Source organism: Polypterus senegalus, chromosome 16 (genome assembly GCF_016835505.1).
Source record: "Polypterus senegalus isolate Bchr_013 chromosome 16, ASM1683550v1, whole genome shotgun sequence".
Taxonomy (NCBI): Eukaryota; Metazoa; Chordata; class Cladistia; order Polypteriformes; family Polypteridae; genus Polypterus; species Polypterus senegalus.
This window is the reverse complement of record NC_053169.1, coordinates 39,326,610-39,462,500: the sequence shown is the minus strand read 5'-3', so window position 1 is coordinate 39,462,500 and position 135,891 is coordinate 39,326,610. Positions and strand designations below refer to the sequence as shown.

Sequence of the window (135,891 nt, the reverse complement as noted above, 5' to 3'; positions counted from 1 at the left end):
GTTATAAGTGTGCCACAAAACCAACCAATCACAGACTTGGTTTCAAAAATTCTGATTGGCTCTTACGGTCTCCAATCAGCTCGCTAGCTGCTGCATTCCGGAAACAGTCCGAAATGTAGCTAAATCCAGCTAAACTCAATTAAACCCCAATTTGCGGATAATATCTTTAATTATTTTATTTTAAAATATATTATTTGTTAAGACTATTGTTGGTGTAGTATAATGTAGTTGCATACTGTGGTGTAGTATTATTGGAGCCATTATTTGATTCTGCCATCTCTTCTTTGGCTGCAGAGTAAATCAAAACTCCCTCTATCTGCAAGAAGCGAGGCTGAGTGGACAGTGTTTCCGGTAGTAGTTTTTGTAGAAATAAAATGAATCCTCTCTCACATTTTTTTTACTTCTGGTCCTATTCTAAAATGTTTTAGAAAAAGTTATTTCTGCTACTGTTTTGAATGACAAAAAATCTGCCACTATCTGTTTAATTATTGTTCTTTTTCTGTTTTTCTGTTTTTCTAACTGCAGCAATAAGAAGTAAGCTATTACTAATGAGCAACCCCTGTCCACTATATTTCAGCTAAATGTATGTGTGTGTACTCATCCTAAACCAACAGCTTACGTAAATGATAAGCTAATAACGTGTGACAACAGCAAATGTCCAGCCTGTCATTGTGCCACCACTTATGATGGCTTTAATATAAATATTAAAATTGCCTGGTCTGTGCAATAGAAGTTTTTTCTACCAAACAAGGTTAAAGAAATCCATTTCAAAATTATGAATAAATAGTACCAAGTAATACATTAATCCATAAGTATGACATTAATATTTCCCCAAAATAGATAGATAGATAGATAGATAGATAGATAGATAGATAGATAGATAGATAGATAGATAGATAGATAGATAGATAGATATGTAGTTTTTGTAGAAATAAAAATGAATCCTCTCTCACATTTTTTTTACTTCTGGTCCTATTCTAAAATGTTTTAGAAAAAGTTATTTCTGCTACTGTTTTGAATGACAAAAAATCTGCCACTATCTGTTTAATTATTGTTCTTTTTCTGTATTCAACTTTAAAGGCAAAATGTTAGAAAATGCAGTAACTGTGGTTTCCTTCCTTGGTAAATACCATATACATATGTGTAAAGTTCAGAATGTTAGACCCTCTATTACATTTTTCTGTATGGACATTAATATGCTAGAAATATCTTTACAAAATAGAAATAACACTAAGGCAATTAAAACGTGAAAAATTCTGAGCTGGTTTATTAACAATTTGTAATGCTATTATCTGCATCCCTTTTTCTTGTAATAATATAACTGTTGTTACTCTTGTATGTAATTTAGCCTTCATCATTATGTATTTGTTAGTTATATTATGGATAAACTCTTGTATTGATGTAATATGATATTAACATAATAATAAAAAAAAAGATGTCTTTGGAGGACACACTTTACACCCATCGAGTGTCAGATGTGCACTGCTAATTCTATTCCTAATTCAACATCTAGATTATATTGTTTTGTTTAATTATAATAATAATTATTAGCATGCAGTTGACTCTTTAAGATAAAAAAATGTGGACAAATGTTTAAAAATACATACCAGCAAATGTTAATTGGGTGTTATGAAAAAAATTACAAACATCCATTAATCCTTTAACCCTAATACAGAAAATATGGTGACTTTTACCTTTAAGAAATTGTTGGGAGCACCATAATGAAAGCATTGTTAGTTTTGGATGGGTGGGTTCAGCACAGGCTGAAAACATGAGGTTAATGAATTTTCAGATTAGTTCCCGATTGGTACTTGCAGTAATGTCACCATGGCTTTTTTCAAAGACATTAGTAGACCTTAGGATATATGATCTTCTTCTTCTTCTTTCAGCTGCTCCCGTTAGGAGTCGCCACAGTGCATCATCTTCTTCCATATCTTTCTGTACTCTGCATCTTTCTGTGTCACATCCATCTCCTGCATGTCCTCTCTCACCACATCCATAAACTTCTTAGGCCTTCCTCTTTTCCTCCTCCCTGGCAGCTCTATCCTTAGCATCCTTCTCTCAATTTACCCAGCATCTCTCCTCTGCACATGTCCAAACCAACACAATCTCACCTCTCTGACTTTGTCTCCCAACCGTCCAATTTGAGCTGACCCTCTAATGTACTCATTTCTAATCCTGTTCATCCTCATCACACCCAATGCAAATCTTAACATCTTTAACTCTGCCACCTCCAGCTCTGTCTCCTGCTTTCTGGTCAGTGCCACCATCTCCAGCCCATATAACATAGCTGGTCTCACTACTATCCTGTAGACTTTCCCTTTCATGCTTGCTGATATCCGTCTGTCACAAATCACTCCTGATACTCTTCTCCACCCATTCCACCCTGCCTACACTCTCTTCTTCACCTGTCTTCCACAATCCCCCATTACTCTGTACTGTTGATCCCAAGTATTTAAACTCATCCATCTTTGTCAATTCTACTCCTTGCATTCTCACCATTCCACTGACCTCCCTCTCATTCAAACACATATATTCTGTCTTGTTCCTACTGATCTTCATTCCTCTCCTCTCTAGAGCATATCTCCATCTCTCCAGGGTCTCCTCAACCTGCTCCCTACTATTGCTACAGATCACAATGTCATCAGCAAACATCATAGACCACGGGGACTCCTGTCTAATCTCGTCTGTCAACCTGTCCATCACCAATGCAAATAAGAAATGGCTCAGAGCCGATCCCTGATGTAATCCCACCTCCACCTTGAATGCATCCATCACTCCTACCGCAGACCTCACCACTGTCACACTTCCCTCGTACATATCCTGTACAACTCTTACGTACTTCTCTGCCTCTCCCAACTTCCTCATACAATACCACAGCTCCTCTCAAGGCACCCTGTAATATGCTTTCTCCAGGACCACAAAGACATAATGCAACTCCTTCTGGCCTTCTCTATACTACTTCATCAACACCCTCAGAGCAAACATCACATCTGTGGTGCTCTTTCTTGGCATGAAACCATACTGCTGCTCACTAATCATCACCTCACTTCTTAACCTAGCTTCCAGTACTATTAAATGCAAATAGTCAATGTATGTTTAAAAAGATGACAGTAAACACATATATTGCTCAGAAATATTATGAAATATTAAGGATGTTTACGGATGGATCCAAAGATAACTTGACGGGAAATACAGCATCAGCCTTTTGTGCCCCAGAATTACAAGTATATGTAAAGAAAAGACTCACTGATTATTTGTCAGTATTTACAACTGAACTGATAACCATTATTTTGGGTCTGCAATGGATAGAAGAACTAAGTCCAAACAGACAGCAATAAAATGGGTAATTCTTCAGCAAGGCCAGACTTGCTACCGGATGTGATATAAGCATTATATCGGTTGCAGAATATGGGTCTATGTGTTAGTTTCTTATGGGTTTGAGCACATAAAAGGGATAAAGGAAATGAAACTAAACACCCTTTTATTGATTTAACAGTGACATTTAGTCAATCAGAAACTAAAACTCCGTTTATATTGAAAATCAGTGACAGAAATGCGGGACAAATGTATAGAATGCAAAGCAGAGTTAGATCCACAGGAAAAGGGGGCAAAATGAGAAGGGAAGAAATTATATTAACATACCTCAGAAATGGGCACACTAGATTAAACTATACACTAGTCAAGAAAGGACAGAATCAGTCTGGAGTATATACAGTAGATTGTGTAATCAATTAGAGAGAGCAGAGCATGTTTCATTAGGGTGTGTGTCATATAAACTTCAATGAGTTCAATATTTTAAATCCCTGGGAGTGATTAATTTGAGGTTAGAACAAATATTAAGGTAATAAGATTAGTTTAAATTGATTCATAGACCTTGAAAGCATGTTATGACACTGGATTCAGTTTTAAGTTTAGAACATTTTGATATTAGAAAACTACAGGTTACTAAAGAAGTTGTTAATAAATAGTTTTGTTATTGATATTGAAGAAGCTTACAAGATATTATGGAAGGGAAGACTTTTAGTTAACCTCTGTAAATGGAGGGTGGGGGGTTAAAGTTGTTTCTTAGTTTTTATTAGGACAATCAATACAGGTAAGGATGGGCACAGTGTATTCAGAGATTTAATATCTGAGAAAATGGTTCACCTTAATGAAGAGTTTGTGGCATTTATTTTTCATCCATCCATCAATTATCCAACCCGCTATATCCTAACTACAGGGTCACGGGGGTCTGCTGTAGCCAATCCCAGCCAACACAGGGTGCAAGGCAGGAAACAAACCCCGGGCAGAGCGCCAGCCCACCACAGAGCACATACACACACTAGGGACAATTTAGGATTTCCAATGCACCTAACCTGCATGTCTTTGGACTGTGGGAGGAAACCGGAGTACCCGGAGGAAACCCATGCAGACGGGGAGAACATGCGAACCCAGGTCTCCTAACTGCGAGGCAGCAGCGCTACCCACTGCGCCACTGTATTTATTTTTTAATATGATAAATGATATTTTCTCTTAAGTAGGTAGCCAGTGAGGTGTAGTGGTTAAGGCATTGCACCAAGGTTGTAGGTTCAAATCCTGCTGCTAACACATTGATTATGAGCAAGTCATGTTACCTGATGGTGCTCTAATTGGAAAATGAACAAAAAGAAATGTAACCAACTGTAATTTTAAAATGTTATAAGTTGTCTTGGATAAAAATGTCACCTTAATAATAGTAGATAGGGAGTAGTGTGGCTAAGTTATTACAGTGCCTATAAAAAGTATTCACCTTCCTGGAAGTTTTCAACTTTTATTGCTATACAGCATTGTATCACAGTGGATTTTATTTGGCTTTTTTGACACCGATCCATCAGAAAAAGACTTTTTAATGTTAAAGTGAAAACAGATCTCTGTAAAGTCAGTCAGTCAGTCATTTTCCAACCTGCTATATCCGAACTACAGGGTCATGGGGGTCTGCTGGAGCCAATCCCAGCCAACACAGGGCGCAAGGCAGGAAACAATCCCCGGGCAGGGCACCAGCCCACCGCAGTCTCTGTAAAGTGGTCTAAATTAGTAACAAGTATAAAACACAAATTGATCACATAAGTATTCACTTCCTTCAAGTCAGTAGGTAGTAGATGCACCTCTGGCAGCCATTTCAACCTTGCGTCTCTGCACAGGACTCTCTATCAGCTTTGTATATCTGGACACTGCAATTTCTTCCCTTTCTTTGCAAAACTGCTCAAGTTCTCGTCAGGTTGCATGGAATATGAGTGAAGGACCTTTTAAATCCAGCTACAGTTCTCAGTTGAATTAATATCATGACTCTGACTCATCCACTGAAGGACAATAATGTTGTTTTTTAAGCCATTCCTGAATAGCTTTGGCTTTATGCTTGGGCTCATTATCTTGCTGAAAAAACAATTTTCTCCCAAGGTGCACATTTCTTGCACACTGTGCCAAGTTGTCCTCCAGGATTGTCCTATATTTTGCTTCTTTCATTTTATACTTACAAGCTTTGAGGGCCTACAGTAGAAAAGCTTCTCCACAACATGATGCTGCCACCACCATGCTTTGCTGTGTGGATGGTATGGTTTTGATAAAGTGCAGTTTTTGTCTTATGACAAACGTGATGTTTAGTCTGATAGTCAAAAACCTCAGGTTTAGTGTCATCAGACCATTGAACCTTCTTCTAGATGACTTCAGTGTCCCGTATGCCTCAGATGTCATATCCATTTTCTTTTAACTGTGGCTTCCTCTTTGCCAATATCCCATAAAGCTGTGACTGATGAAACACCCAGGCAACATACGTATGCACAGTTACTTCAATTGCAGCCACTGTAGCTTTTGACTCCTTCAGAGTTCTCATAGGTCTATATGTAAACTCCTTCACTAGTCTTCTTTGTGGATGAACATTCAGTTTTTTAGAAGGCCTACTCTAGGCAGATGTTTCTGTCTTCCTGATATGGATGTGAGCCACACTGGAGCACCACAAGGAATAATCCGGTCTCCTTTTCTCTTCACTCTGTACACCTTGAACTATAAATATAACAGCAGGTCCTGCCACTTGCAGAAATTCTCAAATGATTCTGCACTAATGGGATTTATCGATAAGTGGGATGTGACAGAGTATAGGAGTCACGTGCAAAGAGAATTGTCTGCATCTTAACATCAGCAAAACCAAGAAACTGGTTATTGACTTTGCAGTATGAAAGAGCCTCTATGTCTGGTCACAGGTCAGGGAGTGGATGTTTAGGTTGTCCACTCCTACAAGTACTTAGGGGTCCACATCAATGATAGGTTGGACTGGAACTATTTAGGAAAAGGCAGAGCTGGCTTTTTTCATGGGAGACTGTAATGTGGATAGCAACACCCTTCACATTTTCTACAAATCTGGGATGGCCAGTGCGATGTTCAACACTGTGGTGTACTGGGCCAATAAAATCACTTCAAGAGAAGCCCACCGAATCAACAAACTTATTAAGATGGTAGGCAGTTATGAGACACACTCTGGAACCCCTGGAGGCTTAGCAAAGGAGAGAAATGAAACAAAACTGAGTGTCATTATGAACAGTTCTGCACATCCTCTCTCTGACACACTAACACTGAGGACTTTCAGCCAATGACATCATTCAGCAGAAGTGGGTTAACAAACGCTATGGGGGCTCTGTTATGCCAACAGCAATACGTCTATACCAGGTGGTCCAGATCTAATTATGCAACTTTTAATGCAATGCAGGAAAACAATACAAAAGAATTGTTCAAAATATCTTGTAATAAACGAAAATGGACTTACATTGCATTAATTCACTGATTTTGCTGCCATCTATCGGCAACAAAAATAATTTTTTGTGAATTCTCTATGTAATAAACTTAATATGTTATAGCGTAATGAAAATTGCATAATTAGTTATGGACCGCCCTATATAAGGCCTCATTGTGACAGCCATGTCAGAACGTTTTTCTTTTTAAATCTATCTATCTATCTATCTATCTATCTATCTATCTATCTATCTATCTATCTATCTATCTATCTATCTATCTATCTATCTATCTATCCTTTTTAAACTTTCTTTCTTTTGAGTTGTGTGTGTTCAGACCATATGTATATTTACATATCTATCTACTTATGTATTTATTTATTTCAATTCCGTTGTAAAAAGCCAAATTTCCACCAGGGGACAAATAAAGATCTATCTAATCTAATTTACAGCGGTGCCTTACTCTTTCCATTTCTTAAAAGTTCATTTATCTTAACTGCAAGGGATATTCAGGGATATGGATACAAGTTTTGCTTATTGATCACCTTTTGACAGTGTTGCTTGAGGTGTTCTTTGTTTTCATTGTGTAGTTTAGGCCACGATACTGACTCTCAAGTTAGCCCTTCCAGATATGGTACATTTATACTACAGTCAATTGAAGCCTTTAAATGTAGGCCTTTAATGACCTCTTGGGCTCAGCCATCGGCAGTGTGTCTGTGGAGGGAATGTCAAAGGTTTACTTACCTTGGCAGCAACCTTCATGTCTCTGGTGACTCTTCCCATGAAGTTAGTAGATGGACTGGGAGAGCATGGGGCATCATGAGGTCACTGGAAAGGGGTGTGTTGCGCTCCAAGTCTTTAGAGTCCTGGTGCTTCCTCTCTTGCTATATGGTTGCAAGACATGGTCGCTATCCAGTGACCTGAGATGAAGACCAGACTCCTTCGGTACTGTGTCTCTTCAGAGAATCTTTGGGTACCGTTGGTTTGAGTTTGTGTTGAATGAGTGGTTGCCCACAGAGTCCCGAATAAGGTACATTACCTGCATTGTGAGGGAGCGTCAGTTACGGCACTACAGCCATGTGGCGCGTTTCCCCGAAGGTGATCTGGCTCATAAGATCCTCATTGTTGGGGACCTAAGTGGCTGGACCAGGCCAAGGGGTCGCCCATGTAACACCTGGCAGTGGCAGGTCATTTCTGAAGGGTGGGACTGGACCACGTGTCTGCCTGAGGGTTGGGGGGGGGGTTCTTTTCCAACTGGGATCCCGAGCTGTTTCGCTGTGTGGTGGGTGGGCTCTAAAACCAAATGGCTTCACCAGTGATGATTTAGGTGTGTCATGTGAAAGGAAGTGATCAATTATTTTGTTTTTTATAGTTATAATTACTGTAATTTAGACCACTTTAGAAAGACCTGCTTTCACTTTGACATTAAAGAGTATTTTGTGTTGATCAGCATAAAAATATTAAATCCACTGTAATTCAATGTTCTATAACAGGGGTCCTCAATCCCAGTCCCGGAGAGCAGCAGTGGCTGCAGGTTTTTGTTCTGACCTGGTTGCTTAATTAGAAAGCAATTCTTGCCAATAAAGCACTAACAAGCTATGAAATTAAATTAACTCTGCTATGTCAGGTCATTCTCATATCCTAGATTTTCTTTCCCTTTCTATCATGCAAATGATTTGAAGGCTAAAATGGACGAGTAATTCTCAGTCCTTCACTTTTTTCTCTTCATTTTTCTTCCAAGTATTTAATTAAACCCAATAGTGCAGATAAATACACACAGGTGTAAATGTAAATAAGCTAAATGGAGAAATGCTGCTCTCTCTTGTCATTTGCAGGTTATTGATAATAAGGAGCAATTAAAATAGCTGTTTAAGACAAAATTAATAAAATAAAGGGCTCAAAATCACTAAAGTGAAGCAGAAGTGTTACTTTAGCAATAAGTGCTTTTTATTAAGCAACTGGGTTGGAGCAAAAACCTGCAGCCACTGCGGCTCTCCAGGACCGAGATTGAGGACCCCTGAACTAGAACATTGAAGTGTGAACAAGTGTGAAGTGTGAAATAGAGAGAGGAACTTCAATTTTACTGTTCATAAGGTGGAATTAACAATTAATGATTTAGAACATTGGGTAAACAGAAAAAGATTTAAACTTTCAATACCCAAAACTCAAGTTATGTGTGTTTCAAAGAAGGTGAATAAGGCTGCACTAAAATTGTATTGTCAAACTCTCGAGGAACTTCAATGGCAAATATTTTGGCATGTGAACGGATAGCATGTTGACATGGACGTTTCATACAATCGAAAGTACTGATAATTGTTAAGGGACATTAAAATACTCCCATGCCTACTGTATGTGTTTACCTGAGAATCCTTACTGATCACTTACAGTATATAGGTTTAATTAGATTTTTGTTTGATTACTGTGCAACTCATGGGTCAGGTTTTCTATTAAGATTAACATGTTTAGATTTGTACAAGTAAATTAACTAAGATTGTGCTGTGGTGCAACAAGATCTCCCCCTGTTTCAACCCTAGTAGCTCAAAAGGGATATCACCCTAATAGTTGAAGAGTTTAAAGCGGTTATTAACATACTAGATTCATTAGAGAATGCATAGAAATGATCACTCTGTTAAAGGCATTTTGGAGTTGGGAACATCATGAGAAAAATATTGGTAGTTTGGGGTGGATGGAATCTTGTCATGCTAGAAGTACATGTTTCTTAAATTATTTTATAAATTCCTACTTTAGCTTTTATCTGTAAATCCACCTCCCCTTTTTTCCACTGTCACATGTCCAGTCTCAACACATGCATAGAGAAAATGTGAAAATATGGCAGTCAATTGTGAGCTTCTGGTGCTGTATGGTATGGTAGAAATGCTGTAACCCTGTATCACCACATTAATACTGATACTAAATAACTTGATTTAAAGTGCATGTATCTGTTGTCAGACATGCCAGTTTGTTCCTGCAGCATCGAACTGTGTGTGAAGGGAAATGGGGTGAAGGGAAAGAGAATGATGCACAGTTAATAACAATATCTTCTCTTTAAATCCTTAGAAGAGAAGAATAGCCACCCAAAGAAGAATCATGTCACTTCCATTTCTACCCCTACCATATCAGCTACTACCTGAAGTGTTCATTATTAGACCTGGTGTTGGATTGTGTGCATCTCCACCCAAAGCCCTGGAATCTAAATCGGATTAAACAGGCTATCGCAATCTGGTACCCAAAATCTTTGGCACACTCGGTATGTATTTTGAGTGTAGTTTGAGTGGCAGGGAAAAGCTTCCATATAAGTCTGTGTGCGAAAAAAGGCAAATTTTGTGTGAAATGCAGAAGGGTGCGTCTTTAGTGGTATACAGCAGATCTTTTTTGAAAGAGCTACAAGGAATTTTAAAATAAGCTGATTCGTGTAAAATACATAAAACACTTATTTATTTTTCTGCTTAGTCACTATTTTTTCTGTTCCAGCATTACTGGATGATAGATTATATATATATATATATATATATATATATATATATATATATATATATATATATATACGGTGCATCCAGAAAGTATTCACAGCGCATCACTTTTTCCACATTTTATTACAGCCTTATTCCAAAATGGATTCAATTCATTTTTTTCCTCAGAATTCTACACACAACACCCCATAATAAGTTTACTTGAGGTTTTTGCAAATTTATTAAAAATAAAAAAACTGAGACATCACATGTACATAAGTATTCACAGCCTTTGCTCAATACTTTGTCGATGCACCTTTGGCAGCAATTACAGCCTCAAGTCTTTTGAATATGATGCCACAAGCTTGGCACACCTATCCTTGGCCAGTTTCGCCCATTCCTCTTTGCAGCACCTCTCAAGCTCCATCAGGTTGGATGGGAAGCGTCGGTGCACAGCCATTTTAAGATCTCTCCAGAGATGTTCAATCGGATTCAAGTCTGGGCTCTGGCTGGGCCACTCAAGGACATTCACAGAGTTGTCCTGAAGCCACTCCTTTGATATCTTGGCTGTGTGCTTAGGGTCATTGTCCTGCTGAAAGATGAACCGTCGCCCCAGTCTGAGGTCAAGAGCGCTCTGGAGCAGGTTTTCATCCAGGATGTCTCTGTACATTGCTGCAGTCATCTTTCCCTTTATCCTGACTAGTCTCTCAGTTCCTACCGCTGAAAAACATCTCCACAGCATGATGCTGCCACCACCATGCTTCACTGTAGGGATGGTATTGGCCTGCTGATGAGCGGTGCCTGGTTTCCTCCAAACGTGACGCCTGGCATTCCCACCAAAGAGTTCAATCTTTGTCTCATCAGACCAGAGAATTTTGTTTCTCATGGTCTGAGAGTCCTTCAGGTGCCTTTTGGCAAACTCCAGGCGGGCTGCCATGTGCCTTTTACCAAGAAGTGGCTTCCGTCTGGCCACTCTACCATACAGGCCTGATTGGTGGATTGCTGCAGAGATGGTTGTCCTTCTGGAAGGTTCTCCTCTCTCCACAGAGGACCTCTGGAGCTCTGACAGAGTGACCATCGGGTTCTTGGTCACCTCCCTGACTAAGTCCCTTCTCCCCCGATTGCTCAGTTTAGATGGTCGGCCAGCTCTAGGAAGAGTCCTGGTGGTTTCAAACTTCTTCCACTTACGGATGATGGAGGCCACTGTGCTCATTGGGACCTTCAAAGCAGCAGAAATTTTTCTGTAACCTTCCCCAGATTTGTGCCTCGAGACAATCCTGTCTCTCAGACAATTCCTTTGACTTCATGCTTGGTTTGTGCTCTGACATGAACTGTCAACTGTGGGACCTTATATAGACAGGTGTGTGCCTTTCCAAATCATGTCCAATCAACTGAATTTACCACAGAAACATCTCAAGGATGATCAGGGGAAACAGGAAGCACCTGAGCTCAATTTTGAGCTTCGTAGCAAAGGCTGTAAATACTTGTGTACATGTGCTTTCTCAATTTTTTTAGTTTTAATAAATTTGCAAAAATCTCAAGTAAACTTTTTTCACGTTGACATTATGGGGTGTTGTGTGTAGAATTCTGAGGAAAAAAATGAATTTAATCCATTTTGGAATAAGGCTGTAACGTAACAAAATGTGGAAAAAGTGATGCGCTGTGAATATTTTCCTGATGCACTGTATATAATATATATTATAAGGCATACTTGTTGACAGAAAAACAGATGTCAAATTTTCCAGTTTCCATCCATGCATTATCCAACCCGCTATATCCTAACTACAGGGTCACGGGGGTCTGCTGGAGCCAATCCCAGCCAACACAGGGTGCAAGGCAGGAAACAAACCCCAGGCAGGGTGCCAGCCCACCGCAGGTTACCCACACACCAAGCATAATTTAGAATCGCCAATCCACCTAACCTGCATGTCTTTAGACTGTGGGAAGAAACCCACGCAGATACATGGAGAACATGCAAACTCCACGCAGGGAGGACCCGGGAAGCAAACCCAAGTCTCCTAACTGCGAGGCAGCTGAGATACCCACTGCGCCACCATGCCACCTGGCTCCAGTTTCCATACATATTCCAAATATTGTATTCAACGGTGGTAGAATTGCATGAATTGCAAGTGTGTGTGTGTGTGTGTGTGAGACAATAAATATGGCAGCTTTCTACTGTCTCTTGTAATACACTTTTTTGATTATCAGTCATTGTATTGTTACATAGTCGGTAGTAACGGGTACAAACAGCATGGCATACAGGGAAGAATTAATGCAGGATTTCCTTTCTCCATCACTAACCAAGAAGGTACAAATTCATTTTGGTCTGAAATTCACAAGCCAGTTATCAGAACTGAAGGCTGAGCAGTGCTGTGCTCCTGTCCTACCATAAAGATACATTTGCATGTAATGTTTGCCAATAGTCAGATAAAATAACAGGCCCCCCACCCCACCTTATCTTTCTTTATGAAGTGACTATCAAACAATATACTTAAAATGGATACAATTTGTGAATTTTTATTTTTGAAATACAATATCACAAGTGTTCCTTTCATTGAAAGGAAATAAGTAAATAAAATATATACAGTTATATATAAACTGAGAGAGGATGACAGAAACATTTCTTGTGTATTGAACCTAATATAAGTAACAGTTTTTTAAATACTCTCTAATTTATCATATTATACATTACTGGGTAGCTATTGTAGAAGATGCAGAAGAGATGTACAATATTGTACAAAAAATACATTGTATACATAAGAAAATTTGTTTACAAGACTCAACCTTCAGTTTAATACTGTTTAAATACACAATAAGAACAATTTGTTTAATAGAAGTAAATATACATAATATAGGCATTTATAGGATTATAAAATACTAATGTTTAAAATAAAAAAGTCTTAAAAAAGCAATATGTATACACACAATGTACATACACTGCTGGTGAAAACTACTTTGATTCTTGAGGCAAGCTAAGGAAACATAAGCAGGGAAACTCATTTATATCAAGAATTTAACACACGTAGCAGTGGTTATTGTACATTAAAAAAAGAACAAGCAGGTAAGGCAAGTAACACCATTTTCACATTCACACTGACTGACATGACTGTTTGCTAATAGAGAGTTGTGAGTTCACCACAATACAGTAAGCGATCATTGTAAGTTTACTTACACATACAGTAAGCCATTTCTACTAAAATGTGTTGTTAAAGTTAGCAACATCTTCTCCTGAACCACTGTGAGCACAGGAAAGACCACGGAGGAAAGAAGAACTCAAAGCTGTGGATGCCTCAGTTGTTTTTTTTTGTTTTGTTCCCTTCTCAGACATTAAACCAAAGTTGATTGCGCAAGACAAGGCCCTGAACGGCTGCCTTACATACAAGGATATAAGCCTGCCAATTGAAGAGCATGAGGATCCATGTTGTGCAATCGCTATAAACAGGACTATGAAAAGTGACACAGGAATAAAAGCATCAGTTCATTGTCAACTTTTAGTCCGACAAACGTTCTACCCAAAAATGGCACTTGGGATGCTGCAATAATAGGAAAAAAAAGGGTGAGCTACAATCATCTGGGTATTGACATCAAGGTGACTTGAATACATTTTTGGAAAATAAAGTCATATAAAGTAAAAAATGTGAAAAATGCAACATCCATCTGTCCAGTTTCCTACTCTGCTTATTCAGAGCAGGGTTACTGGAAAGCTGCAGCAGATCCCAGCAAACATTGGACGTAAGGCAGGAACAGGGCAGCGATCCACTTTAGGAAAAGTGCAACATTTGCTTTTTATCTTTTTTCCTAATATACAAATACTTGAACAGACCGTTATTTGTTTCTTGTCATCATATATTGACATGTGTTTTAACTTTCAGACAGCATCCATAACATTAGATCCATAATATTAATCCCCACTTCCGGAAGGCCATACTGTCTGTAGGCAATCATTAAAGTCCATCGGTCATTGAGATGGCTTTCACTGGTATCCTCATCTCAATGAGATACGTCTCTTTATTGTTCTAGCACTGGTGATGAATTACTCAGAAGTTGATATCTTTACTGAAACGTATAAAGTCCGTCCTGTTCTGTATAGTTAGTGTGTAAGACTGCAGGGTGCTGTCTGCATTCTTGTAAAATTATTGTGAAACACTGATAAAATAAAGCTAAGAGACAAGTACAAAAATCATATACTAATGATTATTGTGGCCTGCCTCACCTTGAACATGGATTTGTGTTATAATGAAGACAATACAAAAAATATTTATAAATATTTCTCTATTTTCAAATGATTTTAATTTCGTCATTAGTGATAACTGACTTTATTTATAGTAGGTGATGTCTTCTGTATGAAATCAAAAAAAATCCACATAAACAATACAATCATATCAATATGTATTCTATACTATAAATATTTTTTTTCAATTTAGAAAATAGAGATTAAAACAGAAAAGAAAGAAATCCATGACAGGTTGCATATTTATTTTATCAGTTATATTAATTCCTCCTGGGTGGGATGGTGGCACAGTGATAGCGCTGCTACCTTGCAACTAGGACACCAGGGTTTTGTATCTGCGTGCTTGTTACGTGGTGTTTGCAGGTTCTCCCCGTGTCCGTATGTTTTCTTCCCACACTCCAAAGACATCTAGTTTAGGTGAAATGACACTGCTAAATTGGCCCAGATGTGTGTATGTTCACTTGGCAATGGGCCATAACCCTGTCTATGGTTATGCCTATTCCTGCTTCTCACTAGATGCATGCTGGGATAGGCTCCAGCTTCCCTGTGACCCTGCTCTGGATAAGGGGGTCAGGTTAGACGATGGATTAATCCCTCTTGTGGAGTGTGCACTGACACACATACCTTTAAATGTGAATCAGAAAGAGGGACATTTTTACATACTGACACCAAGGATACTTAAAGGCATAAAAACAAACCCACTTTACTCTCAGAAAATGTGGATATTTAAAATGACGTATAAACTTTTGCAATTAAAATATTTGTTTTTAATGTTAAAAAAAAACCTCAGTGTAAAGTTATGATCCACAGAATTTAGACAATCTACAGCTAACATTCTGAAAAAGACATTACTGTTTTTTTTCTACAATAAAATGCATTTCATTTATATTAGGGATCCACCTACAAAAGTGTCATTGTAAATTACCACGATAGTATTAATTTGTGAGTCAACCTTCAAACTTGTGACCTTGTTTATACTACTCACCAACATGTATTGTACAGTGTCACTACTAAACAGCCTTTTCTCCAGTATCCCAAACAGTCTTGGGACGTTTTGTGAGCAGAACCTTAAATGATGTTTCTCAACTTAGATACACAAAACAGAAACGTGAGCACAGAAAAGGAGAAACTAGACATTTTAATATACAAATGTCAGACTTAAAGTGGACACTGGTCTCAAATTAAAAGTTTGATTGGACTATAGAATCCAAACAAACCCTATTCAGATCATGGCTTGATTCTCTTGTGCAAAATGAAATGGAAGAAACGAGGTCAATGGGCTACTGGAATAGAGGCAGGGATCCATGTGGCAAAGGTGGTGATAAAAAAGTATTAGTTAACTTGACACAGAACAGTGCAGATCAAACATGAAGAAGCCGTAGCTGTAGACTACAGGAGCAAACCGAGATGTCACATTCTACTGTCAAAAGCAGATTTTTTTTTTTACAGTAATGCACCAAGCTATACAATATGCACTGAAGAATAAGGTGCAACATTAACTCGAAAACTAAACTTTAGATACTGTATCTTACAGTTGTCACACACGTGCGCATGGGAGGCAGCTAAAGGGCTTGAGTGAAGGCAGTTCTGAGGCATGCCGGGATGTGGCAGAGTGCACTGACTCTTTTTCTCCCTTTCCTGTAGACCATTCCCGGGAGATTCCATTTGGCTCACTTGACGTCACTTCTGGGACAAAGCCAATGGAAGTAGACCTTACCAGCTCCGGCCCCTCTGACGTCACGTCTGGGCTCGATCCAATGAATGAAGAACACGTGCCTGATCCTTATGACCTCACTTCCTGTCTTCCCCTTTAAAAGCCTGCCCTTTTCCCTTTTCCCTCAGTCTCGTTCTGGACTCAGTTGGATGCACATCAGTGCTGTGTATGTGATAAAAAACGACTTTGCAGCCAGGATACCATATTATACGGGTGGCTGCCCCAAACCTTTATCTGTTTATGTCTCGTTCTTATGACACAGTACATAAACGATGTGGATTGTTGTGTCTATGCCTTGTTGCAGTATCCATCCAGGTACTACAGGACTAAAATTCTAAAATGAAGCATAATTTATGTGACCACTCTGTTCGAGACAGCAATGTAAACTAGTAGAGCTTGTACAAAAGTTCCATTCACATTATATAACATGTTCTTTCTCTGTTGCACTTCTAATTGTATTAGATCTCCTTTGGCATACACTTTTTACGTTTTCATGCACACTGCATTTCCACTAAAATAACCTTCTACTCTCACGTCCTCAACATCCTCTAACTTGCTCATAGTAATCCATACCACTTGTACTACATATAATTTACAAAAGTCTTTAATCAATCGTAAAATCTAGATTTTAGCTCATAATTTTCTTTTTTTATACTTTTTGAATGATCATTTAGGAGACTTTTTGGACATAATGACAAATGGGCTACGCAGTATTTACATTTCAAACATGCATCCCAGCAGTATTTCAGGTAACTATCTATTGTGCTTTAAAAACAAATTGCTTTGTACTAGTTGTTCGGTTTTCTTCATATGCTCAAAGAATAAATAAATTGGAATGTTGATGGGAATATTCCCCAAAAATATACAGTCTTGAATCTACAACTGAAAAAGTATTATACTTTACACCCTCTTATTTAATATACATGCAGATAATACTCTTCAGTACTTGTGCAGTAAGGTTTGAGGTATATAAGATAAAGATTTCCTTCACTTGTGAGGCACAGGTTATATACATGAGTGTCACTGAGTCCTCCTTGGACATACTGTCCATTTGCAGATAGGCCAGAAGTATTCTCTGTTTATCACTCAAAAGGAGAAGAGTCAAGTAATGAGACCAATACAGCTTGGATAATGGTGCTATTATACTACAAATTCAAGAAAATTTTCCTCTCCTAACAAGTCAAGTGAAAGGCAGTTCATTGACCTTTTTCCATAGAAAGTTGACCTTGTCTCACAATCGACTGTGGAGTATGTGCAGCCATATTGGTTATCCTTCTCGTGTTGTTTCTTTATACCAAATGTGTAACTCTGGGAAGTTTCAGAGTTAAGGCAAGAACTTAATGGGGTTTCCTGTTGAAAGAGACGAATGTCATCCAGACTTTGGCTGTGTCTATCTGGGGAACTCTTAGGCTTGGACTTCTCTGCCTGTAAGTGAACACAAATATATTCTTGTAAATTAAAGAATAGTCAATGTTTACATTCATTATATAAATACAGTTAAAACAATTTAAATGCAGCCAGGGCAGAAGGAGGTAGTGGTCTCGCAAGGGCATTCACGTACAGGTGAACCAGGAGGAGCTACGGACATCTGAACTAAGAGAGACAAACAGACAAAGAGCAAGAGAGATAATTTGGCCAGGGTGAGTTGAGAGACCTGGCAGGTGGCAGTGCATGTTCCTAGACTGTGAGGATTTGGATTGTGCATGGTGGTCTCTAGAGACCTGACCAATTAGGGGCTAGGCTCAAACACCAGTAGTTAGAGAGGTCTAGTCTGGTGTTTCTGCAGCAATCTTAGATCTAACAGTTTTTGAAGCCTGGCTTAGATTTGCTTTTGGATTTTAGATGGAGAAACTGACATTTATCTATGAACTATTGTGTGTGAATCTAAACAGTCTTCAAAAATATCTCTTACTAATTAAACTGCAAAGCAAATGATATATATTCATGACTTTTATGTCTATAGCATTTTGATTTCAGTGTACATTATAACTTTCGGTTCCTATATGGTTCTAAGTAAAAAGAATCCCCTCAACTCCCTGTGGTTTACTTTGGTGAAAACACCCAATGGAAAGAACGTTTAGGTCCAGAACAACTAAGTGATGAGGTTGCCACTCATTTCTACCCTAAATAGTAATAGTAGTCATAATATTGTCACAAATATGCAATATGTAAGTGGGGATTCAACCAAATTCAACTTTGAACTACAATCTATATCAACTTCAGTTCTGTCTCTGCTGTATTAGGTGTACCTTTTATAAGTCTCCATGTCCACTTATTCCTAGGTAGGTAAAGTCAGTCCAGGAGGGCCATGGTGGCTGCAGGTTTTTGTTCCAACCCAATTACTTAATAAGATCAATTATTGCAGATGAGGCACTTTTTGCTAAATTAACATTTTTATGCTTAATTTTAGTTGTCTCATTTTACAATTTTAGTCTTAAATTGCTGCTTTCACTGTTTTTAATGGCTGCAACTCAGCAGAAAGATGAAGATGACAAGAGAACCAGGAGTTCTCAATCTAACTTGTTTCAATTTACATCTGTGTGTATTCATCCTGAGCTACCTGGCTTAAGAAAATATCTGGAAGGACACTAAAGAGAGAAAATAGTGAAGGACTGAGAATCACTCATTTGCATTAGGGTACAAATCATTTGGATGATATTCTTGCAGAGGAAAAACATCTGCAATAAGAATGAACTGACATGGCAGAATGAAAACACTAACAAGCCATAAAATTAAGTAAGATCTGTTAAAGACAAGGACTGGTATCTAATTAAGAAATTGGGTTGCAACCAAAATCCCTACTGACTATGGCCATCCTGGATTGACTTTGCACACCACTCCCCTATTGCCAGCAAACACTTAGCACATTCATTTTTCCCACCCCACAATAATAAAACCTGGTCAGCATTTTACCGACATTTAAAAAGCACAGGTTCCTAGGCCTCTGCTGATCCCTTTTTTCCATAGGGCCTGTGTTTTCATTCCAAGTGAGCATATGCACACCAATACATTTGCAGGAAATCTCCAAGCTCAACTTCACTACCATGGGTTTCTGTAGGAATAGTGCTGTCTACTAAAATGAATTTTTACAAAATTGCCTCCAGTCTAGGCTGCAAATTTTGCTTATACGTTTTCTTTTCTCGGTGTCATTATCTTTAGAAATAACACAAACACTTCAAGAAAGCAAGAAATTTTTAATAAGTGTTACTGCACCTGAAATGAGTGCTTTATAATTTAACAGAAAGTGGGGGCAAAATAATACTCTTGTTAATACAATAAATCACGCCTGAAAATGATTCCCAGAGTCTCACTGACTGTTGCCCTGCTTCAGGGAATATTTAAAAAATCCTTATGTTGCTCTAATCAATATACTCTGTTCAGAATACATTGATTAGAGCAACATAAGGATTTTTTAAATATTCCCTGAAACAGAAGCATAGTTGCATAAAGAAGACGGAATCCTCCACACCAATAGCAAACTGAAAAAAAATAACATGGAATTCATGTATAAATTCAGCTGCTCTTTCAAGTGTGCTGGGATAATTCATTCAAATGTCTTTATTTTGTCTCATTTGAGGGATACAGTCCTAAATTGCTCAAAGTTGTGGGATGGGGTCTCTTCACTTTGGGAAGTGTTAAACCTTTGCATCACCACCAACAATGAATTAGATTAAGTTGGTTTGTGAATGCTATGTGCAATATTAATCTAATTGTCTGTTACTTTTAGTTTGGTTCAGTAACTCTATAAAGGTACCAAACTGTTGTAATTAAGCTGACTCAGCTCCAGATGGCATTGTTGCTGATGTGACATTTATGTCAGGAAATTAGTTTTATGGTCACTGTCATTCAAAGACATTGTTTTGCCTAAGGTGCCATTGTTAGATTTACCAGAACATAATAAATAAATGCATGCACATTAAAAAAATGATAATCAGGCCATTAGTGAATTATTCACGTCTTACAATTATATAATTTGTTAAATTGCTCCCTCGTTTTTTGTTTTTTTTTTCAGTATGTACGATGATTATTTTAGTGGATAATAATTTCCACCCCTTATTTATTTATGCATGGTATTTATTTGTTATAGGATGTGTGCTTTTTATATTATTTGTTTTGTCGTTGTTTGTGCACCATTTACAGTTGTAGCCTGTATAATTTCATTGTATTAGTACAATGACAATAAAGGCTTTCTAATTCCTAATTTTGTTAAAAAAAGGGATGAATAACATAAACTTGTTTAAAAACACAATTGTGGGTATTTCCAGAATATTATGCATTAGGTAAGGATATTTTATAACCATTTGATAAACTTTAACAATAAACAGTTTATTTTTAAAATATAGTGATATTTCAGGAACTTACTTAACACTTCACTAGCAACATTTCGCATTAATTGAAGCATTTTTCAAATGTCAATTTAGAACAAAAACGTGAAAAACCTAATCAATTTTTATTCATCCCCTACTTGAATTTGACTATGATTTAATTATAAATTGTGCAGTAGCTTAAAGAAAACAAAAGAACACATTTAGATTCCACAAACTTTACATAATTTATGATTTACATTTTGTGCAGAAGACTTGAAATGTTATTAAGGCAAAAGTATTAAAACTATGTTTCTAAATAGTTAAGAATAATAAGGCCTAAAGACCCCTTATGGATTTAAATGTTACCTTTTAATCATGGCCAAGAAATGAAATGTACTGTAGTTAGAGTGATGATAATTACCTGCTTAAGGGACTCTGCACTTATTGTGACCTGTGCCTCATGAATAACGGGTTTACAGAGAGTCTCTAAAAGAAAAAAGAAAAAGAGATGTTATGATTTGTCAGAGTTATTTTGCTCTGTCATTTAAAGTTCTCTAGTTATATCATGAACGCAGAAAAGGTGACATCACACAAAGATAACAATTTCTTATGATTTTCCTTTATAAAATGATTACTGTGTTCAATTGAATTAAATTAGAAGAACAAACATTTCTAGGTTTGGAAAGGATTAAATAACGCTTTGGAAAAACTGAACTTCGTTCCTATTAATACTTTAAATTCTCTCATAGCATTTATCACAATGCTAAACCAGTTAAAACAATTAATCCTTTGTGACCTCGAGTGAAACTTTAAAAAATAACCTTAGCTGCATTACTTTAATACTCTTTTCAGTTTTATTACCTTGCATTGTTGCCACTAGTGGACACACACTGTCCAACTTCATTTCCTGCCCAAAGCTCCTGGGACAGGCATTTGCTACCCACAATCCAGAATTTGAAAATTTCAGAAAATGGGCATATGCATGTACCTGTCTGCCACTTTTCTGTTAGTATTGTACAGATTTTATTACAAGCCCATTACTAATTCTCTTCACTTTCATGTTTGAGATTGTTTTCTGTGAAATGAACATTAGGTGGCGCTAAAGTATTTTTAAAAACAAAAAACAGCAACCAGTTGGTTTTAAAAATATCACTATTTGAGACATCCATTTTTTTTATTTACATAATATAAATTAAGACTCAAGAAAGTCCCAGAGACAAGACAGCAACCAGACGTAGAAAGGATGGAATTAAAGGCACCAGCACACATTGACACACAACAAATCACTGTTGCCGACAGAGTGCTATTCTAACGTAAAAGGGAACCACAGACCCTGGGGAAATTCCTAAAAAAATGCAAACTCTACATCCTTACTGGAATAAGTGCGAGCTTTATCAGGCATTAATGCTACCTTCTGCTCCTTCTTGCCACTGTTTCTGTAGAGGTTCACATTACACATTTATAAGAGACCAGCTGAAATACCCAGCATTGCCCGGGAGGAAAATAATTAATTTTAATTGTTTGAGAAAAACATAATAAAAAAAAAACACAACTTAAAAAATAAAAATAAATTAACAAACAATAAACTTGGGTTCGCTTCCCGGGTCCTCCCCGTGACTGCGTGGGGTTTCTGCAGTGGGCTGGTGCCCTGCCCGGGGTTTGTTTCCTGCCTTGCGCCCTGTGTTGGCTGGGATTGACTCCAGCAGAACCCTGTGACCCTGTAGTTAGGATAATGGATGGATGAATAAAGACTCACTAATGTGCTTGTCTTGCAGTTTTGTATGTATGTTATCATCTAGTTGATGCTCAGAACCAGCCAACTCTATTTAATTTGAAAAGCAACAGGGGCGCGGTGCTGCTCAAAAATAAAGAATGCTAGCAGTCGCCTGGTATAAACTAACTGTGTAAACCAGCACGGGATCCTAGAACGTCAGAACTACTCTGGACATCTCTCTGCTAGAAGGATTCATGTTGCCGAAGTGCTCGCATCATTTGTGCATTAGCAGCTAAGCGACTGTCTTTCTTAGGAGGTTTCCTTTTGCTGGTGTACTGGCCTCGCTTGTGTATCCTTGGAGCTGGAGCCCTCACCCCGACTCTACGTCCCCCCGGACAGACACACACTTCCACGCCTTGAAATCTATTTAATTTCAAAAGCAACAGGGGTGTGGTGGCGCTCAAACATAAAGAATGCTGGCAGTCGCCTCCAGTTCGCCCTCTGGTGGTTGTTCCAAGTGTCAACTGGATGATAACATGCATACAAGACTGCAAGATCACCCCCCACTGTACCCAGAAGGGGGTGGGTTATGGCTAATTTCACCCTACAGTATTTTTAGTTGACCAATGAGGAACATGTGTACCAAGTTTCATGAAAATCGCTCCAGCCGTTCGGAAGTGATGCTGGAACATACATACACACATTGACTTTTATATATATAGATTATTACAAAAGACAGAGGGCCTCTTTTTATTACAAATTAGCCTTGTTGTGGGGAAGAGGCAGGGTCAGCACATTTTCTGTGATATAATTTAATCAGTTATAAGACTTTTCTTTAAAGTCTTATAGTTTTGTTTTAATGAAAGTTACATTTGATTGTCATTTTATAGAACTTCTGTAATGGTTAGACTTGGAATAAATAAATATGGTGTGTACATATTCATTATTTTCACATGTCCAGATTAGAGCAAAACCCTTACTTGCTTGTGCAAAAATCAGTATGCAAGACATAGCCAATTTATGCCATCACTCTCGATATTTATGTTCTGATGAACTGGTAGAAGTGAGATTTATGCTTTCTAAATAATTAATTCAGTAGAGAATACTTTAAAGATTTCTTTAAAAAAATTAAAACGACACAGTCCTTCACCTTAAATATCTAAGACTTAATCTCTGAGATGTTATGAAGGAGATTTCAAAAAATACAATCATGGTATGATACTATTGTTAGTTAAAGGAATTTCTCAAAAGAAGGTAAATGCAATGAAGGTAGTAGAAAATGGAAATGAATTAATCTAGATGGAGATGTCATTTTTATTGTATTATGTGAAAGTTACAAAACATGTATTTGCAATCAGAGTAGCTAAACTAGCCAGCTCAAAGTGTAACTGCTGTACTGTATATACAGTGTATGGTTACTGTGCACATCTCTGAGGAGGATATTATGGTACTGAAGTACATGTTGCTCTATGTGATGACAGGAAGCATGGCACTTTAAATGTCAGTCTAAGACGTGTTATCCCCAACTCAAGTCCCCAGCACTACAGTCTGATGGGTGGGTTTCTGTCAAGCAAAGACGGAAGTTTTAGTTTCCCAGCTCCCTTCACCATATTTCTTTAGAGATATTTACAAGCTCTTCAAGGCAGTAAAGAGGTGAAGTGGTTAACATGGTTGCCTCACAGGTCCAGCACCCTGGGTTTGAATCTTGCACCTGGATATTGTTGTATGTGTATAGTTTACATGTCCCGCATATCTATTTGGGTTTCCTTTTAAGTACTCCAGTTTTATTCCCAAATTCTTAAAAGACATGCAATTTAGGTTAAACTAAAATTCCACACTAGACCTGTTTTGAGTATGAATGTTTACATGAGTGAGCTCTGCCACAGTCTTGTGCCATGTTCAGGTGTGTTTCCAATTTTGTCCCCATGTACATTACTGGTCAAAAACTTTAGAACACATTTGAAGAATTATAAGGATTTGTCTCTTTTCATTTGTTAACTACAGTTTTCTTGCCATTATCGCTGGAAGTTTCTATAGTGTAATACTGTCCAATTAGTACTTCGCAGGATGTAATAACACAGTCTGTTCCAACTCTGCTTTAAGACAGACAAAAGGTTTTTAAGTAATCAACAGAAGTTGCTACACCGGTGCAAATTGTTTGCTTCAACTGGCAAGGCTTAATTTACTTTAACATCTATAGGTTGTAACATACTAGCTGTTCTCCGAAGAAGGCCCATTTGTAACATTCTGATACTTCCTTTTTGACAGTTTTTGCTAAACTAAACTTTACATTCAAACCTCTGGCTGTTTACTTCTTAGCTTTTCACCATTTTAGGTCACTCATTGCAATTCAACTGATTAAATTTGAAGTACAACTGGAAAAACTGAGATATTCTAAAACGTTTGACCAGTAGTATATCTATGACAGGCACCAGCAATGGGACCAAGCAGGTAGGAGGATTGTACGTATGTGAAAGCTTTTTAACTGGAAATGACTTAAATGATATCTTACTATTGTAAAGGCAGTGGAGTATGTTGGATAAGACACTGGCATATAAACCACAGTTGTTTATTTTTCCTTCTCTAATTTATATGATGACAGTTAATTAATAACGTCTTGTGCATTGCAAAAATGCAATGTAAAATACTGTTGTTTTAAAATTGTGCAATTAATGTAAACTTATCCAGCAGTAAAGTTATTTTGTACATTGTATTACTGTATTATTAATATTTGACCAGCATTACTGTTGTCACCCTTTACAAACTTGTTTTGTCTACACAGTTTAAAGGTGTTATTTTAAAAAAAAGCAGGATTGTATTATGAAGTAAAAATGGAATAAAAAGAACATCTCAATCACCTAAAAAACAAAGGTGTGTAAAAAAGATAAGGTAAATCCTAAATTAAAGGTAAGGCACGGTACAAATGAGAAGCATCATCTGTGGAAAATGTTTGCTCTTGAGTTCAGTTATTCAAACAGCAATAATCAATCAGATGCCATGCATTCTTCCACTAGGAAATATAATGCAAGTTTAAAATTAAGACTGAAAGAGCATGTTGTCCATTAAAATATTTTGCTTTATACTAATTAAACTCTCTCTGGTTCTAATAAGCATGAAGCACACATCAATGTTCATGAAGAGTAGGTTAAATTTCCAGCCTAACAGCTCTACTTAAACAGAGACTCGGTAGTTTATGATGAGTTTGAACTCTCACCCTTCCAACTGAATTCTTGTGGCAGCTCAGGAGGGTCCACTGACGCCTCTGTCATCTGCTCAGAAAGCTGGCTCATCTTAAATTGTTCATCTGCAACTGGCTCTTGAGGTCCATCCACTGCCAGCTCAACCTCTAGAATAAAATACAGGATGAGTATATTTTACAGTGGTGAAACAATAATGTTTGTGTCACAAACTATTGTTTAAATAACCTATACTAGACCAACATATTATGTTTTGTAACTTCATTTTCCTTAATATTTAAAGAAATATGTATGCCTTCCCTCTCTTGGACAAAACTTTAAAATTTACCAACTTATTATTTAGAATTCTGAGTGGTGACTGAAAGACTGAAGTAAATAAGCTAAGTAAAATTAGTCTAAATGAGGTTCCAACTGAGGTTTTACATGCTTATAAGACAAGGAGTTAAACAATGCAGAAGGGGAGCTGTCAGAGTTGAACTGCTGTATTTGTGGATTAGAAAGGTCACTCTTGTGGTTTGTGGTCATGGCAAGGATGCCTCTGGGTGCCTTCCACAAGAGTGACTATATCTCACATCTGTTTTGGGTAATATTGAGGAATTTCTGCAGTATTTAGGGATGGTAGACTGTGTCTGTCCAACTTGATATTTTCCCACTTTGACCCTCAGCAGAAAAAGCAGAATAGGCAATTAAGTGTAAAATAATGCAATAAAAAATCTACCAAGTACTATTAATTGTTTCAATTTCAAGATGGTACAACCATGTTAAATCAGACTTGACACAAGACGCAGAGTAGGCTACAGCTGCAACTAAATGGACATTCACATTTTGTTTCTGCCACTGATTTCAGAACTACATCATGCATTCAAAACAAAGACCAATAATTCCTCACCATCATCCTGTAAGTCATCTTCAGTGCGGTCTTTGCTGCACATCTCGATACCTGAGGTGTGTGAGCTTCCATGACTGATGACAGAGCTGAAAGATTTCATAGACTTGTGGGTAGGCTCTAAAGAGAAAGGCTCATCTACTGTCATCTCCACAGACATTTGGTGACGGGAGTCAGCCTCAATGCCAGAACTGCCATGGCTGCTGATAGACTGGAGAGAGACTCGGTGGTTCCGATTGCTGCCCTGGCTACTCCTACTATCTTTTGACTGCTTGTCCAGGGGTTCTAAGTCCATTTCAAGGGTGTCACTGATGTATGACTCTCTGTAACACTTCTTCTCTATAAAGGGAAAAAAATGTACAGAAAAGTGAGTGAACAGGACACTTTAAAAATAAATGATCTTACACATCACATGGGGATGGGTTTCCATTAATCTTTTGTCATTTTTAAAACAGAACCATCAGTATTTTTTGAAAGGTACAGAAATAGTTCCATAGTTAAGTTTAAAACATGACTTTGAAAGATAAAAGTGAATTTTCCACAACAACAAACCCACAATTACAGATGGAAACCTGCTTTCGAGCAAAAATTAAATAATGCTCCAATCTCAGCTTAGAGAATGACTAAATCTATTTGTTGTTCTGCACTGAATTTTGAAATCGCTAGTAAAAGCTTGCATTTCTATTAACATCATGATTTGGTATTTTCATCCTGTTTAAAATTACTATTTAGAGAAAAATCAAAGATGGCTTTCTTTTTTTATGTGATTTTTATTGTATACATTAAATTATTCTTATTTAATCATGATTTAATAGATAGTTTTTATTTTTATGACTATTGATTATCATTCAATAAATTCACTTACCATTTGTCAAGTTTTATTTCATTTTTGCAAGACCTAACTAACATCACAGTAAACAAGTCTACATTTACCTTTTCATTAAATAAAACACCTTGTGTCAGATCAGATGGATAATTTATGTACTTGTTGGACATCTTCTAATGTGTCCAATGTCTTACAACAGCTCTCCATTCATGGATGTTGACATAATGATTGTGGTTTTCTGTTTTTTTGTTTTCTTTAATTAAAAAATGAACATGAAGTGTTTCCTTGTTTATTTTAATGCACTTAAATGCATGATATGCACCACCATTTTTCCATTCCAAAATTATTTTCACAAAAAGCATTTTGTAACATAAAATAAACCTTGTATTTTAAGAAACAAATATTCTAATGAATCAGTTGCAGCTTAAAAAAAAATTCTAACCTTCAGCTTCTTCAATTTTCCGAATGTGCTTCAGTACTGGCTGAATATTGAGGTACAACCGGTGAGTATTGCTCAGATGATGCAGAAGATGTCTAGATCTGAAGGGACACCCAGTATAATAAACCAGTTTTCTAGCTGAGGGTAACCCATCTGGCAGGATTTCAAATTTCTTCCCCTGTTAAATGTCAAACAGTTCAACATTTTTTTTAAAATCTGACAAGTGCAGTGGTTAGAGATGCTACCTCAAAAGATGCAGTGTCCTGGGCTCAAATCCCACCAGTCATTGTTTGTGTGGAGCATGCATATTCTCCCTGTGTTTGCCATTGTTTTGCTCTGGGCTCTCCCACCTCTCCATTGAGATGTGTGTCATGTTAATTGGGCAATTCCAAATTGGCCCTTTGAACATGCATGTCCTGCAATGGACAGCTTTTATATTCATGTTACATAAAAGCAGCATTGTAACTGGTATGAAACCCTCAAATTAACAATCTCCTTTCTTTATCAGTTTAACTTATGGGCCACTGGTTTATGTTTCTTAATAGTCTACTCAAATGTTTGCGTAAAAAGAAACTCACATTAGGATTTAGGCAATAGGCCTCCAGTGCCTCACTTTAATGTATGAACTCTGTAACTGTGAAACCTGCCAGCTACAGCCCGAAAAGGGCTGCTCTGAACATATGCAGATGGAAATCTCTGGTGAATGGTTTGAAATTGAATATGGTCACTTCTGTCACCTGAGCCATTAGGACCTATTAGTGACCGCTTCACTGCAATGTTAGACACAAAAATCGGAAAATGGTGACATAGGGATCTGATTGTAGAAGGACAAGGATTGTTCTATCATAAAAACATAAACCCAAGGATTATGGTGAAATGACTGCTGTGGCTGACACAGCAAGAAGATAGTAAATTTGTGTGGGGCACTGAGATTTTACTTCTTTTGAATTTGTGTTGTAGTTGACTTTCTCTTTTTCCCTCCTGTGAAATATGCCTATATTCATTATTTGTACTTTTATTTTTTCTGTTACAGTATATAACCAAATAGAAGTATTCTATTATCTTACCAAGAATGTAAGCCTGCCAACATTTGACCATGGAAAATCATACAGCAGTTCACATCGATTGTTCAAATCCTGGAATGAAAAAAAAAAACAAACAAAAAAAAACAAGATGACAAAACTTTAAGGATTCAAATTAGCTTATGAGTCAATACTTTTATCTAAATCCTACAAACACTGACATATAAAACTACTTGCTTTAATCTATACTAATAAAAGGCAAAGCCCTCACTCACTCACTCACTCACTGACTCATCACTAATTCTCCAACTTCCCGTGTGGGTGGAAGGCTGAAATTTGGCAGGTTCATTCCTTACAGCTTCCTTACAAAAGTTGGGCAGGTTTTATATCGAAATTCTACGCGTAATGGTCATAACTGGAAGCAGTTTTTCTCCATTTACTGTAATGGAGATGAGCTTCAACGCCGTGGGGGGGAGTTTCGTGTGACATCATCACGCCTCCCACGTAATCACGCAGTACATAGAAAACCAGGAAGACCTCAAAAAGCGCTGAAGAAAACATGCATTATATAATTGAGAAGGCAGCAAAACAATAAGAAGCGAGCGAGTGACATATACTACCATATTCATGAGTTCTGCTACTTCGGAAACAAAGCACGATGTAAACCTACACTTTAAATTAAGTTCATAGACAGGCTGCGCTGGCGTTTGTAATTTAGTGCCTGCCCATATAAGGCCGTCCGTCAGCGCAATCCAATAGCAAACTGCCACGGGTAAATATTCACGGGTGAAGGACTGTGCTTATGGAGAGGAAGATGAGATGGTCAGGGTGGTGTTTGACACAAACTCAGCGAAACTGCGAGAGAAAGTTTTAAGTGCCAGGACTAAGGTAACATTAAATACAGCCATGGACATAGCACGAGATGGCACCAGCACAGCTGGGAACCTTCGATGCATGTACACCGAGCGACTCACGTGAACTGACGCAGTGCACAGATAAAAAGCATCAGTTCCAAAGAGCGCTGAACAAAACCAATTACACAATTGAAAAGGCAGCAAAAATATGAAGCGCCTGATACATATAAGCATATTCATAAATCCAACTACTGCGGAAACAAAGCACACGTTGGAAAAAGTCAATGTCCCGCTAAAGGAAGACAGTGTAAAAAACCCGTGCATGCAGTGTGTCAGGTCTCAGATAAAGAAGAAGACGAGCTGTTTATTGATGCAGTAAGAAACGAATCGATGAATGAAACCTGTCATCTTTACAACGATTGACAAACACGGAATGTAACTTGAACACAACACATCCTACAAATACGAACCTGATTGAAAGAAATAATGATAATCAAATCCTTGATGACAGCAACACTCAGTAACACTCACAAAACAAATACTGTATATTGACAGTCATGTTACGTTATTTTTAAAATGTTCCCTTTTCTTTTCTAGCTTTTTAACACACTACTTCTCGCTACGATGGTATATATATATATATATATATATATATCCCGATCTACATACTCGAATAATGGATACTTTATTCGCCATCAATGATTGTTTTGGTAAAGCCATACTCAGTGTATTCATTAGATGAACGGTAAAAAGTAAGAGCGAGGGAGGATGACTTATTGAGGCATGCAGGCTGTAGTGCGCGTCAACTCTATCTGAATTGCGATCACATTTGAAAAATATATCTTTTCAAGTTCTATTTAGTCCATATGTGTCAAACTCAAGGGCAGCGGGCCACATCCGCCCGGCGTAATTATATCCGCCCGCGAGATCATTTTATATACTGTATTATTGTTATTAAAGCCCGGTATATGAAGCGCTGGTAACACAATAAACTACAGATCCCATAATGCAGCGCTTCAGCTGCCTTGCCAACACTTACCGCGTTAATCAAGTCTACCTTATGATGCTGCAAGTTATTGCGAAGCTAGCTCACACGATGCTGAAGAGAAAAGTTGATTCTGAAAATAGAGCCTTTAAAAACCGATGGGAGGCTGAGTATATGTTTACTGAACCCGTGTGTCTCATTTGTGGAGCTAATGTGGCTGTAATTACAGAATTTAATCTAAGACGGCACTATGAGACAAAACATCAGGGTAACCTGAATGCAATGCAGAAGATACAGAAAGCAGATAATTAAATAAGAATCTGACACTTCAGCGGACGTGCACAATCACAAAGTGATTTCAAGTGAAGCTGCTTTTATGGGAGACACAAATGCACCAGTCACCTTGCCCCACTTTCCCTGTTGCCAAGTAATGTTAAACCAAGTCGTCACTACGGTGTTCCCAAATACGCACTTTGCTGATAAACTGAGCGCACTGAGTTTGCACGGCGCTTTGGTGACTTTGAAGAACAAAAAAAGTCCGTCTACATGCGGCTCGAACCTTGTGCATGTTTGGTAGCACATATCTGTGTGAGAAGCTCTTCTCAGTGATAAAGACTAACAAAACAGCACACAGGAGTCGCCTCACTGATGAGCACCTGCAATCCATCCTGAGAATCTCCACAACACAGAACCTCACACCAAACAGAAACGAACCTGTGGCCAAAAAAAGATGCCAGGCGTCCAGCTCTAAAATGACATATGAGCAAAGACAACTGAATGATTTGATTTGTTATTGCTGAAAGGAACACATTTTATTTATATTTCCAGGTTTTGTTATGCAGCATGTTCATATTTGAATTTGTATAATTTTGACAGGATATATTTTTATGGAGAGCAAAATCTTTTGGGATATTTAAAATCTAAGTTTATTTTTATATAAAATTACATAAGAGTAAAGAAATTTGAATGTTTGTTCTTTTAACGTTTACTTTATTTCTAACTTGTATAATTTAGACAGGATATATTTTTATGGAGAGCAAAATATTATAAGTTGTTTAAGGTTTGAGTTGATTTATTCAGAATAATATTCCTGTCTGTTTTACCATTCCTACCAAAGATATTTCTGTCGACTAAATAAAAATTCCTTCTATTTAAAAATTTAAATAGAACTTGAACAAATACGATAGTTCATAATATCCACGCAGACTTGCACGTAAGAGCGGAGTCATCCGTTTTAACAAGCAGCGTATTGCACTGATACTGAAATAGCTGTGTGTGTATATATGTAGATATGTATGTATATGTATATATATGTTTATATATGTGTGTGTGTATGTATGTATATATATATATGTATTTGTGTGTATATATGTGTGTGTATGTATGTATGTATGTGTGTGTGTGTGTGTATATATGTAGATATATATATATATGTATATATGTATAGATATGTATAGATATGTATATATATATATGTTTATGTGTGTGTGTATATATATATATATATATATATATATATATATATATATATATATATGACAACACTCATCACTCACAACAGTGACAAAACAATTACATTGACAATCATGTTACGTTATTTTCAAAATGTTTCCTTTTCTTTTTCATTGCTTCTTTAACACACTACTTCTCCGCTGCGAAGCGCGGGTATTTTGCTAGTCTATACTAATAAAAGGCAAAGCCCTCACTGACTCACTCACTGACTCATCACTAATTCTCCAACTTCCCGTGTAGGTAGAAGGCTGAAATTTGGAAGGCTTATTCCTTACAGCTTACTTACAAAAGTTAAGCAGGTTTCATTTCGAAATATTACACGTAATGGTCATAACGGTCGATAACAGTTGACAACATCCGCCATGTTGAACTTTCTTATTTACGGCCCCATCTTCACGAAATTTGGTAGGCGGCTTCCCTGCACTAACCGAAACCGATGTATGTATTTATTTCGATGGTATGACGCCAGTGTCGGCCGCCATATTGAACTTTCCAACGTCACTAATTCTCCAACTTCCCGTGTAGGTAGAAGGCTGGCCCCATCTTCACGAAATTTGGTAGGCGGCTTCCCTGCGCTAACTGAAACCGAGGTACGTACTTATTTCGGTGGTATGACGCCACTGTCGGCCGCCATATTGAACTTTCCAACGTCACTAATTCTCCAACTTCCCGTGTAGGTAGAAGGCTGAAATTTGGCATGCTCATTCCTTACAGCGTAACGGTCATAACGGTTGACAACGTTCGCCATGTTGAACTTTCTTATTTATGGCCCCATCTTCACGAAAATTGGTAGGCGGCTTCCCTGTGCTAACTGAAACCGATGTACATACTTATTTCAGTGGTATGATGCCACTGTTGGCCACCATATTGAACTTTTCAACGGTCTTTGTTAGTTATGGGCCCATCTTCAAGAAATTTGGTACGCGGGTTCCCAACGCTAACTGAATCCTACTTACGTACATATACAGTATATGTCCATAGCCTGCAGCTCGGTCACCGTGTGGGGCCGCGTTGGGTCCCCCATCCCAACGCCTCCCACGTTGTTGGCTGCCTGCCTATATAAGGCCGTCCATCGCTCCGGTCTCTACATTCCCTTCCTTGCTTCGCCATGGAATTCATGTCTCCCTGCTGATAACTACAACCTTTTTATTTAATCCACAGCTTCTCCACTGTTTTATTGTTCATTTATTACGATTATAGTTATTGTTTAGGTATCTTAGACTTACTTTACATTGTTCAGGTACCCATTTCCCTTATCATTCCAACCGTACCCCCATTAACATGTCTATCGAGGTGATCACCATTGATCAAAAAACTGTCACTTACCGAGTGGTTTCCATGCCCGGAGATGGCACCTACCTTTTCCATTCTCTGTGTTACATATTGCATGGCCATATCAGGCTCACTCTTGATATCCGGAGGAACATTGTGTCTTATGTATTGAATGACTGGGACAGGTTCAAGGTGTGGACTGATGACGGTACAGGAGATAATTATACTACACAGGAGCACTATAAGAGTGAAATGCTTAAGCCCTTCACCTATGGTTCTGCATGTGAGTTGATGGCTGCCGCTGAATTGTTCGGGTTGTCGCTTTCAAGTGTACGAAATGGCCAAATATTTTACACCTTTCGACAACTGCCAATGCCTCTTAAACATCTTAGACTCACAGGTGACGATTTCAGTATTGGACACTTTGATGTTTATGAATGTTTAAACTCTCAAAAGCTGGATGTGAAGTTATCGATGAAACCGATTGTATGCTTACAACGCTTGACAGATGCCGAATGTCACTTCAACACAAGTCCTGCAAATACTGTCGTCATTGAAATAAACCATGAAACTCAAACCGATTATGACAGCAGCAATCCAAGCTGTGAGATTTGAAACAAGATTACTGTTCACATGGCCAACTGTACGTTGCATGCTCAAGAGTAAGCTCAGCGCACAGCTTGGTCATATTACAACCGGAAGGCTGAAATCAAAATGTGGTATACAAAAAGATATCCTTAACAAATAATTATTGGTATATTTTCCCTCAGTTTAAAAAGGTTTAATTTTCTTCTTAATAAAAATTTTAAGTCAGTACTTTGCCGCTGCGAAGCGCGGGCATTTTGCTAGTTCATTAATAAAGTAAAATGTTCAAGTAGTCTAACTGTGCTTACTTTACTGCCCTAGTATAATTTTGGACCATAACAGGAAAAATCTTTTTGAACACAAATGTATTGAGTTAAAATATATCATCAATTTGCCACCCATTTTAGTTTTATAATGTGAAAAGGTGAAGAGGTATTGAATCATTATTAGTGTCATGGTAAGCTATTTAAATAGAAGATTTTTAACTTAGGAGAGTGAATACCATAAAAAAAAGTCAATGAAACTTGTACAATGGCCATATACCCGTGTAATAGACTTACATAAAATATATGTGTTATCTAAAAATAACACATATAAAAAGAAACACATTTGAACAGAAAATTTAGAGTCAATTTTTCAATTTTCACAGAAAAATACAATACTTCCAAAATTGAACTTGCATGTTAAAACTTAATATCTTCCATATACTTCTGAAATTACCATAATTTTGTCTTCAAATCACACAATAAAAATACATTTATGACTTAATACATTAGTCATCTAGTTACAATAGTATAAGTACTTTGCATCCTTGTACAGGCACACTTTAAGGTGGTTGAATTTTCAATCTACACTAATTTGTAAGGGGAGACTGTAGTTTCCTATTGGCTTTCACCAATTTAAGGCAGTGTGAGCATGTCCACTATTACATGGGAATATTATTAAAGAAATGCACATCCAGTAGGATGACGTGACAATATCTTTATAAATGGTTCCAAAAACCAATGGAAGAAAGGTGTAATAGAAACCAGGTTTAGTTGTCATCCTTGTGACAGGAGTAGGTGGCATTAATTAACATTATAGTCATGAAAATGTATATTGAATATGTATTGTAAATAAATGAATCAAGCTGAATCACCTGTGACTGCAGATGGCTGACATGACATACTTAACTGTCTTTCTGTTTTCTGGTACTGGATGCTTTATTAGGATCTGTCTAATTGAAACGCAGTAAGAAAACTGATAAGTTCGAAAGCTGATGAATTGATAAATGCTAAAGCATTTAACAGTGAATAAAATTAAAAGGTGAACATGTAGGTTTTTCCTATAAGCACATCACCCCTTTCTGCAGTATACTGTATATATATACAAACCTTTACGCAGCACACTGTGAACAAAACACGTCTCTGGTTGATTTTACTACTCTTGCCGTTTCTTGGCTCCACAATGTAAATAGAAAATTTTAAAATATTTAATACTAAAAATTATTATTTTTTAAAATATCTAATTTCTTGGAACTGAAAACCTTTTGTGGTATTCCCTACAGCCTACATTTTGTCCTTGTCTTGAAATACTGCAAATACTCCCCAAGGTTGAAATTTGTTGCACATTACTGAACTTACCAAATACTATCTTCAAACAACTAAATTCAAACCAAAAAGATAGCCAAGAAACTTTACAGATATATTTACACATACCTGATAAATATGTAGTCCTTTCAGTGTTAGCCCAAGGAGAATGGAGGCATTGACTTCTTTTTTATCCTGTAGAAATACAAATTCAATATTAAAAGGCTTGTGAGCTAAACACAAAAGTAGTAAGCTTGCTGGTCTACATTTTAAGTCCCTATAAAACAACCTTTGTCTGGCTGGACAATAGGAAAAGAATGGTGTCATTTCTGGCAGGACGTATTATTATTCCCCAGAGGAACTGCAAATGGACACCACTATGTTAGAAGAGAAACTATGCTCAAGGGTATTCTCCCAGGATGTCAGTGGCTAAAAGCCATGTTACATTATGCAATTATACTATTTTCAGGCAAGGCCTTCATTCACATCATCTTAGTGAGTCAAATACAGATGGTGATGAGGTCCTGTGAAACCAGCTGCACAATGCGACATGCTGAGTGACTCACTCCAACTAGTCCACGACTCACTCTGACAAAATTAAATGGGTATGATATTGTCTTTAATAATAGTGGTGGGCTTGTGTGCATGACAGCTGAAAGCCTGACAACCAATGAATGCTCATCCAGAACTACAATGCATATAATGCAACAAAAAGAATAAGCTACACAGGTGTTTAGGACCTCAAAAATGGAATAGAACTCCATCTGTCTGAAATCTCGTGTTTTTCATTCCATGACATAATCAATAAAAGAAAAAAAGGGCAAAGCTTGTGGCTGAACTCACTGTAGCTGTTAACCCTTGGTACAGCATTGGCACTGCTAGGCAAAACGTTATTGGCTGTCAGAAAACCGGATGAGAACAACTGTGCTGGAAGCTTGACACGCAGTCAGAAAATTAGACATGCCCAATGATGTTCAGTCATTTAAACTGGCAAGTCCAGCAACAAGATCAGCCACTACAGTTGGCAAGTCTGACATATTACATGGCATGACATACTGGCTTAAACAACCGTGTCATTGCTTGAGTTTTTTGATCAGTTATTAAAGACACAATGGGGCCAAGGAGGTTACAGCAGAGGTGGTAAGACTTCAGGGGCCACTATAAGATACATCTGGGACAATGCTGTCCTTCAAAAAACACAAAATACCATTCAGCTGTTGAAAAGAACTGGTTCTTTAAAGGCTATGGAATGCTCAGGTTAACAAAGACATCAGAAGTCAAAAAGGGTTTGTTTTAGTGTAGTTTTCCTGGAGTGAGATAATGGCCATTCCTGAGCCAAGAAATTATTAAAGAGCTTAGCGGAACTGACCACAGAGAGGGGTTGAAAGCCACCTTCATTCCAGAGATTATTTACAGATGGAGTCTGAAGTATAGACGGTAACAAGCACTCCGTGTATAGAAGAAACCAGAATGAGAGAAAGAGGCAGAGACAGAAAAGGGTATGGTAGTTAATAAGAGTGAGCATTTGGTGTAGAATGGTCTTGGTTCTATGTTTAAGACTGTGTAGGTATGCCCAAGAGGTGGTACATGTATTATTTCCAGTAAAGATTAGTACTGTACTTTTGTGTTGCTCCCAGTGTTTACCTAGAGCAGGGGTCACCAACCTTTTTGAAACTGAGAGCTACTTCAAGACTACCGAGTAATAAAAAGGGCTACTTGAAACTTCCTAAATAACATAAAGTTGCACGGTTCACCTTTAATAATAATAATAATAATAATAAATATTCATATATCATGTCCTTTTTGTACTAACCAATACCTTTGTAATATTTTTAAACAAATCATGAACTCTGTTCCATGTTTGTACAAATTACCTGTTATGTAAGATGTGCTGTTCTAGATTGGAAATAGGAAAGGATAAAGATTAGCACCATCTAGTGGTGAAATTCAACATTTCTTTACTTAGGGAACAGCCAGTCTCTGGGCAATGATGTCATCAAGCTGAGCCTCAGAGAGTAAAAACAAACGGAGAGCAGCCGTTTGTCTTACTTCCTTTGTTATAAATGTTCAGTTTGGCATTGTTGGTACGTAGAAATGTTTTATAGCTATTCATTTCTCTGTATTAATGAATATCGGTGAGTCTGTTAAGTATTTGAAGTTATTTAATGAAGTATGTTTAAGGTAAAATGTTCTAGCAACTTATCGCTGTTATCGGAGTTTTCACTGCATTAAAAATTTACTTGTTAGCGTACCTTTTTCTGACTTTCTTACCAGCTTTGCACAGATAATGTTTGCCATTTTATTTTTTTTTTTACGTATTTGTAAAGAATGAATAATTCTGCCATTAAGTTTATTGTGTGAATTTGTATGTAAATTTCTCACTTTATTTTGTTTACTATTTACTTGTAGTTTTACCCTATTCCAACTGGCTTCAGTAAAGAAAGCAAACTGGAAACGCTTGTCTGCGTGGTCATTGGAAAGGAGTTTATCTGACTGACAGAGGACAGGACATAAGATTAAAAAAAAACAAAACAAAAAACAACATCTCTTATCATTTTAAAACGAATCCTATCACATTTGTACTAATCGCCAGATCTATAGCATTTAAAACAAAGCATCATATCTGTTACACCTTTGAACAAATTATTTTTCACATTTTTGCACAATATTTGAGTTTCACTCAAACATCTGTTATCTCTTTCTTTGTCTGTAAATGTCTGTTAGTGGGAAGCCTGACATTGCATGCTGTTCACCAGTATACTGTAATCTGGGGTATACTTTGACACTGCAACTCTGAATGAGTCTTGTGGATGCGCATCAGTAAGGCATGTTCTGTGTTTGAAGTTCTTGTCAGAAAAGGCTGATCACAGAGATAGGTTGAACCAAAAAGGCAGGCATCTTTCATAGCTGTTGTGCATACACCTTTGTATTTTTCTGTGTCCACTTGACACCAAATTTGGTGCTTCCTGATGGGCATTGAGGTGGAGGTAATTTTGTAGTATTAGGATTTCATTCTCCACCTGTCCAGCATCCAAGTTGAACGTTGCACTTAGCTGCTCAGCAGTGCATGTCATTTCCACTTGCATGAAGGAATTTGAAGTTAATGACACACATGGCTCAAGTCACAAAATCTGTTCTCAAACTCTTGCCCAAGTCTGTTTATGACTTGAGAGTATGTTTCTGCAGCTTTGTTAAAAGCTCCAGATGCAGAAGCATTGTCATTCAGCATTGACTGCACGGAGGTAAAGTGCAGGACTTTTTTTCTCTGTAAATGCACACAGAAAATGTTCATCTTAGCTTTAAATGCATTTACAGCGCTTATCATGTCTGCGACAGTCGTACCTCTGCCTTGCAGCTCACAGTTCAAATGGTTCAACTTGCCAGTGATGTCCGTTAAAAATGCAAGGTCAAGTATCCACTCAGTGTTCTCGAGCAGCAAGGAGTCTACCCCCTTTGGATTGCATGAGCTCTTTGATTTCTCCCAAAAGTGGCAAAAAATGCACAAAACACGTCTCCTGCTGAGCCATCGGGTTTCTGTGTAGTAACAGGTCACCATATTCAGCTGACAGCTCCTCCAATAGTACCCGTGAATATCTTGTTGTTTGGCTTTGGAGCGGATGCCATTTATGATCTTCACGACGGGAGTCATCACATGATCAAAGCCGGTCACTTTTGCACATATCGCCTCCTGGTGTATGATGCAGTGGTAATGTAGAAAGTCTGTGTCACCTTTGCATTGCGCAAAGAAACCTGCATGTTGGCGCGTAATGGCAGTTCCCTGTTTGTAGTCACCGACACCAGCTTTTCCAGTGGTATGTTTTTCTCCACGAAGAACCTCTTCAACATGTTGTAGATGTCAACTCCCCTCATTGTTCTCTTCGGGCAGTAGTTCAGGAGTTCTTCTTTTGTGGAGAAATCATCAAACATCATTTGGCCAAACATTATCAGCTGTGATGTACTGTACTGTCCACGGACTCGTCGCACTGGATGCTAAACCACCTGCACTTAACCAGATCCCGGTCCAGCTGCTCTGTCAAGTTTTCGGACATAGCTGACACTCTTCTAAGCATCATACTTGCCCCCAGTTAGATATTGGAGAGAGTGATGATGACATTGGGACCATTCCTCTCGTCTTTGAACACAGTGTTTGCAATTATCATCATTGCTTTTTTTTCCCCCCAACACCTCCCCGTCCAAAAAGGCTTTCTTCTTTATTATCAAAACATTTGCAGCTCTAAATGAAGCTTCATTTGCTTTTTGTGAATTTTTCACCAGCTTTGTGAAAAAAGACTGCTGTTTGTCTATAGCTGCCTTTAACTCACTTTTTCTGCACGTAGTGCACTGCCAGGTGGGTAGTTAGCATGGAAGCTTTTGTGACACATGCTGAAGTGTCTCTACATTGTGCCGCTTTGCTGTTGCCACAGTCGCCCTGCATATGAGACATACACACTTTTCTTTCACTGTCATATAAAAGAACTCTTCCTCCCAATTATTGTGAAAATGGTATGTTTTCTTTCACTTTTCTGCCGTTTTTCTTTATTTTTTGGGAGTAGAAAACAAATCTAGCTCCTCATCATAGCTATGCCCGTTTGCTTGTCTCGGTGAAGAGTGAGATGGAGGTTTGTCTGGCACACAATATTGAACTTTGACTGCAGACAATCCCCCAATCTACATCGATGAAAGTGTTGTTGATTCAAAAAGAACAGCAACACAATTGAATACAATTTTTATCAGAGTTCCATGGTGTATTTTTACAACGTGCGCTGTGGGCAACTGACATGGTCCCTGCCTAGAGTGTTTTCAGCTTGCATATTCACCAGTTTTTAGGGAACTGATTCACTGTGTGTGTGGGTTTTTCTTTTTTTGTTCAACTTGAAGGTAGGCATCTTTTCCCATTAATATGAAAATATGTAGTGTTAGGATGAACTTTTTCTTTTTTATACATGGTTCCTTTCTCACAATGTCTGTTTGCTAATAGGATGAGAGTCTGTTGTGGAATCTTATTGTGGTACTAAGCTTTCATTGTTTTGATCAAAGCACACATTGTGGGGAGCATTAACAGACACAACATCTTCACACACACCTACAGTAAGTTGGTATGAAAGAGGACTTTACCCTGACTCTCGGTCTCTTTTATTTAAGACTTTCAGGTCCACCCCTCACAAGCCTCTTCATGATAAAAACAAACAATGACTGGACACTATACTCTGCAGTACTTTAGAAGTGTTAACAAGTAGCTGAAATACAAAGGCAGCAAAATTTCAGGTAACTTGAATTCCTCATACTGATAAATGAACAAAATGCAATACCTTATGAAGTCTGTAGTAATGGACAGGCACGTCCTCCAACAGACATGACTCTTTAATAAATCTCAGTAAAGCTTCCTTGACTGTCCTTCCTTGCTGGTCGCTGTGTATTTTGGGTGTATGTTTTAGGATGTAGTCACATCCCCTTTTCAGAATGATCTGTGGAGATAAAGAATTCTTGTTAATGGCCTACTATTATCACGTCTTCTGGAAGTTCCTGAGACACTTGGAAGATGTTACATCTTATTGTATTCATAGTAGATGGGAGATCAGTCAGGCGCTTTCAGACCATTCTGCCCAACAGCAGGAGTTCCTCTAACGTTTACTCTGTTTTTCAAAACTAAACATAAAATCTGTAAACATATGAAGAAAATACTACAAGGGTGGCTGGTTGTAACTTTTAGTTGAAAAAAAGGTAAAGATGCTATGGAAAAACAACTCAAGAAGCAGATAAGTCAATTAAGCCTTACAGTGAATATGTGTGCTTATGGAGGCATGGTTTGTAATGGTCTGGTGCTTTCCTATCCATGGTTGGCGCTGCTTTGTAGCAAGAGCAGCTGGGGTGGGCTCTAGGTTCTCATAATCCTGAAGTGAACTATGCTGATTTATTAAATGGATACAGGGATAGGGTTCATTGTCAAGTAAAATAAAATTTAAAGTCAGCTTTAAAATAATTTCTAAAACACCATATTAATTAATTACAAGAAACACAAGTAAGAAATGGTGAGTGACTTATTGCACATTTTAATAGCTCTCTAGATTCAATGGACTGCAAAACTATATCAACCTTATTTAATGTTATTTTTACACCCAGAAAAATTAGCCAAAATACATTGAAATTTTTTTAAACAAAGAAAAAAATGTTGTTACATGTAACAGGGACATGTAAATATCAAAACGTCAACATAAATACAGTAGAAAAGGTATGTTTAGTGTCCACTGCTATATTGATGCAGATTTAATAACCGTTATCTGTATGATTTGTTCTGAGACACAGCCAAAGTTGCAATTGGGGCAGTAACAGCATGTTTCTTTGCACATATTTCTTAGATTTTCTTTCTGTTGCTTGTTCATGAAAGGGCAGAATGTCAGTCAAGGCCTGCATGATCGATACGTCCCTTGTTTTAATGCAGGCTACCACGGTGCAAGGCTTAGTGATTTCAGATTTCCTCTGACAAAAACTGACAGTTGTCGTATTGTGAACAGTGCTTTGGGGGCTAGCACCTTGCTTGTCCTTTCATTTGAACACAACTGATTTGCCTTTTTGTCATGCAACTAATGTCGCACCATGGTGAAGCTTAACATGACCGAATTCAACGGGCATATCACTGGGGTTCTTTCATACAGTTCCGTATCTTGCATGAGTTTCACTTTCCTTTTCAACGTCTGACAACCAATTCACATTGTCATCATTCTCAGTTGATTTGAGCAATGATTCAGTTTTAGTTCATTCTAAAATTGCCTTTACTGCTTTTCATTTGCTATTGTGTTTTCCATTGGAGGCTGTGCCTCATTCATGAATATTGATGAGTTACCATAACAAGACAGAAAGCATAGATTTTTTTTTGTGCTGCATAATATTCATTTATCTGTTAGATGGCAGCAGAATACTATCTCAAGAGTTATTCAGTCTTTACACTATAAATTGTATCATTATATGTCATCCCGAGCTTGACCAAGGTTTAACCGTAACTGCATAGAATTCTGAGTCAGAGTCACAACTCGAGGTTAAAAGCAAGGGGCTTAAGTCAGTTTAGTAATTAATAGACAGAGGCATGCTCCGTGTCACATAGTGATAATGAATGGGCATGTGTGTTAGTTACCAGTCCACAGTTTAGCTACCATGACACCCTGCATATGCCCCAAAGTACTTTGTCCATTTAGGGCATAAAAAAATATAAAAAATAGAATAGAAAATCTGTGCAGTAGATGCATAAAATGTTAAGCTACTTGCCACCTATACTTGGTTCTGAATGGCTCCTGCTAATTATTTACCAATCAATTAAGGGGAGATATCCATCTATGTTATAAGAAAAGTTTAAAAAGGAAATACTGATTATATCAAAATGCTGAGTTTCAATGGAACACAAAAACTGTTATCATTATTGTTTGCAGGCGAGTTAAGGCTTTTTATTTGCTTAAGCCCACAGCATTCCTCACATGAAGTCGGTATCAGGCAGCTTTTCAAAATATGAAAAAAGAATGCAACACAGATTAGCACTGATAAAGTTGCCAGACAGTTGCATCACTGCCAGCTGCATACCAGGGATTTAACTTTATTGTTGGATAAGATACAGTATGTTGCACAAGTGTGTTTTGGATGTTTTTCCTTACTATAATATCAGTCAGGCATATCAGAACAAATCCTGTGTTCCAGATATGGTGCTTATCATAGAACTTGGTAGAATTTTTTTGTCTCTGTAATCCATTCCAAGAAGTTTGTTTTTATTTCCATATCCCAAAGATGGGTGGGTTTAAATGGCAGTCCTAAATTGGCTTTGTGTGTCTGTATGTATGTGTGTATGAATGAGCTCTGTGATGGGTTAGCACCCTGTACTGGGTTGGGTTTCTGCCTTGTGTCTACTGCTGCCATGTTAGACTTTGTTCCCCTGCCCAGCCATTCTGAATTGGATTAGGTTAGTTTGGCAATGGTACGTTATGGCTATTCATTTCTTCAGCAGTGAACATGCACTTCTGAGATTTAATGCATTCCGGCAAGGACAAAGTTCATTTCAGAGGCTTATACCATTTTAGACAAGCCACTGGCTGAATTGACCTGGCACAGCATTTTAACTTTCGAACTGTATTAAAACACTCTTTTCACAGAAGTCTTACCCAGCGGGGGAAGTAGGCTTCAGGCTCAAAGTACTTTCCAATATGTACTGTCGCCTTGTAATTTCCCAGGTCTACTTGCAATGCGTAAGCTGCTAGGAGAAAGTAGATTTCTTCTTTATGGGTGCATTCAGAATGTAAGACCTTCTCCTTCATGTGGCAGTAGTAGAGATGTCTGGCGGTCCTGTCACTAAAACCAATAAGAACATGATTCATATAAAATCCAGAAAATCACAGTCTGATTAAAAAAAAAGCTGCATGGTGTGTGATCTGTGCAACTCAATTTTTCCATCGTGACTTTTCCCTAGGATCACTACTGAAATGGGTGGGGCATTTCCCATCAAAGTTTAGGATTATGGGGGAAATGTATTTATTCACTCCATATAGATAAGTGTCTGTGACTCTTTGTGTAAAGCAGCATTACCTAGCTTCACTTATACTCTTTCCTTCTGTTTCCATCAGTGTCCCCAAGTATGTGACTTACTGTGTAATACTTCTAATCGATCAAAGTTATTGCTGCCTTTGAGATTTTGAAAACCAGAATTCGGTCCCCAGGCAGCATTCTCTGTTCAGAGTAGAGATATATAATTCCAATAGACTGCCACAGGAGACCTTCATTCCCAGAAGGCATTTGGTCACTCTCCTTTGCACAGCTTTGAGTTGTTATGCCTTTTGTACAATTGTGACAAAACTGCAGATTATTGTACAATTTGTCTCACTAGTTCCACCTACTGTCTTAGAATAACATATCATAGTTTATATTAAGATCCATTGTTTGACATTCCTTGGTACTGTATATGTTTTTCTTTTTTTTTTTAACAAAATAACCTGACATTTTATTAGACTTTTCAAAAACTTGTAGACATAGTCTAGAGAATGGAAATATTGTGTCAATGTAAACCCCTAAACCTTTGTCAGAGGTTGCTTCCTGTAGGTTGGCTTCATCCATCTTGCATTTATAACTAATATTTTTTTTGTAGCTATACCCTTTTGTCTCTCATGGGTTAACAAACTTGTAAATCAATCTTGTTATCTTGTGGTACATTCTATTATGTGTTGTGCTGGATATAGTAAATGGCCTCCTCCCATTTTCTTATGTGCTTTATGATGGTACACACTGTCAATGAGACCATATCTTATGGATAAAGATTAATATTTGTGTGTACTTCATACTTTTTCACTCTGTTTGAGATTGAGAAGGTCACATTGACAGAAACAATGTTGCAAGTAAAGCCTTTGCCATGCTGTAGACCTAAAGGTTCCGAGACCATTGTGTGGTAAATAAATTAGTTTATTGAGAATACTTTATTTTTTGGCTGTTTTATTTTTTCCAAAATAGTGCATATATTATGAACAAATATAGTTTGTGCATCAAGCATTATTGTAACATTCATTACAAAGCCTGCTTAACACCAGTTAAGGGTTTGGCATTATTGATTAGAAGACAAGAACTGATGCTGGATTGGATGCCTGTCCATCCCAAGGTATGCTTTCATTGGCAAATTTAGTGTTATTAATTGACCAAATATGTAGATATTTAGGATGTGAAGGCAGAACTGAAGTGCTAGAAAATCCATGCAAACATGGAAAGAATGACAACTGCATGCAGAAAGTGTCTGGAACACATCTGGCTAAGATGAATAAAAACTGACAGAAAAGTGTGGACTAAAAAACTGAAAGTAATGACAGTGATTTAATATCTTCGCAAAACGAGGTAAAAGATTAAAAAAATGCAGTAAAGCTACATAACACAGATAAGGTTTATCACAATTCTGAAGTATCAATATTTTATAACTTGAAATATTACCTTATTAGTCTTCCATTTCCTACGTAATACTGAACATTAAATCTGACACAGAATAAAGGACCAGACTTGCCAAATCCCTGTAAAAGCAAAAAAGAAAAAAAAAATATGTCAGGGATCCATTGCTTGTAATGTAATAAAGCAGACTACAGTGGAACCTCGGGTCACGAACGTCTCGGACCACGTAAAAATCAGATTACGACCAAAAAGTTCGCCAAACTTTTGCATCTGTTCACGACCACACACTCGGGTGATGAACAAGCCAGTTTCCCTTCCAGTCGTATGCGCCGATGATTTCCACACGTGTTCAGTTCCTCCTTGTGCATTCTCTGTGCAGCGAGCGAGAGAGCGCAAAAAGGCAGTAAGGCCAAGAAGGCAGTTAAACAATGCACCGGGCTTGTTTTTAAAGAGACTGCAAGGTTAGTTTTCTCTGTTCAAGGTTCTCTCAGTGTTATTCAATGTTTTTACATTTAGTTTACTATTACACTGTGCATTCTATGGTATAATTAACTATTTTTGTGCTTACAAATCTTTTAAAAATATATATATATATATTTACATACAGCTTGTATGGTCCGGAACGGATTAATTGTATTTACATACAATCCTATGGGGGAAATTACTTTGGGTTGCAACCAGAGTTTTGGAATGAATTACGGTTGTGACCCAAGGTTCCACTGTATATTTAATTTAAATTCTTGGCCCATTATCAGAACCACCCTATTAATTATTCAGTTGACACCAGTTTTAACTTTATAGTGCATCTGTTTAATCCACAGTACAGTAATGTAAATTTCTACACATGTGAGGCACAAGCAGATAAAGAAATACACTAACTCACACTATTAGGAGTGGGCTAAACCCAGCACAGCATTGCCTTCCTAGTTTGGAGGAGGGCTTCCTCAGAAGGTCACTGCACCTATCTCCACAGTTTACTGGTCTCTTGCTTACTATACCAATTTCAGGCCTCATCAGATCAGAAATGTTTTATTTCAAATATTTCTAATGTTTGTGTACTGCCGGACTGCTGTCAAATTGCAATGTACCCAGTATTCCTATCACCTCCATGTTGCTTTAACTAGGGATTATTCTGTATGCTTCACTATTGTGTACTGTATGCAAGTCAGCCTGATAAACCTCAGCTGTCCATTACAATGTCTAGTTACTCAACTCAAGAGTGGCCTGCATTTTAGATATGCCTCAGTGAATATTCCTTGTGTGTCAGTGAAGTACAGTGTTCAGAATGCACACACATCTCAGGTCAAGGGAGTGACTTTAAGAATTTTGTTAGAAGTCAGTAAAACATACAACACAATATTTATTCAACACATATAAGACAATATACCCATCCAGAGAGCAGAAAAAGAAACAGATTATGTATTGTAAAAATCAGCAATGGTTTACCATGTTACTTAAACTTTAATACATGTACACCACTTCCTAAAGAACTTCTGAATTGTTCCTCATAAAGTGATTTTTTTCTAATTTTAGGTATAACACTAACTTTTCTCATAGTGTTATGATAAGACAGTGTACAGTTGTCCCAGCTGACCAAAGTAAGACAGTATACCAGCAGTGCAGTGTACGTTATCACATTAAGTAGCAATGCCCAATCAGTAACTGTGCTGTAAATGGATTACTGATTAATGTGATTTCAAAACTGTCTGATAAGTAAGAAAAGATTTGTTTTTCCAAAAGGTTTGAGTAGGAGAATTTCTCAAAAAATGTGAACTAGTAATGAAGCGAAGAAGGTGCCTTGTAACATTGCTTACAAGTAAGGTTTTGACCCAGGTCCATTTTGGTAAGTCTAAATTCACAAAGACATTACTTAGTGTTTCGTGCAAATTTGTCAAGTGTAAACTTTCATTTATCTTAAAATCTCGTTAAAAGTTTTGATCCCAACACAATTTCACATTATATAGTTGTTTTACTCTTTTAAAAGTGTTGTTATAGCTTGGACATACTGCCTACAGCTTTATTACAGCTATAAAGAATAATTGCTACAGCAGTTAATGAGTGTAGGTAAGATGGGTTGGCCAGGTTTTTTAGGAAAGCCCCTAAATTTCATGTATTAATTGAAATTTTTTTTTCAATGGTTATATTTATGGCACTGTGTTTCAAATTATCCAAGTATAGATCCTTTCAATGTGGAAAACTCTGGAGGACCCGGTTTCAAGCACATTGTCATATCATATACACTAGTTAGGATTGGACCATGCAGAATGCATGCTGATTCTAGAGACATGTATTGCAGAGGGGTAGGAAATCTGGACCTCACTCTGAGTGCTGCCTCATGGGCCTCCTATTTTGAAAGTACTGGTGGTACATTTATCGAAATCTCTGCTGGCCTTTAGTTTCTGGATTAACCAGATACTCACTAGTAAACAACACTCTGAATAAAAACTTTGCCTGACTTTTCTGATTTCACTTTCAACTGTGTCTGAATTAATGAAAAATGTATAACCTTTTATGAAAAAACATACAGAAAAACAATCATATTATGTACTATCACCTAATTACCATACATTAAATTATAAAAATGAAAAAGAATATTGACTAAAAAAGTGTAAAAAGCAAAAAACTAAATGCATTGTACCATAAGCATCAGAATGAATAAATGAAAGTAGAAAATTAAATAGAATTGCAAATGAATAATCAATCATTCACCATAAACTGTAGCATCTTCCAGATTTTATGGTTGTGGTGTGATGACTACTGACTGACAGCTGCAAGCTGTTCTTATTGCCAATAGCAACAAAGTTGACATAATGCGAGTGAATTTTTACCGCACTGATGTTCACTTTAATGTGCATAAATACACCCACTGGCCATTTTATTAGGTACACTTTTGCAAATGCTTGTTAATGAAAATATTTAATCAGCCAATTGCATGGCAGCAACTCCATGTATTTAGGTATGTAGACATTGTTAAATCGACCTACTGAAGTTCAAACTCAGCATCAGAATGGGGAAGAAAGGTGATTTATGTGACTTTAAATGTGGCATGGTTGTTGGTGCCAGACAGGCTGTTCTAAGTATTTCAGAAACTGCTGATCTACTGGGATTGTCACACACAACCACCTCTAAGGTTTGCAGAGAATGGTCCAAAAAAGGTAAAATATTCAGTGAGTGACAGTTCTATGGACAAAAATGCCTTTTTGATGCCAGAGGTCAGAGTACAGGGTGGGCCATTTATATGGATACACCTTAATAAAATGGGAATGGTTGGTGATATTAACTTCCTGTTTGTGGCACATTAGTATATGTGAGGGGGGAAACTTTTCAAGATGGGTGGTGACCATGGTGGCCATTTGGAAGTCGGCCATTTTGGATCCAACTTTTGTTTTTTCAGTAGGAAGAGGGTCATGTAACACATCAAACTTATTGGGAATTTCACAAGAAAAACAATGGTGTGCTTGGTTTTAACGTAACTTTATTCTTTCATGAGTTATTTACAAGTTTCTGACCGCTTATAAAATGTGTTCAATGTGCTGCCCATTGTGTTGGATTGTCAATGCAACCCTCTTCTCCCACTCTTCACACACTGATAGCAACACCGCAGGAGAAATGCTAGCACAGGCTTCCAGTATCCGTAGTTTCAGGTTCTGCACATCTCGTATCTTCACAGCATAGACAATTGCCTTCAGATGACCCCAAAGATAAAAGTCTAAGGGGGTCAGATCGGGAGACCTTGGGGGCCATTCAACTGGCCCACGACAACCAATCAACTTTCCAGGAAACTGTTCATCTAGGAATGCTCGGACCTGACACCCATAATGTGGTGGTGCACCATCTTGCTGGAAAAACTCGGGGAACGTGCCAGCTTCAGTGCATAAAGAGGGAAACACATCATCATGTAGCAATTTCGCATATCCAGTGGCCTTGAGGTTTCCATTGATGAAGAATGGCCCCACTATCTTTGTACCCCATATACCACACCATACCATCAATTTTTTGTTCCGACAGTCTTGGAGGGATCTATCCAATGTGGGTTAGTGTCAGACCAATAGCGATGGTTTTGTTTGATAACTTCATCATTCACATAAAAGTTTGCCTCATCACTGAACAAAATCTTCTGCGTAAAATGAGGGGCCTGTTCCAATTTTTGTTTTGGCCATTCTGCAAATTCAGTGCGCCGATCTGGGTCATCCTCGTTGAGATGCTGCAGTAGCTGGAGTTTGTAAGGGTGCCATTTGTGAGTAGCTAATATTCGCCGAAGAGATGTTCGACTAATGCCACTCTCCAGTGACATGCGGCGAGTGCTACGTTGTGGGCTCTTGCTGAATGAAGCTAGGACAGCCACTGATGTTTCTTCATTAGTGACAGTTTTCATGCGTCCACATTTTGGCAAATCCAACACTGAACCAGTTTCACGAAACTTAGCAAGCAGTTTGCTAACTGTAGCATGGAAGATGGGTGGTCTCGTAGGGTGTCTTGCATTGAAATCTGCGGCAATGACCCGGTTACTGCGTTCACCAGACATCAACACAATTTCTATCCGCTCCTCACGTGTTAACCTCTGCGACATGCCAATGGCTGTAAATAAGGAGAAACTTATAAATAACTCATGAAAGAATAAAGTTACGTTAAAACCAAGCACACCATTGTTTTTCTTGTGAAATTCCCAATAAGTTTGATGTGTCACATGACCCTCTTCCTATTGAAAAAAACAAAAGTTGGATCCAAAATGGCCGACTTCCAAATGGCCACCATGGTCACCACCCATCTTGAAAAGTTTCCCCCCTCACATATACTAATGTGCCACAAACATGAAGTTAATATCACCAACCATTCCCATTTTATTAAGGTGTATCTATATAAATGGCCCACCCTGTAGAATTGCTAGACTGGTTCGAGCTGATAGAAAGGCAACTGTAACTCAAATAAACACTTGTTACATCCAAGGTATGCAGAAGAGCATCTCTGAATGCACAAGACATTAAAACTTGAAGCAAGAGACCACACTGGGTGTCAGTCCTGTCAGCTAAAAACAGACAACTGAGACTACAGTTTGCATGGGGTCACCAAAATTGCACAATAGAAGATTGGAAAAACGTTGCCTTGTCTGATGAATCTTGTTCTGCTGCAACTTTCGGATGGTAGAGTCAGAATTTGGTGTTAACAACATGAAAGCATGGATCCAGCTTGCCTTGTATCAATGATTCAGGCTGGTGGTGATGGTGTAATGGTGTGGGGGATATTTTCTTTGCACACTTTGGGCCCTTTAGTATTAACTGGGTATTGTTTAAATGCCACAGCCTATCTGAGTATTGTTGCTGACCATGTCCATCCCTTTATGACCGCAGTGTACCCATCTTCTGATAGCTACTTCCAGCAGGATGAAATGATACGTCACAAATCTCAAATCCTCTCAGTCTGGCTTCTTGAACATGAGAATGAGTTCACTGTACTCAAATGGCCTTTACAGTCACCAGATCTCAATCCACTAGAGCACCTTTGGGATGTGGTGGAATGAGAGATTCACATCGTGGATGTGCAGCTGACAAATCTGCAGCAACTGTATGATGCTATTATGTAAATATGGCCCAAAATCCCTGATGAATGTTTTAAGCACCTTGTTGAATCTATGCCATGAGGAACTACGGCAGTTCTGAAGGCAAAAGGAGGGCCATCCCGGTACTAGCAAGGTGTACCTAATAAAGTGGTTAACAGGTGTACAGTATTGCATTCACTCGTACTTAGCTTGCTCTGCATGAATATATACATCAGTATAGTAATTTAGCGTGTAAAGCTATGCAGTATCTGATTGATACAGAGGTACTGGTCATACATACTTTACTATTAAGTAAAATTCTCATGTAGATTCACAACCCAGTAGTAAAATTGTAAATTAGATAATAATAACCATCCCTGCTTTAGTTCTTTAAAGTACTAATTTATTTATTCATGGACTGCTTGTATACCAAATGAAAAAGGCTATAATTATGTCCAATTTTTTAAAGAACTTTCTGATGTATACTTAAAAAAAACAGACATTTTGAAAGAATGTCGTTTTAACAATAGTAATTCTCCCAGTTAAAATAAGAACACAGGACAAGATGATAATGTCTCATATACAGTAACACATCTAATCATGTTAAAGTTAAATTATAATAAGTCTTTATAACAATGTGTAACTAAGTTTTGCTTTAATAGTCACCTTTAATATCATGGTGTTATGCCGAGATAGATCCAAGTTGTGTGATTATAGCACTTATGTTCTTTGTCATTGTCTCCTAACAGTCGATACCACACATCTGAATGTTCATGCTACCTCGTGTAGTCAATTTAATACTAAATGAAGGGCACTATACCTGGCTGTGTTTCCCTTTAAAATAAAGATTGCTGCTGTAGCATTTCGCTTTCATTGGAAGGTAGATGTTTGTTCATTTGAAAACAAGTTGGGAATGATATCGTCACTTTTCTGGCCAGCTTTCTCGTGCATTATATAATAAGCATAATAGTGGCCAACCACACTGTAAATAACAGCTCTGATCTTTTTCCTGATAAAACTGGTGCATAGGAATGGCAATTAAGTCAAATAACCAGTTTCTGGAAAGTGCAGAATAGCAGGTTTTCTATGGTCTACATATGAGTCACACTTTCTTAGGAATTAAAGACTTTACACTAAAGAGCCTCACAACAAGGTTGTCATTTTATAATATGTTTGTATTATGCCAGGTGAAACCACAGAAGAAAGTGAATACTGTACAAGCGATGGTGCATGATTATCAGCCTGCATCAAAAGCTCCATTCCATGACAGCAAGTGGGTTACTTACTTTGCCGGATTCTTTTTTCCAATCCTTAGAAAAGTACTTGGAGAGCTTTTGTTCCAGATCAATAAAAATAGACTCATTATCTGCAATAAAATAAATAAAACATTTTGGTTATTAAACCCTAGTAGCAGGTCTTTAGTGAACTAGTGTCTTTAGATTCAGTAAACATGAAATTCACTGAGTGTTATGACAACCTTCTTTTGATGGGATTTATAGTGATAGGCACTATAAAATAGTAAGAGACAGGCTTCATTATGCATCTCTTTGGTTTATAGAAAAAATATTTTGTACAGTTAACACTGTACAGTATGTAAAGTAAAGCATATTGGCATAGTGTTCACAAGGACAATTGTTTATATATTCATAATACAATATGCATGTAATGGCTAATAGTTGGCAGCTGCCCAAATGGTTGCAAGAGGTAAGGGCAATGCCAGAATGGCACAGCACAAATTAAAGTTCAGCAAACAACATTCAGGGTAAAGTTAAGAGCCACAATAACAGAAGAAGCAATCATGTATATATCACTGTAAAAATGCATATACCTCTTGGGTCTATCGATCACCCGAATATAAGCATACTAACATAGGACAATGTTGGGAGAAGGTGATGCAAAAGTGGGCCAGGATGCCAGACCATCTCTTTAGAAAGAGAGTGAAGCCAACAAGGGGAACACCACAGATGGAAATTGAAGGCTCAATATATAGGGACACTGGGACCCTCTAGAGTTTTATCCTGTTGTCCTTGGAGCAAACAGAAGTCTGTCCTTAACCCTAAAAGTAATTAGTGGCAAGTGGCCCTGGATGGAACCTGAAGCATCCTAGATGCAAGGAGATATTGGAGTGCAGTGTAAGTAGCCGAAAGGGGGCTAACAGTGACTGGACAGGAGGGGAGGAGACAACAAGAGATGAAAGACAAATGTTTTTGGTGCTGGAATGGTAGGTTTTGTGGATGAACATCCTATTAAATAGATGTGAGCTTAAAATTCTTTAGACAAATCCAAAAAGTCTTTAGATTTGTTATTTTGCACCCATTTGTTCGCTTGTACTTTAAGTAGCCCTATGTTCACCTTTCCCTGTAGTTACTCTTGTTCATAAAAGTGATGTATCACTATGTAGGAGCATGCATGTTTTATATATTATATATTTATAATATATATATATATATATATGATAATTAGAATATATTCTAGTACAGGCAAGTACAGTGCATCCGGAAAGTATTCACAGCGCATCACTTTTTCCACATTTTGTTATGTTACAGCCTTATTTCAAAATGGATGAAATTCATTTTTTTCCTCAGAATTCTACACACAACACCCCATAATAACAACGTGAAAAAAGTTTACTTGAGGTTTTTGCAAATTTATTAAAAATATAAAAACTGAGAAATCACATGTACATAAGTATTCACAGCCTTTGCTCAATACTTTGTCGATGCACCTTTGGCAGCAATTACAGCCTCAAGTCTTTTTGAATATGATGCCACAAGCTTGGCACACCTAACTGCATTTCCTTCAGATTGAGCATCATATCAACACAGACCTTGTAAATCCTTCAAAGTTCCAACTACATACGTACATAAATAAAATAAAGTAGAAATGTGTGACATCACAAACAAAAGTTCCATAAACTTCCATTATATGTGAAGACAGTCAGAGTAATATGGTTCGACTGAAAGTGTAACTTTGTGGTTAGGAGAGTTTCACAGGCTTTACTACACACATTATAATTTCAATATATGGTTTATCAGAGTGCAGGCAAGGCTTGTAGAATTAGGGCAGTGACTTAGTTTTTTGTTGATACTTTCATTTTGGTTTAGTTGACTTTCTGTGCAGTGTGTGCTAAAATGGTCTGCAGTTGAATGTGAGAGATGCGAATCAGGTCTTCCAAATCTTAAGTCACAATTCTCTTTCAGAAAAGACTGGTTTAATCTTATCTGGTGACAGATAAGCGACAGTCCCAAGTAGGGGAGTTATAGTACTAAGAGTCTTGGTCAAGGGTACAACTGTAAATGTAAACGTTATCATGTCAAAGAACATCTATTGGGTGCACAAGTGGCTGTACTGCAGGCATTCTACCAGACAGTGATGGTGAACCATGAGCCTAATGTTGCTTCCCTGTAACACTTATTGTATATGGTGCCTATTAAACTAATACATACATCTTTGCAATAGAGGAAAGAAAGATGAGCTTGAAGAAAAGCCCACGGGGACATACGATACGGTTAGGTCCATAAATATTTGGACAGGGACAACTTTTTTCTAATTTTGGTTCTGTACATTACCACAATGAATTTTAAATAAAACAACTCAGATGTAGTTGAAGTGCAGACTTTCAGCTTTAATTCAGTGGGTTGAACAAAATATTATTATAGATTGCATAAAAATGTGAGGCAACTAAAGCATTTTTTTAACATTTATTTCAGGGGCTCAAAGTAATTGGATAAATTAAATAACTGGAAATAAAATGTTCATTTCTGATACTTGGTTGAAAACCCTTTGTTGGCAATGACAGCCTGAAGTTTCGAACTTATGGACATCACCAGATGCTGGGTTTCCTCCTTTTTAATGCTCTGCTAGGCCTTTACTGCAGCGGCTTTCAGTTGCTGTTTGTTTGTGGGTCTTTCTGTCCAAAGTTTAGTCTTCAACAAGTAAAATGCATGCTCAATTGGGTTAAGATCATCAGGTGACTGACTTGGCTATTCAAGAATTTTCCACTTCTTTGCTTTAATAAACTCCTGGGTTGCTTTGGCTGATTGTTTTGGGTCATTGTCCATCTGTATCATAAAATGCCGCCCAATCAATTTGACTGCATTTAGCTGGATTTGAGCAGACAGTATGTCTCTGAACACCTCAGAATTCATTCGGCTGCTTCTGTCCTGTCACATCATCAATAAACACTAGTGTCCCAGTGCCACTGGCAGCCATGCACGCCCAAGCCATCACACTGCCTCCACCGTGTTTTACAGATGATCTGGTATGCTTTGGGTAATGAGCCTTAATGCTCTGCCAGGCCTTTACTGCAACGCCTTCTCCATACTTTTTTTCTTGCCATCATTCTGGTAGAGGTTGATCTTGGTTTCATCTGTCCAAAGAATGATTTTCCAGAACTGTGCTGGCTTTTTTATATGTTCTTTAGCAAAGTCCAGTCTAGCCTTTCCATTCTTGAGGCTTATGAGTGGCTTGCACCTTGCAGTGCACCCTCTGTATTTCCTTTCATGCAGTCTTCTCTTTACGGTAGACGTGAATATCAATATGCCTACACCCTGGAGAGTGTTGCTCACTTGGTTGGCTGTTGTGAAGGGGTTTCTCTTCACCATGGAAATGATTCTGCAATCATCCACCACTGTTGTCTTCCATGGACGTCCAGGTCTTTTTGAGTTGCTGAGTTCACCAGTGCTTGCTTTCTTTCTCAGGATGTACCAAACCACTCGTAATATTGTAGCAATTTCTCGGATGGGTTTTTTCTGTTTTCGCAGCTTAAGGATGGCTTCTTTCACCTGCATGGAGAGCTACTTTGACCGCATGTTGTCTGTTCACAGCAAAATCTTCCACATGCAAGCACCACACCTCAAATCAACTCCAGGCCTTGTATCTGCTTAATTGATAATGACATAACGACAGACTTGCCCACACCTTCCCATGAAATAGTCTTTGAGTCAATTGTCCAATTACGTTTGAGCCCCTGAAATTAAGGGATTGTGTTAAAAAAATGCTTTAGTTGTCTCACATTTTTATGCAATCTTTTTGTTCAACCCACTGAATTAAAGCTGAAAGTCTGCACTTCAACTGCATCTGAGTTGTTTCATTTAAAATTCATTGTGGTAATGTACAGAACCAAAATTAGAAAAAAGTTGTCTATGTCCAAATATTTATGGACCTAACTGTATGGTGAAGATATACTGTATAATGAGGACTTCCTGTAGAAGATATACTAGTTGTGGTCTACTAGGGGAAGAGACAATTTTATCTCTTAACTACCCCTGGAGCAATGGCAATTCCCCATGAGGTGCTGGAAACTATAGTTAGAAAAATCTAGTCTACATTGACATGCCCAGTGTGTTACCATTATTGAAAATGAGATACGGTATTTCTAAAACCATAAAAAAAACAACTTTTTTTTTCTCAATTGAAATATTAAAACTACTATTAAATACTAAAACAATGAAAGCACAGGTTAAAGCTAAAGTTGGTCCTTTTCATCAAAAATATATACAATCGGCAGGAAAAAAAAACTAACTGACAAAAGCAAGACTGAAAAGGACAATAAGGCATAGCAACAATGACGCATGTGAAGGACAAGAACAATGTGAGAGTTCAGCTGCAAATTATTTGCTTTGTTTCTCCTACTAGTCTGAGAAACAAAAAATGTGATTAGGAAACCAGACATAATAGTTTGTCCCATGCTCCTGAGAACAGTATTATTTATAATTTGAGGGGGAAAATATTAAATAAAAATAAGGTTCTAACACTGCCAAAAGCTGCACAGCAGAAATTCTGTTTAATAAAACATTAAGAAAAAATAGTACAAGAATGAGATATTGAGGATTAGTTACGCATTAATTTATTTTATATCTGTAACAGAAGAAAAACAAAATATACAGAGTGTCCTGGATGGATTGGAAAGTGGTATGTTCAAAGCCCACAGATAATCCCTTGCACTGACCTGAGCAAATCATAGGATTTACATGACCTCATGGGTGGCATAGTTGTCAGGTGTTCCCCATGTTTTCATAGGTGTTTCTGTGGGTCTTCCTCCCACATTATAAAGACACGTTATATTGTTTGAAAACTTTTAAATTGGCCTGGTATAAGAAAGTGCACAAGTGTTTTATCATGCATTGGCAAGCCTTTTAGGTTGGGATCCTGCCAGGATAGGCTGCAAACCCTTATGACCCTGAATTATAAACAGGTGTGCTACAAAATTGATGGTTCTTATTTGTATATTACACTTTACTGGCAAAGTACTTAAAGATAAAGTCACAATATAAAATTAAGACTACTTAATATTTTTACACACGCTACACACTTTTAATTCAGATGACTAAATTAAACTGAGAAAAACTACTCCACTGGTTTTGCGTGAGACACCTCTAATAGTAAGTATGCTGTTTTCTGTCTTAAGTCACAGGAATTGTTTTATAGCCTGTGTATTACTGGCTCCTTGTTCAACCCCTCAAACTAAGGAATTCCAGACTGCATTTTTTTTTTAAGGAATGAGTAAGGCTTGGACAAATAACAAAGAGCCTTTGTCAACAAGGTAATCTGCAAGCAAAATACCAAAAAAAAAAAACTGTACCTTTTTATTTGGTATTAAAAAAAAACAAACAAAACAAACAAGAGCAAAGACAAAAAAATAAGAAAGTATATTTTAATCAATGCAAATACTCTCGAGTCTTTTATGATGCAGTAAATCCCACCTTTTACAATGAATTTGTCTTCTTACCCACAAAATATTCATTGATTTTAAATAACAGAAAAACACAAAAAAGTGATAACTTTGTCCACATTAAATCAATAGATGTTATTTAGGGAATGCATGTTCCCATTTTCCTGCATTAGTTCACATATTTGCATTTTATAATCCACTTTTCCACTTTATGATCACATGGTTTACTGTAAGTCATATATTTTAAACTGCTAACCAAATTTTCATATTTGTGGAAGTATCCTATCGTGAATCGGCTAGTTTATCAATATGTATAAAGAAAAAGAGAACTTGATAATTGATGAATGAATAGACACATAGGACGATAAGGTTAAATATAAACTGTTGTCAATTGTTTTCACAAGTCCTAGCTGTGTGTGGTCTTCAGGACAAAAAAACAACCTGAAGACTCCGTAGAAGTTTTACTATATTGGTAAACCTGCAGAGGCGTCAGCTAAGTGGGCCGGACAGGTTGTATCTTTTCTGAGATGGATGTGTAGTTGAGTGCAAATGTGGCACAAATTGAGTGGGACAAGCTGGAGCCTGTCTCAGACAAACATATGGTAGCTCATTATGTGAATGTATAGCGTGAATGTACAACAAAGATGAGTTTGTCTACTTGGATTGAATGAGAAGTGTGGTGCATGCAAGTGCTAAAAAATTTAAAACTGCCTGCACGTGCCATCTCGCCATGTGCAAGTTACATTTGCCTACGTTCACACCAACTCCCGTGGCTGTGGTTGAATTTGAGCAGAGCGGACTACTTTATACACACACACACACACACACACACACACACACACAAATGTCTCTCGTAATGAGAACTGAGGTGCATGCAAGTACTGAAATTTTTTTAGAAGTGCATGCATGTGCCATCTACTGGCTGTGCTTGAGCGTGAGCAGAGCGGACTGCTCCATATCCACACACACACACACAGGTTTTTTGTTTATATATGTCTAATATGTACTGCATATGTATAAACTGTACTCCAAAATGTATTTATTATCAGTCCTGACAAATACAGTCCAGTTTTTTGGGGACAAGACACTGGTAAAAACATCTGTTTCTACCAATTCTAGATAGTTGCTCCTCTAGATTAAAAAAAAAGAAAAATTGGAGTATCCAGATAAAAATCATATAGAGTTCCTAAGTCATAATGCTGGATCCATGTTGTTACAGTGCTACCATTGTTCCAAGAGAAAGATGTAAATAACAGATACTGTAGAAATATTGTATAAGATTTGTTTTACATTTCAATCTAATACAATTCTAAATGTATGTAAGGACTATGTAGGTTGATCTATCTTTGAAACCTACTCACCTTTAAGAACACTCAAGCCAAAAAAGTGTGGATCCTTAATACTCAGTTGTTCACAGACACAGCTGAAGAGCTCATGACCAAGTGCTTTGACCTAAAAATAGAAAGACCAGTAATTTTCACATAGACAAATTCAAGATCATCAAAATAAACCACACGTGGTTGTTATTTATAAAATGTTAGACAAAGAAGTCGGATTTTATAAGATGTTTGTGGTGCACAATTGCATGGTATAGTACTGTACATTAATACACAAATCATATGATATTTTCAACTGAAAAGTTCACTAACATTTTTAAAAATACATATTTATACACAAACATGCACAACTTACATGAAATGAGCCCTTGCTGCACCTCTCATTCTATGAACATTTTTTTTTTAAACCTGCCAAAAACAAACTGTTGAACTGACCTGTCTACTTAATATAACACTGAACCCACTGAATCTCCTCAGGTATGGCGCTGGAAGGGTAAAACCTCACCAGAAAATGAAGAAAGTCAGCTTATTGTTTTGTGTGGTTTTTCAGTTTTCCTTTGCATTCCCTATTTCTGTTAATGTCCAAGTGGAACAGTTGTTCTTGTTTTCTGATTTTCTTTTACTCACATTACTTTCAAATTACACTTGGTATGGTAATTTAGAAGGTAGAATCAAAATACTTACACCAACGGTAACACTGAGTTGCTCATTATTGGGCACTTGCACACAAACAACTCGCTCCTGCTTGCTCATGATGACCAAGGAAACTGTTCAAGATTCAAAGAAAAAGTTTACTTTTAATTACTATCACAGACTTCAAACACTGTAATTTCTTCAGTTGGTGTTAACCAAAGGCTGAGCTACATACATTTTACCTATGGGGGAAAAAACAATAACAGAACAATTATTCATATGTAATACTCTGGTCATATTACAGGATCAAAATATTATTCCTAAGACAAGATTTTCTATCTATTTTCCTAGTTTCCTTTTCACACAATGCAGTTGCTTTGAGTATGAGCCCATCCTGGTAGGTTAATTTAGACGTGATGATGAACCAAACAAGTCTTTGAAATATTTAAGGAAACTGGGCTTCCTGGAGAACACCCACATGGACAAAATTACAATATGCAAAATCCAGTAAATGGAAAACTGGTCTTTACATCTATGAGGTGATCATGTTATTTAATGTGTTGACATTTTGTTATTAAAGTTTTTAAAATTTTTTTTTTTTTTAATAAGTTAACTCAATGTAAATCTCTGCACATTGATTCTAAACAAAAACAAATAACTTCCCATCAACGGTGATAAAAGTCACTTGCAGGCTATAAAAGTTTACCAGCCAGTCATATTTTGTTCTCTAAACACCATTTTCAAATACTGGGCTTCACTTTCCCTGGAAGGCTTTATCAATTCCACCTTAATGCACTTTCACCTTTGACTAAGTATTTATGCTACCACTTGCATTTTTTCTTTATTGTTTGATACCTCTTTAGTTTTTGTGAAATACTCAACAGAAACTCATCAGAGCTTAACATGCAATGTCAACACATCCATCCATTTTTCTACTTATAAAATTAGTGTTGTTGGATTGTGAACATTTTATTGCAGTTTTCTTGTGAACATTTTATTACAGTTCAATAAAATACCAGCTAAAATCCTCATACACCCATGAAGCGTCCTGCATATCATCATATAACAAGCAACCTTTACTTTTCATAGTATCTTGTTATACAAATACCACTATAAACTGCTGTTACAAAAATAAAGATATAGGAAAATTGTTCACATGTATTTCTGTTAGAATTTGAGCACAGAGTGACTTTCTAGGGTCACACACCTAGTCAGAGTGGAGGAATGAAACATAGCAAGGACACTCCTATTTGAGGTTCCAATGTCTTCATATAGAGCACTTCAGTCAAAAACATCAAAATCAGCCCCTCATTCAATGCGACTGTTTCCAAGGTTGCATTTGAAAGTTCGAAGCACACTTAATCAGTGATAACTGATGCTGATTTAAACAGGCTCTTAGAAAGAACAACAACCTGTCCTTGTAGGAAATGAAGCAGTCAGCTACAAAATTTCTGTTACAGCAGAAAGTAAAGACCAAGTCATACAGATATCAAAAAGACCTGAAATGAACATTAACTCTACAGTAAAGCAATCCAGATAACAAAATACTTCAGTACTAAGAAGGCATAATGGCTCAGTGGTAGCTTACACATTTACTTCCACAATAAGAGCACAATTCATTTGTGTTTTTATACACCATTAATTACACAAAACTTATGACCTGACAACAGACCCATGATCCCCTTATTAAATTGATCTGTAGTTCATTGTTGCAGATGGCTGGAAACTACTCCAGCAGCACTAGGCACCAGAAGGGAACAAATCAAGGGTGGAATGCCAGTCCATCCCAAAGCACACTCATGCACAAATTTGCACTTACTCATAAGGAGCCAACTAAAACTTACTAATGGCCTAATTAGAGCATTTTTGAAAACTATCAGTAAAACTGTAGAACACAAGCGGAGATCCACAAGACATGTAAAGAACATGCAAACTTGATAGACCACTCCTCATATCTGTAACTTCTTCATAAAGCATCCATCCTGTTAAAAAAAAAAAAAACACCCTGAACTCTCACATTTCTATAAGCGTTGACTCCAAATTTGGCTTTTACTTTATAGATTGAGTAAGCCATGCAACATTAGTTCAACTGCCCATGTTACAATATTAGATATCCACGCATTTGTTCATGTTTATGAATCTACTTTTTGTGGAAACTAAGAGCCAATCTTTGATACATCATGCACAAGGTAAAAATCAAACACCAAAATGCTCTTATATTAGGCCAGCTTAGATATCAAATGAACATGCAAATTCATGAAATGGAGTGGGAGCACCAAAGTACAATCAAAATCCAAATGGACACAAGTGGAACATGCAAATGTCACACAGACAACAACTACCCTGGGAACTGAAATCTGGAATTATGAGGATTCAGCATGGACCACTTAGTATTGAGTATGCTTTATCTATATCTTTGGTATTGTGTATTTTACTATCTTTTATTGTTATTCCATATAATGGTGTGGTGTATTCTGGTGTGGTTATCATTGTATACTGCTTAAAAAAATTAAAGGCACTTTTTAATCAGAGTATAGCATCAAGTCAATGAAACTTCTGGGCAGTCGATCTGGTCAGTTAAGTAGCAGAGGAGGTAGTTCATCCATTTCAGCTGCTTTGGTGTTAAAGGAATTAACAACAGGTGCACTAGAGGGACAACAATGAGATGACCCCCAAAACAGGAATGGATTAACAGGTGGAGGCCACTGACATTTTTCCCTCCTCATCTTTTCTGACTGTTTTTTCACTACTTTTGCTTTTATGGTCCGTGTCACTACTGGCAGCATGAGGCAATACCTGGACCCTGCAGAGGTTGCACAGGTAGTCCAACTTCTCCACGATGGCACATCAATAAGTGCTATTGCCAGAAGGTTTGATGTGTCTCAGGGGCATGGAGGAGATTCCAGGAGACAGACAATTACTCACAGAGAGCTGGACAGGGCCGTAGAAGGTCCTTAATCCATCAACAGGACCGGTATCTGTTTCTTTGGGCAAGGACGAACAGGATGAGCACTGCCAGAGCCCTACAAAATGACGTCCAACAAGCCACTGGTATGAATGTATCTGACCAAACAATCAGAAAGAGACTTCATGAGGGTGGCCTTTGGGCCCAATGTCCTCTAATGCAGGAGTTGCCAACTCTGGTCCTGGAGGACCACTGTGACTGCAGGTTTTCATTCTAACCCTTTTTTAATGAGTGCCCTGTTTGTGCTGCTAATTAACTTATTGTGAATTCATTGTAATTGAATTGCTTTCTTAAAATGTGTTCCCTTGAATTGCTTAATTTCTTTCCTTAAATGGCACCCAAACAGAAATGTAATGTGAAATGAGGGAGTCAACAGAAGACCAACTAAGTCAGGGCTTCAAACTCCAACCAATTTCACTCCAACCAGCTGCCTAATGAGGTACCGATTCTTGTTGTTAATTAAACCCGTTCTTAAATTCCGTGGCTTGTTGTTGCTCTCGTGGTACATTAGCAGACATTTCCGAAATTGTTTTGATTGTTGATTTTCTCTTTCTAAGAGCACTGTTAAAATGTTTTGGGGCCCTGAGCAGATCAGGATTCCTGAGACCTTCTTCTTTCTTTATTTTCAAATATTGTATGATGGACGCCAGTTGTTTTGGCTCATTTTGTATCTCATTATTTTCTGGCTGCTAATTAAGGAAAAATAAACAATTAAGGGGTCTAAGTCTTCAAGAGCAAGTCTATTAAAATTAGTTCAAAAGAAGTTAATTAGCAGCAAAAACAGGTCACTCATTAAGAAAAGGGTTAGAATGAAAACCTGCAGCCACGGTGGTCCTCCAGGACCAGAGTTGGCTACCCCTGCTCTAGTGGGCCCTGTGCTCACTGCCCAGCACCATGGAGCTTGATTGACATTTGCTATAGAATACCAGAATTTGGAGGTCCTCCACTGGTGCCGTGTGCTTTTCACAGATGAGAGCAGGTTCACCCTGAGCACATGTGACAGATGTGAAAGGGTCTGGAGAAGCCGTGGAGAATGTTATACTACCTGTAACATCATTAAGCATGACCGGTTTGGTAGTGGGTCAGTGATGGTCTGAGAAGGCATATCCAGACCTGTACAGGCTTGACAACGGCACCTTGACTGCCATTAGGTATCGAGATGAAATCCTTGGACTCATTGTCAGATCCTATGCTGATGCAGTGGGTCCCGGGTTACTCCTGGTGCACGACAATACCCAGCCTCATGTAGGCTGTTCCTGGAGGATGAAGGAATTGATACTATGGACTTGCCCCCACGCTCACCTGACCTAAATCCAATAGAACACAACTGGGACATTTATGTTTCAGTCCATCCAGCGCTGCCAGGTTGCACCTCAGGGCTCTGTGAGGCCCTGGTCCAGATCTGGGAGGAGATCCCCCAGGACACCATCTGTCATCTCATTGGGAGCATGCCCCGATGTTGCAAGGCATGCATACAAGCATGTGGGGGCCATAAAAACTACCGAGTACGATTTTGAGTTGCTGCAATGAAATTTCGACAAAATGGACTAGCCCGACACATAATTTTTTCACTTTGATGTTTGGGGTGTCTTTGAATGCAGCCTTCTGTAGGTTGATAATTTTGATTTCCATCCAACGATGTAGCATCCTTTCGTTCCAAACACATTACCCAGTCCATATCAGTATAGACATCCAGCATGATTTTTTTCCCCATTGAGATCTGATGTGTTTCAAACTGTTGCTTTATTTTTTTTGAGCAGTTTATAATGGTGGTAACAAGAGGGCAAATTCCAAACAACTACACTGTATGACAAGAACGTTTTGAATTATGTTAGTTTTAAGGATGAACACATACTTAACTAAGTACTCTATAGTCATCTGTTACAAACTTCCAAAAAAAAAACACATGCAAAGATAGTGTCACAAGGTTACACTTATAGCATACAAATAAGGGAAATCTATCCTAATAAAATTAAATTCCAATTACACTTATAGCATACAAATAAAGGAAATCTATCCTAATAAAATTAAATACATATATAAATATAATACATATATACAGGGCAGCAGAATAGTCACATATCCAAAGTCTTGGGTTAATTCCCTCTCCATTTACAATCTAGGTAGAGTTTGCTGTTTTTGCTGTGTCTTCACTAGTCTTGTTTGGTAGCTCTAAATTGAGCCAGCTAGAGTGAATGTGTCCCGAGATGGACTAAGCTGATTCCTGCCTTGGCTCCCTGTGCTTTGGCTACCCATGAGGGCACGCTAAGTGTTTTGGAGGAGCCTTTGAGGTATCCGATTGGGTGGGATGAATAGCAGTAGTCACTAACACAGTGTATTTTTCCATTCCCAGTATGGAAGAACAAGCCTAACACCAGCCAATTATGGTGTAATTTTTGGTTGACTGCCAACTCTGCTGCTTCCAGTTGAATTTAATAAAAAAAACAGCAGGAAAAAGGACCACTTCCCACAAAGAAGGAACTACCTAAGTTGACCGGCTAGCACTGTTCGAAAAAAAACAGTGCTATTTGTATTTTAATCAAATTGACTCCTTTGTTATATAGTATGTATATGAACATCATTGTGGCCCAGTGTTTACAGTTTCACAACTTCAGGTTAATATCTTTGTCAAATTTGCATGATTTCTCTGTAACCTTAAGGTTTTTCTTCCAGCACACTGAGCTGACCTGTCGTAAATGAGAGTATCTTGTGGTGTCCTGGGTTAGTTCCCAAATTTCTGTTGATGCTGCTGGGGGTAGGTTCAGGGTTACAATGATACTGTAATGAAAAATGCAGCTGTAGGAAATGGATGGAAGGATTTTATATGTATATGCATAAATGGGGATATGCACATGAGCATGTCCTTTTATGGACTGGCACTCTGTTCAGGGTAGCTTTCAACCTTAGGCCTGATGCTGCCAGTTTAGATTTTCAACCCTGGATTTAGCAGGTTAATGCAATGGTTGTATCAATATCTGTTACAACAGTATCTGCTTTTATATATTTATTTTAATTTGCAACTGAAGCTTTACAAGGCCCCCTCCCCCTATACACTGGCTGTTTTTACTGATAAACTGAAACAAAGGTAAACTATCAGTTAGCCATCAATCTCATTAAAGCATTTATGGAATTTCACTCTGTCATTTAAACAGTGAAGCTGCCCATTTGCTCTACTTCCCTGTAATTACTTTTGATAAGGATGTCAGTATCTTCATTCAGCTTGATATCCAAGATTAACAAGGCTGATGAAATTTAAACTACATTTAAGAGTTGTATAAACTCAGTGTTTATTTGTCATACTCTCAGTGACTCTACATTTTACTGCACTGCACTGTAACAAGCTACCAAATAACTGCCAGTTTCAAATTCCAGTGACCACCTCCTCTCACAATACACACACGTCAGACCAGTTGGAAATGCTGCTCACATTCCTTTACTTGAATGAAAAGCAGAAGACCATTGACAATAACAACATTCTCTCACAATGGTGCCGTCTTTTTGCAAGGCTTTCATACTGAGTCTCTGCCTGTTAAACAAACCAACACAGCAGGTGATACTGCAGCAAAAATCTGCATTTTGCCCTGCTCATCAAGTGATAGCTCTGTAAAAGCACAGATAAAGCCATTGGAGGCTCCAAAGAAACATGGGGGTAAAATTAAGGATCCATAATTGTGTCACCAAGTTTATTGCAGGAACAGACTAACAAACATGTCTGTATAAAATAAAACAAAAAACAACTGAAATGAGCTGGCAAACAAAAAAGGAGAGACTATTTTGGCCACTGATGTTTTGTTCTAGCTACATTTTGTAGTTCAAAAAAACTAAACCCAGTTTATGTAACAATGGTGAGAGAAATGAGAAGTAATAATGAGACTCAATTTACTAAATACAACTATCCTTCCATAAACAGTTAGTAAAATATTATAAATAATTAAAATATTTAAAGTGGCGGAGGGTTGAGAAATAGGTATGCTCCCTGGTTTCCAAGCTTGGTGTAGTTGGCAGGATTTTCTGACTCCCTTTTTGGTGGGATTCTGCCCTCAGATACCACTTCGTACAAAAGCTCCAGAGTAACAGCCCAGTTTATTTTTCTACAGATAATTGCAACAGGCTTTCCCTTGCACTCTGGTCTGGACCAAAGAATATAAAGTATTTTTCTTTTTCATCTTTCTTTCTTTTCTTCTTCTTGCTTTGCTTCTTTTTCAGTCTACCCCTCCACAGGCTTGTCCACTGACTCCCAATGAACTCCTGATTGAAGTGAGGTGGCTCCTTTAACACCAGACCTGAGCAGCACTTCTGGAGTCATGACCGCACACTGAGGAAGTACCTCCAGATCAGGCATACCCTAGTCTCGCTAAAGCCAGACATATAATATATACAACAACCATGAGTGAATTTTGCTTAAAACTGGGTGAGAACAATTAGACTGCTCATTAAATGTCACATTTTTAATCCAATCCAATACCTCATGAAGTGCTCAAAGTAGGGGTGGTGATTTTGAACTGCAAAGATCAGAGGTGCTCTCGTTAAATGTCTGATTAGAAATGCACAGGATAACAAGTGACAGCTTCATTCTTAAAGCTCATCTAACCTACAGTCTAAAAGCTAATTGACCTATTGTGAATGATTTTGCACAAAGGTGTTATCGCTACAATTTACGACTATATATTTCTATAGTTGTAGATTTCAGGTGCTTTCTACCATCCACTGTCTCAACTGTAATTAAAGATGGTACAGCAATACAAATATCTGGGAACAATAATAAACAACAAAAATAAACTTTGATATTAGCACAGCGCAAATCTGTAAAAAAGGGCAGTCACAATTTATTTTTCCTAGCAAACTCACCATTTTAATGTGGACAAAATCTAAAGTCCTTTATTGAATCCATTGCTACATTTGCTTTTATCTGATGGATTGGCAACATCAGCAATAAGAATATAAATCATCTTAACAACATTATAAAAATTTGCAGTAAAATTATTGGTTCGCAGTAGACCTCTATGACTAAAATGTATTGCAAACAGATTAGAAAGAAAGCCAACTCAATTCTGTCAGACAGCAGCCATCCTCTTTTCTCTAAATTTCAGCTGTTGCCGTCAGGCTGCAGATTTTGGTTTCCAAGGGTAAAGAGCAACAGATTTAAGAACTCTTTTATTCCTAGAGCTAGAAGCATTTTAAATTCTGTTACTTGTAGGGATGCTGCTAAATGTTAGATTCTACATTATTATTTTGTTGTACTATTGAAAGTAATTATTCTTTATATTGATCTTGAGTGTGTGTTTATGCAATAACAAGTCAAGTTAAGTTGGGAAGCATGCACTGGTACAGTGCATTGCCGCACCCACTACATGACGAAACAACTCGCTATCCCGGTTGGCAACACCCCAAGCAGACACGCGGTCCAGTCCCACCCTCCGGAAATGACCCTCTATCTGCCGCAGCCAGGTGTTATGTGGGCGACCCCTTGGCCTGGTCCAGCCACTCAGGTTCCCAACAATGAGGATCTTATGAGCTGGATCACCCTCGGGGAAACGCACCACATGGCCACAGTGCCGTAAGTGACGCTCCCTCATAATGCAGGTAATGTGCCTCATTCGGGACTCCATGAGCAACCGCTCATTTGACACAAAGTCGAACCAAACATACTCAAGGATTTTCTGGAGAGACGCAGTAAAAGGAGTCCAGTCTTCGCCTTAGGTCACTGGATAGCATCCATGTTTTGCAACCATATAGCAAGACAGGAAGCACCAGCACTCTAAAGATTTGGACCTTCATCCTTTTGCATAGATAGCACCACACACCCCTTTCCAGCGACCTCATGACCCCTCATACTTTCCTAATCCATATACTGACTTCATAGGAAGAGTCACATGAGACATGAATGTCACTACCAAGATAAGTAAACCTCTCGACAAGGTCGACACTCTCTCCGCAGACACACACTGCTGATTGTCAAGTATTGTGACTTTGTTTATCTATTAGATCTCTGTAACAATGTCTTCTGTTTTTTGTATCTTCCTGCTGCCCACAAATTTTCCTCTGGGATAAAAAAGTCTACCTAAACCTAAGCCATCTTGATGTGAAACATGTCACACAACTCACAAAATGAGCTATTACCAATTCACATTTAACTCAGCTGAGAACAGAGCTGTGTAAAACAATTTGGGAGATGTGTTTCTACCATGTGAAGGAAAAATCATGTAGTCTGGAAGGAGAATGTGTGCTGAGCTATAGCACAAGAACATTTGTGTGTAGCTTTTCTATTTATTACCCTCTTACTCCAACTATTAGTTGGAAAAAAAATGCCATAGGTAATCTGTATCTCTGAGAATAGTTTATTAATTTGCCTCTTTTTAAAATGTTTTTGTAGAATGTGGATTGATGATGTAAAAATGATTTATGTTGGCCTATTAAATAGAGTATATAAAAGCTTAGCTCAGGTCTATGTATTCTCTCCTTCACTTCCTAATTCTACAGATCCTTTGCATAACAATAGGGGGTGAAAAATCAATTGTAGGAGTCATCTGAATTCTTTGCATTACAAAACAGGGGTTATGGAAAGGTGTTCAGAGTGTTACTTTTTGAACTGCAACATAAGGTGCAGAGAGTTAAATGCTGGCTTTTTTAAGCCTGGGACAGGAAATGGGCAGAATGTTGTGAACACAAACTGAATTTACTGGCTATTGTCACAAACAGACTGCAACACAGAAAACATGCTGTGGGTACTTAGAAAGCTGGCAAGATCCAAGGACTAAGTAAAGAAGCTTTGATTCTCATAGGCTCATAATAAACAGCAACAAAACCAATCAAGATCGAGCTCAGAGCAAACTCTGACTTTAAATGATACAACAGAGGTTATAGAATCATTTTTTCAGTATTTCAACTAACACTTTTGTACACTGTTCGGTGTCATGGACACACATTACCTGGGAGATGCCAGATTTCCAAAGCCTTGGAAGAGTCCTGAATGTTTACTTTCTCTAGGTCACCTTGTTGATCAAAAAAATTCTTTTGGAATAGGAAGCCATGAAATGATAAAATGCTATTGTATTTTAATATACCTTTGTTAGAATTCAGTTGACAAAGAAGAAACAAACAAATCACAAAACACAAAGACATGCTACTGAATCTTTGATAAAAGGCTTTGTTTCCCCATCAGACCTTAACACTAAGTCCATCTAGTGGAAAATCTATTTGGTACCTTACAAAGCAGTCCACGACCTTTCCAGAACCCCAAACATTGAGCAGGTCCTCACAATAATTTACTCCAAAACAACATAAAATCAGTCAATCAATCAGAAAAATGACATAAAGGCGGTACCTAAAAAAGAAACTGTCATATAACCTGCCATGCTTCTGCCCCTTTGAAAAATGATTATTGGAACATCACATGTTAAGAAAAGATACCAAGCACATATGCATTAACACATTCCCTCAACCCCCCACACAACTGAGATTAAAACTGTAATGTTACAGCACCATGACATTTTTTTTAAATGGAACATTAGGAAAAGTAATTAACATCAAGGACAACAAATAAAACAAAATAAATAATTAACAGACTTAATCAGCTGTGAAATAGTACATGTGCTAAATGAAAACTGTCTACAGATAAACTTAGACAGAGCACACAAAAGCCTATCAACAGTATCAGGTGTAAGTCAACATAAGGAAGAATTATTCATCCAAGTAATGCAAATTGCAAATGATTTCTCTTTCTTGAAACCTTCACAAAAAGGTTCTCTTCATTCCTCTTACAAGTCAATAGTGACTCATTTCTGCTAAACAAATGTATTTCATCAGTGTAAGAGGCAAGCAAAGAAAGTAAGACGATTATACATGACCTCATATTATAATAGCTGACCATCCTATTAAAGACAATTAAGGTGGAATTAATAGAGATGCTCCTATCGATCAGCTTCTAATCTGAATTTGCCGATTTTCAATAAAAAAGACTCAGTTGGTGAACGGTAAATTGGCCAATCTCTAAAAATGATCTCCATTATGTGAGGTATTTGCAGCAAACATCCTGTTAGTGTATAAATAAAGCAAGTCAAGTCTTGTTTTTCAAAAGAACAGAGATGATTTTCCTTTACATTAAAGAAAGAGGGAGTAATAAACTGAGAAAAATGAATCAGAGGAGTCATCCCATGCAGTTAAACAAATGGCAAGAATAGTTACTTTAATGAATTCAGACATTTTATTCTGTCCTTTATTTAAAATGGATACCATATGAGTTTGGACAGCGAGCTTCTTTAAAGTGCCTCAGCTTTTCAGTTGGAAAAAGAAAAGATAAAACTGATTTAAAATTGCTGCTTAGTTAACAATAGTCTTATTAGCATAACAGCAAAATGTGTTTTACTTATACACCTGTTAAACATTTTATTTGATACATTTGCAGCTATTTTAAAGATATGTACTGTGTTTATTATTTGTTAGTGTATGTCATACAGTGTATGTTTAGTAAGAAATAAATACTGTATTATTAAAATGGTAATCCATATTTAATAATTACACTTCAAGAATTATGAATGTCTAGCTGACACACTGAAGAAAAAAAAAATCACACCTGTATAAATACAGTAAATGCATAAATAATCAGTAAAAACAGCTATAATGCAATTAATGATTAAAAATGATTAAAACCTATAGGTGCAGGCATATTTACATTTAAGAAATACCAATTAATTGATGGTGTGAAAACTACTTTTTCTTAATAAGCCTTGTTTAAGATACGTATATTACAGAAAAATTTAAATATGACAACTTGAAATTATGAGAAACACTTTATTTTCTTTTATGCCATATTTATTATGCTTAATTTTTGTATATATCTTATTACTAGGTATTTTAAAGAAATTTTATTTTTGTATTTTTATGGTCACTGAACAGTAAGCATATACAATTTTATTTTGTTAAAAAATGAGCAGTTAACACCCAGGGTCTATATAATTATAAAAATACGCTTTAATGTAGGAGATAAGGCCTGTATGCATCTAGTTATGGAGGAGATTAGTGCAAAAAGTTTTTTAAAAAGATAAACATGGGGAAAAAAAAATCGCAATCAGCATTGGATCGGCCTTAAAATGCCTGATTGGAGCATTCTCAGTGGAACACATAAAAACTGAAAATTCTTAGTCCTACTTAATCCATTTCATGGTTTTGGAGGTACTGCAGTTTATACCACCAAGAACGAGGTACACAGAACAAGAAGTAGCTCTGGAAAGAGTGCAAGTTCTTCATAAGTCTACTCACACCAGACCAATTTATCAAATATTGTTTATGTTAGACTGCTGATATTCACTCACAATTTTAGATATTCAGGCTCCTTTTAAAAATTATGATAGTAAATCAGATTTTTGTTTTATGTTTATTTAATTTCACTTTTACATGTAAAGTGCATTTTAAGTATTGAAGCATTTTTAATTTCTAGGTAATTCTACATTTATACAGTATATATAACACAGGTTTCAACAATATCTGTTGGACAAGTTGATGTTGAGCTTAAATGTTTTGATAAACAGGAAGACATTAACCATAGACATACAGAAGTTTAGTGCATGTGATATAATCCTAAAAACTCCTCATTTAGCAAAAATAAATCAATGAAAAGAAATGGCAGCAGCTCTCACTGTACATTATTTTAACCTGATGTCACAGCTGACATCAGCTTCAAAGCAGCTACTAGCTTATACTGATTTCAGAAGGGAACAGAATAAGATGTTTTACATAGTAGCAATATGCACCTTCAAAATCTGTGCTTTTCTGCAGATGTAAAGCACCAAGAAGATGTTCACTGTTAAAACACAGCATAAAATAAAGATTGACCAAATAATAAAGGCTAATGGCATGTTCTATTACGAGGAACACTTAAGTTGTAAAGTTACTCTCTGTGTAGAAAAAAAGTCCTGAAAGATTTAAGCCAGACTAGAGGACACAGTTACAACTGTCAAACTACAATTTTCTGCATCACTTTTTGTTTAAATATTTCTGTACCTGTTTAATGCCATTTCATTTGCTAATGTTGACTCATGAATCCACATTCCTTGTTCAACTCCCCACATAATCACTGTTTGTAGAGCTTGTAGGATCTTCCCATGTTTGCAGGTAATTTGGGTTTCCTCAAACATTTCAGACAGATGACTGTCTTGTCTCCATATTGTATGTGTTGTCTCCATATTGTATGTGTATGTTAGTTAGCCTTGTGATGGACTAGCACCCAATTGCTTCTGTAATAGACTATTGCTGCCAGTAACCATGAACTGAATTAAGGTTATCACTTTACAGTTTGAAAAAAAAAATCTCTATTATAGAAAAAAAATATTGGGAGGGAGACTAGAGAGACGAGACGTCATCTTCTCAGAAAACAATATGACATCCCGCGAGACAGGACAGTGAGACATTTAAAACAAGTTCATCTAACCTAGCAGTTGTTGGAATGCTTTTGGCAGACACACTTCATGTGCTCCTAGCTCTTAAAATAACAAGAGACAAGCAGAACACGCAGCTTGCCAGCAGCAGCAAGCCAGCAGATGATCCAAACACTTCTCCTTAGCATGCGTTCAGCCATTCCCCCACCCCCACACAACATGAGCGGCAGAGACGCGAAGTGGCAAAAGGACAGTTGTACAGGCTTTTAAATGATCTATGCGCAGCACGACAAACAGAACACGCAGCTCGCCAGCAACAGCAGAAAGACAACAGCTGATCCGATGGCATCTCCTTAGTGTGCGTTCTGCCGCCTCCACTGTCGTGCAATTCCCATTGCAGAAGCCATTCAGCTCAATATAATTTGAGAATATTAAGCTTTAACTGCTTGTTTTAGGTTCTGCCACAGCACATCAATAGGATTTAGAGCTGTACTTAGATGAGGTCACTCCAAAAATCTACATTTCATTTACTCCAACCATTCTGATGTCTTGATGGTATGATCTTTCTCTTACTACATGACCCAGCTATATTTCAGCTTTACTTCAGATAGCCTGACATTCTCATGATAAAGAACACAATTCATAAATGCATCAACCTGATGTGTTGCATGTCAGGCATACAAGTACACATGGCAATAAATTTAACTTGACATCATATTTACCCAGGCATGAATGCCATTAAGGATCTTTAAACAATGACTCTACCACATCTGTGGTTTTAAAATTATATTTAATCACATTTACCATATAATGTAAGGTGCTATATTTTAAAATTATATTTCATCACATTTACTGTAAAATGTAAGGCACTATAGCTTTTCAGCGCTCAATTGCATAAACAGTGGTGTAGCTACTGCATGTGCTCATATACTTCCAGCTGTGCTTCAGAGCATGCATTTAATATGTCAGAGCTCATTTGCAGCCCAACAAAAGCAGACCTCAGTTCACAGCATGTTAACATGGTAGTCTTTCTTGCAAAAAATTTGGAACTTACAAAAACATCGTAGTTTATTTACATAAAAATGTAATGTGCAAGGTTTGCATTTACGAATGCCTTTAAATGTTTTAGCAGTGTCTATTGTATGTTACTTTTCTGAACAATTGTTTACAAAAGCCCACATTAATATTCTTTTCACTTAAATGTTTATTTAATGATTCTTTTAAAATGTGTATGTGCATTGCTTACAAAAGATTGCAACACTTATTCAATTAACATTTAATGAAATGTTAATTATGAAATAACGTTTCTTTATACTACCACTGTAACAGCATTTGTTTTTATCAAAAAAAAAACTGCTTAAGGGTTAAGCTTATTTACTTCTTATTGTTTACAGAACTTTACCTTTTGAAAAAGATTGCACTACTCGAAGCATTTGCATTTAATGGGTGCAATTTCTATTTGTTTTCATCAATGTAAAGATCTTAATGCCCACAAAACTGCAATTTATTTAAATCATTTTTATTGAATTATATAATATACTTAACTGAGTATTGAAAATGGAATCAAATTTTAATATTCAGTATCGTAATCAAGGTTTGAAATTTTGATCATGACAAATGTGCGTCACTGCATGGCTCATTGCATTAGGTTCACTCCACTCTTTAACTCTGTTTCTCTGTTCCCTATTCTATGTATTCATTTTTGTGCATTGACAAATTAATGTGAATATTAAACTTTGAGGCTGTATCTGTGATGAATTTAGAAGATATAACTTGTCAGTGGCTTTGCAAACCTAGGATTTATCCTCAAAAGTCAGGTTTTCTGTGCACTCAACTAAATTTGGGAAACAAGACAACATGGGAGAGCCTTTATTTGATTACTTTGGCATGGGAAGCTATTGCTGGTCAAAGCCATACACGTCGCAAAGGGGATTTGCCCCTTTGGATTACAGCTGAGTAAATGTAAGAAAAGATGAATTTTTTTTAGATTGCAATGCAGAGAATAATTACATAGAGATGTAAAATGGTTGCACATTTTTATTGTATTCTTTGAAGAACATACTGCAACACTGCAAATATGTGAAATTTTACTTGGAACAAACCATATACAATGGTGTGAAAAACTATTTGCCCCCTTCCTGATTTCTTATTCTTTTGCATGTTTGTCACACAAAATGTTTCTGATCATCAAACACATTTAACCATTAGTCAAATATAACACAAGTAAACACAAAATGCAGTTTTTAAATGATGGTTTTATTATTTAGGGAGAAAAAAAATCCAAACCTACATGGCCCTGTGTGAAAAAGTAATTGCCCCCTTGTTAAAAAATATAACCTAACTGTGGTGTATCACACCTGAGTTCAATTTCCGTAGCCACCCCCAGGCCTGATTACTGCCACACCTGTTTCAATCAAGAAATCACTTAAATAGGAGCTGCCTGACACAGAGAAGTAGACCAAAAGCACCTCAAAAGCTAGACATCATGCCAAGATCCAAAGAAATTCAGGAACAAATGAGAACAGAAGTAATTGAGATCTATCAGTCTGGTAAAGGTTATAAAGCCATTTCTAAAGCTTTGGGACTCCAGCGAACCACAGTGAGAGCCATTATCCACAAATGGCAAAAATATGGAACAGTGGTGAACCTTCCCAGGAGTGGCGGCCGACCAAAATTACCCCAAGAGCGCAGAGGCGACTCATCCGAGAGGTCACAAAGACCCCAGGACAACGTCTAAAGAACTGCAGGCCTCACTTGCCTCAATTAAGGTCAGTGTTCACGACTCCACCATAAGAAAGAGACTGGGCAAAAACGGCCTGCATGGCAGATTTCCAAGACGCCAACCACTGTTAAGCAAAAGAACATTAGGGCTCGTCTCAATTTTGCTAAGAAACATCTCAATGATTGCCAAGACTTTGGGGAAAATACCTTATGGACTGATGAGACAAAAGTTGAACTTTTTGGAAGGCAAATGTCCGTTACATCTGGCGTAAAAGGAACACAGCATTTCAGAAAAAGAACATCATCCCAACAGTAAAATATGGTGGTGGTAGTGTAATGGTGTGGGGTTGTTTTGCTGCTTCAGGACCTGGAAGGCTTGCTGTGATAGATGGAACCATGAATTCTACTGTCTACCAAAAAATCCTGAAGGAGAATGTCCAGCCATCTGTTCGTCAACTCAAGCTGAAGCGATCTTGGGTGCTACAACAGGACAATGACCCAAAACACACCAGCAAATCCACCTCTGAATGGCTGAAGAAAAACAAAATGAAGACTTTGGAGTGGCCTAGTCAAAGTCCTGACCTGAATCCAATTGAGATGCTATGGCATGACCTTAAAAAGGCGGTTCATGCTAGAAAACCCTCAAATAAAGCTGAAGTACAACAATTCTGCAAAGATGAGTGGGCCAAAATTCCTCCAGAGCTGTAAAAGACTCATTGCAAGTTATCGCAAAGGCTTGATTGCAGTTATTGCTGCTAAGGGTGGCCCAACCAGTTATTAGGTTCAGGGGGCAATTACTTTTTCACACAGGGCCATGTAGGTTTGGATTTTTTTTCTCCCTAAATAATAAAAACCATCATTTAAAAACTGCATTTTGTGTTTACTTGTGTTATACAGTATTTGACTTATGGTTAAATGTGTTTGATTATCAGAAACATTTTGTGTGACAAACATGCAAAACAATAAGAAATCAGGAAGGGGGCAAATAGTTTTTCACACCACTGTATACACACATCACCTCTCGAATATTGAATTCAGGATCATCTAAAGCCTGTACAGAGTGACAGTCCATCACAGGGTCACTCATACACACACTCACACTGGCACACTTTGAAACACCTGCTAATTGTACACATCTTTGAGTTGTGGAAGAAAAACACATACAAAGTTATAGATTGGTGTCTACTTGACTTCTATAAAAATGATAAAATGAGGGAAAGGATGGTAAACATGTACTGTTTTTAGGGCAGGCCACACCTTGTGTTATTTCTTGCCAATGGATACACATCTCACTTTCCTTTAGCCTGTGATAGTAATTACTCAGTGGTTTTGAATCCTAAGCAGAATCCATGCTCTAGATGGCATGCAGAAACTGAACTGCACTTTTTGTCTTTCATTCTCAATCTGCACTGTGTTTGCTCTATTTTGTGAATTTTTGCTCATGTGCCTTTCCATTATTTTTTTTTTTGTCTTGGGTTAATGGATTGTTAATTAATAACATTCTCAACCAACTTCCATTTTTATCCAAACAGGTTACCAACCTGTTTGATGTCTGTTTGGGTACAACTGGTTTGATATTTCTGGGTGAAGCATTAACAAATTTCCATTTATTCAATGTTTCTTACAACAAAGATGGCATGGTGGTTTATTACTCTGCTGTCTTATAGCTCCAAAGTTCTGTGTTTAAATTCTAGACCATGCAATACCTAATTTGGCCATGTGTGGGTAGATGAACAAGTAAAACTTCTAAAGAATTGGCACCCTAGCCATACCTGATTTCTGAGTTGACCTTTTTGCTTTTGGGATATGCTCCTGATCCACACTACAATGAGTTGTATTAAATGGCTTCGAGATCATTAAGTTATGTTATCAAATCAATTTTGTTGCCTTTAAATGGAAATATGAACACTCATAATGAACCAGCAGTTCATGGTTTAACAAATTCATTAAAAATTACAAGTTCATTTTTCCCTTTTGCTTCACAATTACATACCTCTAATAACCTGCAATGTTCTCTTAAATATTAAAAATAATGTGAAAAATTACTGAAATAACGAACACACTTTGTATACCTTTCATAACGTCATAAACATTTCTGATCAGGATTTGTTCTATAGATCTTTTGACAGAAATTCATTTAATTTTTCCTCTAACTGCAACTTTACTAATATATTACATTGGTTCCAATAATGATGCAAATAATATGCGCTATGACCAAGGATGTTTCCCACCTTATGTCCATTCATGCTGGGATAGGCTCAGGCCCCTTGCAACCGGGAGTTGAATTAAATATGCTCAGGAATGCATGCATACAAACAATATGGCCCCAATAAACGATATATTTGCAATCAACACACACATCAGTACTTGGCAGTAAAGTCATTAAATTTCTTGCGAGGCACATTATAGAGAAAAATAAAACAATAAAATTTATAAGCATGCCAAGGTTGGCAGTATAATCAGCACTACACCAATCTTATTAGCAAACCAGAATGTAGATAAAGCGTGACATGACATTTAGCACAGAACCAGTTCCTCATATGCATGCCTGAAGTATTTTTATTTTCACTCTGTCACAAAAATGTTAGTTCTCTATTGAGACATTCCTATGAAATTTGTTTCTTTAACAGCTGGGCCAAATGGAAAATTGTCAAACGTACATGTATGTATGTATGTATGTATCTATCTATCTCAGCTTATAAAGGATGAATTTAAACAGGAACCTAAGGCCTGTTTCTGTAGAAATATTATAATTTAAATTAATATTCAATTCATTCTAAATAAGCTGAAACCATAAAAATAAAAATCTAGCTGGAAACAGCCTGGAACTGACACAAGGCCATTATAAGGCAGAAATATATACTTAATAGGTTGCTGCGAAGTCAAAGCATGCAAACTCTAGCTGAACTTTACCTCATCAACTGTAAATGAATTCAAGACTGTTCACTCAACATACACCCATTTTCTGTACGTAAATGTGTCAGTGAAATTGGAAATGATTCCTCCACGGTATTAACATACACTCTTACATTCACAACTGGTCTCCTCAGATTAACTGGAAAAAGAACATGCAAAGCCAGCTAGAAACTTTCCAAGAGATCAAAAATAGCTCTTGTAGCATCTAAAGTTAAATGAGTATTTTATTTTCAGTGAGTAACAACAATAATACATTTCTGCGGCTAATGCACATTAATAGCAAGTTGTAACAACTCATAAAATACTTAAAGGAAATAATGGAAAAACAACATAATTGCTTGATGACTTAAAATGCTATTTGCTTAAAAATGCTACTTCCTGTTTTATAGTATACACAGACATCAGCAGCCTTATGTACAAAATGATTACTACAAAGTGGAAAGGGTTATTGTAAAAGTATTCAGGAGTAGCTCAGTGCTTCATGGATACAGTACTCTACTCAATCTCCCTGTGTCAACATGGATTTTCCTCCCATATCCCCAAAGACATTAAATTTAGGTTAAATTAAATCGTAAATGTGAGTGTGAGTGGGCTCTGTGATGTACACGTAATCTCTCAGAGCTGTTTTCTGTCTTGCATCAAGTGGTGTCAGGATAGACAAACTGTAATGTTTTAGGAATCCTCCCTTTCAGACCCAAGATTGCTAATGCAATTCAGGAAACACACCACACAAGCACAATGCAGTTAATTTGCAATCTTAAAAAAACACTGAAAACTAGAAAGCTACCAGAGATTGGGAGAGTAACTTATAAAGCTTAAAAAGAGCAAGAAGAAAATGACACAACATTTATATACAGCTATTCTCAAAAACTACTCAAAGTGCTTTACAGAGTGAGGAGCCACTTTAATCACCACTGATGTATGTTATGGATGATGTAATGGCAGAGATTTTCAGCCAGTACTCTTAACACACATTAACTATTAGGTGGTAAAAGGATGAGAAATACAGTTAGCTAATTAAGGACATGTGATGAACAGGGGGCCAGAATGACCAGGCTGTGGTGGACAATTTAGACTAGACATTGGGATACACCCTACTCTTTATGAAGGATGCCCACAACACAACAAAGAATTGGGCCCTGTGTTTTTCCATATCATCTTAAGGACAGCACCATTTTTACAGTCTCCCAATCACTACACTGGACCAAGACTGACACATGGAAGATAACATTCAGAATCTCCTGATGACTGCTTCATTAATTACTAGCACAGCATTGTCTTGATTACACATTTACTAAATTTGAACTAACCTTTAAATTAAAAAATGAATAAAAATGCATCCTACAAATAAAATGAAGTAACACCTTAAGTAACAAAGTTCTAAAATAAAAAGATGATTTCATCTTTAACTCATCATCAAAAATTATACTAGAAGGATATCACTACCTCCTGTCAATCACTGCATTTTTAGACTTAAAAAAAAACTACTCATGTTTACTTTTTAGATAAATCATTGACCAGCACAGGGCTCTTACGATTTCAGGCTCCTTAAAGTAAAAAAGAAGAAAAGGCCTGTCAGATTGTGGCAAATTTCTTTGTGATGGATTATGGCCAGCCACAGCAGCATCCCACTGTGATACTGTGGCTTGTAGGGGGGGTGGGGTTGGGAGATTGGGGGTCAGCAAGCTGATGTACTCAAATTACCCCTCGCTACACTGAATCTCTACACATCTCACTGAATGCATCCCAATGTTTTGTAGGATGGGGGCCTGCTAGTACTAACTGAAGTTACAGTTCAACAGCCTATAGTGTACAGTCTTGTTGGCACTGAACTTAGCCACTTGGTTAAGAAGTGGTTATTAACATTGTGCCCTTTTCAAGGAATACAAGGTCCTTTTTCTAATAAGGCCTCAGGTCTTGATATTCATTTCATAAAGTTTAATACGCACTACATTTGTAAAAGCAAATCGAACAAGTAATGTTTGATCATTATTTGAATGTTTATTGCAGTATTATTAGGTAGTCTGGTAAAATATAGGTGACTATAAATCAAAGACAAAACAATCATAAAATCATTCTTATTTTAGAATTAACTGCACAAATAAACTAAACAACTGCCATGCCAGAAAATGCTTATTTCCAGGAATACGACTGGATAATTGGTTCATAGTTTTAGAAAAACACGCTTGGCAGTCTTGAAAATCATAACACTTTGAAGGGCAAATGTTTTGCTTGTTTAAGCATTTTAGAGAAGATGTGGTCAAATAAAAATACACATTCTAGAAAACTGACATGCCATTAATGTGAAATTATGACAAACTTGTGTCAAAATATATGTGTTAATGGATCTTCTGAATTAATCCCAGAATAACTGATAACATCTTTTAAGCTTTGTAAAGAGTAGATAATTCAACACATACAGTACATATTTCTTTTTTGGTAATGTCAGTATGGTTTAGAATTTTATATTTCAGTGAAACAATGGCACAGTGCTTAAGACTGCTGTCTCAGAAATCCAGAAGATTGGTTGATAGCTTTATGGAGATTCTCCTCGTGATCGCATGTATTTTCTCTGGGTACCAATGTTCCCTCTAAGGAGTAGCATATAGTGAGCAAAAAACATTGTTTATGAGCGACATTTTGTTTAAGCCAAAAATGTATGAGCACCAATTTTCACGATAAGTATGAGTGATGGCGTTTGAATGAGCGATCGTACGGGTAGTATGAGTGACGCTCTGAATTCGTGTGAGTGATCGCTCACGCGCTCAATTTAGAGGGAACATTGCTGGGTACATCCGTTTCTTATAAATTAGCATTTTAAAAACAAATATTTTAGATTCATTTGGGACTCTCGATTGTCGCAGCAAGTGAAAGTAGGTGTGTCTGTGTGAATTTGTCCTGTGATGGACTCGCATTCTTTGCCTTTCTTATACCCAGCGCTGCCAGATGTACCTCTGAATTACTTCATCCAATTCCATTGTGGAGGGGTGCCAAAGTCGATCTCAGCAGCATAGGTGCAAAGTAGGAACAAGCCATAGACACAGGGGCAGTCCATCACTGGTCCTACTGATTCACAAAGGGCCAATCTGGAATTGCCACTTAAAATAAGATGTACATCTTTAGAGATGTTGGGGGAAAACTCATACAAATATAAGGAAATTGTTCAAATTTTTAAATGGGCAATGACTAGGTGCAGGATTCGAATGCAGGACCTGTGAGTCAGCAGCGTTAATCACTTTGCCACCCATGTACAGTATGATATGAGTTTAAATGAATTAATAATATAGGAAGAACACTTCCTAAAATTGATCAGACTTTTAGTGTGGGTATTTTCATCAAAAAAGTAACCTGTTACATCAGAATAACTGAATAGAAACTGCTCTTTCCATAAAATACAGAACACTACACTACAAACCCCCATCCACCTCCCAACAATTTATGCAGCACAGTGAACCCTCGTTTATCATGGTTAATGCGTTCCAGACTCTACCGTGATAAATGAATTTTCGCGAAGTAGGATTCTTTATTTATAAATCGAATATTTTTGCAGTTAGACTATAGAAAACCTGTTTACGACCTTCTAAATACGTTTTTTAACATTATTAGAGCCCTCTAGACTTGAAATAACACACTTTAGTCACCATTACACTCGTATTACCCAATATATTAGACAAAATAAGAGAAAATAAGACATATTAGACGTTACAAATATCATATTATTACTAGGCTCACCCAACTTTTAAGGCGACTGACTTTTATCCTCAATTTGTGTGCGCTCCATGTGTACATCAAGCATGTAAGTGTAGGAATGAGAACATTAAAGTGCCCATTCATAGCATCTCCCGAAAACCTAAGTTTTTTTATCCCCTCGAGTGCCTGTCCAAAGTCATACAATGTCAGCCCGAATCTGTACCGCTAAAGATGGAGTTTCATGCACTAAATAAGCTATAGATGAGAATAAGCAAGCACCATCTCCCCTGATATTTACTACGCGGTGAGGCATTTGTACTCCATCAACATTAATTATTTCCAGAGACATAATTTGGTCTATTTTTCAGCGCATCGCACACAAAAGCAAGGGAGCGATGGGAGCACCAGAACACTGCTCACATCGCGTCGCTTCGTACTGCAAGCCGCAAGTAGCAAGTCTGTGATAAGTGGAATACCGCTACACTTTGCACTCACGGGACGGAAGGACAATCCCGACCGCTTTTATATAGTAGATTATTGTACTGTACATTTAATTACACACACACACAGTTCTTACACACAACCACCAACCAATGAAGGTACAACCTCAGTAGGAGAGTCTTCAGGTGGTGCAGTATCTTCAGCAGGTGCATCGTTGTCTTCTTCCACTGAAGGAGTACTAAGAGTAGGCAGTGGGTATCTGGGTGCGCGGCTGAAGAACATCTTGATAGGCAGTTGCTGGCGCTGTCTTTTCATATGTGTGAGGAGGCTTTTGTAGGGTATTGCCATCTTTGATCATATCCAAGAGTTTCACCTTCTCCTGGATAGTAAGCATCTTCCTCCGGCACTTAGTTTTATTGTCAGAAGGCTTAGAAAAAGCAGCACGTTTAGGAGCCATCGTGGGGCTTAGATAAAAGTTCTCAGAAAGTGCATGCGTAGTGACGTAAGCGTGTATGAGAAAAAAATCACGATAGAGTGAAGCTGCGAAAGTCTAAGCATGATATAGCGAGGGATCACTGTATTTTGCTACTTTTTTAAAAAAAAAGAAATATCAGAATCTATTTTCTTAATAAATGAGTATCAATATTTCAATCTACATTTTAAGACAGTCTATGCTTTCTTCTTGATGAAGCTGTTGCCATGCCATTAAGTGTCATAGTTTCTTTTAACATGTGTGTTTTTTTTCTTTCACATTACATATACTCCATGTCACCAGGACCTGGATTTGTAAAACTGATCATCAGTACTGGATGAATGGATAGAAATTCAACATTAATTGCAATACTACATTCGCTACACCTGCTCAAGAGGAATGAGTATACCAGAGACTGAGGCGATCTGAAAGCAATCTCAAAGGCTTTTAAATCAGTGGTGACCTCTGACCCTTGAAAAACAGAAGTCCTTTGGAAAGAAACAGAAGGTTATTACAACTCAGCTTGACATGGGAGAAGATTCCTGAAGTAATTACATTCAAATATTACAAAGTGCAACAGAAGAGTGGGATGAAAGCTCTGTGCTTATGAACAGACACAGTGAAGTGATGACTCTGGCTACTTTTTAAGACTCCCTTATGTTTACGTGTTTTACACATTCTGTGCTGCCCTGCTGGAATTTTGCTGCTCTGTTTAAACAAAAAACAACAGTCCCCATTTTTTTATTACTGTCATCCTGCAAACTACCTCAAAAATCACTCCCATTTTTATATTTGTAACAACTGCACTAGACGTTTCACTGTGTATAAAAATGTGACACATAATATAAATCCCTGTGCTCATGAGAACTGACTTGTCTTAAACATTGGCGGGCCAAATATTGTTGAGGCTACAACGTAGATAATAATTCCATAATATTTATTATACTACTACTCAAACTGGGGTAGCATTGGAGACACAGATGCTGCAAAGCACAACTTAACAATCAATATAGCAACATCATTGTAACTAAAGACTTTGAATTCATTGCTGAAGGCTGTTTTAATACAATGTATCAGCATCTCTCAAATAGGCTTAATTAAAAAATGCATCAAAAGGACTTGATTCATTGTACTCTTCACATTCCCTCTGGGCACACTAAAAATTTCTTCAATGTTGGTCTCTCACTTGGAAAAATTCTGACATCATGCATTGAATAATTGGTGATACTGTCTTCTTTGCGTATGTTGGCATGGATACAGTAAACAGGAATCATGGGTAAATGTTTAAGATAAACTTTATAATTAGTTTATTTTACATTTTTTGATTACATTAGTCTAGCCTGTTTACTTTAGGGACCTAAATTTTATCTATGTATATGATTTATGAAGCTACAAGATAAAATAATGACTGTGCTGTCACCATCAGTATAAACTATGTGTTAGGCTGGCGGGTTAAATATAAAGCTACACTATAATGCTATCATCCAAGGGTAATCCAGTTTCTGTTATTTTCTAAAATATTGTGTCTCAAGTCTGTATTTTACTAACAGAGTCTTTTAGACAGTTGTTGCTGTAATTGAACGATTCCTTTACATTCTGACAAACTACTATTTTACATTAAAATATTCCACATGTTGCCCCCACCAGTCCTGGCTCCTGTCTCATGTACACAGATTTTTATGTACAGATCCGCTCAAAGCATTCTTGAGCACTTGCTATTATGAGCTGATGGATTCACAGACATCCTGCATTGTAAAAAATTTAAATTCAGCATGTCAGCAGCTATTTGTTGATTAATTTTTATTACATTTTGTAGATTCAGGACAGATATTGGTACACAATCACATCTGATTGGAATCACAGTTAAAAAAATAAAAAAAAAAACACAAAAAAAGGACATGAGCTAAAAATCAACACTGAATCGTTTATAAATGCCTTTTAAATGTAGGCTTTGAATTCTATAGCCACATACAAACTCGAATACAGGCAGTATGGACTTTTCAACTCATTTAAATCATTAAAACTTTTTTCTAACATTGTGTTAAATTGTGTGAGCAGTTGACCCTTTGCTTGGCCCTACAGTGAATAAGTTAGAAAATGGATTGTTGAATATATAATAAATATAGTAAAGAGTAAATGAAAACTAACCAGATAAGGAATTCGTAATAAATCTACATATATTCATATTAAATACTCCAATAAACAGGTTTTCTTTATTTTCTTCACAAAGCTATTTATGACACAGTTTCTGTCTCTGTCATGCCTAGAAATTTTCCTTGTGTCCGTGTCAGTTTTTCTCCATGTGATTGACATGGTTAACCTCTCATATCCCAAACACATGTATGTTAGGTTAAATAGTGTTCAAGTGGGTCCTGTAATGGACTAGCAGCACTTCTATTGTTGGTTCCTCTCTTTCTCCCAGGCTCTGATCCTAAGACCTTAAACTGAATTAAGCAGATCATTTTTGTTAAATTATGTTGGCATTCATCAGCATACTTTGAAAGTGAGATTTGCCCTTAGAGATTCCACCCTTCAATACTGCAATGTAAGTTTTTAGGCTTTTGCTTACCAGGCGACCTGTGCCCTGAAAAGTTCCTTTACAAAATGCCAGGAGTGGTTATGTGTTTTTTTTTTTTAATTTATAGTAATTTTGCACAGCAAATACATATATGCCATGTTTGTGAAGAAATAACTTCAACATGAAAAATACAAAACTTATCCTTGGAGGCTGTGTGCTTGTATATGTGATTCAAATTAAACTAGAATTTTCAGTCTGTTTTTGCAGTTTTAATTTAGACTTTAAAAATTCTGTGTTTTAATTCTGATTATTTACTTCAAATATTTGTGTTTTGTTTCTAACCTTCTGCTATACTTCACAAAATGTCAATACAGTACATACAAAATATTTCCAATAATACTAAACCACTTTATTGATATATATATATTTTATATCTTAAAGTTTAAAACAGCCTTAAAAATCAATAAAACATAAAGTTTAAGGCAAACAGATGCATAAAGGTTTGGGAAGTCGTTTTGTTATTAACTAGACAGAGATAAAAATCACAACATTGAAACAAAAGCCAACTGTGTTGGACAATGTTAGCATTGAGCTGCAAGCAAAAGCAATCACTCAGCTTTTTCATTTATACTGAAATTTCTTTAAAACATAAATTAAGCCACCAGTAAGAGATCAGTGGACACCCAAGACTATGATCACTGTACATTTAAATATCCTAAAAAGTCTACATGCATATTATACTGTACATATTTCTTATGTATACACATTTACACAAACATACTGTATAAAGATGCTACAGCCAAAAATAAACTGAACGTCATACAGTATATCATTAACAATGCAAATGACAAAATAGTATTGATAGAGGTGCCAGGAACTGTTTTATAAGCTGTATGTTAACATGAAGGTGAATAAAGCCATATAATAGATATGTACATATACTTTTTGTGTAAAATTCAACCTCTTTCTATGCTTCAGTACATATATTTATCTATATTTACAAAGTAGGTTACTTTAATGCCCAAGAAATGCATGCCCTGAGTCTTTTGACACATTAAAGTTGTTGGTTTTTGTCTCTGATCAGCACAGCATGTAGATAAAGCATGTATTTAGTTTGAAAAAGCAAATTAATGCTCTAATGCAAAACATGTGGTCACACAGAGGACCATTTTGCACTCATTTGGTTATTGTTATCTCTCAGAACAAAAAACAAATGGCATATGAATACATGCTTATTTTGAGACTCAAATGAAACAGAAGGCAAGATTATGTAGCTGCTGATAACTGTAGCATATGCAGCCGTAGTGCACATATGGGATGAGTTATAATAATTCTTTATTTATTTGTCACATACATAGTTATACAGGACAACACACAGTGAAATGCATCTTTTCACATAACCCTTGGGGTCAGAGCGCAGGGTCAGCCATTGTACAGCACCCCTGGAGCAATTGAAGGTTAAGGGCCTTGCTCTTTTGGCAGTGACGGGGATTCGAACCAGCAACCTTCGGGATACCAGCGCAGATCCTTAGCCTCAGAGCCACCACTCCGCCTAAGTTGTACCCCTAAGCTGGAGGACACTGCAGCTCTGACCATTTTATTTTTACAACTTAAACAGCTGAACTTGTACACCACATGAGGTGTTGTGTAGTTCCTAACAGTCTGCTTGAGGATATTGATGCGTCCACTAGGACTCGAGTATTTTACATTAAGGTATATGTTCTTTCTATGGACTGTTCATTGTGTAACTACTGTATATCTGAATTTTTCTGCAAGCCTTTATATTTTATATCAATCTTAATATTGCACAACTATTTTTAGATATTCCCACCCATGAACATCTCCATGCACCAATCCAATTAATTTAGTGTCATCCTTAAATTTGTCTAATGTCTTATTTATATAAAACAACATTTTCAAACCTATAACATCCAATTCAGCAGTGCATGGGAGCTGGAGTCTATTCTGTCAACACTGTGCTATAGCTACAGTCGACCCTCCGGTACCAGCCTGTGGCAAGACCCAGTCACACATATGTGGTGGTGGATTTTAAAATACGTCTTTAAAGTCTGACAAATAGTGTGTCAAATAAGAAGTATAACATGTATACTGATATGGACAATAGCTGTGAAAGATTATCAAAAGGGGAACAGAAACACGATTAAGCTTAATCTAACTCAACTGTTTAATATTTCTTATCCCTGAGAAAATAAATAACAAAGTTAAATTTAATTCCAGAAATGCATTTACCAAGAGAAGCCAGCTCTTAACCATGTGTAAATACAGAGCTCAAGAAGACTGTAAAAAAAGGAAATTTGGAGTGTAACTTGTAAATTATAAACATGAAGGAAAGGAAGGAAGAATGAAGCATGGTTAAGGCCCTTGAAAATGATTTTGCAAACTGTAGAAAAGATAAAGAAAATTCTGCACAAAAATCTTGAATGCACAAAAAAAAACAATGCAGACACATTCTTGAAGGAATTGTTCCTCAACAAGATGTACTTAAGAACAGATTAGGTAAAAAGCAAGGCGACAACGAAGAAAACACTATTAAAGAATACAAAAATAAGTAAACTTGTACATGTTCATCAGGTGCCTTTTACGGAACTGCCTTGATGCTGCCTTCCAGCAAGCATAAAGAAAAATGATGATGATGGCTTTGGATATGTTTTAGTTGCCTTATTAAATGGTCTTCATCTAGTTTTCAGTTCTATTTTTAAAATATGACTAGTATCATGCCTCTAGGTGTTATCAATATGAGACACTATTTTGGGCACTCATTATATTGCAATGCTTCAATGCTTTCTTATAATGTTCACCTTTACATGAATTTATTGTGCATTGTTGGTTTGGCTATTCAGCAAATTGTTTTGAGATGTATGTCATAAGATTATCCGAAGATTTACTTGATGAATCAAACTAACAATGTGAAAGATATGTGGTTTCCAAAAATAGTATTCTGACATCAGAACCTATTTCAGAGTTTAGCCCGGAAGTAAATCCCTTCCAGAGATTAAATGAGTGTACAACTGGGAAGCAAGCTGGCCAAATTTTTAGTGACAGAAAAAGACAAGAAGTCAAGGAAAAATGTTAGTGGAAAACACACCATATTAGAGGAAGGTAGACTTCATGGGGCTATAGACCTCTTTTGTTTGGACACTTTTTTATGCTCACCTTGTGTTTTCCTTCACTTGGTTTGGTTTTAAATAAACCACCAGTCTAATTCTTCATTTTTGCTGACATTTACTCCAGGCTGAACAGACATCCACCGGTTGCAACCTCACTTTACGTACATATAATTAATACCTATGAACTATAAGTCTTTGTTTAAACACTCAAAGATGAAGAATGTACAGTTTTAAACATCTTCATTGTATTCATAATGAAAAGCCAGAAATGTACTTCTGATTAAGTTAAGAATGCACAACCAGGACTACACCAAGAGAAGTAACTTTACCTTATTTATTATGATGAACACCCAGGACCACAGGATGTACAAGTATGAGTCATACATACCAAACACAGATCATTCTAAAATGAATGAATGTCAATCATCTACCTACAATAAATCCCAACATAACTAAAATTGCACTTGCATTACTCACTGATAGTTACATCACTACTGCACTTTTCAGAACATACAGTATCTGTAATAATTTTGTTAAAATATCTTAATAAATTTGCTTAATAAAAAAACATGCTGTTGAATCAAAACAGACATAATTACATAAGAAAGATTATGCACATATAAAATTAAAACAACTGTACAAATTAACATATGCATAATTGTTTGAAGTGATGACATGCAGCTGGGTTGATTGGCAAGTCTAAACAAACCCTCTTCTGAATTAATGTGAAAGCTTGTAAGTGAGTGTGTTCTACAATAAACTGGAATCCCGTTCAGGGTGACTTCTTATCTTGTATCTACTGGCATTATGACAGGTTCAATATTAACAAAATCAATGAATGTACAAAAAAACAAATTAAGTCAATGACTGCTGAATTCAGTTTTGCCTAAATAAATTGCCTACTTTGTGTTGTTCTTAGTAATATATTTTAAGCCCCTTATACTCCACCTATCATTTGGTGCTATTTCAAGTAATCTAATCCATATATTATCTTGGTTACATAAACCGTCATCATATATTATCATACATTGTATGCATATCATATACTATATGCACATAGTACAGTGATTTGCAGTCAAATGTACATTGCTGTATAAAGTGAAAGTCTTGGTTTATAACTACAGACTAGACATGTACTACATAAAACAAACTGGACTGATTTGTTAGTTGGTTACTCTTAGCATTCTCAATTTTTTAAATTTGCACACTCATATAAAATTTTCTATTACTGGCCAGCATTTACCACTAGCCTCTAGATCATGCTCCATTCAAAAATTACCTAGTTTTTTACACTTTTGTTTATCATTCCAGCAGAGAATGTCAATCTGTTGTAAGCTAGCCGGACAAGTAAATATTTCAATTTCCTCTGAACATGTGAAATTATAGCTGCTACCACTGCTGTTATATTATAGAGGGATTTCTATTACTTCTTAGGCACTGGCTCAGTAGATGATGCTGCTAATGGTCCCTTTGCTACACACTAGGCCTGGTGCATGGGTAGCTTTGGGATGTATGAAAAAATAAAAATATGGAATACATATAAGCTCTTGGGCAGCCTAGTGTTGCAGTGGTTTACACAACAGTGTCATAGATCAATCACCCTGGCAGAAGGATTTGAATCCTGGTTCCAGCTAATGCCTGTGTGGAATATACTCATTCTCTCCATGCCTATGTAGATTTTCCAAGCATTCCATTTTTCCATAAATATCCCTTGTGTGCATGAGAGAGAGCATAGGTGTGTACATGAGTGGACTCTACAGGAGACTTAAGTGCTCCATCCAGGACTGATACCTGCCTTGTGTGCCTATATTGGTGGGATATGCTCTGGCACCCGTAATCCTAAACTGGATGCAGTGATCTGAAGATGTTGTGCTAGTAGCAGGGCCACCATTAAGGTGAATTAGATAGATAGATAGATAGATAGATACTTTATTAATCCCAAGGGGAAATTCACATAATCCAGCAGCAGTATACTGATACAAAGAAACAATATTAAATTAAATAGTAATAAAATTGAAAAAAAAATTAAAATAAAATTAATGTTCGCATTTACTCCCCCGGGTGGAATTGAAGAGTCGCATAGTGTGGGGGAGGAACGATCTCCTCAGTCTGTCAGTGGAGCAGGACAGTGACAAAAGTCTGTCACTGAAGCTACTCCTCTGCCTGGAGATGACACTGTTAAGTGGAGGCATTCGCCTAAGGCATAGATCATAAGTGTGATGGGGGGGACGCGGCTGCACGGGTTAGCTACCAAACATTCAGTTGGCACACTAATAAGCCTGGCCTAGGACACAAAATAATCTAACACTGGCATTGGCTAGTAGTCTGCATATAGAAAAGACAAAGTAACAAAATTCATTTTCTAGTGCTGAATGGTGTCAATTGTCAAATTATTTTAATAGAATTAATATTTGTGTTCCTTTTACTGTGAAGTAACTATTATGTAAAAAGGTAAAGAAAGTAAAGCACAATAGCATACAAAAAGAAACATGCAATTAGAGTTATAAACAGATGACATAATAACCGCAGACGTAACCTACTGTATTTACTGCAATTTGCTTGTTATGCACCTGGCTGCTATGTCTTAAATACACAGAAATTAAAAAAACTGGCTGGTGAGTTTTTCACATTTCACAGAGAATTGTATAATAACACCTCATTATTCTGGAAACAAGACCAGCATAATCATGAATGAAATGCTAGCTTAGCAGAAATATAAATCTGCAGTGCAGAAAAAAATCTTGTATAGTGACATATGGCTATGCTACACCATCCAAAAAGCCTTCTGTAAAGAGTATGAAAAGATGCCAGTGCCTGTTCAGGATTGCATTTTACAGAGGATTACACATCAAGAGATTTCAGATTGGTAGGTCAGCTCTCGGTCACAAGATGACTGTCACTAAATGCTTCATCTTTGCATAGACAGATTTTCTGGCTTTTACAGAGTCAGCTATTTTAGAACTGTATAGTGTTTCTTCAATCGACAAATGTAATTGCTCTTTTTACTTTTGGAACATTTTGTACATGACAGTTGCAGTGTTACATGGACTGAAACATACCCGGTTCCCAGTAAAATATTAAACAATTATTGAATCCACCTGAGTGTTGCAGTGATTAGAGTTATTAGCTGTAAGACAGGAAAATGTCTTGTATGTGATGCTGGTCCTTTACAGGACACTCTCATTCACACATACTGGACAATTTATAAGTCTTATCTGAACTTTTCGCAGTATGACAGGTAAACCAATGCAAATTACAGAGAGACAGTGACCTGGCTAAATTTCAAACTCAGTACTCTGGAGCTGTGTGGCTGTATTACTAACAGTTTTCCTAGGCCCAAAATTACAGGTTTATAAGTCACCTTGGAAAATACAGAGATATTTTGTCTGTTATTGGAGCTATCCCCTCTTTGATGACTTTGGAATTTCATTTACTTCTTTAAATAGTGGCTGCAATTAAATTTGAGTGTTACACACTTGGTGTGTATAGCAAGATATCAACATATAATCATAATCATTATACTAAAATGCTGTGGTGTCTGATTATTGAAACCAAAGTGTAATTACAGAATTCCATTCTAGTGAAGAGTATATATTTAAAAGATCACAAGGAGGTAAACTTTGAAGGGACAAATCTAAGGTTGTATGAGACCAAGCATTTTTTTAACTTATTTCCACTGCTTTCTTTCAGCATTTTGACATTTTAAAGAAAAATAACTTTCTCAAATGTGCTTAATCCAATTCATGGTAATGGGATTGCTATTTTATCTATCTGAATTGATGCTCACAAACATTTTGTTTCTCCTGATGAGACTAGTAGTTATTATAGTCTTCCACGAATGTAAACGTATTAAGAAACCATTACAATAATGCCGTTTGGTAAACTCAAAACCTATTTGACTTGGGCAGGTTTTTGTCATCCTGCTTTACCTCCAGTCATCCATAAGCAAACATTCCACTGCAAACTGTTTCTCTTGTATCCAAGCATTGTCCGAAGATTTTGTCTCTTATAAATTGGAGATAAGCAGAATAATCACAACAGTTTTCTTGTCCCACTGCATGTGGCCCCGGTGTAAACTACACAACTGATCCAGCAAGTTCTGCTCCGCAAAGCAAACGCACATCCCCCTTTTCTGATCTACCAAGACAAGATTAAGGAGGTATTGTGTATCATTCAAACTGTCCAATCGTCCAGTTGGCTATGGAGTTGAAGGTCGGAGAGCTTTTAAGCACTTCGCTGCGTCCCATCAAAAGTTACAAGTTTGGAAGTGGAGGAAATATAAACAGATTTTTTTTTCACACACCTTATTATTAATCTACGATTTATGTTTGAAATTTAATAGAGTGTCATATCAAAAAAGGGAAAATTTTACATCCACTGATTTAGTTAACCGAATTAATATACTCAGCTGTCGGTGGATACGATCTCCGTTCTTCGCACATCAAACCGTATATGTTATGTTCAGGCATCAAATATTAAATTACTGGGTTGACTTTCGTAGGTGGAACCATCTGACACTCGGAACAGTAGTCATATTATACTTTTAACTCCAAGCAACATTTTGCATTGCTCCGTCTGTTTAAATATAAACAACACAGATTGCCGTACGTGTTCACTCGTAATCTAACCCTCTCCACCCGTACAAGAAAACAAACAAATAATATAGTAAAATCAAACAAGTGTGTCCAGTTGAAGCAGTTGCCAAGCTACAACTTTTAAGCAACTTGTCAAAAATAGCTAAAAAATTGCAGACCCAAGAATGGTGATTTTGACATTAAGAAACACTAGTTTGCTCTTTTCAAAGTTACATTTTTCCTGAATGCACATAAACATTACGTACACCTGTATTGCTTTACTCACCGAATACAAAGATAGCAGAAGAAAGCTGCAAGCAGCACAACCGGATACTGAAGTTTGAAAACAATTTTTATATCCAAAAGGTAGCTTTCTAAGAATAAAGAGGCATAAGCCTCACCGGCGTTACAGTGTGCGATCCTCGTCCCTACTGGCACTTGGGCTCCTTCTGTCAGCCTTGCGCCTGCTACGGGCAGCGCATACGCTAAACTAGTGGCGCGTACCATTGTGAATTCGCTGAGGTTCGGGGAATTCGGCACTTTTTAAACTGTTCGTTGAAGTCGACGCACATGGAACACGTTTATATCCGAACTGCGTTTGCTGTTTGAATGCTCTGAATAAGATGTGCGTGGTTTGAAATGATTAGGATAATGTTAGTTGTACGGCATTTCGAAAGACAAGCAAATGTAATATTCATGATGAACTCGCCTAGATCGACCCAGTAAAGCTAACAGGCATCCCACGTGGAGATGTGTTGACAATAAAGGAAAATGCTTTACTACAGTATGAGAGATAAGGTTTACTAACATTCTTTTACAACAAGGTGCAGTCCTGCGCTAGAATATGGTAATAGCAGCATTAGATAGTTAAAATCTATTGCTAGCAATGTCTGCCGTGTTACGTTACCTTTAGTATCCACAAAACTCATTTCCAAATGCTCTGAATAAGTAAAAACTTATGTGGCGCTGGACACGGTAAAAGGTCAATAAAATAGATAAATACGTTTATTTACGTAAGTATAAAACATACCGGGTTGGACACTGACTGACTGAAAATGTTGTTTCTAATCAGTAGAAGACCCGTTAGTCAGAAAGAGGTACCATTCGATACTTCTTAAAGGTTTTGATAAACCTTATTAGTGCAGCCTGTCCTAATCTTAATCAAGTTTCCAGTGTACAATTCTGTAAGACAACATATGTGGTTTTGCCTAGATCATGTATAAAACTGAATTGCACTGGCTACTACTAACATGATTTGGCTGTAAATTGCCACTTTTGGAAATCACTCCCGAGACAGAAAACATCTCTTCATCGTATCAACGCAATTTGTAACAGAGGCTGTTACACCACTGCCTGTGTGTAAGAGTGCAAAAGGAAGGTCAGGTGTCATAGCAGCTAGCTTGTTCAGCCTATTGTTTGAATTTTTAATAAATTTGTTGTGCTGCTACACTCATTTTCATCAAAATGCACTCATTGTGAAATTGTTGCTCCTTCTACTTCCTTGCCTACTAACCTTGCTTGTGAGTTGTATAACCAGGTCCCTGAGGCCGGTTCTACCTTTTAGGCAAACTAGGTAGTTGCCTATTTTGGAAAAAATTGGGGAGCAACATTTTTAAAACAATGCAGAACTTGAGTTACAAGCACTCAGACTCAATATAACTCTCTGACTGTCATTTACCCTGTTATATTCTTCTAGATTATTTTCACATGCTAGCGATGTTTGGTTTTAACATCTGATGACCCACAAGAGCCCTCCACAGATGGTCTTCCAAATCTCAGTTTGCACCTCAATCAATTTCATAGAGGCTGTCTTTATGCTGAACTTCATTATCTCTTTATTTTCTTTAGGAGCAAGTTTGTAGTTTGTTTTAGCACAGTTTTCCTTTCAGCAAGTTTGTTCTTTATCATTTTTTCAATGCGCGACCGCATCTCCTTGGGGTACGTTCAAACCTAACCCCCCCCCGCCCCCTTTCCTCTTCACAACGCGAGCGCAGGCCGGAGGGGTTTGCGAGTGAATAATATACTAATAAAAGGCAAAGCCCTCACTGACTGACTGACTCACTCATCACTAATTCTCCAACTTCCTGTGTAGGTAGAAGGCTGAAATTTGGCAGGCTCATTCCTTACAGCTTACTTACAAAAGTTGGGCAGCTCTCTTTTCGAAATTCTACGCGTAATGGTCATAACTGGAACCTATTTTTTCGTCCATATACTGTAATAGACTGCAGCTCGATGGCCATGGGAGGCGGAGTTGCGTCTCGCGTCATCACGCCTCCCACGTTATTGAGTGCCTGCCCATATAAGGTAAATATTCACAGGTGAAGGACTATGCTTAGCATATTCAGAAGTAAAAATATCTGAATCACAAACTGATGTTAATTATATTTTGTCCATGAGTACTTATTAAATAATTCCAAATAGTCTGTCCGCTTCCTTTCATAGCTTTTCTGATATGTTGTGCTGCTTCCAGGCATGTATTTTCGTATTAAAGCATTTAACCAATCACATTTCAGCCATCATTTGTTGCCAGGCAGAGAGGCCTTTACAATCCGTTGTGCAGGCACTCTAACACAGAATAAATGTCGATTAACTTGTTGCTTCAACCAATCAGATTTTGACTTGGTTTCAGTACGGCCCTCTAGCAGGCGTACGGCGACGTCACCGTATTCGGACCCATTGATTGGATAGAAGCCGCAGGTTCGACTTTCAGCATTAGCTTCGATGGCGATAGAAAGGGACTTTTTGATGGAACTGAGGCGCACGGATAATCCATACGACAGAGTGATTGAACTGTTTTTGAGGAAAGAGAGGAGGATGGATTTTGTTTACAAATAATCCGAATTTTTGGTGAGTAAAATGTTGCGATTTTCCTAAATAATATTGCAAGTTTATGAGTTATTATTGATGTTTTTTATGTGTGTCGTGGCTGTGGCTGCAGTAGAAAGGAACTTGTTTACCTCTGGTTTGTCTATTCAATAAAGGCATTTATTGTGGCTACAGGAGTTATCTATCTGCAATGCAGCGGCTCTTTATACTGTATTTCTGCATATTAAGATGGTTTTTATAACCATAAATTAGTTTTTGAGGGGTGGGTTGATTCAGACGGAGCAGTACTGTAGGCCTAGGTGTAAGATGCACGGTCTGCCAATGGACCAGATGATACGTAAATTTAATGAACATTACAACCCGAAAATTAACAAAACTGTAGAGAGGCCCATGATTAAATGAACGGTAAAAAAGTAAGAGCGAAGCGACAGTGACTTATTGAGGCAGGCAGGCGAGAGCACAATAGCACGGGGCTCGATGTAGTGCGCGTTAAGTCGATCTAAAATGCGCGCTCAGATTCGAAAAAAATATATCTTTTCAAGTTCTATTTGGATATAAATAGGTTCTATTTAGTCGACAGAAATATCTTTGGAAGGGATGTAAGTTGAATTTAGTCTTTACATTTCTATGGTGAAGAAAAATGTATGCAATGATGACTAAATTTAACTTACATTCCTACCAAAGATATTTCTGTCGATAGATATATATATATATATATATATATATATATATATATATATATATATATATATATAATTCTAAGTCTGAAAGGGATTGTATTCTTATGAGTTGAATAATGGAGAATGAACACACCCAAACAGAGGATTTAAAATAAATTGCTTCTAAGTTTGCAAAGATGAAGTCAAGAAAAAAGCAGTTCTCAGCTTCACTGCTTTGTAAGTTTTTTAATAATAAAAAAAAATTAAATTAAACATTGTTGTGTTGTGTGGAGGTGCCATTTACAGCTTTGCCCAGGGCAGCAAAATGGCTAGAGCTGGCCCTGCCTTAGGCACACTAACAGGGCTGTCTTATATGTGTGGGCACAATGGGCACTGGCCAGGGTGTTCCAGGAGCATAGAGGCCCACAATGTTTCTGATGCCTATGCATGTTTCAGTTTTTCTATCAAAACAGGGGCCCCAGTGGACTGCTTTGCCTGGGGACCTGTGATGCTAGTAAGATGGCCCTGAGGCTAAATATAAGGACAAGAAAATAAAATGTATGATGATGATTGATTAATGATTACTATAGCCATTGTTTTCCTGCCACCCTGAACTGTGGGTGTCTTCTTCTTCTAATTGTTATTATTATTAGTAGTAGTAGTGATAGCATTTTACTGATTAAATTTAGAATTGCCTTGTTGCTATTTATATAGCGCATAATCAAATACTGTATCATAAAGGTTGAAATTATCTTATTGTTTAGTTGTCATATTTAAAATGATCTTTGTTAATCATATGAAATTATTTTATTTTTGCCAAAAAAAGCAACTTTTCTCTCTGTGGATATGTGGGTTTACATCGCTTGCTCCGATATCCCTCCCACATCCCTAAAGGGGCGAGCTAGTTTACTTGGCGATTTCAAAATGACCTCTGTGGTTTTCTACATGTTTGTGCCCCCTGATGGACTGGCACCAATAAAAGGTTTTTGAATTCCCCCTGCGCCCAATATGTGGGTGCGTGAGTGCGATTAATGTAAGTTAACACTGAATTGGATCAGGAGGGTTTAAGATTTTCACATTTCTAAACGAAGTTAGGCATATATTATAAATAAAACCTCGCCAGTTTAGTCTCTTTAAACGCATGTTGCGAAATGTCGTTTTCAACCATTTATATATTCTCCTTAATATGCGGACTACTTTCTGAACCCCCATTCTCAATGCCGGGTCTTCAAGGAGCTGCAGAGTCAGCCGCAAAGCATGAGTCAGTCCTGAATGGAATACACGGCACCATCAAAGCCTTAAATATACTGTACTTCAAACTTCTGATCTCACTCTCTCTTACCCATTGTCTCTACCTTTCTCTAACCATAGGACTTTTAAAAAAAAAGTTTACTTTGTTACCACGGTCATTGAGCTATATGCATACTTTTCCAAAATAAAACAATTGCTTTTGATCCTTGAACGATCATCAACAAACCTTAGATACCTTTCCGATCGATCAATCTAAAAACATTCCATTAAACTTAGGTGGGGCACATCCGGAAGCATATCTACTACCCATAAAAGGTTGTCCTAGTGTCTTTTATCAGCTGAGTCAATTGTTCCTTAAATGATTCATTCCGGTCAGGCCTTTTTTTATCGAAATTGTTTAGTTGTGACATTAAAGAATGTGTCAAAGGTGGATACAGCGCCTTCACATTCCACTGGCATCGCTCCCAGAGGTGTCCTAATACCTCCTTAAGGTTCACTAGACTGCCTTTGGTTCTGTGATTACTTTGGAACTACAGAGCGTCCGGTACAGCGTGGGCTATTTAAGTGTTACTACAACGGCAGCACAGTCTTTTTTTAAGAGTCCTTTTTTATATCGAAGTGAAGAAGAAATCTTCTGTATAATTATATAGACAGCATAGGCTACTCTAGGAATGCTCTAATATCTTAACCCCGAAACTTGTAAATCCAGTTGTTCTGCTGTAGAAGCGAACGTGCTTTACTGCAGGTTGATATTCAAAGAAACACAACAAAAGTTAGCGAGAACAATGAGTATCTGTCGGCTTCTATACGTTTTACTTTGCTTTACAAAAACCATTGAAAAGCTTTGAAAAGCTATCCAACACTGAGGAAACGATGTAAGGATCGGCAGTTAACTTTACCTAGTTCAGTCAAGGCTGAATGGAAGTCTCCGAAAGCTTTCGAGATGGCCGATACAGTTTTAAAACACTTCAGACTACCCATTACAAATCTTCCTTGTGGATTTGGCTACACTTTTGCGCGCACTGCTTCTCCCTAAATACTCCGTGTGCCGTCTTTGTCATGAATTTAACGGGTTCAGAAACGGGGAAGATCAAAGATATCCTTGTTGTTAGTTTTGATTCACAATTGCCTTATTGAGCACTCTCTAAATTGTATCCATTCATTATCCATCCAGTTCAGTGTCGTGGTGAGACTGCACACATCATGGCAACATTTGACAGAAGCTGGAACAACAGAAAGCTAGTCCGCCACTGATTATTTAACAAACATTTTACAATTTGTATTATATAGAGCATATCATGTTGTGCATTATCAGCCTTTATTTAATCAAATAATTTCCAAACATAATGTTGACTCTACTTCGTTTACTAATGTAAATATAAATTAAAATATAACACTGTGATAATCGGTAAACCATTCGAAAGAAACATTTGCTACATCCAAAGATAATTTTACATGCTGTATTATGTTCACATATAAAAACAACCAGAACACAAAGTGAGCCCTTTGTCTGTTATCATTGAAACACAGTGAACAATTCTACACAAGCTGTCAAGGACTGTTATTACAAGTTACCATGGAGATGAGTGAAGCTGTTTTGTGTAGTGGTTCCTGTAGTCCTTAAGAATAATATACTTTTTAAATAACATACTTAGACACACTTATTACATTAAATACTTGGACATACTTATTATGGTTCAGATAGTATTTAAGGATATAAAAGGTCTAAAAATAATTTTGTAACAGGTTTGTGCCCTGTGATGTAGGTTTTAAGATAGATAGATAGATAGATAGAATTCTTACCTCTGCCTTAAGTTGCAATATTCAGTTTTTATTAACTGTCACTTATGGATTTAGGTCTTCCCCAATTATTCAGTATATTTAGTAAATGTTTTACAGGTAAATTATCTGAATCAACAAAATTAAATTTTCCCAGTTTTAGATCATTAACAATTATTTCCTGCTATCATTCACTATTCAGCTATCATGTGTCTGGCAATTGCATTTACCTTTAATCAGATTGTCTGCAGTCAAAAAATCTAATTACAAAAACAATTGTTCACAAGGTCGGTGATAGATGACAGATATAGGTGCTATGCAAGAGATATGAAATGTGCTGTATAAAAGACATAGATAGATAGGATGCATCAGAAAACATTTTTCCATTCACTGTTCAAGCTCGCTTAATCTAAGAGCTCTATATAATACATTAATTATTATTATTATTATTATTATTATTATTATTATTGGGCTGCAAGGGGCCTAAGACTTACAATTGGGACAAGACAGGAACCAATTCTCACTATTGCAGGGCCAGTGCAGAGTCTTCAGTCAACTAACACAGACAATCCAGGAAGTATTGAAATTCATGTATTAAAGGGCACATGAAGAACACAGAAACTCCCCAAGACTTTGCCTGGATGGGATATGAACCCACTATCCTAGGACTTTAACACTAGAATTACCAGAGCCTACGAAAAAACTCGTAATTCCGTCCCACCTTAAACTGCTTCTTAAATCCCTTCACACCTCTCCGCCAGCGCCCTTTGTCTTCTAAATGTGCTGATAAAGAGAAGCCGGCTATTCCATCCCCACCAATTTAGAACGTGTACGAACTTCTCTCAGCTCATGCCTTGATTGAGTATCTGGGAGTGAAGTGGAGTTTTAGAGTGAAATAATAGATCGTTGTTTGGAACACACGCATTTCATGTCTGTTCCGTTTCTACAGTAATCTGTGTCAACACATTGTTAAAACAGAAACTTTTTTATATTCTAGTAGTAGATGACAAAATGTAGGCATAAACTATATAATGTATGAAGCCTGAAGTCCAAATAGCAAAGAAACATTTTCACAAGAATAACACAATTGCACTTTTATTCAAAATATAACTGCAGAAAAAAAGCCGCCTTAACATGCGACATTGACACCAGTTTACTATAACTGACTCCGTGGTTCAATAGATACAGCCCGCTTGGAATCAAGGGTCACGGGTTCGATCCTGCCCCTCCTTTTGAGAAGTAAACTGTTCTTAGTCTTACTGTTTTAGAATAAAAACATACATTTGATTTCAGTCTGTAACAGCCGGTGCAATTTATGATCTTTTTTTTTTTTTATTCACTTTTCACTCTCTCAGTCGCGTTCAGAATCAATCCATACAACCCCATCTGACACGGCTGTTTTCACTAAAGACGCGCTATAGCTCTGCAGTGTACCACGATGCATACTAACGCCCCCCCGGGTTCTGACACACAAACGCTGGCGAAGCTGCCTTCTTCGTATCTCACCGTCACTTGCTTTTCTTTTTTTTCAGTTTTATTGAGTGTTCCTGCCAGTCCCCGCATGTTGCTGTATGCTTTTTCTTTTGCATCCCAGGACATGCAGAAGAAAGAATGGTAAAGACCAACTTCGGCGCTATATGCAATCATCAGACACTCCCCATCTGCCCGTGTCGTTCAAACACAGGAACATATATTGGTGTAAAAGTATAACAAAAGTGCACTTTTATTCAAGTGCACTTTTTCCATCGCCTTTTCCTGTAAGAAGCAGTGTACACACTTCTCTCTATGCTGTGGTTTCTATTACACACCTGAAAGAAAGAGACAATACATATGAACATATCCAGCATACAGCAACATGCGGGACTGGCAGGAACACTCAATAAAACTGAATAAAAAGAAAATCAAGTGACGGTGAGATACGAAGAAGGCAGCTTCGCCAGCGTCTGTGTGTCAGAACCGGTGGGGGGGGGGGCGTTAGTATGCATCGTGGTACAGCACAGAGCTATAGCGCGTCTGTATTCTGTTTCTTTTGTACTCCAGGGCACGCAGAGGAGAGAATAGTAAAGAGCAGTAAGTTCGGCGCTATATGCAATCATCAGACACTCCCCATCTGCCCGTTGTTTTGTTATACTTTTCAATACTTTTTATACTGCTCAAACGGGCATGCTCAAAAAATACACGTGTAATGCCACGAAAAGTGCACGCAGACACTTCATTTCGCAAACAAAACAAGTGCACTTTTATTCAAAACTACCTGTATAACCGAAGAAAAAGAAAGCAAGATACAGTAGGCGATTGATACGACATCTTGCATGGTGCAATGCTAAGAAGTGAAGATTTTCATTCCGTGCTATATAAAATCATCACATTCAAATATTAACAGTTCCACACACCCAAGGACCGTCCTTCCTACATTTACGACACGTGTACTTGTTGCCGTGTACACACCTCTCTGTGCTATGGTTTCTATTACACTGAATGAGCACCTGACACTGTACTTTCTTCCCTGGGGGAAGGTCCCGCATCAGAGAATTTCCAGTTCCTGCATAAATTCATCTGACGCTGTTCGTTTTCAAATAATATTGCATTAGTGCGATTATATTTTCACATATATTGTCTTTCTTTCAGGTGTGTAATAGAAACCACAGCATAGAGAGAAGTGTGTACACTGCTTCTTACAGGAAAAGGCGATGGAAAAAGTGCACTTGAATAAAAGTGCACTTTTGTTATACTTTTACACCAATATATGTTCCTGTGTTTGAACGACACGGGCAGATGGGGAGTGTCTGATGATTGCATATAGCGCCGAAGTTACTGGTCTTTACCATTCTTTCTTGCATGTCCTGGGTGCAAAAGAAAAAGCATACAGCAACATGCGGGACTGGCAGGAACACTCAATAAAACTGAATAAAAAGAAAAGCAAGTGACGGTGAGATACGAAGAAGGCAGCTTCGCCAGCGTTTGTGTGTCAGAACCGGTGGGGGGGCGTTAGTATGCATCGTGGTACACTGCAGAGCTATAGCGCGTCTTTAGTGAAAACAGCCGTGTCAGATGGGGTTGTATGGATTGATTCTGAACGCGACTGAGAGAGTGAAAAGTGAATAAAAAAAAAAAGCTAACCTTTACAAAGATCATAAATTGCACCGGCTGTTACAGACTGAAATCAAATGTATGTTTTATTCTAAAACAGTAAGACTAAGAACAGTTTACTTCTCAAAAGGAGGGGCAGGATCGAACCCGTGACCCTTGATTCCCAAGCAGGGGCTGTATCTATTGAACCACGGAGTCAGTTATAGTAAACTGGTGTCAATGTCGCATGTTAAGGCGGCTTTTTCTTTCTGCAGTTATATGTTTGAATAAAAGTGCAATTGTGTTATTCTTGTGAAAATGTTTCTTTGCTATTTGGACTTCAGGCTTCATACATTATATAGTTTATGCCTACATTTTGTCATCTACTACTAGAATATAAAAAGTTTCTGTTTTAACAATGTGTTGACACAGATTACTGTAGAAACGGAACAGACATGAAATGCGTGTGTTCCAAACAACGATCTATTATTTCCACTCTAAAACTCCACTTCACTCCCAGATACTCAATCAAGGCATGAGCTGAGAGAAGTTCGTACACGTTCTAAATTGGTGGGGGGATGGAATAGCCGGCTTCTCTTTATCAGCACATTTAGAAGACAAAGGGCTGGCGGAGAGGTGTGAAGGGATTTAAGAAGCAGTTTAAGGTGGGACGGAATTACGAGTTTTTCGTAGGCTCTGGTAATTCTAGTGTTAAGGCCCCATGCCCACCACCAAACACACACACACACTTAAAACACATTATAAAATCCCAAAATACATCATTTGCTGAGTTGGACATGTAAAAACATTATATCTATTTTTATCACAGTCTTCTTTAAGAAACCAGTTTTGGAGGGTTAGATATAAAATATCTCCCAGAAAAATATATTCATAAGAGCGGTTCTACAGAGAAGTGAAACCTTTTACATGTCTGTTCACCTACTGTTTTGTTCCCACATTTCACTCAATGTTCCATTACTGGCAGTATAGGCAATGGATTCCCACTGCCCTGGTCTTAATTAGGAGGTTCATTAGAACATAAGAAGTCTGACAAAACAGAGAAGATCATTAAATCCTTCAAGCTCTCTTTCCTGTTAATTGCTAAGTTGTCCCAAGGTTTTGTTCAAATATCTCGCAGAAGTTGTTAAGATGCCTTTTTCAACTACATGACTTTGTTTGCAGATTTCAATGTATGTTTGTGTGAAAAAGCACTTCTTAACTTTAGTCTTAAATGCACTTTCAGTTTTTAATGCACTTTTCTTTAATTTCTTTAGGTGTTCTCAAATATGTTGTTCACTCTTTAACTGCAATATTTTTTAAAATCAATTTCACTGCCATTTTTGGGAATTTTGAAAAGGCCTAAATTAAGTCTCCACTCTGCCTTCTCTGCTAAAGAGTATACAATGTGACTTCCCTTCACCTGACAGAGTAAGACGTGCGACTTAAGCACTTGGTTGCCCTATTTGGTTGATGTGTATTTTTTGTATCTTGGAGAGCTGAACTGCACAGAGGACTCTAGACCTTCCACCTACAGTCTGAGTATAACCTATTGATTTGTATTTAAGAGTTTTTACCATATAACATAATATTTTATTTACCTCTTTAATTGCTTATAAACATTGCTTAATTAAACTATGAGAATGATGCATCTACATCTAAAGTCCTATTCTAATTCTGTTTTTCTAAATAAAATGACAATACTTCAGGTTACTTTTAATTTTCTTTAGAAAAAAAAAGTCATAACAAATTTGTAATAAGTGGACAACCATCATTTGGTGATGAGAAGTGGAAATGTTTCAAATTCTTTTTTATATATTATGCATTTAACTGCAATGAATTAGAAGTTGATGCAGACCTGGAAAACTGGGTTGTGGATATAATGAGTGGATTCTTATGAATGAAGAGTATACAATGTATTTTTAATCAGAATGTATAAAAATGAATAAGTTATAGCTCAATAGTACAAATTAGCACTGAATGCCAGTATGAGGAGAATTTACTTTGTGTAATGAAAAATGAAATGCACAAGACTTTTCATGTTTCAATTTAGCTGGAGAGCAAAGTGTGAAAATCTATTAGTTGTGTGTGATTAAAATGTTCTAATATATTTTATGCTTTTTTTTTAGCTTTTATAGTAATGTAGTTTTAAATTGAATGTAAATTTCCAGAGGGAGGAATATGCACTTCTTTGGAATGTCATCATGTGTTTTGTAAATTCATGCAGGTACTCTCAATAAAAAAGAGGAAGCCAAGATTATTTTTAAGCATTAATCTGTAATACCTTTAAGCTGCTGAGTGAATTATATGCAGTATATCTGCAGTATTGTGATGTGGGCTTAACTTCTTAAACAGATGCATCAAACTAATGACTTGTCACTTAATTGAAGCAAGGTGGCATTGCTTAATAGCATATATTGTAAAACATGAACATTACACAGAGATAGTAAAGTGTTGAGGGCCATGTTTAATGCAGTGTACCCAGTTTAATGCAATGAAAAACTAGAAAAGAAAAACGTTCAAACAATACTACAAGATGTGTCTCATCCTTTGGATGCCTCTCCTATTGGCCATTAAATTGAATTGTTTTCCTTGGTGGAGTTATGTCCTCTTGGGATGTAGGTTCCCTAATGAACCCTGACCTCCGGTGCCATTTATTCCTTAAATAGCCCATTGGGTGGAAGGAGCAGGACCTCCACAGGCAAAACCAGAAGTGACATCACAGCTCTCGTCTTTTGGTGAGCTGGTGAAAGAGAAACTCCTAGGAACTGCCTCTTGTGTCAGTTGGCTTACGTATTTAGAGCCCTGTAGATGCCTCCATATGTGCATGTGTATCAGAAAGTATAGATATCTCTCTATTATATAAAAAAAATCTTGGGTCGAGACGTAATTTTCTCGGAGACAATTTAACATCCCACGAGACAAGGAGGACAGCTGCTGTTCATGCTTTTAAATGCAGATCACGCAGCTCAGTAGCAGCAGCAGCAAGCTAGGTGATCGAGCATAGAGGAGGTAAAAAAAAATGTATTTGTTTCCCATTGTATCACCATTTTTAGAGGGGGTTTTGGAGGAGCAACCACATCTCCTTAGTGTGCGTTCAGCCTCCCTCTTCACAACGTGAGAAGCTGAGACGTGAAGTGACTGGCGCGTAGCTCACCCCGAGGGGGGGAGGGGTAGGTGAGCAAAGCGAGCAGGGGGCAAAGCCCTCTAGTATATTATAATAAGGTGAATATGTGTAAATGTATCTCATTTTAGTTTAATAATCTTAACAGAATGTTGGCATAGTAGCACAAATGGTTAGCTCAAAGTTAAAAATCCCTGTATAAGTGAATGTGGTAACTTGGGCCTTGTGTTACATTATAGCAAAGGGGTCGATTCCTATTTTATGTTGTATGTCTCTGTGCTAGGATCAGGAAAACCCTGACATGTAGTGGAAAACATGGGTTAGAAATGGCAAGAATTCCCCTTGAACACACTGCCCTCCCATCACAAAATTCAATCAAACACAGTCACATATTATGGAGAAAATCAGCATCCATAATACAGCTGTTAGTGTAGTTTTATATTATAGTCTCACACATATATGAAGAGATGCCAGCAGGTCAGCTCATATCTCAGTGTGGAATATCCTTAACTCATTTTTTGCTTTTTTCATTCAATGTAATGTATTAAGCTACTTGTCTACCCATCCATTTCCATTCTCCATTGTCTTATCACACTTTTTCCAGTAGAGACAGTTGAGTAGGTTGGACCTAGCTGATGATGGGACACGAGACATTAAATCAGACTAAGTTCTGTCTGGCAAATTCATACTCATCAATCAGCCCAAAAGACTTTCTGTTAATTATGAAACAGTAACATTACTTTCATGATCAGTGACTGTAAAAAAATAATTTAGACAAAACATTCAGTTTTGTCCTGAAAGACTTTAGTATTTACTGGGAGGAAATTAAAGAAAAAAGTACATGATACATAAAGGCTCTGTCACAATAGTGAAAAATTAGGAGCTAAAAATAAACTGAACTCATAAGGATTAGGGATCAAACAAAAAAGCCTTAAGTACCAAAAGAATACAACAACTAATACCAATACTTTAGAATACTACTAAATTTTATAGGAGAAAATTTTAGCTTTAGCCTATTTTATAGGAGAAAACACTTAACTTAAATCTAAGAATTTAACACAGTTACAAAGGCAGTACCTTTATTTTTTTGCAGAACAACTGACAAGAATAATAAAGTATTTTTTGTTTGACCCGTCTTTTACACATACACAAAAGTAATCTGTTTTATATTTTTGTAGTCCCTCAGGTTTCTAAATGGTCTATAGGTGTATTTTAATAAGGTGGCAATACAATATAAAGTAACAAAGGTGAAGACACAGTGTGTTTGATGTGCATCAATAGTAACATTTGTTTATGCTGAGCAACACATTCGTGTGCCAAAAAAAGCAAATGTTTGTGTAAAAATGATCTTATGTTTTATCTACTAATTTGTCCTGTACACCAACTATAAATGAAGCTCTAGGTAAGCAAGCTAACAAATGTGCCTTTGAAATCCCAATCTTTAGTTTAGCGGACTGCTTGTGTCATACCTGAGTACATCTGTGTTGATTTTATATCGCAAATTGTCTCCAAAAGTAATAGTATAAAAAAGACCCATCATGATATTTAAACAGTACAAGATGTACACACATTTTATGAAGATGCACTGTTTAATTCATAAATAGAAATAAACAAAGAACCTCACCATCTAACATAATCTGGATTATACAGTTCAGTCCTGAATTAACTGAAAATGGCTAGAAGTTCTAATCCCTGCCTGGCTTGATCAGATTTGTCCCTAAATTAATCGGTTTTGAAGATAAGCAACATATACACCCTGCAAGCTTCTCTAATCTTATTATCTTGGCTATATTTTGTAATGTTAATTTCTTATTTTTTCTTTTCTTTCTTTCTTTCTTTCTTTCTTTCTTTCTTTCTTTCTTTCTTTCTTTCTTTCTTTCTTTCTTATCAAACTGATTTAAAAATCAGGAGCATGTGAAAATGCACACACATGAGAGGGTCACAAGCATTTATCTATTGACATCTTATCCAAAATATTCCATAAGTGTTATTGAGAATTTAGTGTAACAAAAGTTAAATAAAACCAAAGAAAATCATACATCATATTAATAACTTGTGTAACAACATACAATATATTACAATTTACAATGTAAAAGATACAATACATGAAATGCATTTGAAACAGGAATTTTAATTCCTTTTGATGCTCAGAAATGGCGATAGCCTGCTGTGTTGCCAGAACAGAGCAGTGTCAGCGCTAGTGTGCAAATGCACAGAGCATTGTGCCACTCCAAACCCTGACTTTAAATTTGATGGGAGCTGCACCTGTAGGAGATTCAAAGGGTTGTAACTTGAATACATCATAGAATGTTATTAATGTAGTGTGCTGCAGGCTCTGGGTAAATTGAAGTGAACTGGTAGCACAATCCTGAAGTGTGACTAGGTAGAAATTACATTGTACATTTAGGACTTGGTGCCGTATTGAAGATGAGTAATCCACAAGCCTGAGTCACTGTTGCAATGCTCTGTTTGTGGGTGAGGTGGTCATTGAGGACAGAGCTCAGAGACTTGGTTGTCTTTGAGGTTTTTACTGTAGTTGTTTTTAGTGTGATGGAGAGGTCACAGAGCGTGCTACTTGTAACTGGTGGTTGATTACATTTTGTTCTAACAATAGCAATGGCTAACACAGTACAACACACTACTACCACTACAGTTCTCACAAGTGTTAAGACAAAGTGTTTTGTAAAAAATTGTGTTTTGTTATTTTTGTAATTACATTTGAATATGGCTGACCACTTGTGTTTTGTTTAAATTGCATATACTTTGTACTTGCTTGGACATGCACACCTGCAAAATGATAAACTAGATAGATAGATTATCTGTGTTGATGTCTCTAACCAGTTTTAGATAGATCAGCATATATTAATAAATGATGCAAGAATGATATATATTTGGGATTTATTTAACTTGTAAAGTGGACATGACCACGTCTTCTGCCCTAAGGCTATCTATCTGTATGATGTTGACTGGTAAGGATGCCTAGTCATGCCTTTTTATGTATGCAGTGAAACAGACACCCTTACTTGGCATGCAGCACTGAAGTGAAACACACTGGGATGCAGACTTGCTGCATCAGCACTGAAAATGAATACAATTATGTGTCTATCCGGAATGACAAGATACCAAGTGACAAAGTGAGGCTGGCATAAATTGGAACACATCTAGCACATCAGTCCCCGTTATTAAGAAAAATAATGCAAGATCAATTTTGACAAGAAGGAACTGTAAAGCTTGATGCAAAACTTTAAAATCAATCTTGCATATTACAAAATGCAATTTTCCAGAACTTTTTGCAAACTGAATATTTAGTTCTCATTGCCTTTAAAGCAATAATAAAGCAAATTGAAATCAATTGTACCATACTCACGAGTCTAGTTTAATGTAGTTAAAAAATAATTCAAGTAAATATTTGTTACTCTCTTTCTCTCTAACTCTTGGCATGTGTGTGTTAGACAAAAGCGGGATGCTGGACTATTCAGAGTCTTCTGTTGCTAGCCAACTCCTTGCCTATTCACAGTGTGTGGGGTGGTATAAATCCCAGACCACATTGCTTCCTTCATGAAGCTTTGTTGTGCTGGACAAAATATAAAAGGCTGCCCTGTGGCTACAGGTTACTGTTGGTTTTCTAGGCAAACTAACTGCATAAATTGAACACAGTGGGCTGTGAGTTTGGTTGCCGAGCGTGATGGCATGCATGACAGTCAGTGATCAGGCACTTAAATCCTATCCTTATAAAGACTTTATATATCGAGGATAAAGACTCCGTAAAGATTACTGAGATGTGGTGTGTGGTTGCCTCTATTCAATGTGTCTTTTAATGTTTACAATCATCCATTTTGAGCACCTTTCTCCAGGAAACACTATCACAAAAAGATTAGGAAGCAAATAAGAATGCAATACAAAAAATAGGATAAGTTTATATTGTAGTCAATTCTAACACAAGCTAATATTTAACAAAAACATTTTGGATGATTCTAGTCATGTTGTCTAGTTGTTTGTATGAAGTGAAGTGAAAATCAGTGTTCTAGGGCCAAAGAAGAGCAGCATTTGATCATTAGCAGTTCACTCAGCTCATTGCAGCCTGTCAATTTCTTTTTCTGTATTATGAGACTAAAAGACAGATTTATTCATGCTCTTACAATTCTATATGTTTAGTGCTTTGTTGTTTGCTGTTATAGTCTTACAGTTGACACTGATTGGAATGTTCCCTGCTTATGTGGAATTTATACATTCTGCTCAAATCTGAGTGGGTTTTTAATGTTTTCTTGTCCCATCCTAAAGACATACAAGTTAGGTTAAATGGCCACCCTGAAATGGCCTAATGTGAGTGAGACTTCTTTCTGAAATAAACTGTCCACTGAGGTGGACATTTTGCCTTCCACCAGATTCTGCTGTAGCTTCCCACATCTCTCATTTTGGATTTAATTGATTTTATACATCTATAGGTACACTCCAAGTTGTTCTACGTAAAACATAACCACATTCTTTAAGAATAAATTGAACTAAATTGGCTTCCTTACCTAAGCAGATTAGAAATGTGACACTTCTGCACATTTCATTAAAAAAAAATTAACAACTTTATATGCTCTCCTTATTATTTTGAAAAACCTTGGTAAGATCCTTTCAGCTTTTGCTCAAGCGTCAAGAGTGCAAATGATTTGTGCTGCTCATTCCAGCAACACATCATCTTCAATAAAACACTTTTATTATAAGGACTGGGTGCAAACCTTCTCTCTCCTTTTACAGTTTTGGTAAGGAGCTCATTTCGGCATATCGTCTGTGACTTTGCTAGACTTGCAACTCTATCACGTGTACTTATGTTTTGCACCTTTAATTGCTATGTTCTGCATTTATTGTTCTTAGGCTAAGTGATAATTTCCAGTTTAAGTCTTTAAATATAAAATCCTAACATCTAGCTGATGTGAAAAAATCTTTGGGAGAGAGGCACAGTAGTGTAGTGATTTTTGGTCCTGCCTCACAGTTTCAGGGATTTTGTAGTTTTATATCTGTTTTACTGCGGTGGGCTGGTGCCCTGCCCAGGGTTTGTTTCCTGCCTTGCGCCCTGTGTTGGCTGGAATTGGCTCCAGCAGACCTCCGTGACCCTGTAGTTAGGATATAGTAGGTTAGATAATAGATGGATATCTGTTTTATATCTTATTTGCACTTCATGTTTTTACACTGTGGACCCTGAGCTTCACAATTTCGTCTGTCTGTATACTTGTATATGGTTGAGATGACAATAAAGTTTGCTTTGACTTTGATATTGACTTGACATGTTTGCATGCACATCTTGTTTTTATTTGAGTTTTCTTCTTGTACCAGGCCTGGATCTATACTGTCCATGTTGGGTGAGGTCAATAAGAAATTTTGAGTGGGCACCTTTTCACTCAATTGACTGTACAACAGAACAGTAGCAGCTTGTGACCAGAGAGTGGAGCACATGGATATTTTTATTTTTAAAAATTAATTTTCTAAGTCATCCCTCCAATCAGGACATATATTATTATTATTATTATTATTATTATTATTATTATTATTATTATTATTATTTGTGATTTCTCTAAGGTACTTTGTTTAATACATGATTTATGTATATAGTCTGCAATAGTTATATTTGATGTCTTAAACTCATTACTGCAGAAACAGGCCTTAGCTTATTCGATAGATAGATAGATAGATAGATAGATAGATAGATAGATAGATACTACTAACATATTAAAGGCACATTTGTAACTTAAACTCATAATTTGATAAGCACATAAGAAAAGAACATGTAACACAAACAATAATATAATGGGATCATTCCCACGGAGAGATAGAAAAAAAAAAACCATAAAAATGTTCCAAACCATAAATAAACTCACTTTGCAAACAAAAGTGCAAACTTTGTTTAATTGATTGGAAAAAGTGGAAAAATAGAAAACTGTTAATGATCCTGCTGCAGCCTTTAACCAGTCACAGTTTTTTGTACAAAAGCTCTAACAAACTCTTCAATGTCTATGCCTTTTGTTATTAATTTCTCATGAGCCAAAATCACCAGGTTCTTTTTCCAGTCATGTAGCATGGTGCATTGGAAACGGGTCAGGTCACATAACAGTGTAGAGAATGAACTCTCACGTGCAGCTGAGGATACATCCATCACCAATACAGTTACACATGCTGCATAAGTTTAGAAATGGCTTCCTTTCAGACCTGTATATGTTGGCACACAGTTGAAAGGCTTAAATAATTGTCAGGGGAGAACTTCTTTGGTAGCATGGCTTTTGCTAGTGGAATTTCATGTTGCAGACTATTGGTTGAAGCATCCATATCAGTGACGAAGGGGCCAAGAGTGTCAAATCTAGAAAATAATCTGGCTGAGGAAGAAGACAATTTATAGCTTTCATCAGGTCAAGATTTTTCTTTGAAAATCTATTTTCCATTTCTTCAATAACTCTGTCCAGAATGTTCAGATGGGGTTTCCTCAAAGCCTAGCTGGGAGTGCTTAAAGAATCAAAGACAGTCTGACCAAGACTTGAGAAAACAATGCTGTCTGTAAGCAGGTTGGCCATGGTTCTCTTTCTGTTTACAGTTCTGTTGATATTTCACAATCATCCATAAGCCATCTTCTCGGATATCTTTCAGTTGTTCCAGACAAACGCTGCTGACCTTACTAGTATGACACACATCTATAGTCTGGGCTTGCAACATGAAATTTACAGTATTCAAGACACTGAGGATTTTTTTTCACGGAATTTTCCAACCTCAGAAAAATGATGCTTCCTTAACTGTACTCGAAGCCCTGCTGCCTCTGTGCAAATAGCTATCATAGCCCCACTGTCTTCAGAAACCTCACACAAAATGTTCAGGATAGCCCCCTGATTCTGAACAAGGCATTGTGTCACATCATAGTGACTTGTCCACCAGATTTCCAATAACCTTTTAAGCGAAGTGGTATTATAATTCCGGACTATATAATTATGAAGTGACCAAGGGAGGTCAAAGACGTTTTTTTTCCCTGAACTGCATGAACCACTGCTAAGTGCAGTTGATGGTTATAGAAGTGCACATATGGAATGTGTCTACCAAGCTTCTGTTGCAACAGTTCATGCACCCCACCCTTTTTCCCACTCATAACTGGTGCTCTGTCATAACATTGGCTCATTATATTATCAGGACTGCAACCCTCAGTTGGATAGGTGTCTGATTATTTCTGTGGTTATATATTCAACATCTAGCTGAGTCAAGTCCAGCAAAGCAATTAAATGTTCTTGTGAAACAGAGTTTCACACAAACCGTATCACTATTGATACATTCACTATGTTACATCTACTGTATATTGAGTCCAAGCACTTTTGATACCGAAGCCAGGAATGTCTGCCTTTTCATGTGTATTTTTCACTTTATGCAAAAACAAACTGGCGATAATTTTTGTGTATTTGTGTAATTTTGTGTATTTTTTGATGTATACTTTACATTTTGAGGAATGCTATTTTTGCTCTTTGAGGAATCCTTGGACAATGTATAGTAAAATAGATTAATGAAAACACCAACAGAGAGAGTGGATTCCGTGCTCCCATAAAAAGAAACTTCATTCGCACATTCACACTACTTCCCCTTTGCTTTTAATGCAGTATTGACTTCTTTCAACCTATGTTTATACCCAATAAATACAATATAGTTTCACTAGTTTTTTCTCTGTATTTAATTTCTGCCAATTTCTTTGCTGCATTTAAATGGCATTGACTATACTTGTGCTTTTGGGGGCTCCTTTCTTTTTCCAATGAAGCTTTCCAATTAGTATATCCTGTCTTGGTGAACACCACATCTCTGCAGTCATGTCAGCGGACAAGTTTCGACAATGGAAACAAAAGCATGCATGTGGTTTGACTGAGTATTTCAACCACAGCCTTGATTGGTACCAGTTTGGATTAAAAGCACAAGACATCTGACTAAGCATTCATTTAGGAAAGACATCTAAGATTGTTTGGGATGGTTCTCTATTATTCAGATCTCTTAGATAACTACACTGCCACGTACACTGTGCTGATGCAAAATGGGCAGGGAAGGTGTAACATTACTGCTTGAACTACCTGCTTCATCTGAAGGCATTGCTCTTAAAGCCTAGATGTTAGAGTTAAAAGCAGCACTGCTTGAAATGCTACTAACAAGCTTTGATTTGGGACCCAAAAATTGTTGCATGGTGTTTATGGCTTCTTTAAGGGATGCCCAGCATGGACTCTAACCAGGTAATTTTATTTAAACTGAACTCTAATATCAAATTTGTAAATGTCTAAGTTTAAATACTTAAAAGTTAAATAGTGTCCTAGTGAGCTGATAAGCTAACATAAACGTTAAAACTTAAAGTAAATATTCTTTTTCAACCCAAACCTAAATCAAAATACAGCAACAATAACAGAAATTTTAACAACAAAAAAAAGCTTTATTAAGAATGCCCAGATATTCTCCACTAAATAAAAGTTGCCCATAAATGCTCCACAAAATGATGTTGGAGGATCAAGATAGCACAGCTATTTATTCAGTTCAGTAAGCAGATCAGAAATTAGGAAATTGTGACAAGAGCAGAGGAAATAAATATGATTGGCATTTTCATATGACACAGAATTACCCAACCCTGCCCCTTTTTAGATCCGGCTGTGTCTTGTACTCTAGTTTTCTCATACATCCGAAAGACAGGCATCTTCAGCTGATTGATGATTCTACAGAACATCTGCCCTGAGTGAATGAGTGTGCCTTGTGGTGGACTGTTGAACCATCAGGTTGATACCAACTGTTCATGACAATGTGAAAGAAACTGTGGGTTAAGAAACTGGATGGATGCAGACCAAGTGACAACACAGAGGTTTTACTCCCTGATAGTACCTGGGTTCAACTAAAACACAAACAACTTTTGTTTTTTACAGCAACATTTTATATTGAATAGCATTCTGATGTAGGTTACAAGTACAGAAACATTATACAATTTTCAATTGGGGCAAAGTGGGAAGATGACTAGTGGTTGTCCCAGTATGATCTACATTTTGTATAAGTTCTTAGTGGAGGTGAACATCTACAAAAGGGCAGTTTTCTTTAGTCAATGATGGCTCAGACACAGAATCAAGGACTGGAGTACCATCCTGGCAATTATCTATTAATAAGCAACTCATATATAGTATAGGAAATGTGCTATATCAAAAAAATGTTGTCTTCTTCTTCTTATTATTATTATTGTTGTTGTTGTTGTTAAAAAAAAAAGTAAAATAGCCTAAAGCTGCCTGCATTTCTCTGTCGGTGTACACAGTGTCATTTCTTCTCCCTCTAATGAGTCCTTCTTCTTCTCTGGAGCTGAACTTATAGTGATCAGCCTTGAAGTGACAGGGCTCCTGACACCTGGGGTGTAGTCAAAAATCATATAGATTTTCCCCTCAGAACTGCAGGCTAAAGGGATGAAGTGCATAGCAATAGTGCCCCTCTTGTCCTAGAGCAAAAACTCTTATTTCTACAGACCCTCAAAGGTGTCCCCTAACAACAACATTTATTTCTATTGCACATTTTCATGCATAGGACATAGCTTAAAAATGTTTTACAATTTGTTAAATAAATAGTTATAAAAAAAGGAAAACTAATTAAATTAGGTAAGAATAATAATGAACAATTAATTGAAAAGTTATGTACAAGCTTACATAAAATATATAATTAGCAAAAAAAAGTACAGTCCTTATATATATTATACTGAGAGTCTCTAAAGATGATTCTGATGATAAGGCCAGATGACCAGGAAGACAGAGAACAACAAAAAAAAGAAAGAGTCAAGAGGGATGATTGGAAAGCCAGGAGTGTTAATGCATGCTTTAATGTGGCAGAACAGGGCACCTATTTGGGACAACAGTCTTGTGTCGTATTACATGGAACATAAGCCTTAAGTGTGCCAGAAATAAAAGATGGGGCTCAGTACTGCAGGGATCTCAGGAAGAGCTCTTAGGACTTCCAAACAATATTCCTGACACAGGAGGTGCTCCCAGGGATTGCTACACAATTAACTTCAGGGTGGGGTTTAAAGGCCAAGGACAGCTTAGAGCTGGGAGCGGAGTTGGGCAAAGGCTCAGACTGGCATGGAGGCATGAGGTGAGGGAGACGGTGGTAGTTGTTTTTGTGCATGTTGCAAGTTTTTTTTGCTAGTGGGCATGTAGACATTGACTAAAGTCAAGTATGGTTAAGTTCAGTGTGGCATTATGGCTTTGTTTTCTGTCTATTATTTTGTTACTTTGTGTTCTCTCATTCTTTATCCCTCACTGGTGTTTATTTTGTGTAAACAGACCTAATTTAATTCAGAGTGGTACGAGCCTATTCCAGCAACAATGCTCACACCAGAAACATTTATTTACTGTATATAGCACATTTTTTATAGCATGCCAATGTGGTTCAAAGTTCTTTACAATAATAATGGCTAAACAGAGTTACAACATGAAGCAAACTATAAGCATTGTTATTAGTAATAGTGCAAGATCATTATATCCATCTGAATAATAAAACCTATGTTTAGATGGCCATGGAAGACAGGGAAATAAAAACTCCAGTGAAGCAGGATGTTACAAAAAATAAAACAGTGGGGGTGCCAAGGACAAAAGAATGTCCAGCTCCCTCTGGGCATTCTACAGTCCATGAATGTGTCACATTAACAGCATACTCTTTTACTCTGTTAACATATCCTGTCTATGTTTGTTGTCTCTGGCTACTTTGGCTTAATGTTGGATTAATTGACTCCAAACTGCCCCATGGAAATGGATGCTGTAATTGTTGTTCAATGATTGGGTAGAGAAGGTGCTAATGGGCCTACTGTATTCAAACTCCAAAACATCCTTTCTATTTGGTGTGAGACTTCCAAATTGGAAGGCCCTGTCCATACTAATAAGTTTTCATTTAATAACACAGATATCAATCTCCATTTTCACCTTTTGCCCGTACTATCCTGATGTTTTCAACCCCCAAAAATGGAGACTTCTGTAAACACTGTCCAGAGCCTTACATTTCTGAAAATGTAGTCTCACCATTATGGTGTGTATGGGCAAAAAAACAGTTTTCTAAAAATGCAGACTCTACTAGTGTTCAAATTTGTTCAGGCTTATAACATAGCCCTTCCCTGATTGGATCCTACTCAATACAACATTTCATACTGTAACTGGTTACCCTTCATGGAAGAAAAACATATTTCAATGTAACAGGCATAGAGTAGTTGCTTTCCAAGGTGCTTGTTGTGTTGCTTACCTTTTTGCATCTAAACTGCATTTTATACATTTTGAATGTTGCTTACATGCACATAGACAAATAATTTACTGATTGCTAAAGTTTGGTGATTAATTCCATGAGGGGCAAAATTACGTGAACAAATCCACATCCTCTGAACAAATCTGAATCCTATTATGTGATATAATCTACTGTTGAATTCTGATCTGTACTTGTACTATTTCTATTGCACTCTTGTATTGTATTAAGGATTACTTGTGTTCTATTCTGTTATTTGTATCGTATTTACCCCCTTTTTTTGACACCCACTGCACGTCCAACCTACCTGGAAAAGGGTCTCTAATTGAACTGCATTTCCCAAAATGTCTTACATTTTTTTTCCCCTACAAATGTTCTTCTGTTTGGGTAGTTTTTCCTTGTCTTCTTAGAGAGTCAAGGCTGGGAGACGGTCAAAAGGCAAGGCCTGTTAAAACCCATTGCGGCATTCCTTGTGTGATTTTGGGCTATACAAAGATAAATTGTATGGTATTGTACCATCCTTTTAATGATTGTTGGTTTTGGGTAAGATGTGTATGCTGTGCACATTCCCATTATAAGTGGACATCTACATCATATGTTTGTTCAATCATTTTAGTGTGGATAGAGATACTTTCATAAATGATGTGAAAATACATGAACAGAGATCATTTTCGCTTAAATGAAAACATAGCAGTGTGGGCATTGCCTAAGAGAAATAACAATAAATTGAATACGTTTTATTTTACCACTTTATCACTATCGTTATTGCAGCATATACAGGTAGAGCGACTAATGGCAACTAATTCTTGACATATACATTTTTGATCAAGCCTACAAAATTCCTAAAGAATGGGTGCCCTGAACTTGAATCAAAGGCACCTGCTAAGGATAGTTACAGAAGGGACTACACACTATCAAGTAATAGAAAAAACTTCCTACAGACAGAGCTAGCCTTACCAAGGGAAAATAAAGATGATAATAACAATGATGATGAATTAGAAAGTAAAACGAAGAAAAGTAAATTAAAGGAGGTCTTTTCCTTCAGAGAACCTACATGTAGCTTGTTGTCCACACTAATCCACTAATAAGGTTTATTCAAAGAAAATGGCAATATTATCAACAGTACATTTCTTGATATAAACCTTCAGTCATGTAATAGCAGATTGAGTTGGTGGCCAGTTTAACAGGTAATGTGTAGTAGTACCAATACTAATAGTAGTAGTATTTTAATTATTCTACATACCCACAAAAATGCATATTCATACACCTTGGAAATTTTGGAAAACGTATTGCCCAGATGATCAGTGTATGGACAATGTCTGCTATGGCCTTCTTTGAAACTGTTTCTTCAAGCTAACAAAGTTGTATGGAGCCATTAGATAACAGGTTAAGGAAAACCACCTTAATTAAGTCCAAATATTTTGAATATGTATTTCTCCTCTTTGGACTAAATATTCTCCTCTAACATTCCAGCACATTGTGGATCACATTTTGATACCCAGTTCTTAACATTCAGTAGTTTATCTTGTAGTGAATGGTTTGAAACCCTACAACTCAAACCATATTAGATTCTTAGAGAATCCAAAGACATAGAAATTGGGGATGTCTCAAACTCACTATGCCAACTACTTAATTAGTAAAGGTCCAAGAAAAGTCCAATTGATCAGTGCTGAGAGGGTTTGGGCATCTAAGGTCAGGCTAGTTAACAAAACAGTTTCATCCAAAATTTTCCACCCTAAGTTAAGCCACTGTCTGATCCAATGTAAGCTCTTAAAATCATATACTTCTTTATACCCCTGTTTCCAAAGCCTACCTTTTTTGTTTCTTTTAGCCTCATTTTTTAGGTCTTCAGATTTCAATAACAACTTTATTGTACAAAACAAATGCCTTCAAGGTGTTAAAACTGTGAGAACATCCAGTTATACATAGGAATCTACTACAACATAATATTTACAAAGTCAAATAAAAAGGAAAAAGAATAAAAAAAAGTAAATAGCTTAAAGGTACCAGGAGCAGAGTGCTGTGCTCGTCTTTTATTCCCCTGCTTCTCCTATCATATAAGCTGAAATATAATAGACATTTTCAAGTGTGTTAACAATATGTAGGCACTATAGGTGTATGGTGCATTTTAAGGGCTACCTAGAGAAGGTACACCTAGTGTTTAGAATGGCACTAGTCACCCAAACTAAACAGGATGACTTTAAATTCATGTCAAAGTGGCCCTGTCTCAGAATGAATGGAATTGCAGTTAAAGAATTGCATGCCCAGTTATGTGAGAAAATGTGAGAAAATTTCAAAAATGACAATAAATAATAACATACATATAAATACAGACTATTACATAGCACTCATTTTCAATTATTATATTGGTATTTCATGCAGAAATAAGCAAAACTGGATTTAGCCAACTATAGTATTATCTTGTGTGAGATTTTACCTATTTGTTAATTCAAATTTGTTTCATTGCTTCTTTTTTGAGTAATTAAGTGGCATGTTTTTTTTTTTCTTAAATTAATATATGATACATCGTGAATGGAAAGACACTCAGAGCACATAGTGCTTTCTTTCCAAGGTGTTGTCATTTTTGGTTCTTTTGTCTCCTAATCTTTAGTTGTGCTACAGGCTGTACATGCATTGCAAGGGTCACTAAACCTAGCTATGCATGGTATGTGTCCTGGGGCTGTTGCATTTACTTTATCTTACTATTTTTGATCTATGGGTGGAAAGCATTTTGAAAATTTTTCTTTACTGCACAGTATCAGGAATCCATTTAACTCTGCTTAGCTGCTAGCTGTCGTACATTTTGTGCAACTAGAAAAGACATACACAAGGTAGACAATGCAGCCTTGTGGCAAAATTTTTGGAATGTAAATCACATGGCTACTTGTGTAATCCCATTAACTGACTCACTTAATAACCCAGTGTAATTAGTTTGACATGCTGGACTCCAATACAAAAAATATGTAGAGAGCTGGACCACAATTAGTTAAACACTAGCAAAATACCCGCGATTCGCAGCGGAGAAGTAGTGAGTTATGAAAAAGAAAAGGAAACATTTTAAAAATAACATAACCTGATTGTCAATGTAATTTTTTTGTGACTATTATGAGTGTTGCTGTCATAAAGGATTTGATTATCATTATTTCTTTCAATCAGGTTCATATTTGGAGGATGTGTTGTTATGAAGTTACATTCCCTGCTTGTCAACCGTTGTAAAGATAACAGGTTTCATAATATATACATATATATATGTGTGTATATATACATACATATACATATATTATATATATATATATATATATATATATATATATATATATATATATATATATATATATATATATATATATATATATATATATATATATATACACACACACACACACATCAAAGCTTCTAAGCTATACTTGTGCTATCCCGTGCGATCTCGCGATGTCCACGGCTTTATTTAATGTCAGCTCAGATACCTGCGCTTCGCAGTGGAGAAGTAGTGTTTCTGAGACATCACACACTGCATGCACGGGTTTACCTTTCCCTGTCCTGCAAAGTCAGTTCATGTGAGCCACTCGGAGCACATGCATCGAAGCTTCTCAGCTGTGCTTGTGGTATCCCGTGTGATTTTGCGATGTCCACTTTATTTAATGTTAGCTAAGACCCAGCACTTAAAAGTTTCTCTTGCAGTTTCACCGAGTTTGTGCCAAACACCACCCTGACCATCTCATCTTCGTTTGAATATTTAGCGGCAGAGTGTTTCTATTGGATTTCCGCTGACGGATGACCTTATATGGGCAGGCACTCAATTACATGGGAGGCATGACGATGAGGGACGGAATTCCTCCTCACACGGCGACCGACCTGCAGGCTATGGCCGGTATATATGTACATAAGTAGGTTCCAGTTATGACCGTTACGCATAGAATTTCAAAATGAAACCTGCCTAACTTTCGTAAGTAAGCTGTAAGGAATGAGCCTGCCAAATTTCAGCCTTCTACCTTCATGGGAAGTTGGAGAATTAGTGATGAGTCAGTGAGTCAGTCAGTCAGTCAGTGAGGACTTTGCCTTTTATTAGTATAGATTTTGATGAAAACGTTGCTTAAATATTAACTGCTATTTTTCCATATTTGACGGAAACCTTTGCCCATTTACAAAATCTGAATGCACTACAATTGTGTATTGTTCATTTTTACAACTAGCTCCCAGGTGGCTTAAGGGACTTGGCCAAAGTCATACAGTGTGTCAGTGTCTGGACAAAAGTTTATTGCCAAAGTCCGCTACACCACACTGGTATGTGACACTGCATGTACATAACCACCAATTAAAAAAATAAAACAAAATATAGGTAGGATAATTTGTATAAAAGCACAGTGAAACTTTATTAATTCTTTTATCCATCCATTCCCTGAACCTGATTATTCCCTTACAGAGTTCCTCAGGTGGAATTATGGTACATTGCAGGCTAACTCACTAATACTTAATACTAATAACTTAACTACATAAAAGATGAATTTATAATTACTAATCATAACACACACTTCACTGAGATACCTAGGAAAAAGTGACACAAAGAGGACATGGTACTTCCATACAGACAGCAATTGATTATGTCATGCAACTGCATTATGGCTTTTCTGAAGTAATCTTATTGAATTGTTGAAGTCATAATTCATGTCTTGTTTATTTTATCATTATGACGGCGATGGCGACATCGTTTTGACAATCTTTTACTGTGTTTCCCTCTGTTGTGTTGAGTATTCACATGATGGCAACTATGTTCGTGTTGAGAGTGTTGTCCATTTCAATCACACAATTGGGTGTCAACACCATGCATGACATCATTTAAGATGGGAGCAAACTGTTGCATCTGTGTGGTGAATCTTTTATACAAAGAAGCCTAATGTTTGTTAAAGAAGTTAGAATATTACAAATATTTTGACATGAGCAGGTCATTCCACCTAACAAAGCTAACCAATTCTAGCCACCTAATTTGTCCAAGATAACATCACATCAAGATTTGTAGGTCCCTAAAGCTCTACTATCTACCTCCAAACTTGATCATTTATTCCATGTATCTATGGTTCTCTGTGTAAACAAAAACATTATAATATTTGAGGAAAACGGTCTACCTAATTTTAGTACCTTTTCAGCTTAAAATATCTTTTTTTTTTTTCATTTTTGAATATGTTCCTGCCTAGTGTCTTTGTTTGGGTCTTTTGGATTTCTTTGCTTTTAGTTGAATAACCTCATGCTTGTCCCTTACCTATGTTCCAGTTTTCTCCATTTATTATCTTTCCATTCTCTGGTAAACAGTTCAAATCATGTGTTTTGTCTAAACACGGTTTTGCTCTTTGTGCTGCTGGCATTCATAACAGGTGAGGCAATGATTTAAACTGAGGCTGAAGGAGCTGTGAAACAAATACTTACATGCCCCTGGGGCCTGAGAACAGTGAATCTGAGGCTAGAATATTAGTTAAAAAAGACCACTTCATGCCCAGGAGTGAATGTAACGTGAAACTGATATAATAAACTTTTAGTCAAATATACAATATTTGTTTACTATTGATGAGATCCTTAGTGATGTAGACCCTGCAGTTCGGTGCCAGTACCTCGAAAAGGAGTCACCTTCTTCTTCGTTTCTGTTGTTTTTGCATTTTATTGATTTTATTAAAATCAAATAACATTCCATACAAACAAGTCGTTTTACAAAACTAGGTTAGAAACAAATCAACCCCCACCCATGACAAAGAGAGCTGGGCAAGCAGTGTAAAACTGTAAACCAGTAAAAATATTTAAATAGATACAATAATAAATGAATAAAAACAAATAGAATAAAAAGAACGGAAAGAATCTGTTTCCACAATTTAAATGCTTATTCTAAAATGTTATTGATGAGATCCTGCCAGGTTTTGAAAAAGTTCTCCACAGATCTTCCAAGTGAGAATTAGATTTTTTCCAATTTCATATTGTATATGACATCAGTTACAGAGTTAGGATTCTTCCAGCTGAGCAAAATAAGTCTATGTGCCAATAGTGCAGTAAAGGCAATTACAATTTGCTTGTCCTTCTCCACTTTAAGCCCCTCTGGGAGTCCACCAAACACAGCTGTTAGTGGAGTAGGAGAAAGTGTGACACCAAGGCTGTCTGAAAGGCATTTAAAGATTTTGGTCCAGAATAACACTAATTTGGTGCAGGCCCAAAACATGTGGCCCAGTGAGGCTAGAACTTGATTGCAACGTTCGCAAGTTGTATCTTGCCCTGGAAACATTTGGGACAATTTTAAATGAGACATATGTGCTCGATATATAATTTTAAGTTGAATAATTATATGCTTTGCACATATAGAGCTCCAGTAAATTCTGTGCATTGCTCCCTTCATTCCGTTTCTGACATGTTGAGTGAGAGATCCTTTTCCCACTGTACTCTTGGATCTTTGAAAGGAAGGGACTGTAAGATGTTTTATATATTATGGAGATGCTGTCTGATCAATAGGGATGGCACGGTGGTGCAGTGGTAGCGCTGCTGCCTCGCAGTAAGGAGACCTAGGTTTGCTTCCCGCCTCTTTAATGCATGGAGTTTGCATCTTCTCCCCGTGTCTGCATGGGTTTCCTCTGAATGCTCTTGTTTCCTCCAACAGTCCAAAGACATGCGGGTTAGGTGCATTGGTGATCCTAAATTGTCTCTAGTGTGTGCTTGGTGTGTGCCCTGTGGTAGGCTGGCATCCTGCCTGGGGTTTGTTCCTGCGTTGCTCCCTGTGCTGGCTGGGATTGGCTCCAGCAGACCCCAGTGACCCTGTGTTAGGAAATAGTGGGTTGGAAAATGACTGACTGTCTGATCAATATTTTTGGGCAGGTTTTGTTTAACAAAGTTTCTAATTTAAAGGTAGTGAAAGAAATGTGTTGCTGGAAAGTTAAATTTGGAGTGTAATTGTTTGTAGGATGCAAAGACGCTGTCTATGTATAAATCTCTAAGTGATGTTAGAGAGAATGTTTTCCAGACATTAAAAACTGCGTACGTTTGAGAGGGTGGAAAAGGGAGGTTCTCATGCAAAGGTGCCACAGGTAAAAGCTTGTCTACCCTAATATGCTTCCAACATTGATTCCATATTCTGAGTGAGTGAAGTACAATTGGGTTGTTAGTATATTGGTGATGACTTGTACTTATTGGGGTACAAAGCAAGGAATATAAAGAAGTACAGCAGGATTTTATTTCTATTGTAGATCAAGCCTGTGTATGTTCATCAATTTGTGTCAATGTCCAAGTTTTTATAGCTTATATATTTGCCGTCCACTAATAAAATTGAAAGTTAGATAGAGCCATGCCACCTTCCGCCTTAGGTCTTCGTAGGGTCACCCTTTGAATACGTGGATGTTTTGAATTCCAAATAAATGTGGCTATGGTTGAATCTAATTTCTTAAAAAATGATTTATTGATGTATATCGGGATTTTTTGAAACAAAAAAAGAAGCTTAGGAAGGATATTCATCTTGACAACATTAATTCTTTCAGATAAATTGAGATGAAGGATAGAACATCTATGCAAGTCTTGCTTAAGTTTTTTCCATACAGATGGCAACATTTTTTTGATAAAGAGCTTTATGTCTACTTGTGATGTTTACCCCTAGGTATTTACAATGATCTGTGATGATAAAAGGGAAGGTGTCCAATTTCATATTGTGTGCTTGAGAATTCACTAGAAAGAGCACACTTTTATTCAAATTAATTCTGAGACCAGAAATCTTTTGAAATTCTGTTGTGCTGTTAGGACTGCAGGCACAGTATTTTGTGGATCCGATATATACAGTACCATATCATCTGCATATAGAGAAATTTTATGTTCAAGTCCTTCTCTGATAATCCCCTTAATCTCATAAGCATTTTCGTTAGTGACCTTCTAATGTGTAACACCTTATTTTTAATGTTGCAACCTCTGGATACAGCCTAAACTGCAATGTAGCTCCAGACTCTACAGACAAAACTGCCAAAAGTCCATTGGCAATAGCCCTGTAAAATGCCAATACAGAGACAAAAGTGGCTTAGTCTACTGGACCTTCTATTCTTTTGGAAAGCATTGATACAGAGGCAATGTGTTCATACTGTCTATAAGGATTGCAGGTCCAGTAGCCTAGCCCACCTTTGTCTCCGTATTGGCATCTTACCTTGTGGACAGTATGAACACATTTCCTCTTTTGCCAATACTCCCCTTGCAAATCTTAGGCTTTATGCGAATGCGATCGAGAGAGGAGGTGCTTGCTAAGACTATCGAGGACAGATGTAGAAAAAATGCTGGTGGTACGCATTTGATAACAAATATTAAAAATTAAATATTTTTGAAGTTTATCCTATTACTTGTCTTCAACAGCTAACATAGCCAGTGTAGAATAAAAAATATGTTATACTTCCTTCTAGGGAAAACCTAAATAAATAAACAGGGCACATTACTGTATATGGGCACTGCCTCCTTCAACCCTGAACTGGACAAGTAGGTAATAAATGGACATTGCTTTATTATGTAATCCTTTTCTTTACTGGTACTGGCACAGTACTAATAAGGGCAGCAACTCCTGACTTTCTTTCTTTGCTTTCTCCGTAATGGTTTGACTTCTAGACCTGGGCATCCCCTTTTTTAATCGGTGAGCTCACTGGTCTAGGAGACTCCATCAAGATTTATGCCCCCTCTCCTTCTGTCTCTATCTTAGACTGGCTTGGTTCAGTCCCTTAGAAAATGCATATATGCTACGTAACCCCCTCCCTCCCCAATTACATCCATCACATTACGTTATCCAACAAAGCATCTTTCAATCAGGTCTCGTACAATGGACAACAGGGTTAGCTGCCTTCAATTGGGGCTGGCTGTTTCCATGGGAACACCACATTCCAAGATCAGCTGCTAATGCATGCTGCATGCAGCCAAACTGTGGCTCTTCTCAGACCCTGGGAAAATTCCTGCACACTTCAGAAAAAAATGGGAATGAGAGGATCCATTCCAAGTAAATAGTACTTGTTTTTAATCCATGCCTAGTGCAGTGATGTGCCAGATATTAAGAGGGCTATGACTGATAGCGACGATGCTATAGACAGATTATTGCAAAGACAAAAAGTCTTTCTTTAAACGAAGTTTCCGGTCTATCTGATTCTGCTAACATTACACTTATTAAACCATTTTTTATTTTTCTTATTTACTCCTATATATTTACAGTAATTTTATACCATTTTCCCTTTTTCCCCATTTCTGAAAAAATAAATAAATAAAGAGTCACTCTTTTTAAACACAGCAGGAGGAGAGTTTTTAAACTGCAGCCAAATACCCAATTTAGGATGAATGTGATGCATCATCTCCTTGCAATGTGTCCTACATGGTGTGCAATGGCCCCTGTGTCTTTTGTGCACACAAGGTCCTCTTATTAGTCACAATGGCCTCATTCTTAACAATTTCCAAAGCCGTCAATGCAGCTTAATTTTTTTGGTAAAGCAACAAGTTTGTTTTGAAAAGAATTTAATTAACTTTTAGCAATAGGTTCATGGAAGTTATCAAATCAAAAAGTTTTTTTTTTAGTTTAAAATAAGGTACTAATATAAGCTCCAAATTGGTACTTGGTGTGCAGGAGATGATCTGGTTAGAACATTGAAGTAAGGCCCTGACTTGGAAAAACATTATATAACACATTAGAATAGTGAGGACTGATCTTGGTACGAAATGTAAACCAGTTTTTACCTTTGAAGTTGAGGTACTTCAAAATTAGATTTCGAATAACTGATTAAGTAACATTTGCTGTTAAATTATTTTTCTTCATTAACACTTATACATATTAGGTTTTCTGACTGTAGATGGTGAAACCTGCTATGAGAGAAATTGGAATCAGAAGATGTTGGTAAGTCAAAATTGTCAAGCCAAGTGTCAGAACCAAAAAGCAAACACTGCTGGGAACATAAAAGGAGCACATAACCAGCACCAAAGCATAAATTATCATTAAAGAGCAGGAAAAAATTATTTGTAACCAGGATTTCAAAAACACCAAATATTGAATGCAAATGTCTTTTAAAAGAACCCAATTTTGGACAACCAATGCGCAATGCTATTCTTTATACCTTTCACCTGGTATAAATACATTTTACCAGGAATAAGAAAAACAACATGGTGTCCCAGGAAATTGTTTTTTAATTTCAACATAATTAAAATGTAACAAATACAAAAGCAAACATGACCATTATGTTCTTTGACTAGAACAAGGTCTCAACAATATATATACAGGGTGGCACAGAAAAATGGAAACTTTTGAAATGCGTAGTGGCAACCATGTACAGTTGGCAGCACTGCCGAACAGGGACCTTGAGCTGTAAACAATCTCGACATTTAGTAATTTAGTAATCAATTGCAAGGCAATCAATGGCAGCTGTGCGAGAACTGTTCGGTAACCGTGTCATCTCAAGATTCGGTGACATTTCCTGGCCCTCAAGATCACGGGATTTGTCCGTTTGTGACTTTTTCTTGTGGGGCTACCTTAAGAGTCGGGTCTACATGACTCGGCCAAGGACACTGAATGAATTGAAACAAAGAATTCAAGACGAAATTCATGGTATCCCAGCTAAGATGTTGCAGCGATCAATGGGAAACCTCAACAGCAGATTGGAAGAATGCATTCATACAGGAGGACGCCATCTACAGGACGTAATTTTCAGACATTGATAATTTGGATTACTGTCTCTTAAAAGGCAAGTTGTAGTGGTTCAATTGCTGTTAATAAAATTGTTTTGTTGGATTTCTTCTATTTTTTTATTGGGTTTTTCAAAAGTTTCCGTTTTTCTGTGTCACCCTGTATATACAGTATATTCACAGACATGGGTTGGCTATGGGTTGTCTGTGAATATATATATATATATATATATATATATATATATATTGTGACAGTTTCAGTTCTTGCTCGCACCCTTGCACCCTCAGACACCACGTCAGACACCAGGTAAAAGTCCAAAATTGATATTTATTATAATAATAAAGTGCACAAAGCACCCTCCACTCCCAAATACTCAATAAACAATAACCAATAAACCAAATCCTCCAATCTCCCAGATGCTTAGCCACCCTGCCTCCCAACTCAGCTCATTGTCTGGGAGTTCCCATAGTCCTTTTATTCCTCCTGACCCAGAAGTCTTTCTGCCCAACAGTTCCACAAGTCCTTATTCCTTCTGGGTCAGGGTAAACAGTACTTTTCTTCACCCCGGAAGCCCGTCGCTCTTCCTGTGATGAACTTCCGGGTCATGGTGCCCAAATGAGTCCATTGGCCTCCCGACAGCGACTCCCAGTGGCCCCCAAGGTATCCACAAGGGCGGTGTATAAAAACTACATAGTCCATGAGGCCCTGCTGGATACGCTCTTGGAAGAGCTCCTCCTAGCGGCCAGGGGGTGAGGGCCGGAGTAAAATGCCGGCAATCCACCACAATATATATATATATATATATTGTGAACGCTGGCCCGGACATACACAGACGGACATCTTAAGTTCACCCAACACACGTTTATTTACACAATATTTACAATCAGTGCACTTCCCAGTGCCTCCAGAACCGTTCCCCCAATGTCCAGGGCACACAGTCAAATTGCTTTTCTGGCTGCCTCCAGTCCTCTCTCCAGCTCCGTCCTTCTTCCAACCGACTTCCGCTACTGAATGAAGGGAGGCGGCCCCTTATATAGGAACCCGGATGGGCTCCAGCTGCCTCCCGGCACTCCTCCGCAGACACGCCCCAGTGTGGCGGAAGTGCCGGTTGCACACCCGGAAGCCCTCCGGGTGTCCCCTGTCTTCTTCCCCCCAGCACTTCCTGGTGTGGCGGAAGTGCTGGGCTCCAGGGTTTTTCAGGCACCGGGATGCCACCTGGCGGTGGCCACGGGTCCCTACAGGGCTGGGCTTCCAAGCCCTTTACCTGTGGCCCCCAACATAACCAGGGCGGTCGCCCCCTCGCGGTCTGGAGGAGGTACAAGCCCTCCTCCGGTCCTCCTGGGCGCTCCAGTCCCAGCCGGATGCCACAATATATATATATATATATATATATATATATATATATATATATATATATATATATATATATATATATATATATATATATATATATTCACAGACATGGGTTGGCTGGCAGGATAAACTAGGATAAACAGTATATTAACTAACTGGAGGCCTTGACAATGGAAAGGTGGAATGAGTTTCTCCTCCAGGACGATGGATGTTTCCCCCCACATGATAGGTCATAGAACTGCATGAGAGTTGTGGTACCCCTGCTGGGTTGTTTGAGAGCTTCTAAGGTTAGCTGGCAGAGAAGCTGTCCCCAGTTTTGGGAGGTTATACCTGACCCGGAAGTACTGCCTGGATGCAGCTTGTTGGCACTAGAAGTGCTCCTGGGTCCAGTATAAAGAAGAATTCTTCACTTCACCTGGGGGAGTTGGAGTTAGGTGGAAGAAAACAAAGAAGGAAAGAGAGAAAGAAAGAAATAGAATTGTGTTTTGCCACTGTTACAAAGAAGGCTTTTGTAAGGTTTTTTGTATAATAAGACATGAATTCATGCCTGGAACTTTTTTCTGTGCACTTGCTGCCAAGCCCCTTATATACTGTCATATGAAAACCCTTCTCAGCCTGCATACTAATTTACTCTACTTTCAACAAAAAATATAACAGTGGTATGGCCTTTCATTTCCTAGGAACATCTGAGTACTGCAGTGTTTTCTGAACAAAGATTTTTAGTAAAGCAGTATTTAGTTGTATGAAATTAAATCAAATGTGAAAACCTGGCTGTGCAAAAATGTGGGTCCCCTTGTAATTTTGCTGATTTGAATGCATGTAACTGCTCACTACTGATTACTGTACTTGCAACACCAAATTGGTTGGATTAGCTTGCTAAGCCTTGAACTTCATAGGCATGTGTGTCCAGTCATGGTAAAAGGTATTTAAGGTGGTCAATTGCAAGTTGTGCTTCCCTTTGACTCTCCTCTGAAAAGTGACAGCATGGGATCCTCAAAGCAACTCTCAAAAGAAAACAAAGATTGTTCAATATCATGTTTAGGGGAAGGCTACAAAAAGCTATCTCAGAGGTTTAAACTGTCAGTTTCAACTGTAAGGTATGTAATCAGGAAATGGAAGGCCACAGGCACAGCTGCTGTTAAACCTAGGTCTGGTAGGCCAAGAAAAATACAGGAGCGGCATATGAGCAGGATTGTGAGAATGGTTACAGACAAGCCACAGATCACCTTCAAAGACCTACAGGAACATCTCACTGCAGATGGTGTATCTGTACATCATTCTACAATTCAGCGCAATTTGCACAAAGAACATCTGTATAGCAGGGTGATGAGAAAGAATCCCTTTCTGCACTCACGCCATAAACAGAGTCACTTGTTGTATGCAAATGCTCATTTAGACAAGCCAGATTAATTTTGGAACAAAGTGCTTTGGACTGAAAAAATTTGAGTTATTTGGTCATAACAAAAAGCACTTTGCATGGCGGAAGAAGAACACCGCATTCCAAGAAAAACACCTGCTACATACTGTCAAATTTAGTGGAGGTTCCATCATGCTGTGGGGATGTATGGCTAGTTCAGGGACTGGGCCCTTATTAAAGTCGAGGGTCGGATGAATTCAACCCAATATCAACAAATTCTTCAGGATAATGTTCAAGCATCAGTCACAAAGTTGAAGTTATGCAGGGGTTGGATATTCCAACAAGACAATGACCCAAAACACAGTTCGAAATCTACAAAGGCATTCATGCAGAGGGAGAAGTACAATGTTCTGGAATGGCTGTCACAGTCCCCTGACTTGAATATCATCGAAAATGTATGGGATGATTTGAAGCAGGCTGTCCATGCTCAGCAGCCGTCAAATTTAACTGAACTGGAGAGATTTTTTATGGAAGAATGGTCAAAAATACCTCTATCCAGAATCCAGACACTCATCAAAGGCTATAGGAGGTGTCTAGAGACTGTTAGATTAGCAAAAGGAGGCTCAACTAAGTATTGATGTCATATCTCCGTTGGGGTGTCCAAATGTACGCACCTGTCTAATTTTGTTATGATGCATATTGCATATTTTCTGTTAATCCAATAAACCTAATGTCACTGCTGAAATACTACTGTTTTCATAGATATATATATATATCTTTTTTTCCAAATAATGCTTGCAAGAAAATACCAGAAATAACTAAAGAAAATGCTGCATAACAAATACCCATTTCTCAGAGTCTACTTCTATTTCAACGATGCCAATCAAGTAAGTGCCTACTGACAATAAAGAAACGTAACAATGATGCTGGAGATAAACAATATCACATTAGACAATACAGCCTAGAGTGCAGTGAACTATTTCAAGTTGTTTATGGATTTACTGCCTTCTGTTTCCAGTATTTCCCGTTTTCTTACAATGAGACAATAGAACCAACTGCTGCTGTCATGTGAGGGCAGGGCTTGTTCTCAAATGGCCATAGTTCTAAGAATCTCAGTAGGGATAGAGGAGCCATTTAAATCGCCGGGTCCTAAATACAACATGTATACATATTATTTTAATAAGAAAGTTTATTTAAAAAGAAAACTTCAGAAAGGCAAATTAGAGTAAAAGAATATTAATATGTGAACCAAGTATTCTAAAAAAGAGCAACATTTATTAAACTAAAAAGCTACAGAAACAGAAGTGAATATATAAAAAAAAGTCAAAATGCCAAAAAAACCGGGTGCTAATGTTAGCATTAGAATGCTACATAAAATAATTGGGATGATCAAGAGAAGAGTCGATTAAACAAACGAGGGCTCATAACCAGAATACTAATAAAGAGTCAAACCTAAATCATAAGCCAAAAACCATAATCAAAATACTAAAGCAAAAAGTCACAGGAATCTGTCAGACTTGAATAATTAGAGTTCAGATTTGCCAATCTTAAATACTGTCATACTAATGATGTAATTTTTGGATTCTTCTCCATGGCAACTGCAGACACAAAACAGCTACGATAACTCAAAATAACAGTGACCTGAAGTAAACAAGCATCATGATGAGCTGTTTCAATATAAATAATAAACATATTTAAATTAATAAAAAAATAACCATAAGTAAAAATAGGCACGAGTAAGGAATAAGAATAATTACACAGAGGGATCACAAAGGAAAATGTGAAAAAATATACAAGATACATACTCAGCTGTAGTAGAAGCGGGCCCGGCCGCCTTGGGCTTAGCAAACAAAGGATAAGATAAATAACAAGCTGCTTTCACATATAATGAAGGCAAAATAAAATTACAGAATGATCAAGAAACCAAAGAAATGCAGAATAAAAATACAACAAGAAATTAACAAAAACATATTTGATTGCAAATATAACAAAGGTTTCAAAAAGCAAAATTAGCAATAGAAAGAATAAAGCCCTGATGAGATTATAGGAAAGAGACCAACAAGCAATAGGTAAACAGGAACATAAACAAATGAGGTGAGAAAATTACCAAAGGTTTTCTTATTCCTTTTGGTCAAAAAAATCCAATGACTACAGTATACCAAAATGCTAATGAATAATGTTTATCAGAGAAATTCACCAAAGCTTTTTCTGCAACAAATATACTGTCTTCTGTAAATGTATTCCTGGAAATTTGCTGTGTGGCCAGCTTAAGCAAAGTTTTTTTTCTCAGAGCGCCATGATGTTTTATGAGGCCAGTGTGACTTCACAGAGTTTAGAAGACAATATTGGATGGGACAGTCTCCCAAGTATATAATGCTGATTCCAGCCAGCGCATGCTCCCAAACCTCCTCCTCCTCTGATAGTGGTCTAAAAATTGGCTGAAAACTTGCAAATACGTTTAAACACAAAACACCCACATAGAAGGAAGCTGGAAATGTGTTGGTGTATTCGTGTCTTAAAGTAATGTATTTTTGCATGGACTTGTATATGACCTATAATACGTGAGTCTACTCCTTTAACAGTATTACCCAGAGTGCTGTGCAGTTCATGCAGACAGGGAGAAGTGAAGGATCCATGTACTTTAGTTTTGCGCTTATTTGGTATTAGTGCCAGTGAACAAGCAAAAGGAAGGGAAGAGAAAAAAAAAAAAAACGGAACTTTTTGATTTTGAGAAAGGCGAGTGCCTGCTATGGAATCAAGCTTTAGTGAATTCACGCTTCTGATCTGTATGAAATTTTACTGTTCTGAAATGTAATTTTTAGGTATAGTGATGCAATGGTTAATACTGCAACCTCACTGCTCAGGACACATTTTTGGCCACAATAATTGGTCCAGTTGGCAGACAGTTCCCTAGCCATTAGGAACGCTTGAAAAAAAAAAAACATTGTACAATTATAAGTTATTGAAAAGTTGGTATGTTTATCCTTCCCCACTGACTAGAATGCAAGGCCTTCTGAAGCCCCATCATAAATACAGTAGGTTAGGCCAAGTGGTAAAAGACACCAAATGACATCTGTGTCACATGTTTAGCAAAGGACATAGTGACAATAAGTATAACAATCATGGCCACAAAAGCAAACACTTAGAAATGCAGTTTAATGTAGAAAAGTGCAGAGTGCTACCTGTGGGCAAAATGAACATTAATTGTAAGTACAAGATGAGAGACACTGTCCTAAATGAAACCGAATTAAGAAATTAAGAAAGGAATTAGGAGTTTATGTTGAGGCCTAATCCAGGTTTTCAAAATTCTCAAAGGTATTGATAAAGCGGATCCAGCAGAGTCCTTCAACTTAATGGTGAATCATGAACCTCAATACACCAGTGGAAATTAAGGACTGAACCCAGGAAGCACCTCTTTACTCAAAGAGTTTTGGGAATCTGAAACAAACTACCAAGTCATGTAGTTGAAGCAGAAACCTTGACAACATTTAAGACGTATCTGGATGAGATATGGGGGCAACTTAGCCATTAACTAAAGATAACAAGCTTGAAGGACTGAACAGAAAAAAAATGTATACAAAAGGCAGCAAGATGATGTCATCATCACAACTATTAAAATAAAATAGTCAGAAGTGATTATGAACAAAAAAATATCACAATACTTGACAGACAGCAGAATGCAAAATTGGGTTTTGACTGAACAAGCTGGCAATTTCTTTTGGAATTTTGTTCACACTGCTCACACTATTACAGTTATTTTAATACCTGCTGAAACATTTTATACCCAGTATTTAGATATAATATTCTCACAATAGTAGAGTGAAGGGCTAAATCATAACCTTGCAATATTGGGCATAAAGCAGGAACCAGCACTGGAGGGGGCACCAGTTCAATGCAGGGCACCACTCAAGCACACAATCACTCACTCATATGAGTCCAGTTTGGGATTGCCAATCAACTTTAACTACGCATCCATTGGATGTGAGAGGAACGCCATTGAACCCAAATGAAAATCCATGCAGACACGGACAGTGACCAGACCCAGGATTCCAAATGAAGATGCTGATGTCCATGAAACAGCAGTAACTACAGTGCTACTTGCACAATATTTTACATGATGGAATTTTACAAAATACATGATTAGGTGCACTTCAACAATCTTCTTTTTTATGCTTTTTTACGTTGTAAATATTCAAACATTTGGACTGCATAGCTTTGTCTTCAGGTACTCTGTTTTTTCTCTAGCACTCCAAAAGCATGTGTGTTAGGTGAATGAGAGAATCTCCAAGAGACTTGTAATTGTGATTGCAGGAGTGCAAATCAGGTTGCAAGGTAACTGACAGAGATGGATGTGGAAGGAGACACTAAAATCAAAGCTAAGCCAGATTTGACTGCATTCTTAAGCCTAATCTTTACACAATTGATAGCATTTTCTTTTACCATTTATTCTTTTTGCTACTTGGTTAGCAAAAGAGAGCAACAAATATGTAGGAATTTCACTGTAATCTTCACACATGACAACAAACTTGAACATAAACGTTAGTGTGTCTGTGGAGAACTGGAGGCCTATCTGAGGTTGGCTGCTGTCTTGCACTCATAGCTCCTATGATGATATGGAATCAGTAATGGATGAATGGATCTTTCTATTAAAAGACCTGTAGTAAGTACACTTTCTTCACAGCTACAAACACTTTAGGTCTAACTTCTGCTAAGGCAGGCAAATTTAGTGAAAGATTTAACCAGTGACTGCAGCTTTAGACACCCCAGTACTTGCCTTGGCTCTATGTCAGTTGCCCTTACAACAACATGCAATTGTATTCTTTCACTTTAATGAGTTCCTAACTGGCACATGCAATGCCAAATATTTTCTAGCATTGCATTTTGATTTGCCTGCTTTGGAAATATTTTGATGTTGATTCTGTCTGGGTTCACACTTTTTTAAAAATAAATGTGGCTTTGCTAGTAAAAAGGTAAAAATGTTAAAAAAGTAAAAAAGCTGTTTGATTGTAATTTGGAAGATTTGTGGTGGTCTACAGTTACTTATAGTTTATCTGTTATCAGTTTCATTTTGCCTATATCTGGTGTATATCCATGTAATTTTTAAAAGTCCCCTATTGTGCACCAAAACATCATGTTATACTGTACATGCTATGTGCTTAAATATACCTGTGAGCTTATATGATACAATAAATCTGCTGTCACAGAATTGCAAAAATAATGCTACATTCACATTACAAGCCCGATTGCCTACTTCTGATTTTTTTTGTTCAGATCGGATTTGCCTATTTTGATGGTTCACTTCATAATTGTAATGTGAACACATCTGTCCTCCACACATTGGTATGTCTGCATCAACAACAACAAAACAGTCACATCTGTGAGGCCACAAGCGGCATTAATGCTGCG

The 135,891-nt window shown here is 37.2% G+C and overlaps 1 protein-coding gene across 2 annotated transcripts; it reads right to left on the bottom strand.

The window, feature by feature from the left end:
- Positions 1-16,314: 16,314 nt before the first annotated feature.
- LOC120516677 (FERM domain-containing protein 6-like) lies at positions 16,315-93,611 on the bottom strand. Of its 2 annotated transcripts, XM_039738530.1 has the most exons (14): positions 93,468-93,611; positions 59,435-59,517; positions 58,775-58,865; positions 52,027-52,106; positions 45,250-45,326; positions 43,446-43,632; positions 40,614-40,769; positions 35,434-35,499; positions 28,574-28,642; positions 27,510-27,684; positions 26,245-26,580; positions 25,373-25,504; positions 20,866-20,930; positions 16,315-17,562 (listed from the first exon to the last, which is right to left on the bottom strand). In XM_039738530.1, exons 2-14 carry the CDS (start codon positions 59,501-59,503, stop codon positions 17,278-17,280), a joined length of 1,788 nt encoding a protein of 595 aa, XP_039594464.1. In that variant the 5' UTR covers positions 59,504-59,517; positions 93,468-93,611; the 3' UTR covers positions 16,315-17,277. The 2 variants fall into 2 exon arrangements, with proteins under 2 accessions (XP_039594464.1, XP_039594465.1); XM_039738531.1 differs by lacking the exon at positions 93,468-93,611 and having other exon boundaries at positions 59,435-59,971.
- Positions 93,612-135,891: the final 42,280 nt, after the last annotated feature.

Coding starts and splice junctions, on each gene's coding strand:
- LOC120516677 (XM_039738530.1), bottom strand. CDS start 59,503: ATGAGCAAGCAGGAGCGAGTTGTTTGTGTGCAAGTGCCCAATAATGAG. Junction 58,866..59,434: donor AACTCAGTGTTACCGTTGGT/GTAAGTATTTTG, acceptor TTCTATTTTTAG/GTCAAAGCACTTGGTCATGA. Junction 20,931..25,372: donor ACAAGAATTCAGTTGGAAGG/GTGAGAGTTCAA, acceptor TTTTTCTTTTAG/AGACTCTCTGTAAACCCGTT.